Source organism: Pithys albifrons, chromosome 20 (assembly GCF_047495875.1).
Source record: "Pithys albifrons albifrons isolate INPA30051 chromosome 20, PitAlb_v1, whole genome shotgun sequence".
In the NCBI taxonomy this organism is placed as follows: Eukaryota; Metazoa; Chordata; class Aves; order Passeriformes; family Thamnophilidae; genus Pithys; species Pithys albifrons.
In genome coordinates, this window is record NC_092477.1 from 6469186 (window position 1) to 6613364 (window position 144179).

Sequence of the window (144179 nt, forward strand, 5' to 3'; positions counted from 1 at the left end):
AGCTGCAGCCTGGCTCAGCCCCACCTGCCCTTGCTTCTTTCAAGTGAGTTTGCAGTGTAGTGATTTTTTACTTTTCCTTTTTCTCCCACCTCCTGTCCTTACTGCTCTCACTGGGGGTACCTCAAGGAGCCTGGTGCTCCTATGGACATTTGAGAAGGTTTCCAGTTGTTGCTAAGTGGGTATTTCCCCCCCTATTTGATTTGGTTTTCATAATTTTCCTTTTGACTGTCTCCTCTCTGCTTTGCAGGAAGTAGAAGAGCTGTCCACAAGCAAGCATGTTAGAAAAGAAACCAAAGGGTGTTTTCCTAAAACAGGAGGGTACACCTTTGGCTGACACATGATGGAGGGGATGCCACAAGTGGGGCTGGAACACCCCTTGATCAGAGTCTTGTGCCCCCAGATCTCCCCATTGGAGGCAACAGACTCAGACAAAGCTGCCTGATGGGTCTGGGTATGTTTTTGAGTGGCAGAAAAGAGGGACATCACTGGATTTTTTATTTCATTTTGGGCCCTCTTTGCATATAGCTTCATCAATTATCCATGTCACACCTTGCCAGCAAGAAGACAGGATCAACACCTTCATATTTCATAGTCTGGACAAGAGTCCAGGCAAATTTAGGTGAAGGAAAACACCTCTGGCTCAGGATAAACTTAGAACAGGCCTCCTACAGATATTCCCCTCTAATGCTGCAGACAAAAGCACAGGATGCAGTGACCATACTGTGTAAAAACCACTTTTTGGATCTCTACTCTTCTAGGAAAGGGACGGATCTTCAAGATGATTCAGCAGAAATCAGACTGTGCCATGGTGTGAATTTAATACAGATGTTTTCAAAGATAAGAGAAAATGCTCCCATATCGTCCTCAGCCTGAACTGGTATTTTTCCTGCCTGGATGCCAAGTTTTGAATGGGTCAGTATGTTGACATGTTGCCACAGTTTGAGGAACACAATTGTTTTTGGAGCCATCTTCCAATGTGCTGTCTGAGGTTCATCATGTGACTGCACCCTCCTGGCCACTTCACTGAAAGCCATGAAACCTCTTCCTTCATGGTTTTCCAGAGCGAGAGCAATGAAAAGGGATTTTTCTTCCTTTCAAGGATCAAAGCAAACCATAGAAGATGCCGAAAGATAAATATTTGACTTTGAAACGTGGAAAAGAAGAGGAAGAGCAGCATCAAGGGAATAAATCTCTTGGGGTGTCCTGCAGTGTGGATGCACATTTGTATTGCAAAGATAGGAGCTGTGGATGTGGAGTGTAAAGATGAGGGTTTTACAAGAAAACTGAATCAGTCAGGAGACCTCTGGGAAATCACAGAAAGTGTGTAATCTTTATGGCTTGTATAAAACCAAATGATTTTTTTTCTTATCCATATTGATCCTTGTTCTTTTATTATTATTTATTATTATTATTTCTTTTTGCCACTCTCATTTGATTGTCCACATCCCGCTCTTTCAGGTCCCTGTTCGAATTGGTCCCATTTATGTGAAACAGGCTGATAACTCATCTCTTCTCTCTTATGCTCTCAATAATTATAGGTCTCCCAGGAAATCTGGCCTTGAGGAGAAATTTTGTGAAGGTTTTGGAAGATTTTATTAGAAAACACTTGGATCCTGCACAATTATCAGTGCTGAAAGGTGCTGTGCCCCCCTCCTCCAGGGGAAGGGCTATTGATCATCTCACAAAGGGAAGGCAGGTACTTACAGAGAGAAGAGTTGAGGTCTGGTTGCCTTTTCAACATCAATGATAAAATTGCATCTAATGTTCACCTCATTCACCTTAACTCCACTGGTCTGCACTAATTAAGGTGGAGCAAGCCGTGCTGGTTAATAAAGAACACTGTAATTCAGCTTGTGCTGGCCAGAGATTGCAACAAGAGGAAAAAACTGAATAAGTGATTGAAAAGAGGGGCTTTGATTACCAGAAATATCTGGGGCTTTTGTTCCCTGATTGTAGAGCACACACTGTAAAACCCTGCTACTATCAATGGCTTAGGTACAGGACTCAAAATACCTTCTCTACCTTTTAAGTTGGGCTCGAACTTGTCGAGTTGTGCTTTAAAATATTGCAGATGATCAACACAATTCTGCCTTCTATTTTGCAAAAACACTGTTCTACTTGGCCATATGTGACACCATCTTGCTCCAAGGTCCTATATCCAGAGCAATCACATCCCACATGGTAGCTGACTCCTTTTGGAGCAACCACCTTGTTCCCTCCAAGTTACATACTGGTGGAGTTTACAGGATATTTTGCTCCTAGGTCTATTTTAGATATCCATATGTCTACCAAGTTTGCTTCCCTCTATCCAGGACAATTCTTCACCACTATCAGAACAGACTCTGCTCCTTCACACCACAAGACGTGTCCTCTGTGCCATGTTAGCAGGGCTGCAACACAACTCCTTTGCTACTTCCACTACTTTGAGGTGAAAAAATATACACACAAACCAAGTTTACGGAGCAATTTGCTTGTGGTGTGATGTGTTGCCCTCATGGCTGATTCCCTCTAAGGAGCTTTATCCATGGAAAGTGTGATGGAAACCATCTTTTGCGGAATGACCTGAATATCAGGATGGGAGTTGGAAACATATGGAGACAATTCCTGGGTTTTTCACCCCCAGCCCTTCTTGGAGCAGCACGTTACAGTGTGCAGACAGGAAACAGAGTAATCAGGGATCACTCCTTCCTCCAATGCCTCTCAGGAGCAGTCAGAAGGTTCTACTCTAGTCAGCGAGGCCAACTTTTCACACTCCATTAGCCCAGATGTGATGAACTTCACTTCTCATAACCAGCTCTGCTGATAGAGCTGACCAATTTATTTTCCCCCAGCTGAACGGTTTTATCTTACAGAAATGCAAATTCAGCAAAATATAATTTTTGTTGACATTTGTAATGGGAAATTATTGAAACACTTCATTTCCAGTTTAGCATTTGGCCGGTTCTGTCTCATCTGGCATGAAGTAATCAAAACCCAGCAGAGAAGCCCTGGCCTCTTAAATCATTCACCAAAGTTTCCCTGTCCTGAGGTTCCTGAGCTGAAATGTGATGGGATGTTGCCTTTCCCCCTGAATTTTGAGAATAGTGCTTTCCACTTAACTTGAGAACTTTCCTCCTTGGAATGAAAATATTGTTCCAGAAAGCTGCATTTCCAGGGAGAGGAGGTGTCTTTCAGCAGTTGAATGACAGAAATGATAGTTTGACTCAAGGCTTTTAAAGAATTAACAGTTGCCACAACAGGACTCCCTCTTACACAGCCCAGGCAGTGCAGAGAGGAGTTGGTACAGGGAGTCCTGCGTGGTTTAAGCTTTTTATAGTGACAGATTCCTTTGCATAATATATTTTAGGTAAAGCTTCAGGTTTATTTTGTACTTATCTGATGTCAGAAAAGTATATATTAAGTCTTTAAAAAAATAAAAAGGAGGGTTTTTTAATCAGCTTATTGCAGCCTCCCATGTATAATAAAGCAGTTATATGGCAGTAAACCTGGAATCCTACAGGAGTTTGTTGTGAAGTGACAGATTCAGGTCAGAGCTGTTCATGAGCAGCCAGATTGATGTGTGATGCATAATGATGGGAGAAATGGCATTATTGTTTTACAGGAGAACACAGAAAGGTAGGATATGCCAGGGCTGTTAGAACAGCTGGGTACCATGGTCTAAAATACCTTGCCTCTGGCCAAAGCCTGATATTTCAAATAAATTAGAGCTATTCCACAACTGGTGAATAAAGTAGTCACACAGTAGATGTGGTTTTGGCTCTTTAGCATCCTTCACCCTGGAAACAAACTCTAAATTTCCCAGTTAACTCTTGTTTCTGTAAGTACAGACTTTGAAAAACACTGACATGTTCTGGGTACAGCCAGAAAGTACTGGAAGAGACTTTTTCTATTTTCCTTCCTTTCCTTCTGGCACTGACTAACTATGTGACCATGGGCAACTCTTTCAGCATTTACTTCTGCCCTCTTTCCTGTTTAAAACAAATCCTTAGAGTATGAGTTTGTCATGTCCATGTAATTTAGTTGGCTTTTGTGCTATTTCTTGTTCTAAATTTGTTGGCCTTTATTTTTATTAACTGGATCCTATAATAAATGTATGAGTAATGCTGACCTGAAGGAAATGCTGCTCACCCCATAAGGAATATCAGAGAGGTATAAAAACACTTTGTGAATGGGAATACATGCAGATGGCAAAAACAATGGCTCCTGTTCAACATTTCCTGAGAAGTGAGGGCAGAAAAAACCACCATCAAAACCAGATGAAGGACTGGTCCACCTTTACAAGGCTGACCCTTGAAAACCCACTGGGAACTTCAGCTGGTGCCACATGTATCTTCTTCTTAATTAGTGCTCTTCTGAGCTGCTTTGTGACACCAGATTTCCTTTTTCTTACATCTCAGTAAAATGCCAGCTACTCTGGGGTCTTGGTGCACGACTGAGGTCCCTCAGTGCTACATCAGAGATATTAATTCTCATTAAGGAATGATGCAATTGATGTTCACTTGGACTCATGCTGGCTGTGGGGTGCACTGAGTGCTCATCTCAGCCTAAAAGGCTCTGGGTACTCTCCATCACAGCTCACTGCACCACACCCAGCAGCTGAGATTAAAAAAGTAATTCAGACTGGCAAGTTGAGTTTTGATCTTGGGGCTCCTGGACTTTTACAGTCCTGAGATCTGGGATTCTCCCTGTTACCAGGTATTGAGAACTCTGCTTTTGAGCCAAAAAACATGTGGGTATTATCTTAACTCTGAGGGGCTTGACCAGTCCCTTTGGCTTTGATGCATCTGCCACACACATTCAGACACTCAGGATCTCAATCCACTGTGCTCAGCACCCGGCAGGACTGAGCCCTTCACTAATCCTTCTAAACCCAAGTCTATTGACTTTCAAAGCAACCCATGAGGGTTTCTTATCTATGTTTTCCAAACAAGCTGCTTGCTTAAGCTGAGCCTTTTCGCATTAGCCTTCAACCAGAGTTGATTTTGAGCAATGAACATGATTAGATTTTCATACCAAGAGAGAATGAAAGTATGGAGATAGTTCACGAGCATCCTGGAGTAAGACAGGAGAAATCTACCTTAATTGAGCAGCTTGCAAAAGCACAAAAAGATCAGAATTAATGTCTAAATCCAACTCAGCCAATATCCAGGTTTCGCTTTCTTGTCCTGGAATGAATCTTAACAGAACCCCGAGTCTAAATGTCTTAGAGAAGCCAGATCTCAGTCTTTAGATGCATGACATTTGTATAATATGATCCTGTCATCACATTGCAGAATAAGATTGAGTCCCAAACTACACTCCAGCCCCACAAAGGAGGAGATGCTGCATGTTGTCAAGGAGCCTGGCCCAAAAAACAGGCTGAAGAAAGGATTGCTTCATCTCTAGAAAAATTCTATTAAGGCAAAGACAGTCCTTTCAGGCTTGACCTAAGCACTGGGGTGTCACAAGTCTGAAACAAAACCCACATTGTGGCAGCACATCATTATACATCTTTCTCAAGGTCACTCTCAGTGCCTGTGAGAGTGGGGCAGTCACACACCAGAACTGTCACTGGAAATTCAGCATACCTGGAATAACCATCCCTGCCCTGACATTTCTCCTTGTCTTCATGCAAAGGCCAGTGTTAAAGCTTAGATTCCAGATAGACTCTGGTCACAGTTCTGTGCAGGTTTTGCCATAGCAAGTCAGTCTCTGTCCATCCTAAGCTTCCCTTTCCCACCTATAAAAATCAGGGGAGCCCTAAACTGACTGTGTCTATTTAAGTGGCAAGTTTGTATTAATTCTGTGTATTCCAGGAACAAGCACAATGACACTTGGATTGTAAGAAAGACCTCAAAATATAGACTAATAAATAAATTGATACCTAAGTTAAAAAAATAATATACACATATCAAAACTTAACAAAATATATACCTGCATATAGAAATAAAAAGGTGTAACTTGTGTTTCTCTCTTCATGATTCAGTCTCTTGGCTTCCTCACCTGAATTTATCAGCACCACAATCCAGGTGCTCTTTCCTCTGTTCCTGGCAGCATCTTCCAGAGCTCTTGACCTTCAGCTCCCCTTGGTACACTCTGTTTAGGGAGATCTGTGAGCACCTTGGAAAACCATCCTAGTTGAACTTCTTTTTCCTACTTAGGCAAATCTCTGTTCTAGACAACATGACTGACAGTATTAAAACAGAGGGGTAATTCAGATTCTCAAAAAGTAATATCCTTCCCACGTGTTTCAATCAAGAAATCTTGACTTAAAATTGGGTTTTTTTAGACCTCATTTAAAATTTCAGCCAAAATAATTCAGTTGGGCATTTTCTACTGGAAGCTGTTGTGTGTTAAAAATTAAGGTATCTCACAGCAATTTATCACTGGCAAAAACACCCCTAATAAACAGAATGAGTTGGTGTGCTTTTCCCATTTCACTTTGCTTTTTTTGCTGAATTTGATTTAGTTGACTTTTTTGGTGGCATTAAAATATTATGTCAAGCTGCACTTGCATGATGTGTGTTATATATAATATCTGATGGGCTGGCTTTGTTCATTACGGAGCCAAAACTGAGCTTTGAGGAGGTGATGAGAGACAGGATGGGGCTGGGGAGTGACAGGAGTCCTTCCTGAGCAGTGAGGTCAGTAATCCAATTTCTTTTGTGCCTGCCTGTATCTGTTCAGGGTCACCTCACCAGATCTCTCTCATCCACAGATTCTACTGCCATGATTATTTTTTCCAGCAATACCTTTTGTAGTTCTCCTGGGGAGGAAACCATGGCCTGTTTTTTCTAGGTCTCTACACGAGGTCAAATTTCCTTCTTGTTTGAAAAGCAAGTGCTGGAGGCCAAGGGGAACCACCTGACATTGCACTGCTGTACAGATAAATACTAAGGATAAGGACAGAAAATGGACTAACAGTACCTGGGGCTGTTCCTGTAGGTGTCTTAATATCCAAGGGGCATTAAATGCTATAATTTGGGTTTTTTTCTTATTACACAAAGGGAAGGTTGGTTTTGGTTGAATGTTGTATTTGTACAAAGCCCCCATCTTGCATCACTTCAGAAGCCAGGAGTAAGAACTGAAATTTCCAACAAAGCTTTTCTATGGCTTTTTAGTCCTCACTGTTTTCTATATTTATTTAATTTACAGAAGAATAAGATAAAGTTTTAGAATATGGGGGGGGGGGAAAGGTTAGTTCTGGGGGATTGTTAGTTGATCTGTAGATGAGAAAAAGTGTCTTGGACAAGAAGGTCTAAAATCTGACTGGGTCCAGCAGGACCAATCTATGATTTCAACCTTTCCAAGGTAGAAAGCATATGGAAGTGTTTCCCTCCTGACCTCCTTCTGCCTCGTCTCACGTGTCTCCCTTCAGCCTCTCCCCCAACACACACAGCACAGACCACTCAACTCTGTCTCTGCTCTCAGACAAGGACCTGCAGCACCCAGCTCTTGTTGGGCTCCAGGATAAATTCCTTCAGGAAAGTGCTGGAGGCAGGAGGACACAGTTGGATTGCCACTTAGCATGTCTCCTGCAACACTGGGAGCTGAGCAGCCAGGCTGGGATCCTTCTACACCCTGGCACAGGAGGCACCATCTGCCAAATGTCCTCCTGAGTGGCACTTTACTGAGTGGGCTAAAAAGCTAAAAAGAACATCCCATCCATGGCAGCTGAAGTCCATCACAGCTTGCTTACAAGATTCTGGCTCTGGAGGGAGGCTGGGCAAGTGGCCAAGAAGCCTTTCTCACTCGCCCATGTTTCTCTTCGGGGAAAGGGATTCCTAGTTTAGCATGGCCAGAGATGGCTCTGGGGAGCAGGGTGGCACCAGGGAGCATTGGAATTCCCTCAGCCAAGGTGCAGCCCACCCAAGGAGATGCAAACTCCACTAACTGGATTCACCAGGGCATGGTGGCTGGTCTTGATTTGTTGGAGGTCACTGGCATAAGTCTCATCAATTCAAAAAGCAGCAGATATCTTGTGTTCTTTTCTACAAGAGCAAGAAGGCATCCTGAGAAGGGAAGGAAGGAAGAGGGGAAATTGTCTCCAGCCTTTTTTAATTTTGCAGGCTTAACTCTCTCTCCTTTTCTTGTCCATCCAGTCCTAATGCCTCCAAGAGGACATTTCTGCTCCAGAATGTGGTTGTTCTGGGAGCTGTGGAGGGATCACTGGGCCTGACTGGAGGTCACTGGGGCTGTGCCCTTTGGCTCTGAGAAGGGCAAAGCTGCTGAGGTCCAGCTTCTTCCTGATGATTCCATGCAATAGCTAATTAATGGCCTCCCCATGTTTCCATGGCAACTCCATGCTGTGCTCTTAGTCCTGATCCAAGTGGACATTCTGTGCACTTCTGAAGCCATAGCATCAGCATGTTAATAAGACTTGCTGACGTCTTTTGCTTTCTGCCACACCGGCTGGTAAGTCTAAATTTGAATAATTTAAAAAGAACACATTTCTTAGTAAGCTCCCAGTGCATTCTCTCATGTGACTCAAAGCAATTGATCCCAGAAGTCTTCTGCATTTGAAGGGGAGAAGCAGGTAGATGCTGCCCTTCCTGCTCCTTTTTGCCATGCCTTGGCTTTGGGACACTCTACAACACCTACTGGTCCTGCAGGATTGTGAATTTAGCTTTAGGGTGAAAGGGTTCTTCGGGTCCCACCTAACTGAGCTCTATTAATTACCCTCATTTTAATAACTGTCTTGAAAACCACATTTTTCTGACCAACTAGAACGGGCTCAGCCCATTTGTTAAGAAGCCCATTAACACCCCTCGTGTGGCCTCTCCAGGAGGACCTGAACTGCTTTCTCTTGTTGACACAAGCATGCCAGATGCCTCCATGTCTTCCATATCCTGCAGAATAAATTTCCTAAAACAAACCTGTGGGATGTGGTTCTGGATCTGTCACAGCCTGTCCCTTTACCTAGTGAAGGGCTTATGGGACTGAGCAGGAGAAGCAGAACCTGTGCCCTGTTTAATATATTTCCTTGCAACCAAAAGCATCTTCCAGGCCACATTTGATTGAGTTGTTTTGTTTTTTCCATTCTCTCACTGACATAAACTTTGAGCTCGAAATGGTGGTTGAGCTGCCAAATAGAATTTGCATTTTCCCCTTCCCTGAAGGACACGGGGATTTATTCTTGACATTTTGGCTTCATTCCTTCCCAAAATTTCATCTAGCCTTGTTGGGACATGGCTTCAGATTGATGTGTTGATGTGCCATCGTGTCCTGGTGCCACGTTGCCCCACCAGATACTCCCAAGGTAAGTCCCACACAGTGGCAGCATTTCTATGCCAAGCTCCTCCCGTCTCCCTGCTCTGTTTTCTACACTCCAGCTTCCTCACTCCCAGCCAGGATGGGAATGTTAGCTCATGTTAGTGCCTCTCTAACTCCATGCTGTCCACCATGGCTTGGTTCTGACTGGGACAGCCAGGATTTAATGTTGTGTTGGCACCCAGTATCTTAGCTGAAGGTTTATGGAGTTGCCCCTCTTGTTGAAGGCCATTAATACTGAGGGCTGCTCATCCCAAGGCGTCATTAAAGATACATGAGGGCAATTGATTTGCTCCCTAACAGTCCCACAAATACCAGGCAAGATTTAGGTAATGTGTTCCTAGTTACCCACGAGATCTGAGATTTAATTGCAACTTCTTTGGCTTTGAGTCACTGGAGCTGGATTCTTATCTCAAAGGAAAGAAATTTATCGAATTAATTTCACTTTGTGTTGGCACAGCCACTATTCCCAGCCAGGAGCAAATCCCATCCTTGCATGCAGGCTGCAGCTCAGGCTGGAGGTTGCTCATAAGCAGCATTCAGTATTTTTAGAGCAATAACTATAGTTCTTTTCAGCGTCAGCTCTTTGGGTCATACATGTAATTTAAACAGTACATTTCTATTCCCTGCTTAGATGGATGTAACTGTCAGGAACATTATTTCTACTCATAATTACAAATTTGACATTCATTTCCCATGAATACTCTCTACTATTTGCTTAAAACTACCCTCCATGCATATTACTGCTGGTGAATTTTCTCTTATCAGAAAGCTGAGGCAGAAATGTCACATCTATAAAGAACCCTCTTTGAATGGTGAGGTCCATAATATGAACCTCTTCCACACAAAGCAAAGACCAACCAAATGAAAAGCAAGCACTGGGAAAAGTAGGAAACCTTGTGAACTCTTGTGTGCACTGACCAGGAGAGAGAGGAAGAGATCTTGATGCAAGTTAGGGAAAACAAAGTTACTACTAAAGGAAATCAATGGATGTTCCTAGAATTTTTTGTTTAATTCACTCAGCTCTTCTTCTGATCCATGAACTCCCCCACCTTTGGGCAGGCAGACAGGGACTGTTGTGTGATTTTGTGACTAGGACTCCTTTTTGGGTTTTTCCCTTCCAAACATCTTCTCTTATGCCCTCAATCGTAGCTCTGCAGGAGACTTCAGTGTATGTCTATTTTCCTTAAGGTGTCCAATTCCTTCTCAGGAAATTTGGATGAGCATCAACCAAAATCACACAAATTAAACTAAACCTGAAACCAAACTTAATTGGCCAAGCCCCTGGTGTCACATGAATAAGACCACAATGCATTTAGGTCTTCCCAGAAGAACTGATGTTATTCTCAGAATCTGAGCCAAAGTCTCCAAATAAGGTCAAAATTTCTACAAGACTATTTTGAGCTCCATTGTGTCAACATGTTAAATTTTGAGCCAAATCTGAATTTTGTACTTTGGATCAGGACTGTCCCTTCTGCTCAGGCCTGTTTCTCCTTGAGATAGACCTCCAGCTCTGGAAGAGTGAGGACTGGAGATTTATTTCTCCCTTCCAGGAGGGCAGAAATTCCAGTCTTTCACTAACACTTCTCACAATCAACTTAAACTAAAGAAACACAGTGAAATTAGGAGAAACACCTCACTACTCACCTCCCACAGTGTTCAGGCTTCATCACCCAGCTCAGCTGGTCCTACATTCATATGCTCCATTCAACATATTGTATTTTTAAAAACCAAACACAAGTGAACACATATCCAAAAAAAATTTTACCCACCTTTTAGTTATTTTAGTTATTTTTTTGATAATTCAGTCCTTTTTAATTTGGCTTTATCCTTGCAAACTCAGGGTAGATTTGATTGTTGTGCTCTTCCCTCCCACCCCTCCCTTTTACTACTTTTGCATATATTTTATTAAATTTTTCTCATATATTTTCTATATTTTTTGTTGTTGTTGTGGACAGAGAAAGTGTAAGTGAAACAAGGATATTATTCACAGCCACAGAGACATAAGAAAGTAAAAGAGATTTTTCCTTTCCCAAAGAGCAAAAATGACCTAGGTACCCTTCAGTGTCTCCAGTGTTCCTTGGAAATGTATTCTCTTGCATTGTGCTTTGGTTTCTGTGGTGATGGGTGTTTCTCAGTGTTAGTGGAGAACCCAGAACCTGAGGCAGAAAGCCAAACTCAGGTTTGCCTTTAAGTCCAGGTTTATCAAACTGGCATATGTTTTTGGCTTTCTGTGCTTTAGGAACTCTGTTGAAGTACCTGAAAGATGAGTGACTGAAGATTTACAGGTGCTGCTCTTGGCACCACTGAAGGCACCAGCAGCCTCATGCAGGGCAAGAATTCCAGGTCAGCAAAACAGCCAAAGGGATCCAACACGTCCCATTTTCAGTGTTGAGACTCAACCTCTGGTGAAAAGTCTTCCAAGATGGAAATCTCAAAGTGAAAACACCTGAGACCTGCACCCACCCTCCACCTCTTATGTGTCTTCTCATCAAGGAGGCACCAGTTTTACCCCTCAAAAAACTGCCATCCCCTCCTGTTCTCCAGCAAAGCTCAGCTGCGAGAATAACTCAAGGTAAAGCTGGCGTAAATCTCAACAGAAGAAATATCTTTTATCTTTAACCATTTACTCCCACTATAGGAATAATGGCAGCTCTTTTACATTTACATATAACTCTTGTTTGTTTGCTTTGATTTTTTTGTATGTCTCTTTGTCTTGGCACCTGCATAGCAGAAAACTTTACAGTTCGTTACAGAAATTGGCCCCTCTCTCTGCTCCTCCCTTTATTTACCCTGCTGCCCCTGAGGACTAGCAAGCAACACCTCCAAGGTCAAGAGAGAGTAAGGTGTTACCCTTTTATGACGGATTATAGAAATAACAAACATGCCTGACAGTTTTATACAGCTGCTAGAACGGGTTTAGTTTTCAACAAATGAAGAATTTCCTCTTTTTTTTTCCTCTTTCGTATATTAATTACATTTTACAAATCTTGTTTTTCCCCACTTTCTTTTACTTCCCCCCCACTTCTTGTTCTTTCCTTTTAGCTTTTCTCCTCTCCTTTTTTTTTCTCTTTTATTTTTTTTTATACAGCAAAAGGATCGATTCACCAACATGTCCATTGATAAGTTCGGGTTAGCAGAGTTTGGCTGTCATCTGGTCCGACTGTTTGAGGATCTCGGTGTTGTACAGGTCCAGGGCGTGGTTCACACGGATGATCTCGCTGTTGGTGAGCTTCAGGCGGTGCTTGAGCATACAAGAGAACAGATCCAGCTGGGGCTTCCCTGGGGCTACGGGAGGCGCCAGTCTATTGATTCGGTCCCGAATATCCAGCAGCAAGAGCATGACAGAGGAGGAGGAGTAGAACTGCCCGCCTTGTGTGTATGACTGGTTGACCTGCTGCACCGCACTGCGCAGCAGGTCGGCATTGAAGCGCAGGCTGTAGCCATACACCTGCACATCCGAGATCTTGATGTAGAACTGGCGCTTGGTGGGGTCAGAAAGGTCCACAGGCCCTTGGCCAGTCTCATTCCGCAGCAGGGAGGGCAGCCGAGTCCGGCTGCGCAGGTAGATGTGGACAGTCTCAAAAAAGGTTTTCCACCGGTTGCCCAGTAGCAGGGTCCAGTTGTAGCACTGGCTGTTTTGGAGGCGCATTTTCTCCCAGCGGGGGTAGCCGTACTCCCCAAAGGGCATATTCCAGCCCTCCGAGTGGCTCCCGCTGAACGGGTTGACGTAGACAAAGAACATGGGGTCCAGGCTGCTGTTGCGCATCTGGCAGATGCGCATGGAGATCCCAATCACCATGTGGATGAAGTCCATCCGGTTCTTGTTGCTCTTCAGGGTGAGGGACATGCGCTTGCGCCACCTCGGATCGAAGAAGGTGTCCAGGCGGATCTCGTTGCTGATGAAAGTGGTGTGCACGTACAGGCGAGAGTCCATCTTCTGCAGCAGGTACTTCAGCTCCAGGTCCTGGAAGTCCAAGTCTGTCTCAAAGCTGATAAACTGCTCACTGCGCTCCGAGTCTACATTCTGAGGCTCGCAGCGACCCCGGTAAAGCTTATAGCCCTTGTTGCACGAGCCGCAGAGAGAGATGTTGGCAAGGCTGCACATGGCACAGCTGTTGTTGCCCCCGATGATGCAGGGGATGGGGCGCTGGCACAGGCTGGTGCCGCCATGGCAAACGCAGCTCCGCTGGCTTTCCAGAAAGGTCCCCCAGAACCCGTTCTCATTGCAGTAGAGCAGAGACTGGACCCGGGTAAGCCATTCCTGTATCGTCCTGCAGGTGGGGAGAAGAAATCATTAGCATTGTAGGGCTTCATGGAGTCCTTGGTGTTGGCATCTTACCAGAGATACAGTGTTTTCAGGGATATATCTGACGCAGAGCTCTCAGAACATCGATGCCCTGCTGTGGCATCTGGGAGCTATTCCAGTCTATTTCTAGACTGAATCTTTCATCTGCTGTTTACTCCTTTGGTGAAGAGCAAAAGCCTTCTAAGAAATAGCTAAGCAGTTAGAACTGATCATCTGATTTCTCTCTCCTCACACTGCTCTAGGAGCTGAGACTGTCACAGTCTCCTGCCAAGGATCCCAACCACAGTGACAAAGTTCAGCCATGGGAATGGAGCTGATAAAGCTATGCCAGAGGCTGAGGTGCTATCAGACATCACAGGTCAGCAGAACTTCCAGGATAGCAGGAGAAAACTCCTCTCCATGTCATTAGCAATTAGCCCCACTCTCCAAAACAGACATGTAACGGGATAAGGCAAAGCCAAGAGTAACCTCTGCTTATGGTGCAGAGGTTGTAACAGCAGAAAAGAGGGTGGAAGTCAGGATTCATCGAGACAAAGATGCTAAAATAGTTTCTGCTTAAAAAACCCAACCACGATGATAATTAAGCCTCTTCCCTTAAAAGCAGCCCCACTTGCCAATCCCTGAGCCCCACCATTCCTACAACTGCTGTATCAGCACCATCACCTCCACATCCTGCAGTCCTGGAATGACTCCTAATTAATGACACTGCAACCCACGGTCTCTTTTTGTGTAACCCACTTGCCACGTTGCTTTATTGCCTCCCTGTTCCCCCTTCCCAGCACCCTAGAATAGCTCAGCACAGCGACTCCTTTCTCAGCAGCCTCAGCAGAGCGGTCTGTGCAGCCGCTGCTCCCTCCCTCCGCCTTCCCCCGGGCTAATGAATACTTCATTGTCTCCTCTGGGCAGAAAGTTCTTGGGAGTGCTGCAGTGAGAGGACTGGCTAATGACAAATTAGGATTCAGCCTCTGTAGAACGGGAGGAGTGATTATGGACAGAGGCTCTCAGAGCTGGATTAGTGAAATTCATGGCACCTGCATCGCCTGACCTCCGAATAATCATTAAGCTGTGGGCTGTATCAAAGAAGGCATTAAACGATACAGCAGCAAAGAACAGCAAGATGATTAGGGGGAGGGAGCCAGTGGAGGGATGAGAGTGTAAAACAGGAAAGCACTGGAAGGAAAGAAATAATCAAGGAGCAGAAATGGAAAGAGTAGGGGAAGAAAGGGGGGGGAAATGTGCAGGTAGAGGGGAAAACGACAGAAACACAGTGGACAGAAGGAATAGGATGGAGAAGGGAAAACTGAAACAACAACTGAAAGAGAACAGGCAGGAATGAAAAGAAGCAGGAAGAAAAGGGGTGAAAGGGGAAAAAAAGAGACAGGGTGAGGAAAAAGGAAGGGCTTTAGCAGAAAAATTGTGAAGCCTTGGATGTGGGAACAGACAATTTTCACATTCCTCCTGTGGTACAGGGCTGCCAGGATCTCCTTCCCAGGTTCACAGCCAACATGATTAACAGGTGTGGGGAAGGGAGGAGGTGGATGGGTGTCCCTTGAGACAAGAAGGCAACTTTGTTGTAGATGGTGGCAAAGCTGATTAGAAAAGCAAACCGTACCAAAACAAACCAAAAAACAAAATAACCCAAACCAACCAACAAAAAAAAAAATTAGTAAACCCCCCAAAATGTGATCCAGCAGTTTTTTTAATTATTAGTTATTTATTTGCAAGAATAAAAGGTAGGGTTTAAATAAGTTTTCCTTTGCAAACTCACCTTTCACTTTCCAACCACCATTAGCTGCTCTGAGGGTACTTTTGGGTTTTCTGTACAGAATAGTGAAGTAAAAATGCTATTTTTATTCTCAGCAGCTGTGAGATGTGTTCTTAACTAATGACAATTTGGCTGGAGCCCAGAATATGTATAACCCCTTCTCTCTTTGGATGTTAGTTCTATTTTACATCCAGTGCTTTAAAATGCTACTACAGGTACTCAATCAGCATCAAAGCTCTAACAACTGGGAAGTGTTTCTTTTTTAAACCAACAAACCTGTCTGCTTTTTAAACCTGTAAACTTGTCTGGTTTTTAACAAAAGTGCAGACCAAATATACCAGTGTCTATATAATCTATATTATGTCTTCATCTATATGACTATATCTATCTGTACTTAGCTATTGCAAAAGATTATGGAGAATCAGCCTAATTGCCAGAATCCCTATTCTTCTTTTCTTGTCTTTCATTTAGAATCACCACCTCTCCCTTTCCCTGAGGACAATCTACAGCAATCCCATTTTTTCCTTTTACATTGCCTTGAATGTATTCAGGCTTATTATTATGTGTATTAAAGAGAGAGAAACTTACTCTTAGCAGAACCTTTCCTTCCTTTCAAAGCCACTCACATGCTTGATAAGCATCTGTCGCCTTGCACAGCAACAATTAGAAAATTAGAGTATTTCCCAGCTCTGTGAGCAGAAAGATGGGATGCAAACCTCTTCCACGACAGAGCTGTCTCCTGAGCTGCTCCCCTGCCTAGCTACAGATGCACAATGACAAATAAGAAAAGAGATGATAATATGCCTGCTGATGTTGACTTAAACAAATCAAGCACATCAGTCAGTTAAAAACCCAGCTGCCATCATCCATTTCATCCTCCTTCCCCCAGATTTCATAGTAGTAGTTGGAGGCTCCCTTTCTGCTTGGCTGATTTTTTAAAATAGATGAGAAATGCTGAAGACATATTTATCTGAATGTTTTGAAGCAACGTGGTTGGCTGGATATTTGCTCCCTGCTGCTTCCCTTTGTTGTTGTTGTGGCACAACTGAAAATACCTCCTGGACATGGCTGTGACTCTCCAGCACTCGGCAGGGTCAGAGCAGCTCAGCCAGTTGGCAGGAATGGGCAGCTTTAGGAAGCTCTCCAAGGACTTTTTTCATAATCTCCTCAACTTAATAGATATTTCTCCTCATCCCTAGTAAGTCCATCAAATCTTTGTCCAGAAACATGAGATTTCTTGGTAATTAAAGAGATGTTAAGCTCTGGAAGAGTTTTCCAAGCTGCACAGTGATGAAATTAAAAGTCAATGTGTTCTGCAGCCAGGGAGCTGGGTGAGAACAGGTGACAGTAGTCAATCAGGCAACTTTCTCTTGAAACTGAATATTTAGGTAATGAAGAAAGTGAGAAAACAGTTTCTACAAATATTAACTTCTCCTGACCCTTCCAAGAGAAACATGGAATAAAAGGTACTTGGACTAATTTTTTTTCCACAGGATTTTTACTATTGCTTCACTCCAGACAACGTAGAAAGACACAGCAAGAGATGTTTATTAAAATCCACAGATGCAAGTCCCCAGAAATTACTTTACGCAAACAGTCTCAGCTATAGGTCAGGTCTGAAAGGAGCCAGCAGTAGGGGACTATTCAATATCAATAACTGTTTTAGCTATAATGGAAAATCTGCTCTCTACATCTTTAATAACATTGCAAAGCCTGTGGTCAGTGGGTTTTCAGGTTCACTCTGCATTTCATAGAAGGAATGTGACATGTTCCAAGTAAAATTAAAGCTTCTCTTTCTCTCTGGCTCTACTCGTTGAAGAGCACAACTCAAAACTGGGCTGAAGCTTCGTGTGCTCTATGTGTTCACTTTAACAGCAAGTGAAGGCTTAAAGCTTGGCTGTGGTTTATGAGGTAAAACTACTAAAAAGCAGCTTTGTCTGCTTGATGTCAGCCCTGGAATATTCAAAGAATCACAGAATATTCTGAGTTGGGAGGGACCCACAAGGATCATCAAGTCCAACACTTAGCCCTGCACAGGCCCGTCCCCAAGAGTCACACCCTGTGCCCAAGAGCATCATCCAAACCCTCCTGGAACTCTGGCAGCCTTGGGGCTGTGGCCACTGCCCTGGGGAGCCTGGTCAGTGCCCACCACCCTCTGGGGGAAGAACCTTTTCCTGAGATCCAACCTGACCCTGCCCTGACACAACTCCAGGCCATTCCCAGGGTCCTGTCCCTGGTCCCCACAGGGCAGAGATCAGTGCCTGCCCCTCCTCTGCCCCTGCCGAGGAAGTTGGACCTGCAATGAGGTCTCCCCTCAGTGTTCTTGCAGAAAGCTACAGAATAAGGGGTAGATCACACAGAGTATACTCAGGGGTGTGATAAAGGCTGCAAACACCTCCAGACATTCCAACTCACTCCCAGATTTTACCACTTCCCCCCAGACCTCTACGTTTACACACCCTATATCCAAACACAGGCTGTCAGGATTGTGTCCAAGCACAAGCTGGGCTCCACCAGCCACCCCTCCAGAGCACTCCCAACCCCAGAGAAGGATGGAGGTACCTTTCCCTAGGCAGCTGGTGGTTTGGATTGTGCCGACACCGGACACTGAGGCCAAAGAGTTTGCGGGCAGTGCGCTGGATCTTCTGGCGTTGGGCTTCCAGGGAGCTCTGCAGCAGCTTGTAGCGGTTCTGCAGGTCCCAGTCGTTCCCCCAGTGCTGGTGGATGCTCCCAATGGTCAGGAAGTGGTTGCTAGGTAGCCTTTTCATGAAGGATTTAAACTCATCTGGAAGAAGGCACAAAACGGGGAGAAATAAAGAGGTCTTTGAGCTGTAACAAAGTTACAAAGATTTTCATTAGTGGGGTGGAGGAACAGCAGGGATGGAGGAGGCCATGGGAAGGTGACAGCCATGAACTCCCTGCTCTGTCAGCCTGCCCTGGGAAACTCACTAATTCCACAGCTGTTGCTACTCCCATATAGGAAAAAACCCACAGTGAACATCAAGGTGAAAAAACCCAGTTAAAGTGTACAGGGTGGAAAAAAAAAAAAAGAGAGAAACTCCCTGGAGCATGAGATTATAGTGTAGGGGTTATAAACAAAAGGCTGGGAGCTGTAATCATTGTCAGTTAAAGAATTCTCATTTACATTGTTTTTCAGCTGTTGTTGAAGGCAAAGCACTTTGGCTGTGTCATTAAAAAAAGGAAATAAAAAAGCTTTAAATTCCCCAGAGGACGGGTTGTGATCATTTAAAATGTCCTGCTTTCTCATTTTTTAAAAAGGGCATTCAGATTCTTTTTACTTATTTAACTTTATTTGAAGTTAAATGAGTTGCATTACGTAACAATGAAAATGAAATAAAACCGTTTCCAGGGCTCAGGTGTGAACAACATGTATAAATTTTAGCCAAAGGGAAAAAATCTAATCGATAAAAAAATATATTGTTAAATGTTAGGGGTTTGTTGCTGTTTTGTTTGTTGTGTTTGTGGGTTTTTGGATCACTTTGTTTCCATTTTACTTTGTTTGATAATGAAAAAAACCTACCACAGTGCAGAGTTTGAGGGTTTTTTTTTTTAATCACAAATCAGAAATTCTGATACTGATTCTGTTTCTGAGCATCCCTTCCTTCCTAACTGAGACACATGGTTTGCTCAGGCTAGTCTGGGACGTCTTCAAATGGAAAAAAAACCCAGATGGTTCCAACCTTCTGAGTAGAAAACAACCCAATTTTTGATACTAGAAAACTTTGTCTGACTCACTGAGACCTTGAGAAGTGCAAGGAGTGGGACAACAAAAATTCTATCGAGTGGAATACAGAAAAGAACAAGGCCAAGGGATCATCTAATTACGGCCTACGCTGCTCAAAAGAGGCTTAAAAATACAAAGGAGAGAGACTCCTCTTATGACAGACAGATGATATAACAAGGAGGAACAAACAGTTTGCAACAAGAGAATTTAAAATGATTCGCTGAAAAATTTCATCACTTGGAGGTAATGCAGCACTGGAACATGATGATCAGAGGTGTGTAAAAATCTCTCATTTTAGTCTCTGCTAGACAAAACCATGACTGACCTGACCTAGTACTGGTTGTAATCCTGCTTCTAGAAGTAGGTTGGACTAGAAACCTGCCATAAACATCACAAAGTAGCCAACAAGATGTGCAGCCACCTCTTCCTGTATGTTATCTATATTATTTCTCATCTTTCTCTAATCCTTTTTTTTTAAATTAAATTCCTTCACCCTTTTTTTATAAGGAAGAGAGGACGATAGCATAAAAAATAAAAAAGGAGTTCGTAAATCTAGTATCTTTTTAATTAAAAGAAATAATCCACAGAATTATTGGAGAAACTCGGAGCAGATAATTTACATCCTATAGTACAAAGTTTAAAATATTTGAATAACAGATTTCCTATTATTCATCAACTTGCAGTTCATGCTTAACTGCCTAACAAAGAGTATCTGTGCATTAGTCAGTACCATCATTACAGAGATGGTAAATGGATGTTCACATCCTACTCATCACATGGTGTAACTGAACACCTAATAAAAATAATCATCACTGCACTACCAAGATCCATGGGACATCTGCTTGTCTCCTTTCTTTCCCAAAGCTAACTAAGAGATTTGGTTTTTTAATCATCCCTCAGGTTTTCACTCTCTTTTTAATGGTGCTTTCAGTGCCCTTCTCCTCCTCAAAAATGCTTTTCTCCTGCTCCGAGACCATCATCACGTGTAATTGCTCCTGTTGACCACACTGATTACTCGGGGTACCTTTCAGCAGTAAAAGCCTTGCATTTGCTTCCCGCCCCTTATAAATCAATTCCCTCAAAAGCCTGTTTGTGCAGAAGCCTGAGCTCTTTTCCCTCCGATGATGAATGTGCTACATTTTTCATCGAGACGGGGAAGGCAGAAATTTCGGTGCAGTGTGCACATTTTGTTACTGCAGTGCAACGTTGGGGGAAAAACAAATGAGCAGGAAATCTGGCCAAAAAAAAAAAAAAAAAGCTGGATGGGGTTTTTTGAAACAAGGGGGAGGAAAGAAAAAAGTACTTTCAAAGCAGGATAGTTTTTTTCATTATTGATGTGTATTTCGCCATAACTGTGCCTGGAAACCAGGAGCATGGATGGGGATATTCCCTATATCTAAGAATAGTTAATTCTTCATCCTGAGAATTTTCAATTAACTAACAAGTTTGTTTGCATTTGTTGCAGTTTTATTTCTCTGCACAGAAAATGTTGATGATGCTTGAGACTACATCTCCCATGATGCAGCTTTTAGCTGAGTCAGTCCCTGCAGGGAATCCCATGGCAATGACTCAGCATCACATGTGGAATGGGACAGTGTCCAGCCTCTGCAGAAGGGTGGTGGCACTCCAGTGAATTTACATGTCAGACAGCCCTTTGAAAAATGAAACTTTAATTTTTCCAGTGTTAAAAAGGAAAAAAAAAATCCCATTTGCATCAGAGAGCAATATTCTTGAAAAGCTCAAAACAAACAAACACACAAACAAATCCACTGCCCATGACTTAAAAGTTGGTTGGGTTTTTTTAAATCCAGAATCAGAGAATTTTTTGGCCAGCCCCACTAAAATGCCAAGAAGAAGGCAGTGTTATTTTTTCTCAGTTTGCACATGAGCAATGAAGCACAGGGCTAAAAGCTTCTGAGCTGATTCACTGCAGCCTCCTTGACTTTGAAGACTCTTTCCCAAATCACACAAACTCTTGATTTGCCCTGCATGATTTTTTTTTCAAATTAACAGAGGATCCAACACACACCAGAAGCAGAATACAAATGTTTTAGCCTATCAGCAGCTTCCTGTGCAAATGGTATTTGCTTTCAGAGCACTCATGTGCCTTTCAGTCCACTTTACTGGAAAAGCCTTCAGATGTCATCAGAGATTTCTCCTCTGCTGTTCATAAGGAAGAAAATCCTCTGGTTATTGGGAATATTTATTAAAACAAAGAAGCAAAACACTAATACTACAGTCTTTTGTGATAGTGACTTTCATCTCAGAGGATAAGTTCACGCATGATGCAACAAGGTGATGAATGAGATGCAGCATCTTTAGACATAAAGATAATCACTCCATCTAGCCTTGCAAAGCCTCCAGCCCTGGGTGGAATATGGCTACAGCAGAAATTGCACTGCAATGTGTCACTTTAACATGGCAAATGAAAAACACCTTCCCTCGTTGAAATCTCAGGAGGAGGGAGGCTGAATATAATTATCTACCCCAGCCTTTGCTCGGATCAGGTGCAGCAAGGACAGAATGTTAACAGTGAAGGAGTCACTGTGGGGCTGTAACTCCTCTCTCCATAGGGCTCTCACCTTCTTGGTGCCTGGGTTACATCCCCTGGGAAAGTCAAAGGGTTGATGAGTGGTGGCCAACCTGTGGCTCTTGAGCATCTTGTGTGAAGAACCTGTGCCAGAACTAACAACTGGCACCACGTAACCAGTGGCAGAGCTATGCTGGCAGCCACTGCCAGTAGTTTTGATTTCTGTAGTATGAGCTGGCAGAAGCTTCTGAAATCCACACTTCTGGTTTGTCCTGGTGTACCCCATCCATGAACCCATAGAAGCTCACAGAAAACACCTGACCTCTTCAGCTAGTAACCTGGGACTGCTCCAGCCCTATGGCTCCCCAAAGTATATGGGGGGATCCTGTCAAGATGGTAACTACCCTCAGACCATGAACTACTACTCTGACTCAGCCCAGCTGGACACGAACTGACGAGTGGGACACAGGAATCTGTGCAGCAGCAAGGTAACATCATAGGCTGCTCCATTCCAACCATTAAAGGGATTAAAGTGACCTTCAACATGAAGAAAGGAATTGCTGCTATGAAAAGTTGTGAAGAAGAATTCTTCAGTGCCTTGAATTGAGCTAGGTGGTCCTTTATTCACAGTTTTCTTTCCTAACATGGAGACCTGGACAGTTATGACAATAATCATTAAAGAAAAAGTGTTGGAAAAGAACTGGTTAATACTTAGAGATGAGAGTCAGCACAGGGACAAGTTCTTCATGAAGTTCTACTTAGTCCTCTGTAGCTTCAGGGTAGGCCTGTTGCTTCATAAAGGAAAGGACAGAACTCACTTAATGTTGCTCTTTCCTATCTCAAGCCCTTGAGAGTGTGTATCTCACAAGTAACCCAGCACACCTACTATGGACCAACTACTACCCCACTAGCAACATCAACATGAAACAATCTCTGCTGACAACCCTCACCCTGAGAGAAAGTGGAGGAAGAAAAGTGTTCACACCAGCAGACATCAGACTGTAGGAGAGAGAAGTCATTTTCCCCTCTCTTCTCTGTCTCAAATGAGGTGTCATCTGGCCGGTACCTTCTCCTTCTGAATTGCCTCTCACCAAAGCAGAATAAATCATTCATGCAAATCTGAAAAGCAATTTCTGCATCATTTATATTGTGGAAGTTTCTCTGTAGAACTATTAAAAGTGAGATTTAGAGCTGGTTTGGTATGAAAAAAATCAGATTTTTAATCAAACAAATACTTGCATGGAAAATACCCCTGTACACATAGAATGACGTGTGGTGTGTGTTCTTGTCTGTATATTTAAAAAGGGAAAAAAAAGGGTACTCCCTTAAGACTAAGATCATGGGTTTGGGCTCAATATCATCTATTTTTTCATCTAAAATGGGGCATTATACTGAGACAATATAATATATATGTGTATATATAGAGACAGAGAGAGAGAGAGGGAGGGAGGGAGAGAGAATCTTCCCTCATATAATGTGACACGTTTTGTTTGCAATAAATTAAATGGACAATGACCTTTACTCAGTTACCTGAATTCTCCAGATCTTTATAGGCTTCTGTCCAGGTCTTGCCCATGTTTGCCAGGGTGTACTCCATGATCTGGATGTCGGTGATGGGGCAGTTGCACTGCGGGAACTCCTCGGCGCACTGGCAGCCGCACTGGCTGTCCCGGCAGATGTACTCGCCCTCCCCGTTGCACATGATGTAACTCAAGGCAGACTGGACAAACTTCTCTTGTAAATATTGAGGGAAGATGATCTGGAGACCTGGCAAGGAAACAAGAGAGATGTGTGGGGGGGGGGGGAAATATTAAGAAGTCGTTTCAGTTGTTTATTCTTCATTTTAAAACCTGCTTCATTAACAGCTTGGGAAAGTGATGCTGAGGAATTAGAAGCTGCTGGGGAATTTTTCTTGGAGCTGTCATGAGTAAGGAAGGTGGGGTACAAATTGTGTCCCTTCAGTGCAAGTAGCAAGTTAGCTGAGAGCAGAACCCATGTGCTCTGGGATAGAAGGGAGATAAGTAACTTCCCCCTTCCCAGCACCCAGTGTAGTCCCTTCATCCCAGTCCCGGATCCCATCATGGTACAAAGCACCTTAAAGCAAAGCCTCCCTTATTTTCAGGTGTGTGGGGTTTTATACCCTGCAACCAAGTGCTGGTTCAGAAATGATGATCATTATGCTGTTCTGGCCTGTCTCGAGTAAGACTAACTGGGTTTGGCACCACAGAAACTGCACACTGAAAAAGAAAATAAGAAAGAATGGAAAACAGAAGAAAGGAAATAACAGGGAGGGATTTATAAAAGACTCTTGCAGAGTTAAGTGCCCAGTTCCCACAGCATAAATACAGGAGTTTGGTACCTGAGCCTTTGCAGCTTGCCCCCTGCTAGGAAGGCTACTTGCCAAATCCTATAAAAGTGCAAATGGATTTAGTGCCAATGATTTCAGTGGTTCTCTGAAGATTTACAGTAGCAGGGACATCTATCCCCACGTCCCTTTCTCCACAGTGAGTGTTTGTGTATCCACCCATCTGTGCAGGCATTAGTGTAAGTGTACCCTTGCTCACGTACCAGAGGACCTAATAACAGTTTAAGTGTTCACCCTGTGTGCATTGTACATGTTTTTCCATCCTGTCCCTCCTCCAGGCTCCCTGCAGACCTCCCTCAGGACTCACAGCTGTTTTCTTCTACCTGGCAAGTCCTGCTTGTCAGACTCTGTCAGCATCTGTGGTGCACGAGGCAGATGACAATAACTCCAAACCTGGCCCTCTTCTTCCTTGTAAAAGGCCCAGGGATTTTGGAGTGGCAGCTAAAGGAGTTTATGGCCTGAACAGCAGCACTGAACTCCAGTGCAATGAAGGCACGTGGGTCAATTACCCATCTGGTTGTGTTTCTGCTGCGCTGAATTACCGTATCCGTGGCTGACAGCTCATTGGAGTGGAATGAAAATCACACAATAATTCGGAGGATGAGAGTGTGCAGGAAGGGCAAAAAGGGCTGTGACCCCTTTCAGGAGTTCAGGCCCATCTCTGATGGGTCATGTTCACCTCAGACAAGAGAAAAACAGCAGACAGGGACAATGGGACCCCCATTACCCTTTTGCTTTTGGATCCAGAGAGACATCTCAGCCTTGATGAGGTCCCTGTGGAAATTTTGGGAGGATCAGAAGGCCGTGGAAGGCGCAGGGACCTCTGTTTCCTCTCCTCCTGGGCTCTCTGAGCACCATGCCTGGTGGCATTGAGCTATCCCTCTCTCCCCACTGACAGCCAAGTGTGTAGCAGTGGCATCAGGCAGCCAGAATGATCTCAGAGCTCCCTTCAGCTGGGGAAGATGTTTGTGACACTGGCACAGGGCAGGATTTCAAGCCTGACATTTGGAGGCACAGATCCTGCTGCCTTTTCTATAGTGCTATTTGGGACATGAAGGAACAGAGAGATTACCAGTCTACAGCATCCCTGCAAACACCTCAAAACTGGCCTAAGAAGGACCGGCATTTTGAGGTCCCCTTGGTCTTTTCTGAGATGTTTCTCAGAAAGAAGCTCAGTTTTCTCCTTGCTGTCTTCAGCAAGTCCTGAATATCAGCCTCTTGTAGGGGTTTTAGTGATAAGACAAGATGGAGTGGCTTTAAACTGAGAGTAGTTTTACATTAGATATCAGGAAGAAATTCTTCCCTGTGAGGGTGGTGAGACCCTGGCACAGGTTGCCCAAAGAAGCTGTGGATGGTTCATCCCTGGAAGTCTCCCAGGCCAGTTTGGACAGGGCTTGGAGAAACCTGGTCTAAGGGAAGGTGTCCCTGCTCATGGTAGGGGATTGTAATGAGATGATCTTTGAGGTCTCTTCCAACCCAGGCCATTCTATGATTCTATAATTTATCTGAAGCAAACACCACAGAGGGATAACCCCTTGTCAAACTTTCATACTGACATTAGAGATGGTGCCACCTGCCATGATCCAAGACTTTCCTTCAGGATGGAATTAAAGCACAGTGCTTTTGGAGAACTGATCCCCAAAAGGGATTTGGAGAGCCTGAAGGCTGCTCTACTCACTGAGCTTTCAAGCTCACAGGAGAGGGGGCCTGGACTTCTTGATGTGCACTAGCCCTTTATTCATGGTCCAGGTCCCATGAATACATTTTTCCACTCTGCTTCCTGAAGGAGCAACCTGCTCTGGCCTCAACATTTCAATATAAACAAATGACCTCAGGCTCTTCAGTTCTCCGTATTTTCTCTGAATTTTAACTTGGATTACAACATGACAAGCTGTTTGGTCCCAACTAGAAATGGTCCTGGCTTTAGAGATTTTTTTTTCTAGAGGGAAATAAGTGTGAAAAAAGCAACTAGAATTTCAGGGAAAGAACTCCCCATTGCAAAGGGGAATGTCAGCACATGCAGAAACATGAATACTCTGTAATCTCCAAACCATAACATGGTCCCATCCTGCACTGCAGTGCCTCGCATGGATGCTTGGGTTTTGTCCATAAGACTCATGGTTTCTAAAACAAAACCCAAAAACATTTTCAGAATAACCTCCCCTTTTAAGAAGTAATGTCCAGTTTAAGAGGTAATCAGACCCCTGTACACATCACAAATTCAACAAAGTGCTTATATAAAACCTTAATCAGGGAAGCAGTTCTGCTGGAATCTGTAGTTACCTGTAGCATTAACACACAGCACATACTCAGACGTGCTTACACCAGTGACACCCAATCCAGCTACTCACTGGAACATGAGTGTTCATACTCCAAACACAAACCCCTGACCTTAAAACTACAAACATGCTATAGGGATTATGTGCAACTCAGATCTTCCAGCCAGGAATTTCCCTGTGGAAGAAATCAGTGTCAGGAAATACAGCCATGCCTGTGTTCACATACATACTTTTATATATATACATAAATATTCACACATTTCTCATCACATCCAGACAAGGGCAGATTCATATCAGTATTTTTGGTTTAGTGTAGAGCATCCTAGTGACTAGATCTTAGGAAGATATTTTACAAGTACTGTGCCAGCAGCATCTCCCTCAGTCCTGCACTCTCCTCATTTGTATGTATTTCCACACCATGCCCAGAGACTAAACATTGCTGAAATTGAGTGGATTATGGTTGTCAGTGAAGCAAAGGTAGGATTAATCTTTTCAGACCACTGCTCTGGGTGCTTCAGTTGCCCCTTGCAAAGCAGGAAGGCTGCAGTCCCAGGGACTATGACAACACAGCAGCCCCACAGAGCAGCTGGCCATGGTAGCTGGGAAAGCCCTGCTGCCAGCCATGACCTTAATAAAACACCCCACAATGCTGTTTTGTTCTCCAAGAAATTTCTTTGAATATTGCAAACACTAAAATAATTCTATTTAATCTTTCAGCGCTTTCTACTGATGAAGAAACCTCATGTCAGCAGCCAAGCAGTGGGTCAGCCTGGTCTTAAAGACTGAGCTACTGGATAATTTCCATGGGGAGAATCCCTCAGTTCAAGCCAGGGGACACAAGGGATGGGATCTTCCCCAACAGAGTCTCATCAGCTGATAATACGTGCAGAAGGGAAATATGCTGGTGATCAGCATTAGGAAGAATACCTTAGTTTTTAAGATATTGGTCAGGAGAAATTCTGCCATCCTATAAAGCAAAAAGTTCCTCTTTTAAAATTAAGACCAGCACAGATTTGGTACAGTTTTATCTTAGATAACTACAGGCAGAATATGAAGTGTCTGACAAGGGAACATGTCCTTAATTCACCTAGAAAAAACTATTAGAGATGTTTGCCTTTAGACTGTATATAAAAGGCTTCCTGCATTAAAAGAGGTAAATTTCCCCAGCTCTAAATTAGAGCTATTTGAAACATTTTCCACAGAAGAGTTCTCTGTTGAAAATGCAGTTTCATTGAAGCATTTTGTGAGAGCATGTTGACTTCAAAAGCACTTTTGACTTTCTAAATGTATTTTTTCATACTTCCTCATTCTGCTTCTCTCAAAAGCTGAAATGTTTGGTGTTGTCATTACTGTTCTGCCCATCTTGGCAAGGGCTTTAATGTGAATTGTAATGAAACTTCTAATATTATGCAACCATGTATATTACAAAGCTATATATTATGTATCTATTTTATATATGTATAATATATGTGAGTATTTATGCATATATAGTAATATAATATTAAATAAGGTAGTATATTTAACATTGCAAGATTGTAGTACAAACATTATATATTATATATGGGATTGTAATGTATTAGCATCTTTGATGTAAAAAACTATCTAAAATGCAACATTTCCTGCTTAATGTTGCAATGCTTAGAATAGCACAGAAGGATTTTACCTCACTGAAACAGTGCTATGCTACAATATTGACATATACTGTCAATAATGGTATTGATGTGCCAGGGTATGTCTCTGGAATATTAATTTCCTGGAACTTTTCAAAATGTTGCGCTTTTTTCACTCAAATTTTCCAGTTTCAGCCTAGGACACTTGGCCTGGGATCACAAATTGCCATTTCCCACCAGACAGCTCTAGAGCTCTTGGCATCCTCCCCTCCCATGCTCTGGTGGTCTCCTTTTCCAGGCAGCTCATGCCTCATCCAGGCTGGAGATGGACACATGTGGGTTCCAGCTGGTGGCAGGGAGAAGAGGATACAAAATGCAAACAAGTGGAGTCACCTGTGAGATCCTGGCCCAAACCAGGATTTCTCAGTCCCGTGATGGGAGGCTTCATCAGCACACAGCCCTCCTCACACACAGGACAGGGATCCTGCTCCAGGGAGGGACAGGAAAAAGGGAAACACACTGTGCTCTGTGACAAATATTGTGTGTATATATATATATATATATATATATATATATATCCCAGTGCATGTACAGACATGCTGAGTCCACATGGATATGGGTTTATAAATCAGTGATGCTCTTCTGTCCCAGTAACCACAGATGCAGAACCAAACACCCTGCACTGTCTTCCCCTGACATCTCCAGGCTGGCTCACCTTCCCAAACCCTGTGTGCAGTCATGAAGGTAACTTTGCTTTGGTATATAGGATCATAGAGTCATTTAGGTTGGAAAAGACCTCCAAGATCATCAAGTCCGAACTTTGACGCATCACCACCTCCTCAATCAGACCAGAGCACTGAGAGCCACGTTCCAGCCATTGCATGGTACAGCTCTGAAATCACAACTCTCAGGGCTGGGCAGCAGCAATTTCAGAAAGAGAAATTCTCCCTGTCATGAAGAAGCTGCTCTTTTATTGAGCCAGGCTCAGAGCTGAGTGACACGAAGGCAGTAACATGGATTTCTGTCAGCAGCTCATGCTTGGCTGCTAATCAGATCAGAGGAGACTCAGTCACGATCCATTACTTGCTGCAGCCCTGTCACTAATTCCTAATGAGGCTTCTCAGAGCAGAGGAAGGATCCTGGGTAATTATCCCAAGAACCACACTCCAGATTAGGCGGAAAGCTCAGGTGTAGCTCTAAAGGTCACTTTGTTCTGTTAGGAAGAGCTCCTACCTTCCCTCGCTCTCTCCCTTGGCTCAGCTTGGCTCTGGGTTAGTCCATGGAGCTCCACGAAACCCATGTGTGCTTGACCCCCAAGGTCCTCTGTCTGCTCCCACCGGAAATTACAGCCTCATCCACCTTATATCCTGCCTCTCTCTCCTAATTTCCCCCTCTTCCTCCACCTCCTTCCCCCTCCCTTGGTTTATGTCTTCTCTTGTAGGATCAGATAGCCAATAGAGGTTCTATTGATTTACCTGCCTCTCTGCCTATAACCCGAGCTGCCTGCTGATTTAGCTGTTTACCCTGTTATCTGATGTGTCATCCCTGGGTTTTCATTACCAGCAGCCACCATCAGAGTATACAAAACCTCTCAAATTGCTTACTGTTAATTAGATAAGAACTGGAACTCAGTGGTTTGGATAATCACTGGAATAGTGAAAACAACCTGCCTATTATTTTTAAAGGCAAATAATAAAAACAATAATAATATATCCACAACATTACTCGGTAAATGCGACCCAGTTCATGTGAAACCAAAGATTAAAACAGCACTTGCCAAATTATACTCAAAGCGGAAGATGTAATGTAGCCCATTCATCTGAAAAATTAAAATTTGTGCAAGTACAAGGATTCCAGAAATAAAACCATCTGGGCAAGTGAGCAATTAAATCCCACATTTCCTTATTTTGTCAAAAATTTGGGAATAACCTTCACAAATTACATGCACAGTGAATTTCCTCCTTCTCCTAAAGCTGACTTCTTGCTAACCAGCATGTATTTATTTATTAATTCAGTCATGACCTCTATCTGTTGATTTCTGGACTAGCTCCCCAGCTGGGACTGAAGCCATGGCTTCGAGCATCCAAATAAAACCTCTGTGACTTTTCCCAAAGATTACGGTCATTGGAAAGTCCCGAAGGCTGATGTGCAAACCTCTTACACAAATCAGCAGTTTGGGAGGGACAAAGAGACATGGACAGAATGCTCCTTCAATATTGATAGAAGAGGTCACATTTTTTTTATATTGCTGTGTGTATAATACACAGAATTCCATCAAAATAAAGTGGCAGGGGACACCCAGACACTTCACTGGGGTCCCTTTAGCTCAGTTCCTGTCAAGTTCTGTCTCTGCTCTGCTAAGCATCACGTGAAGCCTCCAGAAGCCACCAGTCCTGCTTCAGGGAACTCAAAGCCAAGGCAGAATCACAGCAAACAGAAGAGCATCTCTCTCATTTCAGCCCCCCACTCCATGCCCTGTGTTGCCATGTCCCTCATTCCTGTGCCCTACCTTGCAGGTGGAGTTTGCTCTCAGTGCTTTGCAGAAGGACAGAACTCACAGAGTCCAGATTGTCGTAGCTGTTACAGCCCAGGGGGCCGGTCCGAGTTTCTGTTACCTACGGAGGATGTAGAAAAGAGAGAGTGTTCCCTTTGCAGCATCACACCTTCCCTAGGCCTTTTCAGACCTTGTAAGACAATGACTCCTTGTCACCAGCTGATACAGCCCAAAACACATCTTCCCAAATTTGGAAAAAATGCCCCACCCTGGACAGACGTGGCTAATGTTTAGTGCAGCACCAGCTGAAAAAGCAGAATGACTTGTGCCTGCTTTGTTTATGGTACTGCATGTTACTCTGGGCTTGGCATAGAGATCCTGCAGATTGATGTTTCTCATAGAGGATCTCCACTGGAGAACATCAGAAGCCAGTAGAGGAATTATTCCCTGGCTTCTCTTATTGGAAAGCAAGAAACAGAGATGGATTGCCAGCCCTCTGTGGTGCCTAGCGCTCCCAAATGTGAACACCATCCTTGTGCTGAGGGTAGATGGAGGCACAGATGACCTGCAGTGCTGTTGCTGTTGGTTTCCAGCCATGGAGGAGAGCTGCCCTTCCGGAATTCACCACGGGTGATTATCTACTGTCACTGTTTCAATATCTCAATACAATTTCCCATCCAGAAGGGAACAGACTCAGCCATGAGACACTACAGAACAATAACGAGTGCTGAAACCTTTCAGAAATGGCTAACAATGACGACTCCATCCACATCACCTTCCCTGGAGTGAACTCTGCAACAATAAAATCCCTGCCCAGTGTAGGATGATTGCTTTCAGAGAAGGCAGCCTTTGTCTGCAGAGCCATTTTCCTTATTTTGTATTCTCTGAGCAGCTTCCCTTCCTTCCTGCTGCAACCCCCAAGCTGTCTCTCAGTCCATTTCATTCCAGATGCCTCAGTAATGCCACACTGAGTTTTTCACCTTTTCTTGTAGTAAATTCAGCTGAGACATGTTTAGCAGTCTTACACCCACAAGAGAAAAGTACTTCTGGGTTGCACAGCGTTCTTCATTTCACAGACCTGCCTTTCCTTTCCAACCTCCATCACTGATCTGGATTCTCTGCTCCCTCTTTCCCCTCCAGAAGCCACTGTCACATTTAGTGGAATTATCCTATATAACATGACCATCACACTGAATGCCCACCTCTTTCTGGATATTACTGGCCCTGGGAAAATTAATTCTTCAATAAGATTGATAAAAGAAAAATTTACCCTGGGAACTAAACTTTTGATCAAAGAAGACATCACACTGGACTGGCAAAGCCCTGCTCCAAATCCCTGCAGTGCCAATGTGGGCACACACAATCTTCTTTCTCTTCCTAAGGCAAGATATAGTACCTTGATTGCTCCGGTAGAGATCTGGATCTCATGGAGTCTCCTCATGGTGCCATCACGGTCCACAAAGTAGGAGGAGGCGAGCTGGTGCAAGGCTTCAACGCTCTGCGTGGCGTTTCCTGACTTTCTGTCGAGGCGGCTTTTGTCCATGTACATGGTCAAGGCCTCCTCCCCTGCAGCAGAAACAGAAGGAGATTTCAGGCTGCCAGGTAGAGTCACCTTAACAGGAAAGAAGTGGTGTCATCTCTTGTGCCTAAAGAAAGAAAAGTCAGGCACCAAAAGCACTCCTTTCAGCTTCCAGTGACCATGCAAAGGGGGAAGAGGGATGAGTGAAGGGGAACAATTGGAAGAAAGAGAAAACGAGAAAGTTAATTTTGACTAAAAACCCTTTCTGTCTTCTTTCCTATCCCAGCATCTCATTCAGAGAATCTAAGTGGAGAGTGAAAAATATTGTACAAGATAAGGGACAACAGATGATTTTGAATCAGTAACCACAGAGAATCTGGGAGTGAAGCAGTTAAGAGCTGATAAACATCAGCAGAAACCTGAATGTAACAACATATATCTGAAAAGTAACTGAAGCTGAGAAGTAAGATTTACCTGAAAGTTCAATTTGTGCTGGACGAGCCAGATTAAAAGCCAGTTCATTCTTAACGTAAGGCTGGCACTAAAAGAGGGCTAAAAAGGTGAAATGCCTTCCTGCACCCTCAACACATGAAGCTCTGATTTTAATAAATGCAGAGACAACTATGGTAGGAATGTGCCATTTCTACATAACTCTCTTAATGAGAAGAATGGTACTTGTTCTGATTTGATAGATGAACCACTGATGAATGCACTGCCCCTGGCAATGATAGCATGGTCAAAACAAAAATGTGACACCATTTCTAAGGCCAATAAATATTTTGCTTTTCATCATCCTTGCATCTTTTTAAGAGAACAAGGACTTACTTGTCTTTAAAATTCCTATTAGCTGAAATTGTTTGATTTGTCCAAATTATTTCTTTTATTGCATACATGAAAAAAAGCCCCAGCAACCACCCCAGTAAGCCCTCCCCCTCCCTTCCCCTGGAATTTGTCCAGCTTTTATCTGGAAGCCAAATGCTTGAAAACAAACCAAAAATATTCTGGCTGAAAATCAAAATATTTTTATTAGATTTCAGTTTTTTCAAGCCACAGTTACGTTCAGGATTCAGCCTTTGGCTTTGAGATGAAAAATGGACATTTTTTGGTGGAAAGAAGATACTTTTCACTGAAAGAATTGATCAGTCAATCTTTTCATTGGTTTCACAGTACCTCAGTAGAGAAGTTTACCATGGAAAACTTTAATACTTTTTTTAAGAATAACAGACTATCCTTTGACACTATCAAAGTTGTGGTAGTAACAGTATCACTGTTACTGTAACAAAATCACTTTCCCTGGAAAATGATCAGCTTTGATTTCCTTTATCACCATTAATATTATTTTGTGTTGAGCCTGTGAGGAGACCTTGGCAGGGATTCAAGGCTCTTCCACATCAGGCTCCATCCAAATAAATTTCATCTTTTGGGTGAGTTTCTCAGGGGGATTTGAAGTTTTTGTTTGGTCAGTTTTCAGGAGTCAACCCCTTTGCCACCAAAAGAAAACCTACAGGAGAGTTAGTCAAGAGGCCAAATCAGTGTGAAAGTGTATTTTGAGCTAAAGGTGGTGTATCTCTCATGTGCCAGAAGCATTTCACTGCATGGACATGCAGCAGACATAAATGATGCTTTGCCACGATTTTGTGAGGCTGTGACAGGAGAAGGAGGGCCTGGGGTAGTTCTCCTCTTAGATATGATTCTTGGAGGAACCTGTTGGATGCAGCCACTAACTCTTTATTGATTCCACCAGTCCGGGTTCCTGGACAACACGAAGTAGGCACTAAGAAACTCAACAGAGAAGAGAAGACTGTGTTCTAGAGCAGTGAGGATCAGCAATTTCCCCACAAGAACTGTCATTTGTTCCTCCCTGAGGAAGAAAGCAGAAAAGTATAGCCCATGAGCCATGATGCTTTTCCTGGGGGATGAATACTGTCCCTAGGAGTGGAGGGTGCTGAGCAGAAACACTGAAGCAGGAAACCAACCCTGTGTGGCTGTGTGCAGACCTGGAAAAGCACAGCAGCCCCATGGAGGGGGCACATGGGAAAGCAACTCTTCGACCAAGAGAGGTTAACAGACTTTTGCTGCATTATTAGGTCTTAATTTCTCTTTCATTAAGCTGGTGCTACGTTCAAAGCTGGTTTTCCTTTAGGGCTTTTCCTACAAATTGGCTCTCAGCTGTGTGTGCTCCACCCCAGAGCATGGATGTCCTCAAAATGACCCTCCACCAATCCTTTTGTCAGAACTAAACCGGAGCAGAGCTGGGTTTTTATTGGGCTCTGGGGGGACCTGACTGCTCTGTAGGTTGAAAAGCATCAGAGCTGTTCCTCAGGTGGCCAGGTGTGAAAATAGCTGCTGTGTTCAGGTGGGCCCAGCTGATCCATCACCCACCTCCTGGGGGCCCTGAAACAGCTGGCGCTTAAAAGGCAAACAATTTCCCGTGTGTTTGTCACTCGTTTGCAACATAATAAGACATCAGGCTGAGGTACAAACAAGTGCAAGACAGGGCAGAATGCCTGTGTCTTTGCTGAGGAGACACGAGGTCTTGGGAGAGCAAGTGTGGCAGGACATGCCTGGTTTTATATCCCAGTGGTCTTGTTTAGCCCACGGACTGTGATTAGACTGTGTCCTCTGTGCATAATGCATGCCCAGCTTCATCTACATTTACCCTGGGACTGCCATTGCCAAGATAAATCTTTCTCTTCTCCCCTACCATTGCTTACCATCCTCGGGGCTGGTGGAACATTTAGCTCTCCTCTCCAACACCAGTTCTCCCTACACGTCTCTGCATATTTAAAATTGTTGTGTTGTAAAATCAGGAGAAGAAACAAGCCCCTGTGAATAATTTACAACCTCACCAGGCAAAATTAAAAATATATTTTACCATCAAAGGTCTTTCTTATTTCGAATTTCCACGGATGTGAGTGGCAAGAAGAAAGAGGCATGTCAATGGAAAGAACAGTAAAGCCACAAAAAAAATCTCTCACTTTGCTTGGCTGTCTTGGGCTCTGTAAAACATAGTCCTGTGAAGCAAATTCCTCAATAAAAAGCAGTTTATCTTTACATAGACTTCATTAAGACCTGATGCAGGCAGTCACTTGTACTCTCCAATGCTTAGAAACCTCCCTCTCACATTTCTTGCTGATGGAATGGACTGTTTGAGTGCCTGGACTGGAAGAGCAGCCCGAGGATCTTTGAAGGACGTTGTCACACCAGAGGCCATTTGACTTCAGTGGAACTGTGCCAATTTACCTACCACCTAATTTGTGCATGAATCATATGCACACATCTAATCTCATCTCTGTCTCATCCCAGTGTCTGCTGAGTGCTTTGGGAACAGACAGATGGCCAGAAATTCCTCAAAGTTCACTACAAACTCTGCAATGTGACAAGGCTGGAGGTGAGGTACGTTACAACAAACTCCCTACTAAAATTAAGAGCCTTTGCCACTGCAGAATCCTTCTCACAGACAGTAGTTCTCAGAAGAAAGGCATTTAAATGAAAGAAAGGCACACCCCAAAGGGGTAAGAGAATAGTGAAATAATACAGGAGAGGAAAAAAAAATTGGCAGCAAATATCAATAGGAGCTGCTGATTTTCACCCCTACCCTGTTCAATACTCATCAGTCAAAATGTTTATGCAGCAGCACCAGCAGTGCATGCTCAGGAGTTCATGGTCCTACAGTGCCCTCTCTGATGTCATCACTGACATATTCTGTGTGCACACGCAGACCCCTCTGCAGCTCCTCCATATATATTTTGAATTTTACTTAACTGCTGTTTTTCCAAAAGCCTACTCCATGTTACTAACTGCTGGTTTTCCAAAAGCCTACTCCATGTTACTTTGCACATTCACCACAGGCCTTCTGGCCATGTCTTCCCTTCACACGCTCCCTGCCCAACTCCTTGACCTTCTTTTTCCTGGAGCTCTTTAATATTCCTCCAGTTCCAGCAAGAAAGGATGTTTTTCCTCTTGCACTTGCTTTCATTCTGTGAGCAAGAGGGAACAACACATTCTATTGTGCAGCTCAGGGCAGGGGCACAGGGCTGGCAGCCAGGCTCCCTGGCTGAATGACACGTCTTTCTCCTGACACACATGGGCACACAGGTACACACACGGCACAGGTGCTGAACTCACAGCTCATAGTGTGAATTCATTTCCAAAGGCTCTTTATACTCTGAGGACTTTCATAGTGTCTGACAATTTGGTTGGAGAGCTGCCTGGCCTGGCCCTGTGCCCCCAGCCAGCTCCTACACGGCATGGCCATAGTTTGGAAATCACAGAGTGGGTGAGGTCGGAAGGAACCACACTGGGGTCATCTGGCCCAACCTCTCCCAAGCAGGGTCATTCCAGAACACAAGGCACGGGATTGTGTTCAGATGGGTCTGGAATACCCCCAGTAAGGGAGACTCTACACCTTCTTTGGGCAGTGTGTTCAGTGTTCAGTCACTGCACAGCAAAGAAGTTCTTCCTCAAGTTCAGGTGGAAGTTCCTGGGCATCAGTTTCTTCCCATTCCTCTTGTCCCATTGCTGGGCAACCCTGAGCAGAGCCTGGTCCATCCTCTGCCCCTTCCTTGCAGACACTGACAGACATGGATGGGGTCCCTTCTCAGTTGTCTCTTCTCAAGGCAGAAGAGCCCCAGCTCCCTCAGCCTTTCCTTGTAAGAGAGATGCTCCAGACCCTTCATCATCTTCGCAGTCTCCACTGGACTCACTCCAGGAGCATCATGTCTCTTTTACCAGGGAGCCCAAAACTGGACATATTTTCAGTGCTGCCCAGTGCCCTCTCTATCCCCCCACCCCTGCCATCAGAAAACAGCCCAGGATGCCACCTACCTCCCAGGGTGGCAGAGATGAGGATGTGGGTGCCGTACTTTTTGATGATGGTATCAATGAACTGCTGCGTGGTGGGTCTCCTGCCCAGGAGGCGGATGCTCCTCTGAAACTCAGGCATGAGGGGCAGTGGGTTATGGAGCAGGTCCCTCCTCTCGATGGCTGTGTTCCTCACCTTCCAACGGGCAAACTCCCTGGGTGACAACATAGGAACACAACATGGGTGAGGCTTCCAGTCTGGAGGGGCAGGAAGAGTCACCCCAGGCAGGAAAGGAGGATGGAGAAGGGGAAAATCCTGTTGGAAATCCTTCCACATGAAACACACATGAGGCAACAAGGCTAGACAAGGTGAAAGGGGGAGAAGAGCAAAACCAAGACATTACTGCACAATAACAACACACTTTGAGTATCAGATGAAGAGGTGGCCTTGGAGTCTCCAGACATGCCTGGAAGAAAGCTGGATTTTCCTACAACAAAAGCATGTTGATTCTTTCACCCTCACACTCTTTGAGGTCTTACACGTCTCCATAAAGCAGCAAATTCTGGTCTCTGTCAGCAAAAGAGCTGGTCAGTTAGACCACAGATCTACCCCAATCTGATCATTGTTATATCCCTGTTACCCACAAGCCTTCCTAGCATGCTTTTGCAAAGCAAAGCTGAAGGAAACACACTTTCTCCAGACATCTTAATCTTTTAGCACCAGGAGTGCAGTCAAAGATCATTTTGAAAACCAATTTTTGAAATAAAACCACGTAAAAGGATCGATTCAGATATAAGCAGAGGCCAGAATGAAAGTGGAGGTTTTGTTTGTTTGGCTTTAAAAAACCCCAACCAAATAAAGTGATTCTCAAATCCATGCTTTTAAAGTGAGAGCAACTGGGGGAAAAAAATAAAGTTAATGTTTGCAAAAGCAGCTCTTTATTGCAGGTATCCATTTTGAAATGACACAGAGGGAAATGCCTGGAGAAAAGCTTGCACACCTGCAATCTAAAAATCAGGCCTCTGAAACACATCACCAGCTGAGCACCTGAAAAATGTGAAACCTATTAATGTCCTTTGAAAAATATTGAGCAAGGCTTTCTTAAAAGCAGAGGATATTATTTATACCTACTCTCCTACAATGCACCTGCTCTATCTTAAGCTATCTCCCAGATCATCAACTCACAAGTTTCTCTGTCACTTTTCATTCACTTATTCCTGTAACTCGGTTTTAAGACAAAAATCTTATTTAGATTATAATGGTGTTGTGGTCTAACCCTAACTGGCAACTCAGCCCTACACAGCTGCTCATTCACTGCCCCGTGCTGGGATGGGGGAGAGGGTTGGGAGGGTAAAAGTGAGAGAACTTGTGGCTTGAGATAAAAGTAGGTTAACAGGTAAAGCAAAAGGTGCACAGACAAGCAAAGTAAAACAAGGAATTCATTCCCTAATTCCCATCACAGGCAGGTGTTCAGCCATCCTCAGGACATTGGGGCTCCATCACAGTGACTGGATAAGACAAACACCATCACTCTGAACATCCCTCCTTCTTCCCCAGCTCTATGCTGAGCACGAGCCCCCTGATCTGCGATATCCCTGGGGTCAGCTGTCTCATTTGTGACCCCCCTGCAGCTCCTTGTGCGTCCCAGTCTGTTCACTGGTGGGCGGGATGAGAGGCAGAAAATCCATGCACTGCTCAGTCGTTGCTAAAACATGCCTGTGTGATCAACACTGTTTCCAACACAAATCCAAAACACAGCCCCATACCAGCTACTATGGAGAAAAAATAGCTTTATTCCAGTGCTATAGAAGAAATTTGATCAACTGTGTTCTCTGTGAATAGTCTTGTTTAGCATTAGTGGCTCAGCATTAACTGCTAAAACAGCTGAAGGCTTTGCCTGCAAGAGCTGACCAAGAGTAAACTTTGAGAAAATGAATGCTGCTAACAAGGAACTAGCTGAATTTAGCAGGTATGATTGGAATGAAGACCAAGGACATGATTCCAAGAGAATCAACTAACTTCAGAAGAAGGCCAGCCCAGTCACAGTGGAAAACAATAAGAAATCAAGAGACCACAGACCAGAATTAAGTTGCTGGACTTGGGGTCAAATTTATGGATTTGGTGATGGGTGACACAGGTAAAATTGCAAGGCATGAATTGGGGTAAGGGTCACTCTCTGGAGGGACTCACCTCCAGCTGTAACCTAAGAACTAGAAAAAGACTGACTGGAAACCTTCAGTCACGCTTGGCATTCCCAGCAGGAGCCTGGAGTCGAAATATTCCATTATTATGCAATTATCCATAACACCCAGTCAAAACCAGCACAACAGGAGTGACAACACCTGGCACTGACTCAGCACTATCAGTGTGTGTCAACCAGCAAGAGAATCCCACTTGGCTGGCAGAGGACCCCACATTCAGGCAGATTTAGGAGGGTTAAGCCAGGATCACAAAGCAGATCTTTTTTCCCCCAGCCAGTCCACTCTATGTGTGTTACATTACTTGACTTAATGCAATTATACATGTATTTATTTTGATTGTGCCCCATCACAACACCCCATGCTGCCTAACAGCAGTTGTATCCATTAAAATAGCAAAGTGGCAGCTATTTACTTCAAAATATCTCCTTACACCTGAGCTAATGCCCCCTCTGTAGCTCCCAGGCTTTCACAAGCCAAATCAAAGTGCCAAAACAAAACACACCTCTTACTACATTGTGAGTTATTAGTGTCAAACCTTGAAATCCACAGAAACATCCATCTTTCCTGGAAAAACCTCTGTCAAAAGGCCAAAAAAACCCCAAACTCAACCCAAAATAAACCCCAGACACCACAATATTAATACCAGGAGTGACAAAACCAGACTATTATCTTCAAAGTTGTCAGCAGATAACAAGTACACTACCAATGTCCATATATTCCCTTTATGGAGAAGAGTGTTTTCCTTCCTGTGCCAGAATTGTGTAAAAGCCCAGTACTTGTAGGTCTCACAGTTGATTTTAATAACAGATAAAACCTTATATGTAAAGACAAATAGTTTTTCTCTGTCACTGCAGAGAGGTTGCTCTAATCATTCCAGAATAGAGTTGCAATCCCAGCACTCTCTACACAAGGAAACCCTCTTGGAAGAAGGAATGATCCCCTTGAGCAGTTGCACTGCATGGGAAAAGGCAGAGCTGGATGCTAAAAGACAGTCAAAGTTTTACAATAAATAGAGATGCCCATGTTCCCATCAAAAAGATCATAACCAGTGAGCAGAGGAAAAATGCCATCTGTGCTTTCTCTCCAAAGAAATGGTTATTGCTTCCTGTAAAACTCAAGAACATGTTTGCTCTCAGATTACTGTTTCCTGCAGTACCAATAAAGTCAGGAGGGACCAGAGTGCTCCAGAGCCAGAAGGGGTTGGGTAAATGTTTTCAGAAAAGGCTGGACAGATACTTCATGCTCCTCAATAAAGAGCATGTTTCTGTTGCTTTGGAATAGATAATTTAACAACAAAGACCATAGAAGTTGAAATGTGCCACTGATCATGTTCTCCTTCAATGTAGCTGTGGCTGCTCCACCTCTTGAAGTGTTCAAGGGCAGGTTGGATGGGGCTTGGAGCAACCTGGGCTAAAGGAAGTTGTCCCTCTCAATGGCAGGGGTTGGAACAAGGTGGTCTCTAAGGTCCCTTGCAAGCCAAACCACTCTAGGATTCTATGGTGTATCGACACCCAAACCCCAGGAGTGGCTCCATTCAGTGTGCAGAGATAGACTATGCAAAGTGGGACCATGGATTGGAAAGCAATGGGCAATGGAGGTGGGAGAAGGTAGGAAAGAAGAATGAAAATCCGGTAGGCAACATGTTCAAAGGGAAAGTGGGTTCGTTTCTACAGGTCCAACATCATCTCCTGACACCACAGAAAGGAGGCAAAAGCAGGAGTCTGAAAGAAACCACTGTCATATCTTCAACCTCTCCTGCTGCCAAGGTGTAATTCCAGTTCCCATTCACGAAGCTGATGAGCCCTGAGCAGAATCCACACCTAAAGCAGGATAGTGAAGGAGACTTTTCCCACTCAGTTCTAACTCCTGCCATCCCTCCCCTGGGCTTTCTGCTCCCAGGGCATGTGAGTGAGGTGAAAGCCCAGTTCTATTATACTCTGCTTATGCCTGGATGTGTGGCTTTCCCAACTGATGAGAAAAGCTGAGCAAATATGTTATGATGAATAATTTATGCAACTAACTTAGATGTTTATCTTCTGCTCATAGAATATCCATGAACCAGTTGCAATTCTCTCTAATTTATGCATTATTTGAAATTACTTAGTGAGATTTTTTAAGCTTTTTTATAGGTTTTGCAAAGTATTTGGCTGTTTTCTTTCTTTGTGTGCAGTTGATTTGTTGCAATTAGAGCCACAGAAGGGTGAAATTTGGAAGGTACGACCAGTGGGGTCATCTGGTCCAGCCTCAATGGTCAAGCAAATGATATGGTCTTGTTAAGGTCCCTGTTTAATGTCCAGAAATGTATTTTCAACTTGGCTCCCTCAGTTCCAATATTTTACATGGAAAGCAACCCTCTAATTCCAGCAATCTTCCAAACAACCTATAGAACTCTGCTGCAAGATGCACCTGAGGCCAAGGTTATGGTACAGCTCTGGAAAATAGACTTAACATTAATGGATATGGTGAGTGAAATCATTTAGAATTATTGAGGTCATAAAAAAAAAGTTATATTTGAAGGGAACAGTATAGATCTGGCCTTAGGGAATGTTCCAACCTGAAACTCCTGAAGTCTGTGAAGAAACACCTTCAAGACCAGTTTTTTTTATTAGCTTTCAACATTAGATTTAATTGCATTTTCTGCAGAAGCAGCTGCTGTTGGACAAAACTGAATTCAGGCACTGGGTTAGGTTTGTCACCATGAATCCTTCAATCTAAGTTCCACCAAGGCCTTGGAATCATGACTGATGTGTGCAAAAGGGCACTGAAACCTTTCCTCACAGAAACCATTCTGGACTGCCAGTTCACTTCTCATTGGTTCTCAGACCCAGCAGTGCCACCACCTGGGACACAGGAGTGAGGTCTCTACAGCTGCCAGGGCACTTTACAAAAGAGAAATGTTGTCCTGTTCCTCGCTCAGTTTCCAGGCAAAGAAGACACCAAGACTTGTCCAGGATTATGGTGGCACCCCATGGTACAGTTGGGATTAGTAAAGAGTCTTCTGACCCTCAGGGGAATCCCAAGCAAGGACCTGAACTTGTGCCAGCAGGGAAGTTTTTAATGGCTCTGGAAAAATGATAAACCTCTTAGTAAGGAGGAAGAAGAGTCTGTAGTTCTGATGCAGAGATAGGAACAGGAAAAACTATAACTTCATGTCTGAGTTGCGAGGGAGAGGCACTTGGGTTTGCTCTAATGTCTCACCAGCACAGACAACACAAGATAACATGAGAGGTACCCAGGAAATCCAGCAAAGGGCAGCCTGGTCTCTAATCCCTGGAGAAAGCACTGAGAAACTTCTCTTCTAATGGCTGGAAGGGATAGGAGGTGCTCAAGCCTAGAGGGGGAAGGGAGATGAGAGGGAAGAGGGATGAAGTACTGCATGTTTCAGGCTTTCCTTGCTGTAACAGGAAAGGGGACATGCTTTATTTGAATAAAGCTGTGTCTGAGATAATGCTTGTCTTTCCAGAGCTTGCATTAATGAGCTTGCCATCAAGGCCAGCATGTCAGAGGCAGAAAGAGCCACTAAGAATGTCTCAGTGCTCATTAGCACTATGACCCCTTCAGGGAAACACAAAAACAGGGACAAAATTACTGATGAGAGAGAAAAAGTCAAAAGCCTGGAATGGGTACATCACCCAGACCCCACACTGCACCAGCAGGAAGGGCAGGAGAATCCAAGAGCGTGAACATCTCTGCTCAGGGAGAGAAGTCTGAGAGAGAGAGAGAGAGAGAGAGGGGCCATCAGGGCAAATCAAATTCCCCATCTTCAAATGGCCAAGGCAACCAAAGCATTTAAGTGAAGAAAGAGGTTCAGTACAGACCTCAGGGGCTGGTGCTTGGAACGAAAAAGAAATTAAATGCATTAAACAATGATGGAGACACTGTCAGTTTGAAAAAAAAGAAAAGAAAAAAAAAGCAGAGGAGGACGACACTGAACAAAGCCTATATCATGCTGACTAGAACACCCCAGCTCTGCTCTGGATGGATGGATTGCCTGCAGGGCAGTCAGTGCCTCCCACACAGTGCACACTCAGCACACAGGACCAGCCCCTCTGCTCCCTGGGAACTGGGCAAGGAGAAGGCACCAACTTCTTTCTGCTCAGTGGTTCTTTATCCTTTTTGAATAAATCTTACCTCCAAAGTCATCAGCTGCTCCCAAAGGTGATGAGGCAACACCCTCTCCAGTAACAGCAAGTCACAAAAACTGCTTCATGTCCTCTCCTTGGCACATCACACAAATAGTTGACTGATGGCATCAGGATTCCCTGATGCCAGAAACAGAGGACCCCTGGAGCCCTCACTCTCTGGGATTTTGGTGTCTATGCAGCAGCACCTCCTCAGACATGTCTCTGCCCTCTGTTTTCCTCCAAGCACCTCTCAGTCATTAAGACAGACATTTTAGGACCCCTCTATGTACATTCCAGACAAGTGTTGTCAGCCCTCAGAATGAGTGTGAACCAAAACAGAACATTTTAAGCCTTATCTGGCTAAAAAACAAATTTTGTGATAGCATCAAGAACTTAGGCCTAAGTCCTCCAGAATCCTCCCAGACCGTCCTACAACAGAGCTGCTGATTTAGGGCTTTGGCTTTGTTCTGACTTGCCTTTTATCAGCACAATTGTCCCAGCCACGGGGCTGCACAAAATACTGGTTATCTCCAGTCCTCAGGGCAAGGGCTCTTCCAGGTTTCTGTGAGCCCTGGACTGTGCAAACAATGCCATAGGATATGGTATGAAGGTGACAACAGCACTATAATGCTTATCTTGTACTGCCAGATCAGGCTTAATAGGAGTCCTTACAGGGTATCTGTGATTATGGAGGGGTCAGTGATGTTTTATTTCTAGTCTGTGCCCTCAAAATGCCAGACAGCCCCAGGCTGAGCAGTGCAATATCCCTTCAGCTCTTTCCTCTGCAGCTTGGCCTCTTCCCTATCTAGGCCAGCATGAAGAAGTCAATCTTCAAAGCTGAGCTTTTCAAAGGACCTACAAAAATTAGTTTCCTGTGAGGGTTTGGCACTCATCCCCCCTAATTTATTTAAGAAAACTCCAATCTGTAGATTCATACTAGTTCCAAATTAGACAGAGGCTGAAACTCTGCCATAAAAGAGAGGAAAAAAAAATCTAGAAATCTAATTCCAGAAAAGTATGAAAAAGAAATCACTTAAGCTGAAAGTCTGACAGCATTTTGCATAACAACCAGGCAAGCAGACAGGCTCACTTATGACAGCTGGCAGGTGAATGAAATAAATAAATTGACTATTGATCTATTGATAAATGCTGTGCTGTCTGCAGCAGGTTTATCCCCAAAAGGGCATTTGCCTGGATAGGGCCAAACAAAGGAGAGGACAATCAGTGTTGGGTCGTTCAGCAGAATTACATGGCAGAAGTTAAATAATGCTTTTGGACTCCCTAGTCCTCCACCTGTCTCCAAAGGACAATGAAGAATCTTCTGGTGCTTTTCGCCTTGGTATTGGCTGAGGAGTTTGAAACCTCAATGACTCTCCCTTTTCTGGGCAATCAGATCAGCCCGTAGAATTTTCCTGTTATAGAGTTTTGTTTTCATCTTTTGAATATTTTTCTTAAAAATATTAAGCTGTTCTGGGGTGGAAAATTCTGATTTTTTTTTTCTTTATCAAGAGTGGGAGGTAAACAATAAGTCCAGAATGACAGACTTGCAAGGATCAAAAATAAAGAAAATTACTTCAAAGTTAGATGGATTTCCTGTGACCTTAAAAGTCCCTTGGTAAACAGGTTGTTCCAGAACTGAATTAAAATCCAATCAGACAAACATGAATCTGAGTCTTGTGTTCTCTCTTAGGACAGGACTACATTTGGGTCTCTTAGAAAGCAACATGTAATTGTGGAGTGCCAAAAAGGTTGATTTGTTTAAAAAAAAAAAAAGGCTGGAATAAATTTATTACTGGAGACTGAAAGCAGAGTGATTCAGCATAGGTAAGAACAAGATAAAAAGATAGGTCATTCAATTTGATCATTATTAATTTTGCTGATTATTTAATTTGATCAAGGCCAGGATGTGGTTATTGTTCCCACCTCTGACTTCACATTAAGCAGAGCTACCATAGCAATCAATCACAAGAAAACAGGACAGAGAAGGTTACCACCCTTTCACCTGATTGGGGTCACCTCCAAGTTATGTGTTTGTGCAGCCTCAGATAACACACAAACTTCTGAACTTCAACATAAACTCGCCAACTCCTTCATTGCTCCTCTGTGGATCTCTTCCAATATTCCACATGAGTCTGCTGCTACAATTTCCTCCCAGCACACCCATCAGAGATCAGTGGGACGTTTTTTCCTCTCAACTCTGCCTCTAATGCTCTTAGTGAAGATTTTTGTGCAAAAAGCCCAGATCTCAGGCTCTGGAGAGACCCTTCTCAACCTCGGGCTCCTTCAGCCTTGGAGACCTGCTAGGAAGTAGCTCCCATTACCATTTCACACCATTTTTCAGCTGTTTGGGCTGACGGCACTTCCAAGCCACTCCAGTTTACACCAGGGTTGACAGGAGCTGCTGGAAGCTGGAGTGACATCTCCACCAGAGCTCCCAGCGTTGTTCGCACTGCCGCCACTTACCAAACATTAGCAACAATAGGAAATGTTCTGTTCCATTGCTGCTTTCTCCCTAAAAGCCTACCCAGACTAGACATGGTTTATTAACCTACTGAGGAAGCTGTTCTAACAGGCTGCAGGGCCCTGTGCTCCAAACACAGGGATGGACAACACAGAGACACCCTTCCCTTCACTGTGAATTATGATAAAACATCAGGAGAGATGCAGCCAGAACAGTTCTCCCACTAAAACACCTGAGATAGCCTAGAGAAACTCATCTATGAATCGGGCATTTGGAGTTCTACTGTTGAGAATAAACCAACACAGATGTTATTTTTCATAGCATGGTCTCCTGGATTTCTATTTTTATGAGTTTGACAGAGAATTCATGATCAATCTGATCCTGGAAGGTCAAGGAGCTGTTGAGAAGATGCTTTCAAAGAACAGCACTTTTGAAGTAACAGATAGAAACAGCTGAGTCATTCAAGGAATTTTAGGTATTCTCGAGGAAAACTGGGATAATCAGTATGATTTTAGGTTTTCTTCTCCACATTTCTTTGAATTCCCTCCTTGTACACCCCTTTCTTCAGAATACAATCCCTGTCCAGAGAGCTGTTGGCAAACAGCAGCCAATTAGACTTAACCAACAACAGGCTGAAAGAGGAGCCAAGACAGAATGGAGAGACAAATAACTAAGAGTGTAAAGGAGCACTGGGCATAGATAGAAAAAGGTCCTACATCATTCTATAGCAACTGGTATGAGAGAAAAAAAAACAACAAGAAAAAACCCCCAACCAATAAAGAGAAAACAACAAAAAAACCCCAACAAAACAAACAAGGAAGCCAAACAAAACAAACAAATTAACAAACACAACACCACCACCCCAAACAACCCAACAATAAAACAAAACCAAACAGAAAAAAAACAACCCCCCAAAAAAACCACAAACCCAGACGTTTTCAGGTTGATATGTGTGGACTCCAGTAGGTTGGAAGGAGTACAAAGAAGTACATGAGAATATTGAAATCTGCTGCTTTTGTTAGCAAGTTTGACGTGGAAGACAGGCAGAGATAGTCTAATTTCTAGAGCTGATAACAGATCACCCGGGGAGGACTGGGTCGTGCTAAGTCATGGTGAGCCCTTCTCACCCCATGGAAAACCCTCCAGCAAACCATGCCTTCCCTGCCCCAAAATTCACCATCTGGATTCACAGCCTCCCAAGCGTTCCCACGAGCACACCAGCACAAATCAAAGGCTGTAACAAGAACAGAGTTTGGAACAAGTAATTTCATTAAATTGCACTTCCCTCATTTCCTGAAGATGTAGGTGTGTGTGGACTACAAGCTTTTCTTCCTAGTTTTAGCTGTAGCAAGCTGATAACCTCAGCCTGTGACACCACAGCCCCAAACTTTGCTCTTTACTTATCATGATTCACAGTTTGCTCAGATGAAAAAAAAACCCTGAGAAGTGTGGCCTTGAACCTTATTTCCCCCCGTGGCAGGCGAGGGTACCTGGTTGCTGCACCGCCGGCGGCTTAAGCACAGCGTTTGTCAATACTGCAAAGTAATATCGGAAATTTAGCCTTGATTGCCCCTTTTCCTCTCAAAACAGCACAAAATTTCCTCCAACGCAGCATGCAACCATGTTTCAAAACTCCAACTGTTGTTAGAAAATGGAGCCATCATCCCCCCTCTGGTCAGTTGTGCCACTCACTTGGCAAAGGCTCAAAATCACCGATTTAGGAGGAAAAAAAAAAAAGTGATGTTTAAATACAAAGCCTCTCCTGTTTCCTATACCCAGCTGAACCCTCCAGGCAGTTCTGGCAGGGCCACCTGGGCACAGCTGCCACGTTTGTGGGCTCAGCAAGTGATGGGAAAGCTGTCCCCTCTCGCCCACCCCCTCAGCCCTGAGTCATCCTCAGCTGATGGAGACACCAGTGAACATGCAAGGCAGGAGCTGGTGGGTGGCTTGGATGCCAAAAGGCAGCCAGTTGGCAAAGCCACCTCTTTCCACCAGGGATCTTTTGCTGTGGGGCAGCTGAGGGGTTTTGTCCAGGTTAAGTGAAGTGAAGGGGGTGCATCTCCTTCCCTGCCATCTGTGAGGTGGAAGGGTGTGCTCCAGTCTGTGCTCTGGGCTGCACGTGCACAATATGCAGGAAAACAACTGGCAGAGATTCAGGACAGACAAACCACTGCCTGCTCCCAAAGGCACACCTAGACCCAACACATGGCCACCAACATCAGAATGACACAGGAGATGAGACAAGGACTGACATCCTTCATCACCCATGCCATTCCAAGGGGTCTTGCAGGAAGCCACATGGTAGAGGTATGAGAGAGCAAGTGAACAAAAACTGTTTTGACACAGCAAATTAAAGCCACACTTCCCTCCCACACTGATCCTTGCTACTCTATTCCTACAGTGTTTTGGCATTATTTCCTCCAAGTAGGTTTGGGAGAAAACAGTGATTCCTTCTCCTCCTCCTGGTTCCTCAGGACACTCAGTTCTGTGCCTTCACCCTGAGAGCTGGGGCTCAGCATCCCTTTGATTTCCAAGCTGTGCTGTCACATTCAGGCCCCTGGCCAAGGGTTGCTTTTCAGACAGTGGCATCAGCAAGCAGGGATAAACACAGTGGCTGTATGCAGAGGATGTCCCCTCTCAGAATAGGATTCCAGATGGTGGCTGGGCCTGAAATTACTAGCAAATAGCATAAGATAAGAGGTTAAGGGCTAAAAAAATTAGGCTGCAGAGCATGGCTGCAGCAAAATTTGAGTCATCCATAATCAGAGACATTTGTGCTTTGTTCAAGATTAAAAAAGAGGGGAAAAATCTGTCCCCAAAAGCCTATGACATTTCAGAATTACAGTAAAACTGAGGAAATTTTCTCTAGGAAAAAGGTGACCCATTTCCTCAGACTACATCTCTCTTTAGCAAAAAAACTGAACACAAGCTGTGAGGAAGCCTTGAACATTCCCTGGTTGCTCCAAAATCTCATTTCTACAAAAATCAGTTTTGATGTATTTAATTTTCATTCCTAGTCATGCCATTTCAAACTCAGGCATGTTTTGATGGAGGAAATAAAAAGACTGCAATAAAATAAAAATTCACAAACTCATGAAGAAAGGCAATCTCTGTGCAGGCTGCAAAGTGGCCTGCAATGAAAAGATAACCATGCTTTTTATGCAACATTTCATAAAGAAAAAGCTTTATTTTTGTCCTATCCTATCCAGGGAACAGGGACTAGTGAATGCAAATGCTTTTGTTTCCTGGGATCTGTTTGTAAAAGCTTTGAGGCCCTTGGTTTTTCAGGCACATTCTTGGCAATTTCCCCATCATGAGTCATGTTTTCTTTAGCTGCTGTTTGTGACTTTGATATGTGGATCTCAAAGCACCTTTAAACAAATGTGTCACTGTAGATGGAGAAGCTGAAACAGCAGGAGATGAATAACTTTTCCAAGAAAGAGATCCAGGACACAGCACAGCCATGAAGGATATTCACCCAGTTCTAGAGGCTGGCCAAAGTGTCTCACCAGCGAGGACTGAAGGAGATGGTGGGGTTGGGGCTGAGCTTTCTGCCCTATTTTACCTGTGCCAAAAAATGCCCACGGTCTTTGCTGCCTGCCCAGGGCTCAGCTCAGCAGGATGTTCTGCTTCCAATACCCCACTCAGGGTGTGATGTGAAAACACAGCCCCACCTGAGCCACAGAGAACAGAAGCAGGGACAGAATCACAGAATTTTTAAGGTTGGTAAAGACCTCCAAGACCATCAAGTCCAATTATCAAACACCTCCATGTGCACCACCTTGTGTGCCATATCCACACAGTATTTGAACACTTCCAGGGATGGTGACTCTACCAATTCCCTGGGCAGTGTGCTCCAATGCTGGACAACCTGTTCCACAAAGAAATTTTTCCTAACATTTAATCTTAATTAAACCTCCCCAGTGCAACTTGAAGCCATTTCCTCTTGATCTCTTGGAAGTATGTCCATTAAAAATCACCACTACACTGATTCCTAAATCCCAGCCCTTTATGGAAGACACAAAAGCCAGGTACAAGCAGTGGAAAATCATGAAGTAGAGTGAGCTGGAGTCATGTCACAGGGAGGGTGTTGGACCTGATCGATACCAAAAGTAAGAGGGATCAAATCCACACCCCCAGCATTTATCATCTATCAGGTAACAGGAGCTCCAAGGCTGTGAAATCAATCTGATGAAATCCAAACCACTTCCCTCAGAAAGGTCATACTGACTGTGACTGTTGTGTTCAAATCAGCAAAGAACACGCTGAATGGTCTGGAGGAGAAGGGGGATGCTGGTCTGTACCACTTCAGGCTGTGCCTACCTGAAATTCTGCAATTTTATAAATATACCACAGCCAGGAGACTCTTGTAGTATAAAAAGGACCACTGGAGTGCTTCCTTAGCTGACTGAGCCTCAAACACACCTGAAAGACCTGCATGCTGTGGGGCCTAAATTTACAAAAGGATTGAGGAAACTCAGTGAAAGGGCAACAGATGCAACCTGCCCCACAATGTGCACGGAGCCACACGAGCACCTGCTTCACAAAGTGCTTAGTTCAGCCACAAAAAAACATAATCCACTCACATGCTGATGTCCAGATGGGAAATTCAAGTCTGGGAGAAGTTAAGAGCAAAAACTCCTCCATTTCAGTGCAGTCAGCTCCCAGACTCACATGCACAGGTAGCCTCAAAGCCCAGCAGGTCTCTGGTCTGTGAGCAGAGATATTCCCCTGCACCAAAAATTAGGGTATGGGACAGAGGGCTGGAGCTGAGCTCTTCCCTAAACACAGGGCTCTTTCCTGGGAGAGAGAAGAGGACCAGCTGCAAAGATTTATAGCCTCACCATTCAAGGGCTGTTTAGGGGAAAGAGAAGTCAGCTGTGTGAGGAAGGTTGGGACTCTGGGCATTTTTAAATTTAATTTAATTTAATTTTTTTTAATTTAATTTTATTTTTATATTCTTTTATTTCAATTTAATTTCATTTATTTTTATCATTTTTGATTGTTGGGTGCCTTTTTGCAGGGGAAAGGTATTTGGGTTTTTTTGTTGTTTTTTAAGGGCAGGTTGGTTTTTTTTTTAAGTTTAGTAGGCAGTGAAATAAAGGGTAAAGGGGGTTATACTTTAGTAACTGGCCTTATGTCTCAGATTTTCCTTTTGGCTTGGCAGTGTTTGCTTTGTGCTTTTATCATGGCATGGAAATCCTTTGCTGAGTCTGGGTGGGAACTTCTGTGGGGTTGGTTTTTCTCTTGCCTGTGCTCTCATGGTTGACTTTTTGGTTTGTGTTAAGTTCAAAGTCAGGATTCTCTAAGGCTGAAAATTTAGTCTGAGGTGGATTAAATGCTGCAGAAAATCTAAGAAGACCCTTAGGTGTCCCTTCCCATGGCAGGGGCTTGGAACTGAAGGATCTTTAAGGTCCCTTCCAAGCCAAACAAGTACTGTAGTTCAAGTTTCATGTGGCTGAGTAAGGGATTATGTGCTATTGCACATCTGAGCCTCTGCTCTGAAAGAATGAGCTGGACCCTGATATTCTGAAGCACATGCATATGTATATATTTATCTACTGAGCAAAACAACAGTATCTGCAATGCTTTTTATTTGCCTTCTGGGTTCTGAGATTTAAAGACTTGTATTTTCTGGCTTTTCTTCGCAATCCTAAAAGGCAGCCTAGTCTTATTTTTTAAATGGAAGTTGTGAGTTATACAATTATATGAGTCAAGCCTGGAGTACTTAAAGAAGACAGGAAAAGAGCTAATGTGAATCCCCCAACTCTTACAGAAACTGGAAGAACAAAAAATGGAAAACAACTGTGCAGTCTGGTAGAGAGCTTTCCTTCTGCTGACTAGAAAACTCACAATTCCCAGTGCCCAAGAAGTGCCAGGAGGAAAGGGAACAGGAGAAGGGGTGTCTCCCTGCCCTGGTCACATCATTATCCCTGAGGTACAGCCCTGCCCTCTCTAAACTAGGGTGAAACCCCAGAGTACTGAGCTGTTGCTCCAGCCATTGGGTTGTGTTTCAGCTCTTCCCTTCACTCCAAGGTACCCGGTTTTCTCCTTCCTCCTGTTCTTTGCTGGAGTTGATTCCCCTCTTCATGTTTCCCCAGCCTTCCTTTCTGTTTTTTTCTCCCCCAGCTGTTGCAGTGTGTGGAGCAGCACAGATTTAGGGTTCTACAGACCACATTCTGTGGCAGGACATGGAACCTGGTGTAAACTTGCCCAGGGCAGGGACTGTCGCAAACTTGATGGAGGGGAGACAGGTTCCTAAAACTGCCTACCGTGGGAGGGATGAATTATCTGACTCTGTGCAAGAGCAGCACCCAGAGGCTTCCACAACAAGTGCATGTTTATCTAGCTCAGATCTGTCCCTGCAGCAGCACTGCATGTCCCTGTTCCTTCCACTGCCACTTCCAAAGCCCAGGTGATGGAGAGTTTGCTGATCTCTTGAGAAGCAGAGCTGTACTGAGGTGTCTTTGTGCAGCTCTAATATTCCTCCTGGTTTAACTTATTCCCAGCAGGACATCTACAAGGTATTCCCAATTTCCTGAGTCGCATGCTCCCACCTGCCAGTCTCTCCTTGCCCCACTCACTCTCTGGAAGGGCAAGGTGGTGGCTGTATTTAAAGCCTCAATCTTCCTGGGCACTGGAGCATTACCAGCAGCGCACTCATCACTGGGGCCCAGTTTCACTGACTGATTGTTTTCTGATTCTGTTTGGCATTTTATCCTGCCTGCATAGAAAACTTATTATAAAATCATGTTTGCGTTCCATAGATTATATCTGTGGCTCGCTGCAGCAGGACGACGGAGCACAACACCAGAGGTGGAGGAGCCTGGCTGGCAAAAGCCCCTGCCAAGGTGACAGGGACCAAGCTGCAGTGCAGTTGTGGGGGTTGCAGAGGACAAAATAAGAGCTTTTTGGTCAGCCATAGTCTATCCAGGGGGCAGGAAAACTGTTAATAATTAGCTCTTGCAATTCTGACCCGATCATGCCACAAATGTTCTGAACACAGAATAGCTTCAGATTAAATGACTGCAACAGTCCCTGCTGCTCTTAAAAATCTGTTAGCCTTTCCCCTGAGAGTCCCAGGCTAAAGGTGCCACCCATTAGAACCTGTATCAAATTCAACAGCCTGTGGTAGAACTAAGTTATTATTTAGGATTTTGATTGTCACTTGGGTTCTGGGAGCAGTCAAGACCTGCAGTCTGAAAAGACAGTGCCAGTAGTGTTCCAGAGGTTTAGGACTAGAGTACTTCAAATAGCAAATTGTTGTGCCTGGCAGAGTGGGTGGTGGGGAGGTGTGACCCTGGCGAGTCCTTTTAGTTCCTTGGGTTTTGATACTCAGTGCTAAAGCCACTCTGTCCTTCCACCATCTCTCATATAAGCCAAAAAAATGGTGTTCTGCAAGTCCAGCTGATTGTGGCAGCAGAAGAGACACTCTGAGATGCATATGACAAAAAAATACGGGCAACCATCCCTCATAACCATGGTTTTCCCATGTTTTCAATCCCCTCCCAGCACTGCACAGAGCAGTGTGACTGGGATATGACCAGTGGCACTCAACCTTTCTCCCCTCAATCTCTCTCCCTGGGAGAGCTAAACAGGCAAACAAGTGTTTTGTTGATTACTTGATACAAACATTCCCAAAACAGGAAAGGTGTCCACAGGAAAAGGCCAAGCAAAAGAAGAAAGTATCACCTCTGGAGAAACAGCTAGATATGGCCTCTTGGAGAGGTGGAAAAAAGGCCTCCCTCTCTCCAGAGCTGTTTCCTGTCTCTAAACCATGCATTTCAGGAGGGGGCTCCTCTATTTCCTCCATCCCTGAGCACTGACAGATCTGCCAGATTCTTCTGCCCACTTCATCCAAAAGCAAGTGCTGCCCCTTTTTTCACAAGTTCATCACAAGATGCTGGTGGTGCAAGAGGCTCCACATGAATGGAGTTGGCCATCTGGAACAACCCTCATGTATCTCTCCATCTCACTGACTCTTTGTTCCATTTCAGTCTCAGCTGAAATTGGATCTTTTATCTCTCCTCCCTTGCCTGTGACTCTTATTTTCTCCCTCACACTGTCTCTGCTGCTATTTATGATTTATTCTCTGTAGCTGTCCTATTTAATGCTGTAAAATGCTTGGGAAGGTGGTTTTCATGGACAATGTTGTAGAAAGTGAAGGGATTCTGTCATTTACCCCTGGCAATGGAGCTGACTGAACACATCCCACCATCGAGGGAGGTGGAAATCTCACACTGGCACACCGGATCCTTCACTGCCCAATACAACCAGAAGCACAGTGTGAAATGGTGACAGTGCCTTGGAGATCTCAGGCAGATGGTTATGGGAAGTTCTGGCTAAAGCAAGAAGTCTCAAGGATTTGGGGCTCTTCTCCATGCAGTGACCTTGGGCCATCACCTTACTCCCAAAGAACTGAACGCCCTTTCCTGGAGGAGCACCTGGGATGTTACACATACCATCATAACACCTTTATCCAGGTTCTTGAGAGCCCACAGATCTTACAGTCTCACCATTTCTGGAATCCCTGGGATCTGCAGGAGTCAGGGCAACAAGACACAATGACTACATGAGGCTTCTTTCTACACTGGGATTTTTTATCACGCGAATGCCACGTTGCAGCTGGTTCTGGGAAGTCTCCTGCCCACACACTAAATAAATTCTGGTGTGGTGCACTGCTTCTCTATGGAAACAGTACCCTGCTTTTCTCTCCATAGGATTTTTCTCATTTCAGGCTCCATAATAAATTAACGAGAAGATGTTTTCTTTACACCAGCCATAGGAGAGACACTTTTCTGTACTCGATTAATCTTTAGTGATCTATATTAAATATTTATCTGAAGAAACGAGGCCTGTATTGCAGCAACATTTTCTATTATGAGAGTTTATCATATCAAAAGATATTTTTCCTGGCGCTGACTCTTTCGTCTGTACCCAGCCAGAATTTTGGATGGAAGGGCACCTTTTTCCCCCCCCTTTCTCTCCCAGTGACCTTTTCCCTCCATAACAAGCTGCTGATAGGTTAAAATTTACTGGGTTATAAACATTTTTTATCGAGTAGGAGGAAGCTGGGTGATTTGGCATCAGCTTCCCTAATAAAACCCAAGGGAGAGGCTGCACTGACACCAATAAAGGCCTGGAAGAAGCTGCAGCCTTCTGGGATGCTGGTCACGAACGACAAGGGCAGTTGGTGAGTGTCAGTCACGGAGCTTCGCTCTGCTGAGGCACTTCTGGAAGGAGGCCAGGGCACTGGCACGGGAGAAGGAGCTGGGAGGGACCTGGGAAAGGATCCTCTGTTCTCTGCCAGCATTTCTGAAATGGTGTGGTCTCTCACACAGAGTGGTGAACTGGGATTCCTAAGCCCTCTTTTGTGGAAGTTGGGAGGTGGAGAGATACTTTAAGCTGAAATAGCTAAGAAGGGATGAGGGTCTTGGTGTTGGGGTCAGACACTGGTCCTACAAGTACAGGAAGGACTCAGGCCATAATTTGCTCTTGAATAAGTAGTTGAATTTTCCTACCTGAGACAAACCTGGCATTGGCTGTAGATAATCAGGATTATGACTGTTTTTATTGAGGTAGTGCCAAGAGGAAACCTATACCCAGGATTCTGCTTGTGGCATCAGGTTCAGAACAGCACCACAGCAAACACATGGTCCAAATTCACAAGAGCTCACATTCTAACGTAGCTCTGCCTCCCAAGGGAACGGTACTTTAGCTGGTCAATAACTAACTCATTCCCCAAAAGTCTGAATAAATCATCTGATGACTAGATATACCCACATTATAAATGTTTAGTTCTGATAATACATGACTGAGCTGTTATTTTGACAAATAGCTAGTGAATAATATATCTGATGAACTGCATAATATTTTACTAATGATTAATTTATTCATTCGAAACAAACAAACAAAACTCAGCCTTTTCCTCCACTATCCTGAGGAACTGTAAAGAGCTCTGAGATCCCTGGATGAGCTGTGTCTGTTATTCCTCCTTTTATCATTGCATTTTTCTAGTGATTTATAATCAGGGATAATAACTTCATGGCTTATGCTATGGACAACCTCACTTAAAATTGTAGCAGATCCTATTCAAAAGGTCCTGATTTTGTCATGCCCACTAAAAACTACAGGAATTTGGCACTTAGGCAGTTAAGTACCCACAAAAAATGCTTTAAATCTATTTTTTTAATTCTGGGCCAAGCTTATGTGAAAAGTCATCTGCTGCTTCTGGAGACAAAGTAGTGTGTTTGGGGACAGTTTCTGTAGGGACAGTTGCTGCAGGATAGTTGCTACAGGACAGAGGTCTAGAAGATTGAGTTGAGGACTGCTGTGGCTGTAGTTTTCCCTCTCCCTCACTCTCAATCCCATTCAGAAATACAATTTCTGTGAGTTCTCAGAGAAGATAAAGCACTAAAGAGCAAGAGCCCTTCCTCTGAGCTTTCCTGCAAAGGTTGATTGATTACGGTTCGGATGCTGCTCCAGCTTCCCTTCTTAAATGAAAAATTGAGAGCTCTTAAAAATTGAATAAAATATGCCATTCTAAGAAGGATTTCCACTGGCATGAGCACAATAGGAGGTAGTAGTGAGTTGCTCAATATTTCTGTGTGCACTGGCTAATCCTTTACTCCTCAGTCCCTGTGCAGTGTCCCTGTGGCACCTAAGGATAACTCATCTGTAATTGGTAAGGGCTCCAGTTCTGTGTCTCCAGACAAAGCTTAAATCGTCCCCGTTTGGGAGAGCTCCAGCTTCAGCTGTGGCTGGAGCTGCCCAGGAGAGAATTCCTTTTAGTAGCTACTTTCAGGGCTGCAGAATCTGGCTTTGTTCCATGTTGGAAGAATCTGGAACAGCTTGTAATGTTTTCACTAGACATAATTTTGTCAAAATAGCTCATTTCTTAGATCTCTCTCTTTCAGCATAGTCACTAGTGACCAGAGGGGCTGGGACTTCAAAAATATATTGGATCCAATTCATCAGGTGGAAACACTACACTACTAACAAAATAAAGAATTTGGACAAGACCTTACTTTGGAGAAAATATTTTTCTGTCTCACAGAGACAATTTAACTGCACCTAAAATGCAGATATTTTGCCAGCCTATCGTTTATTTTCCTCCATCCTGGTAGAACTTCACTAGTTCAGCTTCCCTTTCAGTTCACGATCCCCATTACTGAGTGAAAATCCTACTCCAGTGTTAGAGACACTTGCAGAGCCCTGACAAAGAGCTGTGATCCTCCTATAGCAGCTCCCAGAGAAAATCCTTTCCTTTGGATGCTCACCCGCAATCATGCAGGAGATGGTCACCAATGGAGCTGATTTGTGCAAGGGGGAGATAAAGCACTGTCTCTTTTAGAGACCTGATGCAAATATCTCAGTTCCCTCTGAGTGAAAACAATAAATTTATTTTTATGACTCTTCTGCAGAAGAAAATTAAACCCCAAGTACAGTTGATAATTATCCTGTAAGCTTATTATATAGTAGCATTCAGCCTCATGCACAGTCTTGGTGTCTCTTTTGTTACGTGCTGGAAGAGCTGGTAATTTCTGTCCCTTATTACAGAGTCATTTCACAGGGAAGCTTTCTCAGATTTCCTTTAATCTACTCGGGGCCATACAAGATGCTTCAGACACATCCATATCTGCATGCACCTCACACATCAATGCTCCTGGGGGCACAGAGGTATTTATGGAGCCCTGTGACCAGCTACAAGCATGGTTTGATCTGCCACCTCCTCTCCTCTCCTCTCCAGTGTGCATGGCTCTCAAATGGAATGAGACAGCTTGAGGAAACATGCATGTGGAAGGCAAGCCCACCACCTGGGGGTAACAGTGCTGATCCTCATCCATCTTACCACACCAGCATCCTTGGGTTTGTGTGTGTGTAAATACTCCAGGAATGTTGCTGTGGCTGCCACATCCCTGCAAGTGTTCAAGGCCAGGTTGGATGAGGCTTAGAGCAACCTGGTCTAGTGGAAAGTGTCCCTGACCATGGCAGGGGGCTGGAACTAGATGTTCTTAAAAATCCCTTACACCCTAAATCATTCTGTGATTCTATGATTAAAAAAAGGCCCCGGGTGGTGCATATACCCACGGGAACATTGGAACTAGTTGTTTCAGCTTTCAAAGGCCTTTCTCTCCTTTCAGAACAGTTAAGTCAATCTGAGATTACCAAACAATTAGAAAACCTTCAGTTCTGGCATTGCTAGTTTAGCCACAAGTCTCTTTGATGTGTAATCTTGTGGTAGGATGGAAGAGTCTAGAATACATTTCTCCCTGGGATGGCAGTGCTATTGCTCTGTGGCCTGCTTTCCCTGCTTATGCATGCTGACAAGATTTCCTATTATGAATTGCACCACAAAACTACCTTTAAACTCAAATTTAATAACCTAGGTATTATGAAGATCAATACTATGGCTCTTTTCATTCATATGATTAACACTAATATAATTTTGGGAAATATTTATGCTGCAGTAGTGACTAGAGACCTGGATTAAGAAGAGATCTTCAGCATCTACATAGAATAAAAGACCCTGTTCTCTCCAGATGGGCACTGAAGTGCAATACTCAGTCTCTGAGTCTCCCTAGGTTTGGATATTTTACGTAAGTTAACTAATAAAAAAACAAACCAGCCTTACAATCCCTACAGCCACATTGGTAACTGTTTGAAAATCATGAGTTAGGCTCAAAAAAATTATTAAGAGATTGGTTTTAAAATTCATGAGACACTTAAAATCTGATAAACTTCAGGGTTGTGGGTTTTTTCCTTCTTCTATTTTTTTTTTTGCCTTCTGCTTTCTGAGTATGTAGGAGTAGTATTATCAAGTTTTCCTCTGCAATTATGAGGGCCGTAAACTCACTTTAAAAATTGAGTTGAGACACTTACATAATCACAGGCCTCTGAAAGTGTGGGCTTTGAAGAGACATTAAATAGTCTTGAGATACAGTTCATCATGTGACTTGGCAACACTCACCTGCTGAACAGTACGGCACAGATCCCAAATATCAAATACTCCCAAGAAACAGTCGGGAGTCTGTTACGGGTGGGGGGGGTGGGAATCTGAGACTCTCACAATCTGTGCATGAATGAGGGGTAAGGGGAAGAAAACAGGGGAGGGAAGACAAAATGCAAGGAGAACATATTAGTCTGGTGAGAATGATTCATTTAGCTTTAACCAGAGATGAAGATGAAAACCTTCTTGTCTAATTCCCGTCTCTCCTCCTTGCTCTTAACCATGCAACACACAGTCCTCTCTGTGTCCCAAGATCTCTGATTAGCCTCACCCCTGGCTGTGAGACTGCACTCCCCAGGGACAGCCTGAGACATCTGGAGGGGAGTTGAAAGTAATGCTCTTGCTGGGGTTTTGCTCAAGAGCTGGAAGCTAACACTGAAATATTTAATGCTGAATACTCAATGGGCAGGTTTGTCTTTGCTGAGAGGGAATGAACCAGTATGGGAGAAAGGAGATGGAAAGCAAAATGAGGCTGGGCAGGAATGCATGGACAATGGAAATACCTTTCAGGGATGCATGGACAATGAAAACACATTTGCAGGGACACACAGACAATAAAACACCTTTGTATTCCTGACACAGCACTGCTCCTTCCAGCTCCCACGCTCTAGGGAGGCAGTGTCCCTCACTGCTGAGTGAATCCTCACCCAAACTGAATGTTCTGAGTGCTCTGTGGTGGTCAGATGCTCAAATCAGTGCTGAAAACCAAGTCCATGCTCCTGCAAACCTGCCAGTCACTACCAGTCCATGAAATCCCTGTGGCACCAGCAAAGAGGCACTTCTGTTACAGAAACTACAAGCTCACAGTGTCAGGATGCTTCACTAACACAGAGTCCAGAGACAAGCCCCAGCTATAAGTTACAGGGGAACAACTCTTCCACTGACTTTGTCATGATACTCACTCTTGGGAATGAGGTGTTGCAATACCAGGTATATTTGAACCTTCAGACCCTGGTGTGCCAGCTGATGGCCATCAAATATGATTCTTCTTCAATGAGCCTTGCCAAAGGTGTGTCCCTGGGATATATGCACAGGCAGAGATTGTGATAATGTGAAACCTGGCCCTGCAAGACTGTGTGAGAGCCCTGAGCGCCCTGATTTAGTGCAGAGAGTTTGGACTAGATGATTTTTAAGGTCCCTTCCAACTCAAGCCTTTCCAGGATTCTAAGTTTCTTTGTAACTCTGCCACAGCACGGCTTTTCTGGAACCTCTCCTTTCTCCAAGTAAGCTCTTTCATTGCAAGCAGAAGCACAAGCAAGCCTGACGTGATTGGGAACTCGATGGAATGCCTTCCTCTCCCAGCTGCTCACCTCTCTGCTGGGAGCTGTCTGCACATTAAAGCAGATGTTGGCTGCACTCAGGTCATGTTTCCCAGCTTTCCTTTGCAGCCATAAGGGCCAGAGACTCTTCCCTGCCTCCCCGCACTCATCTCTTAATTAAAGCTTAAATTCTGATGTCGTCACATGACTGTGGGAGCAGGGCCCCAGGCAGGCATTTAGTGTTCTGTGTTGTCAGCAGGACTTTGATTTAAAAGCATCACATACCCTTTGGAGGATCCCCTCCCTCTGTGATGGTCCAGCCTGGTCCCACTCGCAGCTGCTGCCAGACCTTGAGGATTCCTCTCAGGGCAGGTGCTGGAGCAGGTCAGAGGCTTTCCCACAGCACAGAGAGTAGGGATGGGGAGGATCTCTGTCCTGTTGGAACAGTGGTTCCAGAGCAAGGCAGCTGTGAGGAGTCTGGCAGGGAGGGATGAGAAAGAGGAGAAAGAGAAGGAGGAGGAGGCAGCAGCTGCCTGCAGCCTGGACTGCAGTGCCATAGCCCAGACAGCTGGGTGGGTGTAAATACCACCCCTACCCCTCTCCTCTCTTCCCTCTCAGTGTTTCTGATCTGATGGGATGTATTTAACCAGGAAAAATGACTCCCTAGTGAAGGAAAACTCATGTCAACTTCCTATAAATACTTCATGGTCACTGTGTCAACGGTGGAGACTGAAGAGTTGCGGGTGTGAAATGGGTCTGACCACCCCAGACACGGAGCTTCCATCAAACAGCATCCCTGGTGCACACACCTGGCAGCCCAAAGCTGCCTACATCTTCCCCATGTCCAGGAACAGAGCAGGCATCACCTGCCCAGGGGTCTCCAAAGGGAGGCTGGGGATGTTCCAGGACACCTGGGTGCTGTGTCAGCTCCTTTCCCAGCCCAGGGGAACCGCTGGCTTTGCACAGGAATATTTGATTTCACCCTGCCTAGAGAGGACACCCTGACACAGAGGGCTGCCCCAAACCCAGCTTCCTCCCTGTTGCAGGCAAAGCTGCTCCCTGGCTTTCTGTGCAGATGTGTCCTTGGGTTCTGTACCTGCTCTTAGCAGCTCCACACAGGAATCCAGCCTGGATGGCTCCGGCTGCCCCGGTGGGACGCATCTTGTTCCATTTACAGAGGCTGGTGGGTGGCAATCAGCAAAAAAAAGAGAGGGAAAAAAACTACTTTCTGGAACCCAAGGGAAACATTAGAGGGATTCAGAAATAGAAAAATCCCCATAATAAGGGAGGGGGTCATGCCATCTCCCAGTGTTACTGGTGCCAGAACAAAATTATTCTGTGCATCTAACAGGATGACTTTCTCTTTTTTTTAGTGTAACAGCTTCTCTGCTGAAATAAGCATCAGCCTGATTTGAAAGCAGAATTAATAATCTGCTCACAAAAAAAAACAAATAAAATAAAATATTTTTTAAAAAAGAGAGTGAAAGTTTCTCTTTGCCTTGTTAGCCTTTAAAATATGTTCCCAAGCCACTGGACCATAGTCTGCTGCTCTGAAGAAATGTGAGATGAATGTGCAGAGTCATTGCTGTCACAGCATGCTGGGAGCAGCCCTGCTGGGCACAGCCTTGGCTTGGCATGTGGAGGGGAAAAGATTCCTCCCCATGCAGGATCTCACAGGGGACAGGATGTGGACATCCTTGTCCAAGCCCAGCAGGATGCACATCTCTTTGGAAAGGTTCAGTGATTAAAATATTTCTGTGCTGCTTCTGGAATTCATTGGGAGGATGGTCAAAATATTTCACTCTGGGTTGAGAAAGGGGACTTTTGTGCTGGAGCAGCCCTGCAGAACTGTGCTAGTGCTCAGCCCATCCAGTCAGAGCTCAGCTGAGCCAGCAGACAGGACAGCCAGGCAGAGATCTACACACAGCTCACAGGAGAGCTTTTCTCCAGAGGATTTGGCATGTCCTAACCACAGGAGCCCTACCAGAATGTGAACTTATCACTGCATTACTTCTGGGCTGCTTCCCACAGGCTGGGCTGTGCTGAGATGTGGGGCTGCCCTTCCCCAGAGCTTGGCCAGATGTTCTGTTCCCACTTCTTAGCAGCTCCAAGGATATCAAAGGCTGGTGCCATTTATCCTTCTTCTTTCCCTCTCTTCTCAAGAATATCAAAGAGAAGGAGAGGTGTGTCCTTCTGTCAAATGCTGCAGCTGCCAGGGATGTTCCCAAGCTCTTGCCATCTGAATCCAAACACAGCCAGAGCAGCTGCTCCTCCAGCCCCAGCCAGGGCCAAGCTCTGTGTCTGCACAGACACCCCAGGACTGAGCTCTGTACAGCTCAGCCCCAGCAATTCCCTGCCATCCCCTACTTCTGTCTTTATTCTGCTTATGCAAATATATGAAAATCTTCCCATATGCAGGGAGATGCATTATGCAGGGAATGTAACACCAGTCCCTGAACTGCATGAAGAATGAAGGTTGTGGCTGAAGGAGATGCTTCCTGATGGAATTGTCTGGTTTATGCCCATCACTGAATGGCTCCTGTTTGCCAAAATGCTGTTAGAGCTGGTGAGACAGGAATGCAAATTGTGCCTCTCTTGTAAAGTTGCATAAACTTGTAGTAATGTCATTTTTAGATTAACATTTACATTGACGAGAACACTAGAAGGCTTCATTGTTTACATGCACTATGGAAATAGATTTCAATTTTTGGTTTACACACATTTATTTGCACAGCATTTACTGATTACAAACCAATGTACATCACTCCTTTACATGCATAATGTAAACTATGGAGATCCTGCATTTTTTGCCCTGCAATGCTGTATGGATTTCCATTGCTCATTCCACACAGAGGCAAGAGCCTCCTTTCATCTCAGCTCCCTCTGTCCTTCAGTTGCTGTGTTGTCTCTCCTGAAACAGCCTTGCCTCTGACTGGGAAACATAAAAGTTGATGTCCCCTTTAAACAGATAGCATAAAACCCTAATAGGAAAACCTTGTCAGCAGAACTTCAGCATGACTAAAAAAGCCCAGGCAAAGATTAAAAAGCCTAACAGTGCCTATCAATTCATACCAGAGCTAAGCAGCACCTTAATGCTGTTTGAGAAGAACGTCCACGGTGCTTTTTTGGATGCTTCAGGCATCCAAACAACTGGAACAGGACTGAAAACGAGCCAGGATATGTGTGTGAGAGGATATGTCTCTGACTGCAGCCGTGTTCCAGAGTTTGCCACAGTCACAGCACCCGGGTCTCAGCATCCAGCTGGGTTTTGAGCATGCACAAGCCTTCCCACAGCAGAGCTGCTGCTCCTTTTGGCTCTGACTCCCTTGCCCAGCAGTGCTGGGGAAATTATTGGAGGTTTTTTTTTCTTTTTTCTAGGATGCTAAAATCTGAACCCAAGGGAAATCAAAGCTGAACCCTGGGGATTTCAAAGGCACAGAACCAACAAGGACAGTCAGTCTTTTTTTTTAAGTCCTTCCCTGTCTCAAGGACATAAAAACTCCTTGCAAATTCAAGCTGAAAAGCAAATAGCTAAACACAATACACTCAAAATCAAAATGTTTCTCTTTTGACATTTTTTAAGTGGCACTACTTGACTTTGTGTTTTGAAAAGTACTTTTATACCTTAAAAATTGCTACAAAAAAAAGTTTTTCACTGGATTAATAAAACGAAAACAAACAGCAAAGCTTAAACCTTTCATTGAGCCTGAAATGAAATGTTTACATTTTTTCATTTTACTGAAAAGTTGAACAAACATCCTTTTCAGATCAACCCATTTTTAATGTTATTTTTGATCCATACAACCAGTGAACCACAAAATCAATTATTTGTACAGCTCTAGTGACCAGTAGATTAAATTCAATGCAATAGAGAGATGGCAAACAGAGTCAATGAGGAGTGGAGAGATGGGAGAAGAAGGATGGACTGAAAAGGTGATGGAAGAGGCTCTTATAGATCTTGTCTCTGCCAGAACACCTTCACAACCACTTTAAAACTTTAATCCACATTGCTGCTGGAAACAGCAGCCTCACCAGAACTCCTTAGACCCCTTCCTGCCTCCATCCCCACAGTCCTGTCCCTTTGCTATCACCTGATCACAGAATGAACAGGACTAGAAAAGTGATCTGGTCAAAAAATATTTTTTTTCTTTTTCTTTCTTTTCTTTTCATCTTGTCAGATTACTTTTCTGCCAGAGCAGTTTTTCAGTTGTGGAAATCACAGGTTTGCATGAAGCCTACCTGAGAGGTCTGGTCAGAAAAGGCAAAATTTCTGTAGCTTGGAGGAAATTTTAGCTGCAGAAAGAAGGCTCAGGAGAGAACTCTTCCCTCTTCTCCTGAGCAACAAGCGACAGGACAAGAAGAAACAGCCTCAAGCTGTGCCAGAGGAGGTTCAGGTTGGACATCAGGAAGAGTTTCTTCATGGTAAGGGTCGTCACACATTGGAAGGGGCTGCCCAGGGAGGTGGTGGAGTCCCCATCCCTGGAGGTGTTCAAGGAACAACTGGACATGGCACTCAGTGCTCTGGGCTGGGGAACAAGGTGGGGATTGATCACAGGTTGGACTGGATGAACCTGGAGGTCTCTTCCAACTGAAATGATTCTGTGATCTGTGATTCTGTTATAAAACCAGTCATAAACTCCCTCACATTCACTAACCAGGTTGGCCAAGCCCGGTGCCTGATGTAGGAGTTGCATCCTGCTTTTCCTTAGAAATAATAAAAGCTTGTTATCCTCCCAGGCAGGGCAAGCAGCCCTATAAACCCTGGTGCTGTGTGAGCAGGCCTGGGCAGTGGGCAATGCTGGAAGTGCTGCAACACATTCTCCAGCCAATAAATTGGTGAATTTTCCTTGAAGTCAACAGTTTCACATATTTATGTCACAGAGAATCTGGCTCATTGTTTTTAATTTGTGGCTTCATAAAACTTTGAAAGTTTTGCGAGACAGCTTTGCGAGCCCAATTTTTTTTCCTCTTTTTATTTTTTTTTCCCTCTAAGGAAAAATTTAAACAGCAGAACAGCATATGCATTTCTAAGTCTATTGTAACCTGTGCTATGTGAACAGCAAAGATCCTGGCTCCATGATCCTTCTCTTCCTCTCTGCCAAGGGAGTGACATGTTTAGAGAGCACGTAGCCCAGATTTGTGGGTTTTCTAGGACTAAATAAAAATCTCTAGTGTGGCTGAATGTATTCAGCAGCACAAATCCCTTTATGAGCACGCAGTGTGGTGTCCACTCTGAACTGGAGAAACAGGGAAATCACAGAAATGTTGCTTAGATGGGACTCTGGGGGTCTTTAATCCAACCTCCCACTTGAAGCAGGGCGATCACCAGCTCTTGAGCATATCAGCTCAGGCTTTGTCCAGCCAAGCCTTGAAAACAACCCAGGATGCAGATACCTCTCACCTCTCCATGGACCTGTCCCAGACCTCTTCAAGAAACAGTGTTTTGAGGGGAGGAAGAGTTTTTTTCCCCCCAGGTAGCATCCTAATGAATTTCTAGCCAGCTTGTGCAGCCAGTTAGACCCAGCCTTTCCTGTCTCAGGAGCTCCATTTCCACTTTATGTATCCAGGGACCTCGTTGTAAGCAGTCAGTTTTGTCCTGTCACTCTGCAGGTGAAGGGCTGGGGCAGGACTGGCTGGTTTGGTGTCACATCCCCCACTAAGTTTTGAATCTGCTGCTGCATTTTAACCAGATCTGACAGAAGTCCCAGAAGGATTGTGTATTTGCAAGTTTTATGAAATTAGGCAGCCTCTAAATGTTCCTGCTGCAGGAGGAGTTGCAAGGTGAGCAGATCTCCTTTTTATACTCCAGGGTTTCCCTGCTCTCTTACACAGAGAGCCGGATTTCCCCGTCCCTACTGTCATTTCAGAGAATGGAATTAAACTCCCACACATGGAAAATCTGAATTTCTTCCTGCACATGCACATTCCCCTTCCAGCCCCGTGTGATCATCCATTTTATATTGCTCTTGTCCCTTATGTCCAAACGTCTTGCAGCATTTAATTAAGTCTGCCCAGCAAGGCAGAGAAGGCAATTGCTGTCATCTCCCATTCTCAGGGGGTGAGGGGGAATCCAGGCAAGGAGAAGTGAGCTTATCCACAGCCTCACCATGAGCCTGGGGCAAAAATCTGCATCCTGCCTGTTTTACCTCTCTGCCAGTCTACCCTTGGGTCCCTCTTTCCAAGGTGCTGTGCCCAGTCCATGGTTTTTGTTGGTTTTTTTTTTGTTTTTTTGTGTTTGTTTTCCTAGAGAAGATTAGTTTTTCTAGAACTGGCCTCAACTGAGCAGCATCATTAGTGAATTGCCTGTGTCAGTGCCTCTGCCTGGCTATTTGTATCAGGTATTCAAGTCCTCAGCCCACTGTTTTCTTTGCTTTGCCTTGTAGCTAAATAATCACTTTCTGAGAGAAGGGAAACAGGACAACACTACAACATACTTCAAAGCAGTGGGTTGAAGCTGTTAAGAGTTCTGTGGCAACAGGAATGTTTTCTGGTCTGAGCAGGACCTAGTCCCAGAGACCAGCTGAGCTTCATCTGTTTTCCAGCTTTCCTGCAGTACCTCGTACCCAAGGCTCTCATGACTAGGAACAACAACAAGGATAGTGATAATGAATATTCAGACATCCCACAAACCAGTCTCAGCATCTGCCATCCTATCTGCATTAGCATCAGTGTGCACAGATAATGATCAAAGCAGCATTTTCCTGCCAGGGGCCCCCCTAAGCCACCCTTATTAGTATGAATCGATGCTGATTAATGTGCTTCCTTAATGCAATTGTATCTACTCCTACTGATCATGATTTAATATAAAACATCTCCCCCTTTACTTGCTTTCCTCCTAATACCACATGCAAGGTGCAAACATTGACTGTGGGTACCAGGAAAATCAGTGGTCCAAGTTTTGCAAGAAAAGGACCTAAAGTCTACTGAAATTAAATACATAGAGGAAGAGAACAAACCTTTGGAGACTGCAGAAGTGAACTATTTTCCATGCTGGGATGGTAGATCTGGTCAAACCTCACTCAACAAAACCACAAGTGCCCCAAGGAACTGTCTGACCAAGGGACAAAGAACAAACGAGGTCATCAAAAAACATATGGGAGAAAAGAAACACTGAAAGAGAAGATTGCACAGAAAATTCCCATGCTCCCTATCGGCTGCTTTTCTAAGGAGTGATATCCTTAATGTAGAATATGTGCCTCCCTTGGGCTAGTCTAGTGCAAAGAGCAATTGAGAGACATCATTTGGTAGGAAAGAGGCTTCTATGTTGGAATTAAACAGTTGACAAAATCCCAGCAGCTTTACAGAGTCTTGAAGTCAATTTAAGGAGCCCACAAAATGAGATTTTTACCCCTGTGGGTTTCAGTAAAATGATATGTTCTGGGGGGCAGTGCACAGTCCATCTCTAAGCTGCTAGAATTTACTGTGGCTCCACTAACTCTCCATAGCAAGAATGATTTTGATACTCCTTCAAAAATGCATGGGCTCAGTTTTTAAGTGACCAGTTCTGCCAACAGGGCCAGATATTAAAATCAACCAGCCCTCCAACATCCAGCCAGCCTCCTACCTCATGGCTCCATATGCTCTGCTAAAGCCCATAAGGCTTTTCCCTGCTCCTCAGGTGGCCATAGTTGGGTCAAATTAGTCCCAAAGTGTGTTTTTCCAAAGTGTTCCACTCCCAGCAGCTCTAACCATGACACACATGGTTGGAGTTCCCCATTCCTTCAGCTCAATGCATGGTATTTGGCCATGAGATGTTTGAGGTGCCCTTACAGTCTTATTGTCTCTCTAAACCCTTTCCCTAATGGTTTCCACTGGATTTTGTCTCATCTCCAGGTTTTTTTATGAGTAATGAGTTCTTCAACATTGTAACCATCTGCAAGACTCTTCTCAGACACCTCCCATGCACACAGAATGCTGCTGCTTGTTTTCTCCCATGGTGGAAGGAGGATGCTGTGTCCTCCCCATGCTGCAAGTCTTTCATAAGTACTTCAGCAATAACCAGCAGAAATAGAGAAAAACAGATCCCTTTCCCGTATATAAAGTCCATCCTGAACTAAGACTTCAAATTCTTAGCAGTGTGCTACAAGTCAAAAGGGAATTTGTTCCTCACCTCATAACAGATAAAACTGGAAATCACAGGCTTCACATGCAAACAATTCTTAGCTCCTTTATAAAATTGGAGACAGCAAGGCCATGGCACAGACTGCCTGCTCTGGGTGTGAATTCCCCATCACAGAAAACCTTTCAGGTTACACACAAACCTCTGTCAGACATGACACAGGTACATCTGAGTCTGCCTTGGGGAAGAGGCACGGAGTAAATGACCTCTCAAGGTCCTCCCAGACCCGTTTCTTCATGATTCTTAGAGACAGGATCCCAGGCTTGATGGCTCTCTGGCCTGACCTGCAGTGACAGTCCGTGGATGTGTCTGAACACATCCATCGCTCGGGTTTCCCTCCCACCCCATCCCTGCAGGACGCTGTGCTGGCAGCCCGGGCTGCACAGCTCTTTAGCAAAGGGCAGAGCTGCTGCCGAGGGCATTGAGAGGGGCAGGGATCTGTGGGCTTGGTCAGAGTGTCTGTTGTCAGGCAGGGCAGGGGGTGAGCTGGGGAGAGCCACAGCCAGGCAGAAAGGCTTTTTGAAAAGGCGTGTTTCTCTGCTGCTCTGTGCGAGCAAAGGCACAGAAACCTCACTAGTGGAAGCATGGCAGCATAATTTCTAGTTTTTGGAGTTGTCTGCCCCCTAAGCTGTTTTGAATGAGGACAAGCCAGGACATTATTTTCATCCCATGCTAACCTGCCTTTGCTCTGTGGGCTGGTATGAGGGGAGGGGATGCTGCACTCCCTGGAGGTCACGGGGCAGAAGCAACTCATTTTTCTTCCCCACAAATAGACGATGCCTTCCATGCCTCTATTACTCTGCAAGTGCTTTTGGCTCCCTGCCCATGGGAGGACACTGCCTGCACACATGTGGTTCCCTGCTCCCCCATCCCCAGCCATCCTCTGTCCCCATGTGCATGGTGCCAATGGGCTATTCAGTACTTCCCTGCCTACTGGTTTGCATGGTTGTGTTTCCAAGTGTCTCTCTGAAGCACAACAGGACTATATAATTATGTAAATGCACACATGTCTCTGAGAGTTTTGCAGTCTCTTTGGGTTTTAGCACAGATCTCCTGACACTTGCTGGCTTATTCCCCTTCACTCCAATGCACTTGCTGCTTTAATGGGAGGTTCATGTGAGCACCCCAGCTTTTCATGTTAAAATGAAGAGGAAAAAAAACCCCTATGTTTCTGGATAGCACAGCTGGCAAGGAAAGCTTGAAAAAAGCAACAACAAAGGCTTCAAACCCTAGAAGGCAAAGGAAAAACCAAATTCTGCCTGTTCTCTTTGATTTTTTAATTCTCTGTAGTTTTCTAAACCAAGATCACAGTTCTGTGGGCAAGTCCAACTCATACCTGGAGCTAATCTGCACAGGTCTTTGGTGGGCAGCAAACAGATAAGGCTCATGCACAGCAGTGTGAGAGCTGTCACACTGAAGTGTGTTGTGACATCTTTATGCCCATGTGAACCTGAAGCTATTGGCAGTTCACATGTATGAGTTTGGGCTGTCCAGAGCTTCACTGATTTGAAAAACCTGCTTGTGAACCTGCCTCTGAACTGTCTGTCACCACAAATGAAGAACACCCACACCCTTAGTCTCCTTTTATCTCCATCTATGCTGTGCACATTGCCATGACACTGCAGTGCTTTCATCTCACTATCAGAGCACTACATCCCAGTCTTTGAAGCAATTTGCATTGCCAGCTGAGGACCATGGAGAACCAAGGGAGTGTTTCCAGGTGGAACGGGGACAATGATGCGTCTCCCATTGCCTATGAGCCTGGAGCCCACAGGGAACTGGCTGAGTTCCCACCACCAAACAACTTCTCCAAGCTACAGGTGGGGTAGGAAACCAACATACCTGTATATTTTATATCTGGTTGTAAATCCTTGACGATGTCTTTCCACAAAGGATAAGTAGCTCCGTGAGTGGTGGAAAGGCCCCCTGTCTGAAATAAGCCAATCAAACTCCTTGGAGACATGTTGGTTGGTAGCAGCTGGGTCCTGGTGGGAGGGCTGTACGAGTATATGGTCCCATATAAACAGGAGGTAGAGGAACTCAACAAGCCTCCAGTTCATGCTTTTCTGTCTGCCTTTTTCCTCTCATTCTTGCTCCATTCTGTGGAGTCCTGTTGAAATAGAGAGGGAATAGGAGGAAGAGGAGAGAGAGAAATGGGGGGGGGAAGGAGAGGGAGGAGGGAGAAAAAGAGAGAGTTTTAAAATGGAAATTGTTTTGATCCTTTGACAACCATGTCTCAGGGTGAAAATAGACAGGAAAAAATGTAGTTTTAAAATACTTCAGTTTGCCTGTGTTACAGCTTAGAGTATTTGGCAGTGTTTTATTCATGTGCCTAAGTGGTGCCTTTAACCTCCTGAGCATTTATCACCTTTGAAATAACCAGGTCCCGACCTGAGACATCATCACCCCAGCTTTCCATCATTCCCCTCGTGAAGTTCTCTGCAGTGCTGCAAAGGCGAGTGAAGGCCAGGCACAGGAGGTGGCTGCACCCCAGGCTACAATTACCCCTTTATTGTCCCTTTAATGTTGTGCCAGAGAAACGTGTCTTCTGCTTTCATGTCTCTCTGATGATCTGTAATCCATACTCTGTGCAACCTGAGCAATCTATAAAGACCCAGCTCTTACTTTCAAGTGTTGCCAAAGAAAGAAATAAAACAAAATAATTACCCAGGCTCCAGCGACGAGTGTATGTGGACACACAGACACACACACACACAGACAGACACACACAACCATGAAATCTTGCCAAACTTTGACGGATAAAAATGTCCTCAACGTGCTTTCCTGCCTGTGTGTTGGAGAGGTGTGTATCTGCTGGAGGGGGACAGGATCTGTTGCTATTTCAGTGTGATGGCAGAACCTTGAGGCTCTTCCCAAGATCAAGGCTCTGTGGGGAAACACACTGAACGTGCATATTCAGTGTAGGAGCTTTACTGGGGAGCTCTAGGGAATGCTGCGCAGCACCTGGTCCAGGGTACACTGTTGCTCCCATGGTGGGAGAGTGGCTGTCCTGGTGTACCCTCCAGCACAGCGTGGCTGAGGACAGCCCTGCCACGAGCCAGCTCCTCTCCCTGACGAGTGACAAGACATATGATGAGTAGGAAGGAAATCAGAGGGGTGGGGTGCCTTGCCAAAGGTTACACAGCATGCCACGGGTACATCTGGAAGAGAGCCCTCATCTCCTGACTCCCATTTCCAGCATTTCAGCCGTTAGATCATCCACCTCCGCAGTCAAGCTGCTGGCACAATGCCCTTCTCTGAACAAAGCCATGAGCTCCCTTAGGGGCAGATGAGGGGCTTGTTTAGCAACCAGCGTGGACCCCCCATCTCCTTCTGAACCACAATGTGGCTGCAGCATCAGCCCAGCCTGTTGAGTTGTGCTCCTTGTCACTGGGTGCTGCTGATGCTGCTCATAAAAAGCCTTCTCTGCACCCTCAGGATGATTTCTTCCTCCTGCCCCTCCCTCTCCTGTCCATTTGCCTGCCTTTGGGTATTTGTGGAGCATGTGCCAATGGTGTGTACACCTGGGCTGGCAGAGAGATCTTAAAGCTGCATCCCCCAATCTAGAAGCTCAAATCTGGCCAAAAGTTACCCTTCAGGACAGCTGATACCCACCTATTTCTGTAAAATACAGTGTAGAGAGAGTGTAGTTACTTTTTAAAGCACAAGAAAGGTTATGCAGAGCTCTGCCAGTGTCAGGCTTATTTATACATCTCTAGAAACCCTTCTGGTTTCCAGCCTGAGGCCACTATAAGCACTCTAAAAGTTTGCAATTCCCAGAGAGAAAAGGTTTTGCTAAGAGTGTAGGAGAGGCCAAACTGAGGTGTGCTAGAGGTGCCACACACATTCACACCTTGGCTGGTGTGAGCAGCAGAGCACAGACCAAAGGCCACCAGCATTTCTGGTCAGTATGACCATATCCTCCCCTGCAGGAATTTCCACCAGGAGCACAGCAAAGCCTCAGCCCATGGCAGTGTCTCTGCAAGTCTGCTGTGCAGGTGGATTGACCCTGAGTGTGACAGGGAGCACAACAGCCAAGTATGTGCCAGGGCGTGTGGGAGCCTGCACGTGTGCACAGCATGTGGTGGTGGAGCTGCAGTGAGCTCAGCAGCACTTGACAAGACTGAGTTGTGTAAGTCTGGTTAAAAATGACACTCAGCTGTTGCATTACAGCAAGAAATGAGAAAAAATTAAGTATGGGAGACTCAATGAATGTTTGCTCTTTGTGTTGGCCATGTATAAACTTCTTTCTAATTGCAGAGGGACATTACTGTTACTAAACCTGAGGTACCTGCAGCTCCTGACTGAGGAGTTTGTTCCTCTTCTGGAGACATGTATTTAACATCAGCCTTCACCACTGACTCCTGCTTCACCCATAAACAGGGCAGCTCTTGGTGCTTTAGTCCCTCACCTCTCACGAAGGACTGGTTCTAGTTTGCCTCACAGAGCAGGGATTTGGGAAATTTTCAGCCCCACACTGAAGGGAACAACATATTCCAAGTGGGCTACAGTACACCTCTGCTTCCACTCACAGCAGTCATGAGCCCAAGGTGATTACTGGGAAACGCTCCCAGCTGCATCCCACCCTCAGGATCTCTAAATTCCAGTTCAGCAGTTTCTACTGCTTCTCCACCCAGGCTGTATCTCTGCCTTGCTGCTGTTGTCCCATCGCAGTGGGATGCAGCTGCAAGCTCAGCAGCTTTTCCCTTAGCCGGGTGTGCCAGTCACTGCTGATAACGATCAGGTGTTCTGCACATGTTGTCCAAGCTTGCTTGGTTGTCTGTTCATTAAATTCATCCATAGCTACTCCTCTCATCAGCCAGCCTGGATCAGTTTTCCTTTAAATATTTCACTTTCTATTGAATTTCTATTGCAGAGAGAGGCAGGGAGCTCTTACATACCAAGGCAGAGTGACAGCCCCCTCCAGTTACCAGCATAGCACAAGTGAGGATTGAAACATGAGAAGAACCAAACAAAATGGGATTCAGAGAAATCCCAGTGTGTCCTCCCACATGTGAACATCATACATTGGGGAAATCTCAGCTTGTGAAAGAGAGAAGATATTCCCTAATTCCCCCTACGCACTTCTTCATCCTCCCTTCCCTTCCTTCAGGTCACAGTTAGAGTGCAGGATGATTGGGTTTGTGATGGCTCTTGTACAAGAAGTAAGACATAGGGAGAACATGCCTTGAGACCACTGGAAGAAAAGGCCACATCTCCAGTCTGGAAACTGGCTAGATCAGTACTGAGAGCAGGGAATGGTGCCTGAGGCAATGGAGGATGGAAGAGCACAACTGGGTCTAGATTACTATCACACCATCAACTTTAATTTTTTAGTAGTATCTTTTCCCCCCCTGTAGCTGCTGTAGAGATGTTGTTTCACATTAAAGATTAATACACTCCACAGGGCTAGTCCCCATGGAAGCTATAAAGCTTACTAAAGTGGGATTATTTTGTGTCTAAGGCAATATTGTGAGGTGCATTCAATCTAACTCTTAACAAGTTTGAATCTGAAATTAATTTGTTAGGTGTCTTTATGGGGCTTCACTGATGTGAAATATGTTCGGGGGATTTGGCACAAGAGATGAAGAAAGAAGAAGGAAGGTGATGCCTCCAAGTGTATAATGCTTGGGTAGGAGACCTAAGGCAATCCAAAAGCTAAATCTGGCACAGAAGGAACCTCAGCACTAAAGGGGAGGATTGGGAGAGTCACACACTGAGTTTTGACCCAGGAATCCAGTGTTCTGCTCAGTTCTGCTCCAACACCCTCTAGGACCTTGGGCAGTGCCCTTACATGCTTTTTTGACCTTACTTTCCAATTACCAGAATAGAGTCACAATTATATATGTGTAACTACTTGGACCATGAACTTGGAGAGGCCAGAATCTGACTGCAGCACTTACCAAAATGGCAATCTGCTGCCCACAGGACTCAACTTACATTGTTCCTGTCCTACAAGCAATGAACAACCATCTCAGCAGCAGCAGTTGAAAAAACCCAAACCACAAAAGCCATTTCCACTCAGGAGCACTGTAGAGCAATGCAGGGAGCTGGATCTTGGTTCATGCCAACAAACATGATCATGCAAATGTCACATCTGTTAATAAACATGATCAGTGGGTGAGCCAGAACACAGGCTACAGTTCAATACATAAGTAGTGGGAGAAGAAAATGTTTGATGTGGTGATTCTGAGTCATGTTCCAGTGATTTTCCAGCATCATCCATCCCTCAGTGCAGATGGAGATTCCCATTAAAACCACTTGTAGTTTGTTAGATGGTTTAAGGTGGCTTTTTTCTAATACAAATTCAGCCTTGAACATTAAATGTTCCTTATCTTATGAGTCTTCAGGATTCTTGCAGGAAAAATAGGCAAGTACTTTCTGTAAAGTGCAAGTTGTATTTGAATGTACACTTAATTTCATCGTGATTGATATCTGTGTGTTAATTATATTTTATTTTCAGCAATACCTTTGCTGTCACAAGGCAGTGCCTTTTATCCAAGGAGTTCAAATTGAATTAGAGACATTAATTAAAGCTCTCAGCACTCTAGTAAGGCAGGCAAGTGCTGTTACTCCCATTGTTTCTTGAAATAAGAAGAAAAGAATAGAGCTGGGTGTCTACTTAGCCACTTAAAAGGTAATTTTTATACAGTGGAATAGCTCAGAATGATAGATTTTTGCATAAAATGATATTGCAAGGTCTGTTTCAAATGAGGGAGGCTGTGTAGCCCCAGATCCCTGCTATGAATGGGCAGACAGGATGTAAGTGCTCTGACTCTCCATTGCTTGCTGTGAGCATTCCACTACTCCTCTGCCTCCTGGGATTTTCTACCTTTCTCCCAAACCCTGGACCTTTCATTTATCCCTTCTCTTAGACTCAAGTTGGTCTTGCACACATCCCTTCTGTTTCCTCATGCTCGTTGTTGTGAAGTGTTTCCATCAGAAATGCAGACTCAGGAAAGGGAAATTACAGAACACATTATTTACAATAAAGAAATAAGTCCACTATCTCTTTAAGCTTCATGCACCAATAATTCTTTCTTGTGTCCCACATTTGGTTCTTGGCAGGTTCAGAGAGGTTTCTGCCTGCTGCCATTTACCAGAGGGAAGAGGCTAACAATTGCTATTTGTGTCTGAAACATTTCTGTTCTGCAGCAACTTCACACACTGCTTTAGGATGCTGATAAATTAGTAAGAGACTGAAGTGTCAAGGGAGAGATGAAACAGCTTATGTTAGTTTAGACTCGACCCTGTAAAGTGACGAATGTCTGACCTTATTTCAGCAAACAGCTTAAGTGTACCCTTAATTTTAAGTAGGGATAAGCTCCTCTAGATTTCATTCAGCCATCCTTGCTTTGAGTGAACCGTGCACTCACATTCCTGCTGGACAGGTAACTGCTGCCCTACACATTTAGGATTTAACTTGTGCAATTGGAGCAATAACATTTATGTCTTGCCCCTAATTCAGAGGTGGCCCATGAAAGTGCTGTAAAGGCAGCACCCACGAAGCAGCTCTGCTTGTCCTTTGGAAACCCTGTCCAGCAATCTAACCAAGCTGAGGACACCTTTTCTGTCAGAGCCAGAGGAAAACAGAGAACATGGATGGAAAGGGATGGCAAAGCCAATCTGTCGGGGTTTGTTAAGTCATGTGAACTGCTGTGGATAAACCTGAGCTCTGGGAAAACAGAATTTGGGCACTTCTGACCTAGATGTCTTTATAGCTCAAACTGCAGACACTGATATCTGACTGGAGTCAGGGATGGGGCTGCAATTCAGCAGTAGCTCTTAGTCCCTGGATGATTGTGGCATGCAACATTGTAAAATTCCAAATGGTTGTGGAGCTATTTCCTTGTGGAAGTGGGATTTCAGCATTTCAGGCAGCAATGAGTGAGTCCCTCTCCAAACCTCAGTAACTCTGCACTGATTGGTGTCTAAATTTGTATTATTCTTTAACCATTTCAGTTTTAAATATGCATGAGTGGTTAAACCTGTGGGATATTCATTAGCTGAAACATTTTTGAGTGAGAAAAGGCAAGGAGAGGGGAGGAGAAATGCCTTTCCAAAAATACCAACACAGTCCACAAATTCACTTCACTTTTGCCAAATTTCTCATGCTGAAAAAATAATGATTGGGAGATGTCAGTGTTTGGGTTGTGAGAGTTCCAAGGGGAAACATTTCCAAATCTCTATTTGAAACTACTTGAGCTGCTTCTTTTTCACCTTTTGATTTGTCTCTCTATCCTCTCAAAGGGAACAGTGATAAAAATACCACTTTTGACCCCAAATGACTTCGAGGAGAAAAGATTTTCTTCCTTTTCAGTTTGTCAACACTTTGCTTACAACTTGTCAGAATATTCAGTGAACCAAAACCACCCTACAAATCCTCCTTTATTAATGCAGTTCAACCAGCAGCCTAAAGGGAGCAGGTTTTGTGCAGAAACTCTAATTACTCCCTGCCTGTAACAAGGTGAGAATCACACTGGTAACAGCTCCATACCTGCTTTCAGCTCGTTTGTCCCCACACTTCAGCTAATTATAAACCACTAGTGTGATGAGGAGGAGGATGAGAGGTGGTTTAAAACCAAGACAGGGTGGAGCCTCCACCAAGTCACAAAAGCAGGTGGTGCTGGACAGAGGGAGTTAAACCTCAATAATCTTCATCATAAATCTACTGGCCAAGGTGCTATGAATTCCAGGATCCACAGGCACTTTGTTTGGGGCTTTGCTTGAAAAGGAGATCCTTCTCAGAGTCCTCAGTAGGCTGGGAAAGAATTAAAAGGAACTTCTGCTTGTGCAGATATGTGGTGAAGAGTCACAGGGCTACAGAGATGGTGAAGGGTCTGGCAGGGAAGCCACGAGAGGAGACAATGAGGTTTGTTCAGCCTGGAGAGGAGGAGTCTTAGGAGAGACCTCGTCATGGTATTCATGCTCCTCATAAGTGGAGGTGGAGAGCCATGCACTGATCTCCTCTGTCTGGTGACTGAGGAGGGTTAGGATGGATCTCAGGAAAAGTTCCTCCCCCAAGGGTGGTGGGCACTGAACAGGCTCCCCAGGGCAGTGGGCACAGCCCCCAGGTTGCCAGAGCTCCAGGAATACTTGGACAACACTGTGAGGTACAGGGTGGGATTGTTGTGGTGTCTGTGCAGGGCTGGGAGTTGGATTTGATGATCCCTGTGGCTCCCTTCCAGCTCAGGACATTGTGTGATTCTGTGATTTGGAAGGCAGTCCTGCTGCCCCCAAGCTGGAGCAGTACCGTGGTAGGTGCTGCACAACCAGAAAGCAGCAAGGCGGTCCATGCCCCAAAAAGCTCCCAATCTAATTAGGAGACCAAGGACAGCAGATGGCCAGGGACAGATGGGGGAGCACGAGGGAACAGTGAGATAATGCCGCTCAGCGGGCTGTGGAGCAGTGGTGTCAGCACACCAGCAGCCCGACTGTTGGCAAGAGTTTGATAGCTATTGTCACAAATGAGAGTTAAAAATAGGGAGGCTGGATAATGAGCTAGCTTTGTAGATGTTTGTGAGGAACTCCTCTCATTTGTGAAGTGGCAGAGATAGAATGAATATAGACGATAATAATAATGATAAATTGCACTTTTCTGAGCTGCTTATTAAAAAAAAATACGGGGGGTGGTGAGCAGTGATTTCATTAAACACTGCCCTGAACTTGAAATTATTCCTACTATTATTAAATTATTGTCCTAGCTAGTCCACTTCCCCATAATTTCATTCTAAGTTTCACAAAAATGCAGCTCTTTCTTCTGTCTTCCTCTGTATTTATACACCTCATATCAAAGTCCAGCAATCTCATAAGCGTTAATAGATTTTTATCCTTGCAGTAGCTTTAGAAGATCGGGAGGTGCTGCTTTTCCATTCTACAGAATGGGAATTGAGACATGGGGGAGATTAATGACTTGTCCCAGATCATTTTATAACTGCTTCAGGAATTCAACCCAAATCTCTTAAGTCTCAGCTCAATGCTATGTCTCCTTGCAGTACCCTTCCTACGCACCTTCATGCTACTATTCCTGAATTAGCTGGGACTTGCCACAGAGCTGCTTAGAATTTTTTTGGATTGCTCATTTTATGTAAGGAAAATGCCAATTCATCAGAGGCAAAACACTTTGTAGAAATTTGTTGATTTAAGGGGAAAAAAAGGCATTTTGATAAAGTCAGCTTTTCTTTGGAACAGAATGTGTCGAGTGTTCAGTTTGGAAAGGATCAGTTCAAGATTGTGTTTTGTTTTTCATTACATGTTGAGTAATATACATTCAAAATCAAAATGAAGTGTTTTCTTAAACAGTGTGTTTTGACTGAGCCAAAATAGATTTTGTAATTTATGCATAAGCAGAAATATCCAAATTCATTTAATACTGTGCTTGCATTTTGGAATAAGAAACACCTGCAAACCAGACACAATAAACTGAACAAAATTCATACCATTCCCTACAGTTTTTACTGGAAATTCAGAAAGGAGAGTAATCTGAATCTCAGTTCAACAAGGCCTGTGTCAGAGTCCAGAGATCCTGGGATTGGTTTTCTGCCTGTTCCATCCTGTGTGCCAGTCCTGCCTTTCTAAGATATTCCATTGCAACAACTGGGACCTGTAAGCAGAGAGGCTGCAGGAAAACAAAACTGATGGCCAAACTGCCCTAAAGAGAAATAGCATAACATTCAATCCAAGAAACCCCAGGGTGAGGATAACAGCTCCTTGACATGGGCTTCATGTCCCTGCAGCTACCTGAGGGATGCTGAGCAGGGACTTGGAGGTGTGTTATGCAAATCACTAATTTAAGTGTTTAGGATGGACTCTTTTAGCTCACAGGACACTGGTTTGAGGCTGAAAACATCCAGGTTCAGCTCCTTCTACAGCCCTACTACCGTTATAGGGGGAGTTATATGACCATTGAGGCACAGGTGCTTAAATTCAGGCCAGAGATGTAAGCTAGAATGTGTATTAGCCCCAAGTAGCACCATTTTATGGGCAGCTTCTGAAAGAGAAGCCAGAAATCCTGAGTGCAGGTCTCCTGCTCTCAGCATGCACCAGCCCAGGCTCTGCCACTGCAGGTTCTCCTGTACATTCTATTGAAGTCAATGAGCCTTGGGTTGGATCTCATTGCAAAAAGATAATCAAATACCATATTAACTCCTAATTTGGAACAGCATATTAAATTAGAAGCTCAAATTAACCTGGAACTGCATTTATATAATGAGAAGATTTAAAATCTGTGTATCATGAAGGTGGGAGAACTCCTACCCAAAGCTGTTCTCACCAACCCTACACCCTGGAGCCAAACTACCCACAGCACTGCATTCCCACCTATTCCCTAAGCCTGGAATTCTCACTGAGAAAGAAGGGTGTGTGGAAAATGAAGCCATCTCAGTCTTACCAGTCAAGCCCAGAGGGCTGGTGTTAGTTAAACTCCAACCATAGCCAAGAACTGAAAAATCCCAGCGGATATTGAGTATCTGCACTGGAATCTCACCATCACAAACACCCTCTCCCATCAGTGCACCAGTTCTGCAACACAGATCTGCTAAAAACCAAAGGAATTCAGTCGTTGCCAGGACCAAAGACCAAAACCACTCAAGCCTGAGCATCTCAAACATTAAAGCAGTTTGGTAGCCAAGTTTAAGGCCACCTCTAGCTGCGAGGTTTATTTATTTCCTTCTTTGAGACTGTTCTGCTCTGTGCTAAATCCATCTCCTGGCCACCTGGAGCGTTTGAGAGTCTTGGCTGTGATGCTTGTCTGTTTAGATAGACTGTAAGTAGAGCTGGTCAAAAAATTTTGACAGAACAGTTTTTCACAGGAAAACGCAGTTCTCTCGAAATTGAAACATTGCACAGGAACATGTCAATTCTGAGAAACTTTTTTACGTTTAAAGTGTCAAAACAAATCAGTTTGATCTTCTCTCTTCATCACAGTCATATTGAAATGTTTAATTTTGAGGAAATAAACACATTATTTTAATGTTGTTTCAATTAATTTGTTTTGACATTTTTACACATTCGGCATTGTATTGATAGAAGTTTAAAATGTACTGTATGTTGAATGAAATATTTGATTTATTATAGGTGTTATCATTATACAGAGATAAGTATTTCTCATGGCATTTTAGTGCTTCAGCACCAGAGGAACAGAAAATATTGATGATGTAAAATTATTACTTCTGAATTTTTAGTTCATAATAGCCTTCTGGGATCATGGTTCTCCTTCACAGTGAAGCTTCAAAAAGACCCAAACACTTATCAAAAGGCAAGAATTTCCCAAGGAAATAGCATGTCCATTTTCCAAGCAGGTCTGTCAGCTCAATGACAGCATAGCACAGCTCCACTCCCCTCTGCACAACAGAAAACCAACTTCCCTACTTGCTAAAAAAAAAAACAAAAAAAAAAAAAGAGAGAGAGAGAAGAAAATGGAAGAAAATGCAGATTTTCCTAGAGTGGAATTCATGTGTAATGTTTTCATGAGCATCAGGGATTTAAAAGTCTGAATACCATTGACCTCCTGGGGCCTTTGGCTTCCAAACCACTTATGTACTTTTAAAAGATATATTCCACCTCCTTCTTGGAAGTCGACCTGCTTTTTTTAATCTTGTCTTAAGCCACATTTTTGCTCCTCTGTGAGTAACAGAGGGGAATTGCCACCTGTGAACTTCGGCCATCACATCTGTGCTGGTGGTGGTGAAAGTGGGTTGAAAATAAGGACAAAGCAAGTGGCAAAAGGAAGGGTGAGAACAGCAGCACAGAGTGAGCCTGTAACGAGGCAACTCTATTGATTCTTCATTTCATGGATGGAAATGTCCCCAACGGCTCCTGTGCAGTTCAATAAGAGATGGAGGCAGGGCTGGATGGCCAGAGGACACAGAGTCCATTTTAAATGTGGAGAGAGGCAGGACCTCAACATGAGGCTGTGCCTGATGGTGGATGGGACAAGAGGCAGAGCATGACCAGTCTCTTTCCCTTCTCCTCCCTTTCATCAGGGCAAAAGAATATTTCTGTAGGTACTCAGGGCTGCTCCTTCCCACTGAAGCCATACCTGACCATTCTCTTTTCCTTTTCTTCCCTTTCAACAGGGCAAAAGAAAGTTCCAAAAGTACCAAGGGCAGCTCCTTCCCATTGAATTCTCCTCGGAGAGAGGGGTCAGTCCTCACCACCACTACCGGGGCAAGCATGATGTTTGTGCAGTGGGAATAAAAGGAGAACCATCCCCAGCCCTTGGAAGTTTATTTACAGGGACAGAGGGGCTTTTCTGTCTGCTTTTCCTCTTAAGAAGCCACACCTTGACCGCCAGGCACTGCAGTTGGAAATCTGAATTCCCCCACGCAGCTACTGGGAGGACACCTCTACATGCAGATTTGCCTGGATGTCTCCTCGTGCTCCAGCTGGCCTGTCACTATGGATTACAGTTTTAGCTAATAGTGAGCACTGCTGTATTCTGAGACTTCCATTAAGAGCAGAGGTTTCCACCTCCCTGCCCCATAAATGGCTTCATTCCAGACGTGGCCTCATCTCTGGGGTGGGGACGGAGCAAAGTGCCTCAATTTGTTTCTGTGTTAGGCAACAATGGAACAAGTTGAAGGCAAAAAAAGAGGTTTGAGCATGATAAATTTTGAAAACTGTGGATAATTTACTTGAAAGTTGATCTTGCCCCTTGTCATCAGCACATCTGTAGTGCTGGAGCCCGATCCCTCTGACAGCAAGAGTACAATGGAGCACTGAATTACCCCCTGGAAGAGTCCTTGAGGGAAATGCTTCATTACCCAAGCCATATTGTGGAGTCTCTTTGGAAAGGAGGAATACTCCTGCAGGGAGAGATTGCCCATCCATGCCAGACTCTGCAAATCATTAGCCCTTCACTGCCAGAGGGATGGAAGGGTGCTGACAGATCTAAAAGAACTGGCCTGGACACTTGACCTTTCCCCATTGCCAGGAGGAAATCACTGACCAGGAAGAATAGCACATGCTCCACCAGGCTCTACAGAGGGAGGGAAGATGGTCTGGATGAATTCAGAGCTATTTGTAAAGCAAACACTGCTGCTTCAGCACAGCCTGTGCAGTTGGCCAGCACTGCCATCACTCGTGGCCATGCTGAAGGGGGGACTTCCAGTTTGGCAAGTGCCAGGTGCCATCACAACTCCTCCTGCTCCAATGGAGACATTCAGAAAAGACATCCATGTGAATGCTGAGAGGTTCACACCTTTGTGGGCTGGGGGAAGGACAGGACATGCTGAGTGGTAGTTTACAGTTCCACTGGCATGGTGTCCTGACACAGGGAGTGAGCAGTCCCCTCCACCAGCACACTGCTGACTTCTGCTGCATCTCCCCCACACTGGAGAGCTCAGACATGCCTCTGCAGCTTCCCAAAGTGACTTTGTCTGTAAGCAATCCAGAGCAGGCATCACATTTGTGTCTTCAACAGCCTGACTCCCAGGAAGATCCTGTGCAATCAGCTGGCCAAATCCAAATCTGAAAAACACCTCCATTGCTGGTCATGATTAATTAATTCTGCTTCGACATTCCCCAGGGCACCTAGCAGCTAGTCAGAGCTGCCAGAGAAAGAGACACTGCTGTGGAACAGGAATAAACAGACTTTCCTCAACTGCAGACATGGAATTAGATAATAAATAGCTGGCTAGATAAATAATTTTCTGCAAGTGTTAAATTAAATGCAGAACAGGAACACAGCTGGGTTAATCCTGTGAAATCAAAGGTGTTTGGAAGGAGTTTTCGAAGAATGAGTAATATTTAGTGTCTACTGTGCTCATGAAGATATAGCCTGAAGTTATCTCTCATGGCTAATGTGACTGTTCACAATGACAGACATTCCTGGACATTTTAGTCTTAGTATAATATTCTCAGACCAGAGCAGCTCAAGAAAAATTCCTTCTATTTTACATATCGGCTTTCTTGCTCCTCCTGCCTGCATTTCAGACTAAACATCTTTGTTCCCACATCACCAATATGGTTTCTCCAACCAGCTCTTGTGTGCTTAGCCTGCGTTCCTCAGGGAGCTACCGCTGTCAGTCCAAAGAACAGGCTCTTCAGCCTCTTCTCCCGAGTGCCCCTTAAACACCTCTGCCCCCTAAACCCACAGGCTCTGCCCAGATTTGTCCATTAACCACAGAACAGAGGCTTCAGTGACAAACCTGGGATGCTGCAGGACTGGAGGAAGTCAGCAGGAGCTCCAGTGTCATTCCAGATTCAAGTACAGACCTGTGAGTGTGTTGTGGTGAGCAGATGGCTGTCTAACCCCTGCCAGTATGGCAGCCCCAGTGTGCAGGGAGCACCCCTAACCCCTGTCTCATTGAATATGCATATTCACAGCTGATTTTACTTGAGCACTGGAAGTCCCTGTGCACAAAGCCATCCAGATAAATCCAGCGCGAGACGCCCGCGCTTGAGGTCCTGTCATGGCAAAGCAGAGGGATCTGCTGATTCCTCTCTGCCCACACATCTCTCTGTCCTTTCTTTGCTCCCTCTTTGGCTTCCCTGAGGATACAAGTCCCACCTTGCAGATATGTTGATGTTCTCCTCCCAAGACATTCAATTCAGACTCTCTGCTCACATTTGAGTGAGGATTTCCAAGTGTGCAGTGGGTTCCTCTGCCTTCCTGCACACCTTTGTCCAGAGTCTGAAATCAGTTCAGACCATCCCTTCCCTCCCTCTTTACTGTCCTCCTTCACCCACCTTACTGCTTCTTTATCCATCACAGCAGGCACAGCCAAGACATGTTATTAACACTTGCCACTTCGTTAGCAATCTTCTCCAGGAGCAGCAGAGGAAGAAAGAGGAAAGTGTGTAAAAAGTGAAGAGTCAGGAAACTTGGATTAAAGGAAGAGTAGCAAAGACTTGAAGGTGTGAATGAGAAAGTACAAGAGTAGAAGAAGTACGAGAAAAATCTAATGGGTGAGAAAGAGATTTATAATTAACCCAGAGGCTAGTGAGAAACCAGGGAATGGAAGTCAAGACAGTAGGATTCTCTGTGTGTTTCCACTCCTGATTTGCTCTGACTTCAGACAAATCACTTTTACTTTTCCTTTTATCTCTCATTGCTCTGGACCCTTTGAGTCCATGTTGTTTGAGGTATGAATTGTCTTTAACTGCCTGTAGCATAAAGGAAACTGCAATCACAGGCAGTAAGGATGTGAGACATTGTTTTTAACACATCCTAAAATTAGGCTCAGAAAAGTGCTTGGGGATTGTCTACCAATGTTTATTAATTCAAATTGAATTCATTAGATAGTTACTGTTGAAAACTGGGATGGGAAAAAAATTAAAAGAATCAAAGCACGCGACTGAATTATTTCTTAGCTTAAATGCTTCATGATGAGCTGTTTATAAAGTGGATCTAGAAAGAAATGAAAAAACCCAAAGCCAAGCAAAAGTGAAATGATTTGGTTATGGGGGAAAAAAAAGGTTATGATTCTCTGCAAAATGTAAAGTTTTGAAGTGATTTTTTACTCTCCTTTTCTTCTACTCTCAAATATAAAATGTTTTCATTCTTCCCCTGCCACGTTAATTATATTCAAATACCTAAAAGTCTTTTTTCCCTTCATTTTTTGTTCCACAACCAAACTGATGAAGAAAAAAAAAAAAAGAAGAGAGAAGTCATTATTCACCTATTCCTACAAGGAATTCCAATAACTGTCTGTCAGATCTTCGTAACAACATGAGGGATCTCAGAAAGGCTGAGTTTCTGTGAATTTCTTAAGCTGACGACTTTCAGAATCCTTTGCTCTCTTCTAGTCTAAACCTGCATTCAACAGAGAACTTAAGTGAAATAATTAGATTTACAGAAAAATAAATGAGCAAATCCTTGTATCAAAAAGGAGAGAAAAGTTCCCAGGAAATAATCTCAGAGTGGATTTACTTTCTCCATTAGAAATTGCCATATATTGCTGGTTTATTTTAAGACAGTGACACAATCCTTTTTTACCCTTTATTTCTCTGAATCCTTTCTTTTCACTTCTCTTGGCTCTCTTTTTTTTTTCTTTTTTAAGCACCACTATTTCTAACACAGAACCAAATAGGCACAAGGTCCCTACAGAAAATTGGAACATGTGATGTCCAAATGCATGTGACATTAAGCAAGTAAAAAATCACAGTTCCCTCAATCAACCATCCCTGACTCAAACCCTTGAAGAGCTCTCAGAATGAGACACAGACACACAGGGATGGGAACAGCATGTTCCAGGGATCCTGTTCCTCAGGCATCATTTGAATCTGTTTTCATGTCTGGTCTCCCAAGCACAGGACTCTGCTCACAGCCACTCACCAGCAGCCTTTATCCCAGAGGTATTGAGGAAAGCATCACCTGCTTAACTCTCTGCATCAAGTGGATTTATAGAAAATTAGACACATACATAGGAATTGGGCATCTAAATATCTCCAGGTGTTTCTACACTGCCAGAGATCTTGGCTCCTGTGTTCCTCAGCCATAGACACTGCACTTGTATTAGTTTGCACTTCAGGTTTCTTCAGGAGGAAAGAAGCTTCCACTAAGAAATAACCCAGTTCTGGGTATATTTTGCTTTATTAACATCAGTTGTGGGGAACATGAGCAAGCACAAACCCTCCAATGGCTTGTTGTCATCTGCCACAGTGCTCCAGCAGACACTGCACACTTGAACATTCTGCATGTAAGGCATGGAAAATGCATCCTTGAGCTTCCTACTACAAAAATGCTGCATTATTGAGCTGGAAATCAGTCCTCATATCCTTTCAAGTGCTTGGAACTTTAAAATTGCGCCTAAAAATAAAATCCAGAATGTATTTCAGCTCTCCTGTTGATTTCCTTTTCCCAGCTTTGAAACTTATAGCTGGAGGTCTGCAGACAAACAGGAATGCTGTGCAAGGGCAGCAGAGTGTGTGTTTGTCCCCAGCACCTCTGTCCACCACTATTATGGCACCTGAGGGAGGGTCATGCCCCAGCATCAAAGTTATCTCTGACACGAAGGGTTTGGGGTCTGCACTTCACTGGCCTCAAGGCTCCATAGAAAAGCTGCTTTGGAGGAGCAGCAGGGAGGAAAAAAAGTGCAGCCACGGACAATATTTCTGCCTTCAAAACTGAAAACAAAGTAATGCAAAGCACTGCAGGAGAATCCACTGGAAGGAAGGACTTTTCAGCCTCTTTTGCTCTTCTTTTTAATGTAAGCAGCTTTATCTTTAATTGCTATTTACTGCAAATGCTGAAATTGGTAATGAGATTAATATGGTGGACTGAAACAGCAGCCTTGATTCAGGCTTCTTAAAGCACAATGGACGTGTGTGTGTGTGGGTGTGTGTGTGTGTTTGATTGTTTGTTTGTCTCTGTGTGTTGCATATTCCAGTAAAAGGCCAGCTTTGCCAGTGGCCTTAGGCAAAGAGGAGAGAAATTAATTCAGGCCAGATTTCTGAAGATCAAGCCATTTTGCTGGGGTGAAGTAGAGACAGATGCAAACCAGTGCTGCCTTTGCCCAGCACTGGAAATGTAAAACTCAACACTGCTGACTACCAGTCTTTGGGGGGTAATATTTCCTGAGAACAGGAGATGCTGAATTTTTAAAAATAATCCAGATTTTGCCTCGTGCCAAACTTGGATCTGAGTTCCCTGGGTAGTTCACAACCACTGTGTGAGCTGGAGGGCTCAGAGCCACAGCACTGACTGAGAGATTCAGCTCCTGTGCATGGAAACACATGCATTTAAAAAGCTCTTCTGGAAGCTATCAGCCTAAGTGACCTGCCCAAGGTCATATATAACATGTCAGTGACAGCACCATGATTGAACTATCTTGCTACTGTGCTGCTTTATTCACACAGTGCTCTTGCATCCCAAAACAGCCTCTGCTCCCAATCTGCTGCTCCCTTCGCCTCCTTATCACAGTCTCCTTAGAGACACATCTGTCCTGTGCTCCATAAACCATAATATACCTGTAGTCTTTTATTCACTATCTGTCACCATGCAGTTTTATTACAGATCCCTGAATTATCCAGCCTAGGCTACAATCTACTTATTCCTGCAAGCCATTCTCCCTTTCGACCCTCACCTCACCTTTCAGTCTTGTCAGTGTTTTAAGTCTTTCAGGTATTTGAAATGCAGGGACAATTCTGATTCTCTGGGGCAAATCCAGCAGAATTTCACTGAGGCCAGTCTGCTGGTCTTCCTCTCTTTTCAAATGCAGATGGCTGGAAATCAGAAACTAGCACTGGTCTCTGCAGTACCATTGGAACCAATCCTTCAAGAATACTAACTCACAGGTGCCATTTTAAGGCACCAATTCCCATTCTTGCCATCTATAAAATTTTATTCCCCTTCTTTCTCTGCTCCTTTCATCAGAAATCAATCTTCCAATAATGCAGGTAAATTGCAGTCCTACCTCTTATAGCTATTTCTTTTGCATGCATCTTTCTCATGAATTTTGCAGAACCAAAGCTCCCTTGTCCATCCTTCCACTTTCCAGCCAAGCCCATAAGCACAGTAATCATCAGACCTACACAACACCTCACCAGCAGGTTTGCACCTGGTCACATCTCTCTCTTGTTTGCAATCCAGGAGGCAGAGAAATCATTTGTCCTGATGTGGCAATTTGTCTCAGCATTTGCACTTCCCTTGCCAGTGAACTTTGTGTTCTTACTGGCCACTTCTCCCCTCCCTTCTTCCAGCCCCAGACACACACCTCTCAGAACTTAATTCCATCTATTGGTATGCCTTCCTCACAGCCATCAGCTGTCCATCTTTCCCACCTTTTGAAGGAAATGCTACTTTATTACCTTTCTCAGCCCCAGAGCAGATGACTGTGGAAGAGTAGACTCAGCTCTGCTCACCTAGAGATGCTCATGGCCACTGGAATAGCCCTCTGGAAGTGTCACCTGTTGAAGCTGAACATCCCTGTCTGCATACAACAGCCTCTTCTCTGTGCACCCAAATGTACTTCTTCAGGAACAGGAAAAAATGGCTGATGTGAGATGAAAGGAATGGAGAAAGGCACGTCACTCCTCCCTGTCACCAGCATGGCCTCTGTGATAGTGGGTGGCCATGGGCAGGATGCAGGGCTCTGCCCAACACAAGGCAGACAAGGTGGACCTCTATCTGCAGGAGGCACCTTGAGATCCTCAGGTGCATGGGGATGAAAATGTGAGGAGAGGACACAGCTGCACAGCTGATCTCTCTCCACTCTGTCACTCCTACCAGGGTGGTTTGGTTAAATCTCAAGGTTTCATGCACCCAAACACTTATCTGTGCCGCAGTCCTCCTGCGTCAGCTTGGGCAAATTCTTTAAGGTGACATTTTACAAACACCTTGGAGGCTGATTTTCCAAATGTTCCCCATATCCCACTGTGATATTTAAGGTTCTGTTTTCTAAAATGTTCCACTACCTTGCCACTGACTAGTTTCAAAATCTGTCAAGGCAAAACCGCAAACTGAAATGCTTCCAGTGGCTCTAACAGGATTTGAATCGATCGCTGAGCCTTGTGCTGCACTTCCTCCCATTCTGAGCAGAGGCGACGGCATTCCTGTTTCTTTTCCTCCTTCTCTGTCCAGACAGCAGGTCCTTGAGGGTGGGGAGATTATATCCATACAGTTCCTAGTGCTGGGAGACTCCAGGCTCATCCTAGCTCTGCACCATCTTGCAGATAACGGTGGTGATGGAGGAAACTGAGCCGTGCAGCTCAGGGTCTCTGCAGCTGCTTATAACCACCTCTTTTATGTCCTACTTCAATATCTACTGTAATCACTGAAATTACTTTTGTGGGAGTTGACACAGAAGAAGAGATTGCTAGATTGATATTCTGTCTGACATTGATGAAAACCTTTTTATAATACCTTAATCCAGCACCCACAGAAGCAATTTGCTAATCTCTTGCTGACTTAGCTTCTAGCAGGATCGACCATAGCCAGTCATATTACCTGGCCAACCATATTATCTTCTTTTTATGCAGAGAGAAAATGTCCTTCCTGACCCCAGAAGATGGTCAGCCTTTGCTTTGAAGCATGAGATCTGATTACCATTGTCCCAGATTGCAGGGCTGCAAATGCTATTAATTGCTACAAAGTTACGTAGCCTTTTCCACTTCAAATCCATCTGGACTTTCATCTCAGCGACATCCTGCAGCAGGGAATTGTGTGGCTTCACTATACACTGAAGAAAGGACTATTTCCTTTTAATTTGCTTTAAAAGTTCTGCCCTTTAATTTTGATGTGTTCCCTTGTTCTTATATCATCAAAGTGTTAAAATGCTTCTGATCACTTTTCATTTTAACCTTGATATACCTTTGTACTGGAACCTGAATGTCCCTTCTCTCTCCTCACTTTCCCAGACTAGATAAACTATTATTTCCAGGCTTTCCTTATTTAACTTGTTAATATTTGTAAAGCAATTTAAAATGTATTAATATGGTTCAATTATACTATCACTCCTATTTTCCATCCTTCCTTTTAATGTCTCAAGTGTCCATCTAATTTGCCATCAATCTCCATTGATTCTCCCTCTGATGATATGTTAGTCTTTATGATATCCCAGGGAATATTTCTTCTGCCTTCCTGACCAGCATTTTGGAACAAAGAAGCTGAATGCTGATGGATCATAAACATGATTCACTCTGCACTCAGCATGTGTATGGATTTGCTGTTGCTCAGGCTTTGATTGTGGAAATAGGTTTCATTATGTCCATGGGGCCGTAATTAACAGTTTGTCTGTGTGATTCCAACTGCAGGATCAGGCTCTTTGCAGTCAGGATTGCACTGGGTCAGTGACACTTGAGCCCAGGGATGGAACCAAGTCTGTATCTGTTCCTTTTCTGAGCAATATCTGAGCACTCAGTGACATATCCTGCAGCAGTGGGGCCCTTGAGACAAGGAAGGTGATTTGATATCTGTCCAGTCACAAATATGGGAGAGAAATGAGACATAGTTATTCACTCCTTCTCTTTCCCATAGAAAGCTGGAGACAGAAGGAAATCATGTAGTATCAGATCTAAAAAATTGTAAACAAAATACTTCTGCGCACAACTCATAACTTACTCCATTACTGCAGAATGTTATGAAAACCAAAAGCATAAATGGAGACTATAAAGAAAAAGTCACACACAGACCTTGCTGGGGACAGTACAAATGATAGTCCTCAGATAGCTACTGACTTTGCATGACCCCACACAGCTGAAAGGTCATCCCGGGAGTACAAACCTATCCATGCTTTTCTGATTCCTTCAGTGTTCTTCTGGCTTGGTTAGACCACTTCTCAGTTTTTCCCAGTCTTAACAAGGCCTGATCCATCTCCATCACCAAAATATAATAATTCCTTCCTCCATGTCAGCAATTCCCAGGCAACACTTCCAGTTCCAATCAGTCTTTTAACCTTAATTCTTCTCCACACAGAAGGAAATAAAAAGATCAAGACAGATGTATCTCTAACTGCACAAAAAGGATTTTACAAAAATATTTCTGAGAACTCAAATTACCACTCTTAGGTTACTTTCAGCCAGGATCATATAAATATTGTGGGAAAATCCTAACAGGTCTCTTTTCCCTGGTTGACTAGATTTATCTGTTCACTGGCCAAAAATATGGTACAGAAACCCTCCATCATTTTCAAATACTTTATAGTTCTCTTTTACAGGAGTGGAAATGGCAGATAAACACATTATCAGTATTCTAAGGCATAAAACAGCAAAGCCTGGAGTTGTTTTGCAGAAGCAACTCTGTATTTGGACAACATGACAATAAGCAATTCTAGAAATAGCTGCTGGTCTTAGGGCTACATTACATAGATCCTTGTTGCTGCTTTTTTCTCTCTGTTCATAGTTTTAGCACAAACACTGTGCTGTCTTTGTTAGCTCTTCCCTTTGACTTTCTCAGTATTTCTCAAGCATCTTTCTGTCTCAGCCTAAGCTCTCCCTGCTCCCTCAAAAACACCTTTGATTTTGACTGCAAATCTCCCCCAGCACAGAGCAGAGTGGGAAATGGCTGAAATACTTGTAACACCCTCCTGTTCTGGGCAAGGAGGTGGTCTGAGCCAGGAGGGACTCAGAGCCTCATATGTACCCCAGCATATGTCTGAGGGTTCGCTTACCCGCTCACCATCTGCACCTGCTGGAAGAGCAGCCACATGCCCAGAGCTGCCAGGCTGTTCCAGCACCCGTGTCCTGCCTCACTGCTGTCTGTTCCACTGAGACCAGAAGTCCAGTTAAAGACTCACACCTGCTTGCCCTGGTCTTCCTTCCTGCCCCAAATCTCCAGCCCCAGGGTCACAGTTCATTTCCACCCATTCTTCCTAGGTTAGTTTTAGGTTTCTTGTAATTTTCTACTTCTGAACTACTAAACAAGATTATTTATTTTTCTTCTCCTGCAGCCTCACCTGGAATGTGCTGCCCACAGGAGGCAATGCTTTTAAAGCTCATCCTATCTTCCACCCTTCTTAGCAAGTCATCATCCACAACTGCAAGGATAAATCACCACAGAGGTCTCCAGTGTTAGCAATGTATCTGACAACCTCATGCACAGCTCCAGCAGGGTAAAGAGATGGCTAAATGGGATCAGTTGTGCCGACTCAGGACTTCTGGCCAAAGCTGCATCCAAAATCATGATGGACACAGCAGAGTCTAGAGCACAGGCCAGGTTCTAAATCACACTCTAAATCAAACCCTAAGAAAGAGATCCTCACTCACCATGGAGCCAGTTAACGGGCCTGGCTCTGACAGGCTGGGATGATTTACAGCAAGTGCCTGCGAGCCTTTCACAGGTACTGCTGTACAACATATTCTGGCTGTAATATGCATAGATATAAAAGTCCAAGTTGTAAGAAGATCTGTTATAAGACTCCAGGCTGTATCTTCTATAAACACCAGGTGAAAGAATGTGCTTCCTATCAGGATAGCCATGAGACAGGTGCCAGGCATGATGAGACTGCAAGATCCAGAGGTACTCTACTGGAAATCAGGAGTATGGGGAATGGATGGGAGTGTGAGAGCTCCCTCTGCTCCTACATTCTGTTTTGATTTCCAGCAAAAGGCCCTGCAGCAAATTGTTTTTTTCTGGAGCCTCTCTTACGTGGGAGAACCTCTCATAGCTTGGTTTGCAAGCTTTTGTGTCATCGCTTGGTATGTGTCAGCCCAGAGCTGACTTTGCTGTAATTCATGACCCTCTGGGAGGGAAGATGTCACTGTTATGGCAACACTCCATCGAATGGTGCCCACTGGTAACACACACAGAGAATTGTTCTAGGGCTTGAAAGCCATACTGGTGCTCCTGGCACTCAGCTTTTACCTCTGCCCAGCATTTCCATCACCAGTACAAACAGTGAACAACAGCAGTGTGTGTCTGGCAAGGGCTATTCACTCCCTCCTCCTTTATAAGCCACCATCTGAACTGGTTTAGATTATTCACTCTGATCAGTTCCTGCCTCTCTGACTTACTATTATTCCTCTTGCCAGTGGAAGAGGTGATCCATCAGCAGTGCAACTAGTTGTTTTTCTGAAATAGGAGCCAGGAATCATATGTATGAGAGTTGAAGCAGTGGGGAACGCTATATCAATGCCTAGAGACATGCCCAGAGCCACAAGGGTATTGGTGCCACCCTGCATCCCGTTCTCACCCAGGGCTGATCTCCAAAGGGGCCTGTCAGCGGACACAGCAGCAGCTCTGTGCAGATCTGAGCTTTGCCAGCTGCACTGTGCAGGCAACAATAAAATGGATGTAAAGCACATGACTTCAGAAGAACAAACAGCAAAAATAAATAAGCCTCTTTTGCTCTCTCCTGTGATGCTCCTTGCAGGTTCTGCCTCAAAGCTGCAAGAAAACAGCTCCTCGAGCAGGGGGCTGCAGAGGTTGAGATGTGTTGTGTTAAACTCCCCAGCCCAAGTGCAGAGGGAATCCCAGGCCTGATTCTTAGCTCCTTTTCAAAATGACATGTTTATACCAAGTTTATGCCACCTTCACTCAGGATCTGATCCAGCACTCCTGAAATAAACTGGAGTCTTTTAATAGCCTTCATCTCAGCCTAAATCAGATGCTCCTCTGATTTTTGCTCTTCCTTCTGTTCCTTCCTCCCACTAGTCCCAGCACCTTTCCTTCTCTGGCATCGTACAGTTTAGCCCATCAATCCAGCAACAGCCACCCTATGCCTACCCTCAAACCCTGGGGAATGTCATCTCGTCTGTCTAGCCCAGCTCTGGACATGCTTGTCTCTCTCCAGACAGAAGAACCCAGTAGATATATCCAGTTTCCTCTTCCATGCCTCTCTGCTTGATAATATTTCCCTTTTCCACACTGATTGCAGGAACAAGCCTGCAAAAGCCATCTCCACTCAAGCTCCAGACCCAGCAAGTCAGCTGGATGGGGCCATCCAGAGGCACAGTCAGCAAGGAAAAACTTCCCTTGGAATCTGGGAACAGTCTGGGGTACCACACATCACTGGGAGATGTTTTGCCCTGCCTCAGCTCAGCACCATTCAGTAACTCGGCATCCTGCTCCGGCAGCCATTTCCAGGGAAGAGGGAGAACGACAGGACCACACCATGGTCCGTGGCTCTTCTAGAAGGCAGATCTCTGTGTGTGTGAATATTCTCCCTTTCTGGGAAGCTGCTCTGTGTGGCCTGGAAGGAAATGGGCCAAGGTCCTTACGGTTGTTAAAAATTTCGTGATACTTTTGCAGGGGGAATGGTGTAAATCAAACCACCGGGCACAAGCTCCCTGGCTCCGGGTAATTTATATTCTGCCTCACTAAGTTCATCTCTGCACTTCCAATGCATGAAGTGATTTTTCACTTCCCCTGTAGTATTTGCTGGCACGGAAAAGCTGCTGGGCTCTGTCCCAGAAGTAGCTGCATTTCATCACCGGGTGAACGATCCCTGCGCGCACCGGGCCGGGTCCCCGCGGGCTCTGCTCGCCCCGCGGCTCCGCAGAGGGGGAATATGACCCACACCCCACAAGCCGCACCGGGGCTCCCTCAGTGGAGCCCCGCCGGCACCGAACCCCCATCCCCGGCCGCCCCTCGTTTTGGGGGGCGCTCGGCGCCCGCTCCCCGAGGATGTGGGCAAGGGATGCGGGCAGGGGATGAGGGCAGGGGATGGAACCGGGGGATATGGGCAAGGAGTGCGGGCAGGTGATCCGGGCAGGGGTGCAAGCAGGGGATGCGGACAGAGGATGCTGGCAGGGGATAAAGGCGGGGTGTGTGGGCAAGGAGGTGCGGGAGGGGTGTGCGGGCGGGGGATGAGAGCAGAGGGTATGGGCAGAAGGTGCAGACAGTGTCTGCGGGCAGGGAGATGCAGGAAGGGGTTGCGGGCACGGGGATACAAGAAGAGGATGTGGGCAGGGGGATGCAAGAAGGGGATGAGGGCAGAGGCTGTGGTCAGGGGGATGCAGGAATGAGGTGCGGGCAGGAGCTGAGGACAGGGTGTGCTGGCAGGGGGTGCGGACAGGAGCTGTGGGCAGGAGGTGCGGGCAAGGCGATGCAGGAAGGGGGTGCGGGCAGGGGGGTACGGGCAGGGTGTGTGGGCAGGGGATGCGGGCGGGGGGATGCAGGAAAGGAATGCAGGAAAGGGGTGAGGGCAGAGAGTGCGAGCAGGGTGTGCGGTTGCTCCGCTCCGCGCCGCTCCGCGCCCTGCGCTCCGTGGAGCCACAGCGCCCCCTCCTGGGGCCCGGTGGCAGCGCCCTCGGCCGCGCTGGTGCAGCGGGGCGCGGGGCTGCACGGGGCGCGGAGCACGGGATGCGTTCTCTTCCCGGGAGGGGAGTCCCTCCCTGGTTTCCCACCTCCGAACGCCGTGTCTCGGCCTGCTCTAGGGGCTCTTCACCCTCATTTCTGTTCTTCAGCGGCTTATTGGGTTTTTTTTTCCCGATTATTTTTTTCCCTACCTTCTTAATGCCCCTGCATCAGCTGTAAACACCGAGCCCTGGGTAAAGTCTAAAAACCCACATCCATTTTGGGAGGTGGACAGGGAACCAGACATGGATGCGCCGGTTCTGGAGTCAGTTCCTATGGTGCTCTCCACACCAATAAGCCCAGAGCAGGCAGTGGGGATCCTGCTTGAGCAAAATGGGAGGATTTGGCTTTGAACTATTTCTGTCACACAAGACAACAACGATTATTGCCTGCTGGCAGACCCATTCCCACGTAGTGTTCAGCATCAGCCTTACTCGCACTTCCAGTGTAGTAAACAGTGGAGGTGAGGAGGGAACATGGATACATTCCCCATCATCTCTTCTGGGACATCTTTTACCTATAGCAAGCCAATTCACCATATGTTCCTCCTCTCCAAAGTTTAAATACATGCTTTAGTTAGCCTCATTATATTCCTGCTCTTGGAGGATTGCACAGTATCCTGACTAGGCCTTACGGAAAGAGGGGAAGGGGAAGAAGGTCAGAGTGGGATGTTAAATATCTCTAACACCAGTGACATCATCTCCCCCACAGGTACTAAGTCATTTCTGATCAAACGGGCTTGCAAAGGGAGTAGTTGTACTCCAAGGCTGGGAGGGTTTCACTCTGAACCAGGGTAAGACTGAAGTGGAGCTTTGCAGTGTGTTTTAGTTATAGATGTGTGTGAGGTTTTGCTCACATACACACTCACACATGTTAAAAATGCTCATAACTCCAGCAGACCTCTTCCCATACTCCCATACTCCAGCTCTGATCAGAGAAGGCATGATGGGTATGGAATTGCCACTGCTCCCCCAGCCATTTCCCTGCTCCCCTGTCAGCTGCTCATCTGCCTTTTCAGGAGTGAAATCATTCCTGAGTCCTGGGAACATGCAAAGAGCAGTAAAACAAACATAGATACACAAAATGTAGCAGGTTTTCTGCTGAGTTGCAAAGGGCTTTGGAGTCAGACAAACCCCAAATCAATGCCTGAAGCAAACTACAAGGGAGAAGACTACGCTGGAGGAACAAATCGCCTATTGCAAGACCTGCAAAGAAGACAAGCATGTGTGTGCTCATGTGAATATCTGAAGGTTTGATTCACATAATCAGAATATCAATGCAGCTATTTCTGTGTTCATCTGTGGATCGAGTCTGTGTGTCTGAGCGTGGGGGAACTGCGGGGCTGCAGAGCTTGAAGAGGTGTTTGCATCCATGGGAGAGCGAGACTGAGATGCTGTGTTTGAGCACAGGGTGGGCTGTGCGAGTTCAGTGTGTGTTTGGTGTGCTTGGCGTGTACATGCATGAGAAAGAGATCACGACGGCTTGTCTATGTGGTGTGTGGGAGGGAGAGAGCCCAGGTCTGTCTGTCTGTCTGTCACTCTCAAGCAGAGCTGATCAATATTTTTCCTTTATAAGGAATTTTTTTAAAAACCTTTCATCTTTCTTACACCAAAGCCACATCTCTTTACTTACTCCCTCCTCCTCTCACTATACCCCAAATACTTCTCCACAACTCCTGGGAAAGCAGCTTTAGTGACATTAACAAATTATTATTATGCATCCAGATGAGCAGTCGGAGTAAAGCATGAAGAACCCTTCTCTTCTGCCTAGTGCAGATGTCAATCACATGGCTAAATTCAGACACCGATTCTGCCAGCGTTTCATCTGCTACTGGGTTCCCTCCGGGAAGAGGAGACTGCATCCAAGAAGCAACACCCCCTCCCCTTCCCCACTCCCAGGTACCAGCAGGGGGGAATCTCCGAAACCAAAACACACACACACACATCTACAACCCTCTTCTCCTCGGATGGTCTCTGGGGTTTTAGTCCCTGACTGTGGTGGACCTTGGGGATGATGCAATGGCGTGGAGATGCCTCCCGACCCCCATTCCCAGAGGACTGGAAAAAGGCAAAGTTATGCTCCACGGCAGCCTCGCAAGCAGCACTTAGAGCTGAGCGGGGGAAACCCATCTCCTGCGCCGTGGGGTACAGCCTTTCGCCATCGCTGTCTCCCATCCCCACTGGAAGTAGAGGCAATCAGCCCAGTGTGGGATTTGAGGCGACAGACTTTCCTTTTCCTCCGCGATTTGCTTGTCACTTGCGAAAGCGGAGCAGTGGATTAAGTGGAGATGACACCATCTCCTTGGGGACGGTCCCCCCCCTCCCTCCCCGGCTCCAGGATGTATCGATACTCCGGAATACAGATGGATCCTGGCTGCCTCCCACCCCCACCGCCAACCCCGTCTCTCCACCAGCCCAGCCGAGCCGGGGGCTGAGCCCCTCTCGCCGTGCATCCTCCTCGAGCTGCGCCTTGCCCCAGTAGGAACCAGTGCTCCCAGTCTCCCCAGTGCCGGCGGATCTCAGCCCCTCGCTCACTGTCACGCATGCAGAATCGCTAACGGGGCTGCGGGACTTTGCCATCCAGCCTCCCGCGGTCACCCCGCGCCGCCCAGGGCGGAGGTGCGGGCGGTGCTGGCGGAGGGGCCGCGGGCGCGTTACACAACGCGGGCAGGACGGGGGAGCCCGGCCCCGGGCACGGGCAGCGCCGCAGCCGCAGCGCAGCGCTCGCCTTTACCTGATGCTAATGTCCCTCTCTGGCGGAGATCGGGTCGCCCGTGGGTTTTATTCGGCTCGGTAGGAACTTGTGGGAGAGCTTCTCTGTCCAGCTCGCATACTGGGTGCGGGGCTGATACTGCAGGCGTGAAAATCCTGGGGCTCTAGCAGTCCTTTTCATGCTCAGACAGAAAATCCCCTTCCTTGATCCAGATCGCGGGCATTAAGGGCAGAGGCAAAAAAAATAGAAAATAAAATTCCTTTTCTCCCCTTCTTCCTTTTCCTTTTTCTTGCTTTATTTTCCCCCCTTCCTGTGCCCCCCCTCTCTTTTGCTGCTCAGTTCGTAGCCATCGGGGGAAGGAGCAGAGGCAGCAGGGAGAATGGAGAGGGGTTAGAAATAAAAATGAAAAGGGCTCCAGGAGGGAAGCGAGAGGCTGGGCTTGCCACCGGGGGAGGGGCTTGGAGCGAGCTGGAGAGGATGAATGGGGAAGAGGAAAGCAGGGAGGAGCCCCAGCCTGGCCATTTTATTCTAAGAAGTGTTTTGTACATAATTAGAGAAGGGGAGGGGCCGGGGACAAAAAGGAGGGACTTAAGCTCCGGGTAGACAGAGCCTGGGCCGTGGGAAGGGAGGATGAGGCCGGGAAGGGCCGCCGGACGCGGCTGTGGGGGGATCTAAACTTATCTGCAGAGGGGAGATGCGAGGGGACTTGGGCAGGAGGCTGCAGCGGGACTGGTTGCTATTCCAGGCAGCCCTCAGCGATTTAATTTTTTTTTTTATTTCCCCCACACGCCTTCGATTTTCACCTTCCCGGAGCCAGACAGCGCGGGGCTCCATCGGCCGAGCCGGGAGCTGCTGGGGCCGGGGGTAGCAGGATGGTCCTCAGCCTGACTCCACGCTGGGGGTGTCCCACCTTTCCTTGGGGAGCTGCAGAGGAGCCGCTCCCGCATCCACGCGACGCGGGTGCGGTTCAGCACCGCGGACAGCTCCGGCCCGGCGGAGCGGGGATGGGGCTCGAGGGGCTCGTACGGCTCGGGGGGCTCCTCTCTGCGGCCCCACAACCCCAGCTCGGTCTCCGTGGGCAGCGCTAAGCAGCGGCTGGGAGCGGACGAGTCGAGCGGAGCCGTCCCGGGAGGCAGCGGGCAGAGCTCCCGGTGCCTCCCGGCCCCCGCTGGACCCGCCGGGAAAAGTCGCAGCGCTGGGCTGCGGGAAGGTTTGGAATGGGGAATGGAGATGGGGATGCCTCAATGGCGTGACTCGCCCAGACAAATCTCAGCAGCTCAGCAAAGGCAATCCAGTGCAGGGAGAGCGTTTAACAGCGCCGTGATGCGAGGATTCCAGGCAGAGACCTCTAAGAAAAGTCAGTCACTGCTGAGTTGGGCTGGGCTGGACTTGGCTGTGCTGACAGAGGGAAAAAAAAAAATCAGTCCCCTCTTGCAGGGTATGCGGGGCAAGGAGGGCACTGGGAAACACCCTACCTCCATCCCCCTCCCTTGGCCTACAAGGACACTGTGTCCTTTTTCACCCATCCCCTGTGGCTGCAGAACATTGTCTTAAGCTAAATCTTCAGCAAATCTTTCCTAAGCAGAATTAGAAGATGTTCCTTAAACTCCAAGCTGCTCCGATAGGGCTGAAGCTTAGCTTATCTCAGTTACAGAGTACCCAAAGCTCCTGGGTTGTTCTTTTTTTCCAAGTGACTGTTCAGCCACAAAGCACACTTCCTGGTAAGCCACCCCAGATTCTGTCACACTGGCTCAAATAAAAGGCTGAAGTGATTCTCACAGATTCCCCTGCTGCAAGGCTGCAGAGGAAGGACTAACACCACAGCAGGGAAGACTGAGGGATCAGGCCTTATGTAGAACAGATAAACAAGGGCAAAGTACACATTTAAGCAAATAAATGGTGTTTGGAGTTATCAGTAGTGTATTCTTTCATTGATGCTCTTGGTATTTACCAGAAAAGGAAGAGGAATCCTCCTGTTCTACATAAGGTTGTTTGAAGTTAAAGCAAAGGTTCCATGAGCACTTTCTGCAGTCAATGGGATTTGCCAGTTCAACTAATGCAACAATACTGGGTGTCTTTCCTCACTACATCCAGAAAGGCTTGTGTGATTTGGTCTAGCAGGATCTGGCACCACCCAACATGACATTTCATGTTCCTGTGAAGAGGGAGAGAGAGAAAACAGGTGAGATGATACTCTTCAGGCACCCAAGAGTCTCACAGACCTAGAGAACAACTCAATGTCTAAAGAACAACTCTTATCAGAGAAAATGGCATGAAGTAGGGTCAAGGAAGATTTATACTGGATATTAGAAAAAGGTTCTTCCCCCAAAGGGTGGCTGGGCACTAAATAGCCTCCCCAGGGCAGTGGTCAGAGGCCCAAGGCTGCCAGAGCTCAAGGAGGTTTGAACAACACTCTGAGGGACAGGGTGGAATTGTTGGGTGTCCTGGGCAGGGCCAGGAGTTGCAATTGATTATCTTTGTGGGTCCCTTTCAGCTCAGGATACTCTGTGATTCTATAACTCTATGATAAACACTCTCTACAAAGTAACACCCTCTTCCAGAAAGTCAAAGGCAATAAACTCCTGGGACAGGTGTCCTGCCTGGAAATAACAATTGCAATCAATATAATGAAAATATAATTAGAGAAAAAGAAAGCAAAGACAGTAGTTTTGTTTACCATTTTACTGTCTCAGAATGGTTTCCCAGCCTCACCCCCAGCAATTCACACATACAGTGTTTCTGCTTCTTTCCCAAAACCTTTTACTGTGTCTGTATCAAAAGTGGATTATTTGGTGCATTGAGTATTCAACATGTTCTCTTACAGTATTGTTGTGTTCAATGAGCTTTGCTCATCTGAATGGACACTCACTGCATAGTCCACTGGTTTAATTTGCTGCTTTGGAAACCTAAGCAGGTTACAGCATATTTAGCTGTGTGTCTGTTCTTATGTGTCAAAGATAAGGTTTCTGGATGCCATTTGTAAAAACAAAATTATTTCACTTCAGTAGCTTTTTCTTCTCAGTGGTCTCTTCTTTTTAGTCTTGGATATTTCAACTCACCTTCTCCCTACAATGAACAAAGCCTGGATCTTCACCCCAAATCAGCAAAGCTCCATTGAACAAGAATTTCTATTTCTTCTTCCAGAAAGGAGGTGGGTTTTTGAGCTGTTAACAATCTTAGCATGTTCAATCCTCACTTTTTTCTCCTCTCTTTTCACAGATGTCTTGAAAGCAATGTTCAGATGTTTTAAAACCATAATATTCTTCCCATGAAGAAAATATAAACTAGTCTATCAGGGGAGGATATGAAGGAGAACAGAAATTCACAACACACATGATGAAAAGAGAGTCTCCTATTTGCAAGCACTAAGCAAATAAAAAAATTATGGTGGGGTGAGGATTGGAAATTGTAATTTGGACTGTCTTTTAGAAGTTTAGGAAGATATCACACGAAACTGAGAGACCCAGAAAGCAGAGAAATGTCAATGTTTTTCACATAACAGCTGGCACAAAGATGGGCAGAAAGGTTTCCACTGTGCTGTGGGTGTGGATTAACTCCAGCATTCAACTCAGCACTGGACCGTGCCCCCTCAAACTCCTCCTGCCCTCACTCCAGAGGGATGGGGAGAGATGAAAGGACAAATAAAAGCAAGAAAAACTTGGTAGCCAACAGAAAGATTGTTAAGAATTTATGAAGTAGAAGATGAAAAAAATAAACAAAAAAAAAAAAGTGAGATGAAGGCATCACCACATCCCATGGACAGACCAACACTCAGCTGATTCTCCAACAAAAGATGGCTCACCCAACTCAAATCCCCTATTTTTTTCCTTTTTTTTTTTTAATTTATTGCTGGGCATGATGTTTCATGGTATAGAATATCTCTTTGGCTAGTTCAGATCACCCATCTGGTTTTGTCCCCTCCTTGCCACCCCTCAGTCAATCTGTTGGGGAGCAGAGTGAGAAACAGAGAAGGTTTTGCTGCTGTGCAAACACTGCCCAGCACTAACTAAGTCATCCATGTATTAACAGGAGTGCTTTGGCCACAGACCTGAAACACAGGATCATATGAGCTGCTATAAAGGAAATTAACTCCATCCCAGGAAGACCAACACAAAGTGCCATTATCTCATGCTAAAGGAGCTGTATGTGCCAGCTGCACACAGTGAATACCTCATATCTACTTGTGATTCTACAGCAAACTTCACTTCAGAGTCCCATGAGCTGGTGAAGATATTCAGTCTTCACTCTGAGCTCCTCTCATGCTACTGGCAAACTTTTGTTTTCCACACATCCTGTTGTGTTGTCCTCCTTGAGGATGCACAATGTATTCTTGTCAAGGTTTTGCAGACTTCATTGTTTATTACAGGCTAAAAATGGATTAAACTTGCTTTGTGAGCATTGTATTGATATTCTGGTCCTCTCACAGTCTCTTGTGAAATATATTTCCTCTTTCTCCTCTGCAAACAATATCAGTGCAAGCAGTGATCTTATTCAGACTGTAGTTTGTGTTGGCTACACAGATATCTGGCTCCTAAGAACCAACCATATTCATCTGCTGTTGCTATCCCTTCACACATGGGTGGGTGTCTCAGAGTTCTCCAAGCAGAATGGGTGATATGAAGGGCTCTGTGGCCAGATGAGTACCAGGCAGCTTTGATGGAAGGTGGGAAGAAGACTGGGAGTGGGCTCAAGAGGCAAGGAACAAGCAGAGACTGTTGCCATCACCCCCAAACAGAGAATCAGGGATTGGAGGAAGACTAAGCTAAGAAAAAAGTGTTGGCAGGTCCCAGTAGAGTGGGAAGAAGCAGTTGGGAATTGTTTGGGTGTTTTTCTGAAAGAAATTTCTGATATCTTGTTCCTCTGCATTAAACTGAATCATCCTCAGTACACTCTAGAAGCCTTAAAGACCCTGAACTCACTAATCTTTCCAAATAGGTGCTTCCCCATCTTTGCACTGTTACTAAATTAACATATCCCAACTTTATCTTTCGAGAGAAATCCTTTCCAGCCTCAAATTAACAATGGAAGACATGGCATAGCTTCAAAATTGAACTTTTGGGCACTCACCCTTCAGGACATTTGTTCTGAGCACCATGAGCTACTGGGGTTCCACAATGAGATTTTCAGTCTTGTGAGATCCAACCTTCTGATTATCTTTCTAAGTATTTTTTCTGCTGCTCTGCTTCTTAGCAGATGTCTTGTGAAAAAGAAATAATAATGTTTTGCCTTTCATTGAAGTTTAAAATAAGGCAGCAACCACTCTAAGGTCAAATCTAGGAAAATGTAGTGGGCAGAAAGGACTGCAGGAAATTGTTTCCCAGCTCAGATTGTTTCCCAAATGTCATTGATATGACAGTTCCTGGCCAAGACTGACTGATGTAAATTAATGATTTGATCTATTGAATTCATGGGGAATTAGAACAGGCCAGATATTTAGCTTCATGTATTCATCTAAACATTCTCTCCAGTTAACAGAAAGGGTAATTTTAACTCTACAGGTGTAATCTTCCTGTTATCTTAGACACTATCTTTGACATGGGAGGAATTTCCTTCTGAAATTGCCTCTCTGTTGACTCTAAAGGGAACCAAATCTGAATTCCTAATTTTCAGAAGGATGAAGCTAGAGGATTTGAATACTTTCTTTTAGAGCTCGCTGAGATGCATGGAAGAGCAAGCAAATGAATCCATATCTGCTGATTTTCCCATTTAGTCACAAATCCATCCTCTTTATTAACAGTCTTTCATATTCACTATTCTTACTATTGTCTGGGACCAAGCAGAAGTCATCAGTATTCATCACCTGCAGTTTAGCTTCCTTCTGAACTTGGACTAAGGCTTTCAAAGGGGAACTACTTGTAACTCCCAGCCCATCATGAGCTGTGTGCTGCACAGAAGGCTTCAAGCCTCACTCTGCCTCTATCTGCAATCACTCAGCACTTCAGACCACTCAAAAAAAAATGTTGGCAGATGAAACCCACATGCAGTCAAATGCAGGGACTAGAATGTTCAATGGGCCTTTTTTTTTCCTTATTCCTCACTCCAACATATCTGTGTTCTTGCAACTGTTTCATATCTCACAGAGCCCCAAAAGCATTCATTGTAAAGGAGCTGGCAAAGCAAGATATATCCTGATATTTATGAAAAAAAAAGAGCTGTTAGCTTGATTAACAGGAGTTGCTGGAGGGAGTGGAGAGCACTGTCATCCCCAGTCTGAGCTAATTCTGAAGCATGTCAATGAGAGTTAGAGGGTCAGTGCTTCTTTTCTGATTTACCCAACAGAAGCCAAAGCACACCCAGCAGGGCTGTGCCAAGGTCTACGGTCAGATGTTACACAGAATAATGGTACCACCCACAGCACAAACCCCAGTCATAACATGCACACACATCCCACTGCGTGACTCTTAATTTGATGCTGATCTATTGTAAAGGTCTGGGCAACTGTTTTCAGCTTTTTGGAAGGGATGGCTTTGTCTTTTTCTCCCCAGATTATAAATAATGACCAAGCCACCTGGCTACCTGCCACAAAATAGAGGGGGTAGATTCTCTTTTTCTGGAGCCTGAGGGTCCAAATCTCCGGGTAGGGAGTCCAGCATGTTAGGACAGATTCATGCAACCAAAAATGCACTTCTTCATCGACAGAAGTCTAGGTCAGAATGGACTATCACCATTATCTTTGGTTAAATCAATATACCTGGCAAGTATTGAAAATAGGAATATAAAGCAATTTTTATTTTTTCAACCCCAGAGTATCATTTATTATTTATTTGGGAGGAATTTGAATCACTGAGGAATGACATGTTTTGGAGTGTGCTGTTACTCTGAGATAACTGCACTTTGCCTCAGGTATGCAGTGAGTCACCAGGTTGATAACTGGTGCATTCCAGCACCCTGAGAAGTGGAGCTGTTGTTACCTTACAGTAACCACATGCCTTGAGCAATGTTATTTCTCACCTACAATAGTGACTTTTTATCTTGTTAAGAAAAATTTGATGCCATTGATTTTCAGGAACTATGTTGAAAGGCATATGACTAAGTGCTTTACAAAAACTCCCTGAATAAACACAGCCTCTCAGGCTATTCTGGTTAGTGGTCAGGGCAGGAAAGGACAAATCAAAATGTTCAGGAATCTATTTACAGAAATATGGTCAAGTAAACCAAGAAGGAGCCATCATATGTGTACCCTATCCAAGTGTCTAGGACCAAGATTTAGTGTGTAGTGTGAAACACAGCTGTTTAGATGAGGGGTTTTTGCCACTATTTCCCAAGCAGCATGTTAAAGAGTGAGTATAAAAGCTCCAGTTTGCTTATTTTATTTGGATACTTCCCAAAGCAAAGACTGCTACTTACTCTGTGTGTGCACATCCCTTCCTGAGCAGTCCTGAACTCAGCTCCCACCTTTCTGTGGGATTGGTGATATTACTAACAAGGAGCATTGCCTACACATTTCTTCACCTCCTGCTGTCCAGACATGCCCTGATACCAGCAGGTTCCAGCTTTCCATCCCAATCACTTCATTCACCACAGGTTAAAATTCAGGCAGAAATTCAGTCTAGGGGATCCTGCATGTTCTTATTTCCTATATTTTCCCCTCTGGTCTTCCATTTGCCCACAGTAGCTCTGAACCAGCCCAAATGTTCCCCCTAGAGCACTGTCAGCCCCAGTGTCCCAGTGCTGTTACAGTAGATTCATACCCTGAGTTCAATCTTCAGAGCTGACACTACTTTTTGAATGCCAGCAATGAATTTTGCACACAGACATTCAAGGCAACTGAAAGGGCTGTGGCTGTCAAGTGTTTCTTATGTCGTGTTCAATTCTTGTTTTCAAGCTTTTCTTTTGCTTGTGACACCTTCTCCAGAAATAAACATTTCTTTCCCTGCTAGTTATAGATCAGTTCCCTCCAAGCCAGTCAGCACTTAACTCTTCGCATGTTTCTTGAGGAAAATCACCCAGTTCACCTCTGGAGGGAGTGATCTATTGAATAAAACGTGCAGGACCAACCCGGACACCTGGGAACTATTTTTATCTCTGCTGCTGGATGTGGCCATCTCTGCTGCTGGATGGCCACATAGTCTCAAGGGGATCACTTTACTCTTCTTCACTTCTCCTTGCACCTGTGTAATGCAAGTGATATTACACAGATATAATCCTCTCATAAGAATTATGATTGTTTGTACAACTTCCTCTTGGAAGCCACAACTGAACTAACTGCAGGTTTTGTCTATACAGCAACATAAAGGCACAGTGGTAGCAACATGTTGAAGTGTTCATGAGTAATATTCCTACTGAAAGCATCCTGATTTGTACCTACATCTCCACTGCTGCAGTTACTACACTGGCAGCAAAGTTTAGCCATCAAGGGAATACCAACAGGCTCTACCAAAGCCTCATTTGGTTTTGTAGATGACTCTGAAGGAAGTTCTAAGAATTGCCTCACAGACCTCATTATGGCAGTAGCTGAGATGAAAAGGAAGCAGAAGACACTCTGTTGTTCATGAGAGGGATGTAACAAGGATGTGTTTTACACAAAACCAGAGGCAGAACTTGGGCTAATGCAGTGCCAAGACTCAGTTAAATGTCTTTAATCTCCAAATCATCCATCCCTACAAATGTGTTGACAAAAACCACTCTATAGGGACAAAGTAATTATTTTTATTCTCTTTCTTTCCTTGCTGCTTCACCAATAGTCAATCAATATTGTCATTAAAGCTCTGAGAATAGGCTCAGTTGGTTAATCTGTGCCTTGAGTGCAACACAGAGAGAAAGGAAAACAAAAAGCCCTCAATCGTGCAGCTCTTCCACAGCCATCACTAGTCCCTTTGTTTGGGAAAAGGGGCACATCTATGGATGTCTCTCTCTCAGACAAGGCACATGGTCCTGGGTTTTCAATAGGCATTTGGAGCCCAGGAAACATCTCTCCCCAGTGTCAGTTTGTAGGTAGGTCATGCTTAGAGGATGAACTGACTGAGGGATCATTTAAAAGGTGGCTTATTGTGTACCTGGTGCATTCCTTTAACAGGCTCATGCTATCATTAAGTCTTCGTTGGGAGAAGGGATCCATTGTGCCCATGTAACACCAGGCTAATTAGCTTTGCTGAGGATTTATTTAACAGGTTTATTCTAACAAGTTTATTCTTTAAATGTCTGATAACCGATTTGTTATAACTCTTTAATGAGCCTCTGTCTTCCTCTGTTGGGTTTAATTCCTTATGCTGATGCTCAGTAAGGTTTTGCATCTACAGAGAAGGCTGATTGTGCCGTGTTTAGGCTCTGATAAGCTTTATTCTTGAAGCAGATATTCATTTCAGTGTGCTGAAGTGGGTGGATGCACCTATAGTCATGTGAATAGGAATGTGTGGAAGAGGGAAGGTTTTTTGTGCTACATTTCAGTGCAGTGCCTTTCATCCAGCGAGGCCCAAGGAGTCTTACAAACTCTCACATTCAAATCCTGCTTGTTGAAAGGAAAGGCTCCTCGAGATTGCAAGTGGATTTCTAATCAGTCTCATGGACAGAATTTCTAATTGGTGCATTTACCAATGAAATGGTAAGGGATTAATTGTGTACAAGACAACCCCAAATATGGTTTGATACTGCTCATATATCCACAGCCCCCTGAGGGCCCCTTGGGTGACAGGGTGAGATGTTCCTAGACTTCTACATGAGGAATATGTAGGACATTGGGGTTTTCTGACCCTGATACTGAAGATTATATACAGTGAAACCCTCTGACTGTGCTAAATATGTTATTACAACTTCGTTTCCTGAGGAAGAGTGGGATGTGTCAAATTGTGCAATAGAGTCACTCTTTGCTTTGTTTAGCTCCAAACACCACTGAAGGGAATTAAACATAAGTTTAACTTCACTCTAATGAGACATGGTGTCTATATTACTTCAGTAGGTATGGAAACTCAAACAAGAGCTGTCAGTGCATTGATCAGAATTGCCCCACAGATCATTGGAACAGATTTTAATTCTCCCAGCCCAGTTCTGTAATATCAGGCTTTGTGTTCTCCACGCAGAAAGAAACATCGGTCTGATACAGAATAAAAGAAGAGATCTTGGTGATCTTTTTCTCAGTCACATTCGACAAGGATGTGCCTCAGCTACAGAGAGCACCATGAACTTGATGTCTGGTGGCAGAATTTTTTGTCATCTTTAGAATGTTATTTTGCACAGCAAAGAGAAAAGGAAGTTAAGGGAAAAGCCAACACTTTGGCCTCTTACAAGTTGTGAATGTGCTGGAAGAATGAAGTAATGACTCTGTGGAAAGGGAGGAGGGAGTGTAGGTATGTGTCTGTGTGCACACAGGGAGACAGAAAGCCTCAATCTTCTAGATTTATTTCATAACACATTTGGATAAGGTAAAAATATTCTTATCAATTTTATAGATGAGAGCCTGACATACTGAGGGGACTTATCTGTAAAGTAACATAGAAAAGATTTGTCCAGACATCAAATTTAACTTTTGCTTCCAAAATATCAACTCTGTTTCCTAACCCCTGGATCAACTTTCTTCTAATGGAAGCTTTCAGTCCATAGTGCCTCAAATCTTTTGTCTTCATATCATCAGAAATAAATAAAGAATTAACTAATGTGGTTTTGTGGAAATGTGAAGGAGGCCCTGGAGATGACTGGTTGTTCAATTTTTTCACCTCAGCTCTGCCAGTGTTTCCTTTGAGGGTCTGCTAGCAAAGGTTCTCCAATTTAAAGCAAAAGGAAGAATTGAAAAAATATTTTCCACTAAAATTTTACTAAAGAGCTCTTAAGATGGAGAGAAATATTTCACCACATGATGTTCCTTCTCAGCACTACTTAGAAACATACAGACTGACCAACATCTGCAGGACAGAGATGGATGTACATTCCCTGATTGAACAGGCTTTCATTCAAAAATATTGATCTCTTCACACCAAATTTGCAGGGAAAGGTTTTGTTTCAACACAATATCTCAGTCACAAGATTCTACTCACATTACAGACAAAGGCAGAATAACTTTCAACCTGGCCCCACATGATGTGCAGGAGGTCAGAGGTTGGCACTCTGACCTGGGTCTTCGTCTTTGCATGGTCCCCCTGGGCTCTTTGACACAGACAGTGGGACTGCAGTGTGATTTCTGTCCCAGCCCTCTCCACAAAAAAAAAACCCAGGCAGGGAATGACAGTGAGGAAGGGCCATATTTTACTTCTGGAGCACATCCATATCTACAGCCACAGCCTCTTCCCTTGCAGACAGTTTATTACAGTAGTAACTTGAGCCAGGACAAGGACCCCCTCTGCACCAGCTCACACACTGCTCTCCAGTTCTGTGACCCAGCTGTGATGATAAAAAGTCATTTCAGTTTTAGCCAAAGCCTGACCTTAGTTATTACCAGTATAGGTTGTGCAGAGATTGTTGATGGGGGATTTTTTCAACCTTTCTGATTAAGAGGGAAGCCTCATGCCCATGGCTCTCCAGTTTGACTCTCAATCCATAAATATAAATTTCTACCATCTAAAAAAAGTCCCTTGCCCCACTATGGCTCCGCCAATGTCCCCATTTATTTCCATCCCTCCAGCTGCAGTTTTCTGTGACCACAGGACAGCGCCTTTGAGTGGTAAATGATGAGTGTCCGAGCTGACCTCCATAGGTTTAGATCTCATCTATCCATGGCAGCAAGGCCAGCTCCTACCAATCAGCCTCTCTGTGCAGGGATAATAAAAAAAGATATACCTTCCCTCCCCACCTGTTTAACACAGTTGTTTAATACAGTAATTCCATGAGAATGTGCATGTTGTCAATGACTTACTGTTATTGCATTCATTTAGGGCAGCCTGAAGATTCAAAAACAGAGATAAAAGTTCTATTATCCAAAGGGCCCCTTTGCCCACAGCAGTGTTCATGAAAATCTTTTTCTTCTCTTGCAATTTGATTTTTCTGTTTTATTAAACTGTAAAGCATTTTAAAAGGAGAGTGGAAAAACATCTATTTGCTGGAGCCACCTCCATCAGATCAGAAGAGGGCATGGGGTAACATCTCCCATTTCTCTGCTGCCTTCTGAGAAGAACCATGGTCTTGGCATTAAAGTGGTGGGGTGCCAATGATACAGCTGTTTGCTGCCAGCTGGAGGAGGGTACCAGAGAGGCACAGAAACCAGGCTGGGAAGGTGGAGAACTACTCTGGCAGGTGTTTGAACACAGGCACCAATTTCAATTATCACAACTCCACTGCTTGAGCCACCCACAGTGTGACTCTGAACAGTTACTTGCACTTCTGCAAAGCAGGGGACTGGAAAAAACTCCTTTCTCCCTTCCCCCCTCACCCCCATCACAGAGAAGGGCTTTTATTGTGCTTCAAGTTGTCATTATAACCTCCATATATACAGAGAGAGAGCTCCAACTCACTGAGACTCCATAAAGTCAAGGTTTTGCCTGTTTGCTTCACTTTGATTACATGAGAATTGCTTCCTTCATTCGAAAAAATAAAAATAGTCCATTCATAGCTGTTTGCACCAGGAGAAAAATATGTCTTATTTAGGAAAAGAGAGAGCACCCTCCACTGCTGCAAATTCCTTTGTTGTTGACTTTAAAAGCCTTGTACTCTGAAGTTATTATTGTTACTTTTAAGAACAGACTCTTTATTTAAAATGTTCTGGATTCAGAAAAGCTCTTTTTGCCTTTCAGACATGAAGCTCCTCAGACCAGATATGTCTCTACTTATGTGTCTGAACATCCTCTGGTACAGCAGAGCCCTGATCTTTGCAACAATTCTGAATTCCTCCTATGCTGCAGTTAATGGTAATATTTCCCTGATTTTTACACTGGAGTAATTTTGTCAATTGCTACATGAAACAAGGAGAATGTTCCTTAGGCTTTAATAGGTGTTCTTTCTGCCTTTTCAAGGTTACTCAGAGCAGGAAAAAAAATATCAATATCAGCCCACCTGGTGTACTGGATCCTGTCAAACCTACCAGCTTTGGAAGGCTGAGGCAGGCAGGAATGCTTACAAAAGTGCAGGAACAACATTCTTGCCATTATTCTTTTAATTAATAGTTCGTTAGTGCTGGATCTCAACTTCGGCATAATTTCTCTGACCACTGCACTCTCAGTGATAGAGCAAAGGAGTTGAAAGGGAAATGCTGTGTATTTAGATTAGAAAATAGTACAGATGGCTAGAAAATACTGAGTCCTGCTAAGAATAGGTTGGTGGTATAGCAGGTCTGCTCAGCCTCTGGAAGGGAAAGCTTCAGGAGAAAATCCATGAATTGACACCAGTTCCAGGTTGCTCAGTTCAAGCATTAAAAAATACAGCATTTTCCTCTACAATCTTTAAGGTACTCTGTGTAAAACACAAAATTAACTTCATGTGAAAAGGATATTTTGACTTCTGTTTTCTGATCCTTCCAAATGGTCACAAAAGATATTTCATAATTTTTTTCCTGCTGTGAAAGCTGAAAACTTGATTCTTAAAGTTAGTATCTAGAAGATGAACTACCCGAATTATAATATGGCACCTGGATCTGGGTCTTTTTCTGAAAGCAATTGATATTATCAGATTTAGAACAACTCACTTAAAATTATATCAGTGCACATTAGTGATAAAGTCCTTTTTTCCATATTTCGTCAGGATGACTTGTGATAGGCCTTGCACTTCTCATTATTTTTCAAATATTACAAATCCTCAGATTTTCCCTTGGAGATGTTCCATCTTCCTCTCTGACTCCCTCATCAGGCTCAAGCAAACACTGCTTTCTTGGGGATAGGAATTACCAATATCCAGTGATCTTTAATTACTTTAAAATGTTGCCAGAGACTCCTTCTGTGATCTGCAAACCTTTCACCCAGAGCCAAATCCCAGGGAGTATCTTAATAACATGAATATGTTCACAAACCTGTGCCATTCCAGCAGTGAGTGAGGAAATTTGTGCTGAGTTAAAACACCACAGAAGGCCAGGATGACCCGTCAGCCTAGAAACAAGGCATTGATAGCAAAGGTTGTCCATTAACCCCTATCCCAGGAAGGTGCAGGGTTCCTGGAGAGCCCCCTCCCACCTTTCCCACATCTCCCCAGCTGGAGGAGAACAATCCAGCCCAACTGGCTTTTCCACCCACTGTATTTTGTGAGCGTTGATTAGATTCTGCAATCACAGATCAATTGATAATTTCATAAACCCCAGTGAGTGGCTGTCAGCACTGCAATCAGCCCAGTCTGATGTGTATGCATTGACCTTCAATCCCCTGCCCAGGAGTGTGTGTCAGAGATAAAATGCCTGTTTGTAATGCCTCTCCCTCCCACTCTCCCCAGGCTATTGCTCTTTATGGACTGAGTAAGCTTTTGTTTACTCGGTTAGAGTAACTGGAGAAATAAATAATATCAATACTCAGCCTGCCCCCAGTGACTGCCAGATGGCTGCAGGGAGGAGGTTTTGCTCTACAGGTGGCCCTCAGGTAAAGTTTATAAGTCTGCTCCAGGGAAAAACACACAGAGACTTTTAGCTCCTCAACAGAGGGTTGCATTTTATCCTGTGCCTTCTGAGACTGGAATCATGAGAAATATTTTCTCCATACCTTTTCCACCCATACTCTGGAGCTGGCTGTCCTCCCCTCTCAGTGCCTCAGTGTGAACTATAATGACATTGGCTGCTTCCCTTTTCTGTCTCTCTTCTTTTCCCATCCCATGCCCCATGACCCACATCCACCCTTAAACTAAACATCAATATTAGCCAAGACATGGGAAGTGAGGCAGAGAAATAAACTACTGACAGCCACTTGGAAAAACTAACCTGAAGTCTTTTGAAAGCATCAGAGTACTTCTTACCTCTTCTTACATTCACCATTTCATCCCAAATAAATGCAGTGATTCCCATTTACTGGTGTCTCCATGTGTGCACCCCCAATCTTTTTTCCTGCAAGCAGCTTGTTATTCTCAGAGCTTGCTGAAGAATTTACAAGCCATATATAAACTCTTTTGCTGCTGCCAGAGTATCCCTTGAATAGATTTTAATTTTCTGAAGCATCTTTGCTGTGCAAAGCCATCAGTATCACATCCCAGACTCTCTTTCTAACAAATGCTCAGGAATGTTCACAAGCTCATCACCACTGTGTTGTCACTTAAATCCAAAGGTCCTGTTGAATCTATTTCCATATTAGTTGGTGGCTCCCAAGCACTTGTAACTAAGGGCTCATAGAAAGTTTATGCAAGTCTTCATGCAACATTATATTCAGAAAACATGACCATTCAGCTTCACAGAGACTGGAAGTGAATGCAAAGAGACCTGGCTACTTACAAATTCTAGCTGAGGTTCCCAGGAACCTCGTGTTGAACAACTGTTCCACTATTGCCTCTTTAATCATGGAAAAAATACAAACCTTTTTGACTTTGGCATAAACACAACGTGAAGTGTGAAATCAGCCCATGTTGTACATCATTTGGAATGACCAGTCACACGCAGAATCTAAATAATTAGCAAAATAATTAATAACCCGCCAAATAATTAGCACACATAATTAGGTATGAACAAAAATGAGAGCCTAAGTACGTGTGCTCCTTGAGTTTGGGTCACAATGAGCAAGATCAGCATGTCAACTAAGCTTTCAAAACATCATTACATAACCCAACTGCTGTGACTTTGGGAAAACTGCTGGAATGCTGTAATGTGGGTCTTTATATTATTCACATAAAATTACCTTTCTCTCTCTTCTACCAACTCTGTTGATTAATACTGGCAGTGATCTGCTGTAATTTCTTTTTAGGCCATCTCTGCCCCCAATAACTTCAGCAGAGGGAGGTTTTAGTTTTTGAAAACCACTCCAGAAACCAACAGTGGGCAACGAGGACCATGCAGACAGAGACATGCTTTCATCATAATATTCCTCCTCACACCCCTAGAACCACATCTCAAGCCTAGATTTTCCCAAATTGTGTTTCTCTGGATGCCTTGTCATTCAAACTGTATCAAGTGACACTTTACACCTTAGAACTCCTGTGGGACAGGACAGAAGGAATTCTGCAGCAGGAAAGAATATACTTGCTGAAGAAAATTTTTCAAACATAGAATCACAGAATGGTTTGGGTTGGAAGGGATACAGGACATCTTCCACTAGACCAGGTTGCTCCAAGCCCTGTCCAACCTTAAACATTTCCAGGGATAAAAGTGTTCAGCTTTTGACTTCATTCCACTTTTGAGAGAGCTGCACAAGAAACCACTCAATCACTGAAACCAGAGGAAGCTGCTCACCTCCATGGCCAAAACCAGCAGCACTAGTTATGCATTATAATGTCACAGAAACCCAGAGGCCTTCAAAAGTCAGTGAGTGCCCAGCTGGCAGAAGGACATTTGGCACAGATGCCTCACCCCACAAATTACACTGGACAAACAGGAGCCTCGCACCATCCCTTGGAGCCTCCCAGTGCTCCATCCATCACTGGGGGCACAGCAGCACACGAGCAGGCTGAGGGGCACGATAAGCAAATCCCACATCTCTGGAGAGGAGCGTTCCCTGCAGTTCCAGCACACATGCAGGTCTCCATCTGTGGTTGTGCTGAGCCAGGCCTGCCCTGGGCAGGAGCAGGGAGGGAGCTTTGGCTGCATTTTCCCCCCCTGGGGCTGCTGTGATATATTAGGTGCAGGTGACACTCAGGTCAAGTGAGCACCTGTTCTCCTGAGGCCTCGGGGGAGTCTTACTAACATGGGAAGAATTTATTTTAACAGCTAGAAACTGGAAGGAGATTATCACAGAGCATTCTCTCTCTGGGAGTTGTAAATTGCTGGAATTTGCTTCTCCCCTTTGGGATGCTGCAAAGAAATGAGGAAGGGTCTCTCTGCAAGGGCAGAGTGTTAGTTTTAAACCTGGTTTGCAATAGTCAAGAGATATCTTTGGGCTGCAAACAATAACCCCATCTCCTCACCACAGAAACTGGAGTATAACAGAGTCCATGTTATTTTGCCCAGAAGGTTTGAAATTTCTGTTAAGTCAAGGGATGGTTTCCTTACAAAGACTTTTTGGAAAGCAGGGGCTAAAACCATGGTCTTACATTCACACATTGAATGTCTCATCTCAGTACACTTGGCTGCTGCAAGGTCAAAATAAAGGATTATTATCCTTGGCAGGGAAGTGAAGAGGTGAAACCTCTTTGCCTGTCTTACTGAGCCTACAAAGTCAGGATCCCTACAGCACTGCCTACCCAGTCATTCAGGAAATATACCCCATGTTACATGGAGAGATGTAGGAAAGGGTCCTACAGGTCATCAGTCTGGATTCTAAGGGAAGCTGATGGTATTTTCATAGTTTGTGTAAAAATTAATTGCTTGTCTTAGCTCAGCTCCCAGTGACTGGGTAAGTATGGCACAAACCCAGCCCGGGGTCAGCAGTCTCACAAAAAGTGTCATGTCTAGGCTAAAATAGTCCTGGAGATGGGAGCAGTGTGTTGGCCATCAGTAGTCCCAGGGAAGAGGCTGAAATAGTCCATATGGTCACATCAGAATGCTGCAAAGTTTTTCTGATCTCTTTTTAGGAACAGCAGGAAAGGGAAGCAAGGAGGCAAAAAAAAAATTAACTTTTTTCCCTATTTGTCTTTAAAATGTTGATTTTAGCTTTTGTTTGAAAATTACTTTCTTTTGACATTGCCTTTATTGTTGTTTTCTTATTCAAAAGAGTTTTAATGGTAAAAAAAAATCAAAATGCAATACTTTGCATGACCCTAAATGTGAGTCATTTTGTTGTTCTAGTTTGATTTTTTTTCCTTTTCAATTTGCTAAGAAAGCTGTTATTCACCAGCCCTGCTGGAATCATTTCTCTTCTCTCCTAGTGCTGGTGCTACTGGCATCAGTTCAGTAGATGAACAGAGGATTTCAGTCTCCTAAAGCTGCCAGTCCTGCACCTTTCAAAAACAACAAATGAACTCTCTGTGATAGCCCAGAATTACTGTGCCACTGCCGGAGGAGACTGGAACCCACAGACAGAGCCAGCAGCACAATCCAGGCTGGAAAGGCTGAGCAGCTCCATGGGTATCAATCATGGCCATCTTGTTTTCCACAAGGGTCAGCTGAACACATCCCAGCCCATCCTGATCCTCAGATGTAAGCAAGGATGACAAAAGCTCTTCCTCTTCAACAAAAGAACTCAGGAATAGGGCAAAGGACTTTGCTAAACAGCAGAGTGGCTTATCCAGCAATTGAGGGGAGCTTGGAGCAGCACAGCCTCCTCTGTGTGCTCAGAGGCAGTGAGAGGGAAGGTGAAATGTTTCCTCACAGCGTGACTTCTGCCAGATGAGCCTCTGCCTTCCTTGCCAGGTATGTCTGGTTCAAAGGAGCAGCACCTGTGGCTGCTGTTCCTTCCACAGTGCCACTCACTTGAAAATGGTTAGTTTCCACTGTGGAAAACAATTCCAGTGACAGAATCCTCTGGAAGAGTCACTACACAGAGGAAAGATGACTTTCTGTCCCTGTGATTCCTTCATTGGTCAGCCAGCACCGGTCCCCTGTGGTCCTGACTGGTCAGAATAAATTCCCCACACCCCAAAAGACTTCCCTCAAGGCCATATGATCTCCCCATGCTACATCCCCAACACCCAACCATCCCACTGATGCTGAGAAGGGGTGGGTGTGGTAATTAAAAGGTAGCAAAGCTCCTCGTCTGCGTGAATAGGGGATGAGTCAATACGGTTCAATCTGCTGCTGAATTGACTGCAATCAATTCCTCCTTCTGCCCATCCAAGGCTGCAGCTGTAAAATACTCACAATCTGATCAATGGTGACCTTGAGAGCAATGAAGAGACAAAGCCATGCTGAAAACAGGGAGGGGGGAGAGATGGAGGAGCCTTTGGAGAAGGCAGAAATGAGAGGGAAAGCTGAGCTTAACCTTCTTCTAGAGCAAGGCAGAGGTGCAGTCTGGGCAGCTTGTGTGAGCCATCAGCCCTCCAGAAGGAGCAGAAATTATTCATCCTGCTGATCAGCTGCATCATGAGGAGGAGGGGGACTAACCAAGGAGTAGGATAGTTCTTGTCCAAAAGATTTTAGAAGTGATACTAATGAGGTATCATGAGGTATCACTACTCCCTATCATTCATCTCCATCCTGAAGGGAGGTCAGACTGATGAAATTAGAGAACCATAGAATGGTTTGGGGTGGAAGGGACCCTAAAGGCCATCTAATTCAACCCCCCTTCCATGGGCACAGACACCTTGCACTAGATCAGGCTGCAAGTGAAAAGTTTCATTTTCTATGGTGGGAGGGTTGAGATAAATCTTTAAGCTCCTCAGAAACAGGTGGTGCCCGAAATCCAAAGCATCCCAGCATCTCTGTTTGGCCATAGGATGAGTCTGTCCACTTTGGGTAGCCCTGCAAAGTTGTCAGAAGACATAAATGAAGATTGTGTCTTAGCACTTTCCCCTTCTGACCAGCTCCAACCCAATCACTAACAATGAATTAATAATTAATCAATCACTCCCTGATTTAATTTTCAGCTTACAAGATGGAAAAAAAAAAAGAAATGGGATCTTAAAATAATGCTCTGCAATGGGTTGTGTCTGTCTCTGGCAAATGCAATTTAACTGCCTTAATGAAATGCTAATTGGTAGAAAATATATATAAAAACCATCCTGAATACTACTCTAATTGAATTTCCTTTTTCCAGGTCTACAAAGCAAAATGCTCAGTGCAGAAAGAACAGTAAACAGACTCAAAAACTGTCCTTTTCAAGAAGGAGAAAAATCACAAAGAACTGCACAAGGGTTCATTGGGAATAACACCATTGTTGTTTCTAATGGGGGGTGTGTGTGTGTGGTGTGTGCATGTGGCAGAGCTAAATAAAAAATGATGTTTATAAAGAGCTGCCTGCTCCTTTGCTGATGGACTGGAGGCGCTGATCCAACAATTAAAGCATCATCTCAGTAATAGCCATAAATAAACAGGCAGCATTAGAGCAGACTCGCAATAAAGATGATATTAAAAGTAGAACAAAATGAGAGGCAGCACTGAATGGGAAAGGGTGAAGTGTAAGTCACATTGATCTGCTCTGTGTTTCTGGCTGAAGATGAGGAAACAATGAGCTGTCCTTATTGTGGCCCTCCAACACTCACCAAAGCTGCTATAAAAGAGGGCCAGGACAGATCTCTAACAAGGGGTGACAGGTGTAAAGGGCTTTTAGTCAGAAAAAGTGAAAAAGAGAGTAAAGTGGACACAATCACAGGTGATTAGAAAAAGTCTACAGAAGCTTGTTCAGGGAAGCATTGATTTGTCAAAATCCCAGCCTCTTTCAGGCCAGGGTCAGTTCTGACCCATCTTCTACAATTCACAACAGTTTAGAATTGCCAAAAGTGTGACACTGTCCAAGTGCCAAATTCCCAATTTCAAGTTGCAATGACTTTTCATATAGAAATTGTAAATCACTGCACTAGAATAGTTCAAGAAAAAAAAATCAAACAAAACCCCAAACCACTCAATTTCAAACACAAAACACCAACTGACCTGACACAGATACCAGCCAATCCCCACAAATTACTGACCTGAGAGCATTTCTGAAGTTAAAAGTTCTTATCCTCTTTTGAGAGGAAAAAGGTGCTGACACTCTGAAAACTCCCTCTCCTGACCTCAGAGAGCAGCGTCCTCTCTGTAATGGACATCCATGACATTGCCAATGGCAAAGCATCTCCTGACTCTTTAATGTGACATCAGGTTTCTCAAGCAAGACACCGCAAGGTTGGGAGTCTGAGTCCAGTGGTCCACACAGGCAGCAGGTTTCACAGGCACTATTACTATCTCTAAAGCCAGCTTGTCAACACAGCACCTTCCTAGAGACTCTAAATGCCTTTGCAAATAGCCTTTCCAGCTGAGTATAATTACCTTAATTAAAACCCCACCTCATCCTTCTGACTGGAAAGGTTCATGTGTTTCTCTTAATGATCTCGTTAGCAGCAGGTCAGAAAGCCCTTCAGCTCCTCTGCCAGTGGGCTGAGACCTGAATACTTACAGTGGGGGGAGTCACACAGCTGCTTCTGCTCCTCTGGGAGATGAGGTTTTGGGCTGAGGGATCACTTGGGTGACAGAGGTCTCTGTTCTCTTTAAGCACCAATAGTTTCTGCTGTTTCTTTTCTAGATGAAACAGGAACCTTCCAAGCCTCTGAAGGCTGGACTTGGCTCCATCCTGATGCCAGGTCAGAGCAAGGGGATGTCTTGGTTGTTGTCTATACCCAGCTGAAGAGAGAGAACAAGGTAACAGTGGCCATAAGGTAGCAGAAAATATATTTGCTATGTGGTCTGGAGCAACCACAGATGTTTCTTCACCTCTGGTCTATACACAGCAATTCAGCTTTGTCTCTGATTCCCAATAGAAGCCTTTAAGTTTCACAGAAAGCAGAGAACAACCATTTTTGACTTATTTTCTCTCCTCTTCCCATGGCTATATCTATGCAAACTTAACCACTCTCTTCCCCTAAGTCTTGTCTCCAGCCTCATGAAGTCCAGAAATGGGCCTGATCATATTTGCTCTGTGTTACCTAATATGGCTCCTGGGCAGTAGGTTTTTCTGGAAAGGCTCTTTTTGCTTCCCACTCCTTAATCCTTGTTCTACTGTTGGTGAAAACTTAACTATCAAGCAGGAAGGGTGCCTCAGTTTTTGGGCTGTAGGCTGTTAGAGTGAGGTAACAGCACAGTCTGGCTTGAGTGGATGTGGGAGATGAGATCCTGGCTGCTTCTTCCTCCTCACTGGGTGTGCAGACACCAGCACTGCTTCTATTTCCTTGCTGCCATGAAAATTGCCTTATTGAATTTTTAAATAAACTGTGCAGGTTGGAATGTCTAAAGAGCCTTTGCACAGACCCTGATGGGACTTTTTTTTTAAATTAAAAATCTTGGCCTCAGGCAAAATGGAAATGTCTTCAGATTTGCAATCACTGCTCATGTAACATATCTGAAATGCAGTTTATAAGCTCGTGATTTGATGGGATTTGCTCCTGGGGGCCGTAATGAATGGATTTGTGGAATCTCGGAGCCCAGGATGGCATGACACAAATTGCTACCAATGACCATTACAAGGCACCAGGGGAGAATGGAGAAGAACAAGAAAAGAACAATCCAGTTATAACCACTGAATTGCACATGGGAGTCACATTGTCCTCTCTTGCCAATCTCTTCCTCACCTTTGTGTTTAACCCACCAAGCTGTTCAGTTTGTTCCCAAGAGGAAAACATCTATGAGCCCCAAGAACATCCATCCCTGTGCACCATCTACCTGATAGAGATGAGAAATTAATAACTAAATACCTGCTGGTAAGTGCTGAATAGAAACTGTCACAGAGAACCTGCTGAGGAGAAAAAGGCTTGAACTTTGTCCTGAGGCTGCTCTTCCCAGTCACTGAGCTGGATCATCTCATTAGCTGAGGTCAGAGGGAAATCCTCCCGGAGGAAGGTCTGGGGATTGGGGGAAAGTAGTGAGCAAAATACCTGGCATGCTCCTTCCTCTCTCAAGGATACAGCTCCAGTGGCTAAAGGTTAAAGAGATGACCAAGTCATTAGCTATGTTTGGGTTAAATAGATAAAGAACACTAGAGGAAGGAGTCACTAAATGAAGACAGGACTGTGTGTGGAACAGACAAGGGGAGGAGGTGACCAGAGAGATGCAGGGAGGCCAGAGCTGTGTAGAACTGGAAGATTGTGGTAATTTGCTGAGGCCTCATCCAGAGGCTTCAAAGATGAGTGGTGCAGAGATTCCTCAGTCAGTGCTAATGCAAGGCTAGTGCAAGCTGGGACAGCCCTACACCGTTGGGCAGGGGTGGGTGGGAATCAGCCAGTTCTGGGGTATCAGCTCTGGGCTGGAGCCCCCTGACTGCAGTTCCTCCTCTGCACCTCCACACCAGGCTCAGTCATCTCCTTATCCTAGTGGGATTATCTCACCTGGAATAAGCAAGGAGGGAACATTGACCATCACCTTGGGGCACAGAGGTCCCAAGTCCTGAAGCACTTGGAAATTACTCCAGGTTGCAAATCATGTGTTGCCCTCACAGCCTGTAATTCACACACAGAGATGTCCAATAGACAATTACCTTTATATTTTCTGAATGTGGCTAATCCAGAGGTATCACTGATCTCTGCCAGTCCACACTAGTTCAGTGCCAAACCTCTTTCTTCATCCCCACCATGTTGATGTACTGAGCCCCTACTTCCCAGGAAGTCATCTGCTGGACAGTGGAGAATAAGTCTTTTATTGTCCTTTGCTTCTGCATGTGGCCTTTACTTCTACTTTATTAAACTGCCTTTACCTTAACCCATGAGTTTTTTCTATCTTATTTTCCCCCTTTCTCCACCCTAATGAGTAAGGGAGTGATAAAGTGGACTGATGGGTGCTTATTGTCCAGCCAAGGTCAGCTCACAAGAAAGAGCAGAAGCAAACCAAGCAGGTTAATGTGTCTGTTGGAGGTGGTAGAGTCTCCATGTCTATCTCAAAAGGTTTGCAGCCTCAAGACAAAGTCATTTCTTCACAGCTGAGTTTTGCCTCAGGCTGATGCTGCATCGCTGAGATGAAGCAGAAGGAGGAACAGGCTCATGGGCAGATTGTGCAATGCTGGGGAGGTCAAAAGTATAGGACTGTTAGGGTATCAGAGCTGAGCTGTAGGGCAGGGAGAGGAATGTGCTGGAGGGCTGAGAAGTTGCACACTGTTCTGGGAAAAGGGCCAGGCTGGTGCAGAGCCAGGCTCCACAGTATGGGACAGGCCTGGGAAACACTGGTTGTTTGCTCTGCCTCTCCCCAAAAATGGTAAATGATGCTTATCCATCATTATTATGTCACTGTGTGTGGAAATGGCCTAAGGGCTCTGCTGAGGTCAGCAGGCTGATCCATAAAAAACACCCAAAATGAGCTGACTCACACGGAAAAGGAGTGGGTGAGATCTCTGAATCTCTGGAGTCAGAAACAGTTCGGAGTCTTGGTAGCTTGAAACTCCAGTTTTCAGTATCCATCATTCTTGTAAACACAACTGACTTCATCTCACACTGCCAAGAGCTATTTCAGGGCAGTTAATGCCTCCCTCTGACATGTCCTTAGGAAATATTTTGTTTCTTGGTTGAATCCAGAAACAGGTTGTGTCTGATTGGCAACTCAGCAAAAAAATCCCTTGTGACTCATTTAAAGATACCATAAACTCATTAATCACTTTACCTCATTCTAAAATTACCGTAAACCATCAACATCACTCACAAATGCACAACATCCCCTGCCCCTGTGGCTGTAGGACCATCCTGAAGTTCAACCCCATGAGACGCTGAAGAACAGTCACCTCTCTGATGTCCGTGAGAAGTGAGGATACCCAACACCAACCTGGATAGGATTTTTTCTGGAGGGAGGAAGAGAGCAAAGGTAAATATGTGTGAGAAAGAGAAGGACAAAGGGAATGAAAGGGAGGCTATTGGAGGGCTTCATCATTCTCCTGTCTAGAAGATATTTTTCCATTGACTCTATTTAAAGTCAGCCTCAGGCTTGTGGGCTTGGAGAGCTTTTAGCAGATGAAAGAACTCACTCATCAGGCAAAGGGTTTTTTGGTTGTTTTTTTGCTCTCCCCAGCTCTCACAGGTCTGTTTTAAAGCCATTTCAGCAATAGTTGAAAACTGTCAGATGCCTTTGACAGATCAGTCCTTTGCCGTGGAATTTGCATGGCCTGGTAGCCAATCAAAATGTAAATTGGGGCTACATTTCAAACACAAACCCCCAATTTGTCTTCGAAAGGCTGCTGGAAAGTCATGAAAGCAATGTTGCTGTTCCTGGGACCACACCTTCTGTGCAGCCCCAGTTCTGGCAGCGCTGCCGGATTGTGCCGGGCGGGAATGCGAGTGCATGTCAGGGTGTGTGTCTGTGCCACAGGCGCTGCTTCCAAGCTGGGAGTGTAAATCTTCCCCTCTGACTGAGTGAGATTTATGGCTCAGCCACGGCGCTCCCGGCACCTCCCAGCACAGCATTGCTCCTTCACACTGGGACAAGCTCAGGGATGGGGTTTGGGAAGAGGGAGGGACACTCAGGCTCTCCTGCCCTGCTTCCCTTCTCTTCTTTCTCCGGATGGCATTGAGGTTTGGTGGCAGAGCACAGGCCTGTGCCAGCAGCTCACACTGTGGCAATAATAAGAGCCATTTAAGGAAGGCTGAGTCAACAAGAATGTGCTTCCCTTTCAACAAATAAACACTGTTACTCCCTCTCCTTGTTTTTCCCACTAGGAGGTTTTTTCTAGGGGAAATGGCCAAACCAACATCACAACAGATGAGCATCTCTGATCTAGCTCTGGATTAGGTATAATTGTTATCATGGTGACACTGGCTTTTCCTGTCCCTCAGCCTGAGAACCCAGTCTAAGCCTGTTTCACTGGTTTTCTTTATTTTTCTCGTAGAAAACTAATTTTTCCCCCACTCCTTTTTCTTTCTGAAAGAAAAGTTTCACTTTGTCTGAAGATAATTCATTTCCCCAGAAAATACCCCTTCCTCCCCTCCTCCTTCAACTCTAATTTAAAGCCACCTTGAGAAGGTGGTTGAGAGGGTTTGTTTTTAATGAGAACTAGATATGATGCAGACAAGACAAAAAGCCTGACCAGCCCATTCTGTAGTAGGAAATATCAGTTTCATTCAGACTCATGCATAAAAATTTACCTATATTCTTCTTAAAAAGGTCTGGGAGAAAAAGGCCCAGTCACTTGTTATCTGTCCATGGAGTTATCTATTTATATCAATTGTACTGAACTCACTGTCCAGCCATTATGAACCATTTCTTCCCCCCAGAGGCCCAGACCTGAGAATCTGCAGATTCTGCCACACAGGACATTTCCTGGCATTACTCAATGCTGGGAAAAATCTTCCAGTGAACTGAGTTCACTCCAAAGAAAATACTTTCACACTTATCGGATTTGGTTAATAAAATGACATGGAAAAACTCTTACTGCAAGATTATTTGGAATAATTTTTAAGTGTTCCTCCTCTGCAAATGATTAGTTTTATGTCCCACTCCTTCCTTTAAGGTCTGGACTCTCCCTTTCCCTGCAGTCTGCCTCTTGTCTGGCTCACTAAGGCTGCCAGATGGTGTAATTTGCAGGTACCTCCACAGCACTTACTTGTCTGACATGCCTGAACTGATTGAAACATGCACAGAAACATTTGAAACCTCACTGAAGTGGTCTGGATAAAGCCCTGGAATGTGATGGATCTGAGAGACAGACCAGGTACATTCACTGTTGAGGACTGCACACCACAAGAGGTCAGGGCAAGGAGTTTGTGCCTGCACATGTGGGCATGGGGATGAGACTGTGTGTATGTTGTTGCTGTGGATCTTTACAGGTCTACTTGGCAGTAAAAACAATACAGTTTGGTTGCTCATGCAGTGTCTCTTCCTGCAGTTGTGTATGTACTAGTAAGTAGATTCTGTGAATCTATACATGACTCCCTCCTTTCTTCTGTGTCTCATGCTGTGTATGTGATTGGTGTACACGTATTTTATCAAATCATTCAATGGTTTGGGTTGGAAGGGACCTTGAAGATCATCTCATTAAATCCCCCTGCCATGGGCAGGGACATGTTCCACCAGCCCAGGCTGCTCCAAGCCCCGTCCAACCTGGCCTTGGACACTTCCAGGGATGGGGCAGCCACAGCTTCTCTGGGCAACCTGTGCCAGAGCCTGCCCGCCCTCAGAGGGAAGATTTTTTTTGAAAATATTTTCTCTCTCCTTGGCCTTCTCTTGCTTCTTTCTTTGGGAGTGTGTTATCAGATGTCACACAGTTCTAAAGGTAAAGGGGTCAATGTGCTGGGTCAGCACTGGGGAGACTGGGACCAATGGGTGATGAGGTTCCTGGGCAGACCTGCAGCAGAATCTGGGAGTAGAGCTTAGTGGAGACACTTATAAAGAGCAGGTTGAAGACAACTGGTCTAAAATGCCTCTTAAACTGTGGACTTCACTATCTGCATCAGTACTTTCCAGGAGAAGATATCTCCTGCCACTGAATAAAACCTTCCCTGGAAGTACATCTATGAACAACAATATCTTTGCAGTCAGGGATTTGAGAAAAAAACCAAACACCTGCCAGGAAGAGAACTGACTGAAACACCAATTTAAATATGATAAGAAGAAAAGATGCATTTTATTGCTGGACTGGAAAAAAAAGATTTAGACATGAAGCCTTCTTGTCCTTCAGCTGGGACAGGAGGAGCTGAGGAAGGGGACAAGAGGTGGGGAAAGAGAAGTGGCCGTCTCTACACAGTGCACTGTTGTGCTGGTACGAGGCGACACCCTGTCAGCACTTTGCAAGAAGGAGCTCCATCTTTCTTTCTTACGTGGCCTGACAGCTTTTCAGAAGAGATTTATACAGGGACAGATCAGAATATCTGTCATAGCAAACCACCATGATCAAGAGAAATGAGGCACTGGGAGCCTCTGAGCCGGGACCTCACACTGCTTGGGGCAGAGGAGATGCTGTTCAGGAGAGGGCATGAACGTGGGTGCTGCTCAGCACCCCAGAGTGGAGGGTCCCTGGGCTTCATCAGTGCAGGGATTTCTCTGGCTGTGCACAGGTATGTGGAGCTCACAGGTCTGTGTCCCTGCAGGCTGGAGAGCCTCCCTTTATGATCAAAGTAAAGAAACTGTCACTTCTAGGGCCCAATTCATCTCTTTCTAAGGCAGACGTCTGAAACAAGTCAGATGAATTGTGCTGTGGAATTGCTTGTTTCTCTTTCCCAGCTCCAAGGGGAGTCTAGACAGCTAGCTGGGCTGGAGAGAGCTGTGCTGGAGCTGCTGAAAGTACAAAGAGACAAATCATACCATCACAGAATGGTTTGGGTTGGAGGGGACCAGTTCCAAACACCTGCCATGGGCAGGGACACCTCCCACTAAATCAGGTTCTCAAATCCCAGCCTAGTGTGCAGATGGGATATCCCACAGTGCCTGCCCTCATCCCCATGAGCCCACTCCTGGTTGCATCCCCACAGAACCCCCCAGCTGCTGTGCTGCAGGAGCAGCAGTTGCCCCCATCTCATGAGAACCAGGTGGAGGAAATGTCTGCAAAGGGCTGGGATAAAGCCGTGATGAAGAGTTCTAGACAAGCTCAGAGCAGCCACACTTGGAATGCTTTGCCAAAAAGTTCAAAAGGAAGGGCCAGGGAACACATGACCATTTGCAGCAGGCAGCAAGCCTGCTTGGCTGGGCCCTGAGCCACTGTGCTGTGACAAAGCCACGGGAGCATTTCACAAGGACAAAGGTTGCTGGCTGGCCAACAGCAGTGTATTAACATGGAAATGACAGCAATCCATGTCAGAGCACGGTGCCCATGCAAATCTTTCCTAGGCTATTAGCAGCACGTGGGACTGCTCCTCAGATGTGGGACACTTATTTGCAGGCATTGGGTGATTGGTTTGCAGCCTCACAGTGTTCCCAGTCTCACTGGAGCAGATCTACTGCACTGAATAACTGGGAGAAAACAGAGGGTAAAAAAAGGAGATTGCAGTTCAGACCCCTGCTCTCTCAGTGAAGCTCCTCTGGACCCCAGCTGTGGTGTAAATTGAGATTCCACATGAATGCTGCTCCCTGCTTTCACTGCTCGTTGGGTGCAATTTACTTGTCTCATCCGATTTACGCCATGCACTCAGGTTTGGAGCATAAATATCCAAGCTCATATAACTATGAGAGCATCTTCTGTCTCCCGTCTCTCACACTGGCTCAGATTCATCTCATTGAGAGGAAGTGATTTTAATTTCAGTGATTTTCATTTTCTCACCCAAAGCCCCACTGATTTCTGTGCTGAGGTCTCCAAACCACACCAGTCGAGTTTTCCACTGGATTTCACTTTATCCTTTGATTTGAAGGGTTTAAGTGTGAATTAAGTGATACTTTGGCTTTGAGCACAGCCCCCTTTCCTTGGGGTGAATTCAGTCTAAATGAACAGTCTGTGTGTGCTTTAGGAATGCACTCCCCAAGCATGAATAAATGTTCTCAAGGAGATCCTTAACAACATACAACCTTCTAAGCAACAGGTTGCTTTAGTAGGACTAACAACCTGGAGAAGGATTAATAAAGTTGCTACTGCTAATTGGAGCCATGGAAAATAATCACAATGAAATTAAATAAATAATTTGAAAACTGTTATGGATTTGGGGTGTCATATCATAAGAATAAAAGAAGTTTTGTCAGATGAAAGGGCAAGCCCACCTAACCCAGAATTGTAATTTCAATAGTCGCCAAAAATTGCCACCAGGGAAGGTTGCACAAACAGGCCAAGCACGTGGCACTATTTCTCTTCTGCCTTTCTCAGCCTCCAGTGATCAGCAGCTCAGGGACTGCCAGAGGCAGAGGTGTTATCTTCCAGTTTAATGCCCTTGACGGATTTTTTTCCTCCATGAAGTATGTAACAGCTTCACAAAATGCATAGTTACGCTGTAAAACTCTGCTGGTTTTGTGAATGCCAGAAGTTTACATGGGTTCAAAAAGTAAAGTGTGAAACCACATTACGTTTCCACCTTCTGGATGTGCTATCAAGCAAACACACCTTGACAGGGAAATCTCTTCCCAAGAGACATCGTGACTTTGATATGTTCGTCTTCTTTTTATTTTTTATTTTTTTTTATTTTTTTTTTAATCCATCCCTGGAATAAACATGTTCCACCGCAAATCCTGCAAGTATTTTCCTGCAATCAGCAGCCCTGCTTGCAGCACTTTTCCAACTCATCTGTGAGAGGACTGTACCTGATCAGATCAGATGTACTCCAAGGTGTTTGTTCTGCTGTCAAGAAGTGGAACATCAGAAGCCACCCGACTCTGACCAATTGAATAATTTTGAACAAATGCATAGAAATAAACATAATTGTCCTTATCACATTAATCATAGTCTCACAGGAAACCCTTCACCTGGATTTTAGTGAATTCAGAGCTAGTTTGTTCATTATCCCTGATTCCCTGGTGGTTCTGGGCAGCAGCAGCAGAATTCACCCTCTCCTAAGAGCCAGTGCAAAGCCAGAGCATCCCCTGAATGTCACTGGCTTGGATCTGCAGCCTGTGATCTTTGCATTTTCCCCTCTGCAAGGTGATGTGGTGTCAAAGTCTTGTAGGATCTCAGCAGTCAGACACCTCTCAGGACAACCAAAACCACCAAATCCCTGGGGTTTTAAGCCTTTTTTACCCTACAGGTATTTTATTTCCCTGTCAGGCTGCTGTTGCATAAGTGCTAAGGAATAACCCCTTCACTTACATAGGGGTTTTTAACTCCCTCCAAATCTTCCCACTCCAGGGATCTTGTTTTAACACCTGCTTTTACCAGTGCAGGAACAGCACTGGGAAGTCAAGCCTGCTGGCTTTGAGAGTGAGCCCCCATTTATGCAGAGAGCACCATGGGCTCTTTAAAGCCTTCCCAGTGCCAAGCTTAGTCTCTCTCTTTCCTTTCTCACTTTTCTGCATGTTTTCCAAGAGTCTGAGCTGCTTTTGAAGCTGAACCTCTTACAAGTCTCTCCAGGTTGGACCCTTGTCCAACTCCATCACTGTTTGGAGTGACAGTGGGCACTCTCCCCCTGCTGCAATCTGTCCTTCCCTTTCCTTCCAGCCCCCCCACATATCTCAGATATCTTCAGATCCCCATAAAAAGCCCTTCTGCAGAAGGAGCTGGAACCTTTTCAGCCTTGGCTGTGCTGGGAAGAGACAGAGATGCCCCCTCAGGCAGAGTGAAAAGGGCCCAACTAACACTGTGATGACAGCAAAGTAAAATTCCCTGGGCTCTAAATATTTTATCATCATAAAATAAACATAGATCTTCTCATCATGAAATATACATTAAAAAATGTTTAAACATGTTAATTATTAAACCAATATTGATTCATATTGGATGAAGCATTAACGGGTGGAGTTTGGAGGAGGAAAATTGGCAAATGTATTTAAAGTCGAAAGAGCACTTGCCACGTATCAATATTCATCAGGTCTAACCACTAATAATCATAAAAGTGACAGGCCAGATTTATGGCTCCCCTGCATGAAGGCAAGTCTGTGCAAAGGGACAAACTGAAATATTAAGGTGGGAGGCACAAAAACTCTCTTTTTTTTTTTTTTCCCAGCTCATCATTGTTATTTCATGGATAAACTCGGGATTTGTGTATAAGAGTCTGAGCAAACAGTGGGAAGACTGTTGTGAGTTTATTTCAGACCAGGTTGTCAGAGGGATATAATCCCCTGCTCGTGATGAGGGCTGGAGCAAGGCTGCCTCCTGACACAGGTGCCATCACAGTGCACAAGGAGTTAACTCTTGCTCCTGTGCCCTCTCTTTGGACATTTATTCAAAGAATCTTAAATGGATTTTCTGAAAGTGGGAGAGTGGGAAATGCATCATGTGCCACCTTTAGCATTTATAGGGTTGAAGGTGAAGCTTGAGTTGGAGAGTTTTATGGTGCAAGTCAGTTATTGTGATTTGGGGTTGTAAATATTCTCCCCAGAGGAGAATGCCTTGCTCACTGTGTCTGCAGGAATTCTTTTGCAGCATTTTTTTCCTACTGGAAGCTCTATAATGCATTGGCATCACAGAGCAGATAGAAAAGAAAGCTACTGGGGACTGAAATCTCCATTATTATGGACACCTGCCAAAGGTCCTTAATTTGGTTTACTTTTAAATGTCCATCCAAACCACTCAAGGAGAAGGAATCCTGATGTAAATACAGTCTGTCTCAGCATATTTCTGGCACTGTTGACTGGGTCTGGTTTTCCTTTCCTGCCCCACATGGAATTTTCCCCCCTTATTTAATTCCATGTGAACAGGTATACCAAGACCTGGTTCATGAATCTACAATGCTGTGGAACTATGTGAATTTAACAGCATTTTTGCTATACATGGAGCCAGAAAGAACTGCAGAATTGCAGAGAGTTCATTATATTTAAAACATTTTCTTGGGAAGAGTATCTCCTTTCTTGGTCTTTAAACAAAAAAGCACAGTGAGGTTCAGTGACTCTGTTCAAGGACTCCAGTTTAAATTTGTTCAGTCTACAAATCAAAAAAGAAATTTGTTTTCTTAACAGCCTCCTCTGTAAACGCAGTGTGGTACCAGAGAGTTAACAGGTGCTCTCTGTCTTGCATGCCAAATTAATTTAATACTTTTTATTGCCGTGTCGCTTTGCAGGACTAATACAAGTTACAAGCAGAAAATGCATAGAAACCTTTTCTTCTGAGGTGAGGGGAAGTCACACGACAACTAATGGACAGAGTCATGCCAAGAAAAGTTAAATTAATTGCTTTTCCCCTTGCTGGAACTTGGTCTCAATGTCAGAGCTGGTACCTGCTGAGCTGCTGATGTAATTTACTGCAGACACAGAAGTGTGTAAGGTGGTGCACAGAAAACAAGAGTGGGGGCAAAAAATCATATTAGCAACTCCATTGACTAAAACCAGGCCTGCAAAGAGGGAACTTCAGCTCTTTTAGTCCTTTTCTTTATCCACCAGCTCTTCTTGCCTTCAGAATAGATTTGGAATTCTTTTTTTTTTTCTCACTGCAGAATATATGCCAGCACAACAGCAAATGTCAAGCTTTTTGCTTGGGACAACACATTCAAAGGCCAAAACCTTTAACATCTGGCAGCTGTAGTTTTCTGTTGAACAACAGCTTTCCTGTCAGTGCTTATCCACTGGAGAAATGCTTCTGAGCCTATGCATGGAGATGATACACTAAATTGTCCATTTAATTTCCACTTACTGTGAGCTTTGGCATACATTAAATAATACTTGACCATTAAAAGCATGTTTATGGACTCTAATATTGCTATCAGTGATATGTGACTAATACATAGCAAAGTGCATTTTGTCATGATCAGTTGATTTCTGAGTCATTTGTCATTGGCAATTGTTAATCTGGGGGTTCTCTTCCACTCTCTCCTAATGCAGCTCCAGAAGTTGTGTCTGGAGGGATTCCTGCCCTGGTTGTGTCTTACACAGCATCTTGCATAAAAGTCCTTGCATAAAAGTCATCCTGAGTGGAGTGATCCATTCATGGGATGTTCTATTGCACGAGTTGCCTGAGTGTCACTGGGGTCAGTGGAAGTGTCTGGAGAGCAAGGGAAATTCAGAGTGTGAAAGTCATTTATGTCTGTAGTGTCCAGCTGGAAAACGTGGCAGACCTGTCATAGCAAAGCCAAAATTAACCTTTAAAAGGTGCACTGTTGGCCTGATTTCCTAACAAAATCATGCTCTGTATTTCAATGTGTGAGAACATCTTTATCCATCTGCTCCACTACACAATCCTATCCAAAAACTTTTGTGCTGGTGGACTATCATTAATCAAATGTGATAAAGAGATTAACAGCCAAAAAAACCCCTAAGTTTACACAAGTTTCATGAACAAGATGATTCTGTTGGAGTTCCTAATTAAATGCACACTCAGGAATTCAAACACAGGATACATATCCATGGAAAGCAAGCTTCATATCTGTGGAGCACAGAGGTAGCTGGCATCTTGATAGGATGTTCTCCCACTGGAAAACATCCATTTGTCCAAATCAAAATGTGCTACAGGAACAAACTGGGATTCCAGTAAAACTTCAGTCGAAGACAGCTGTTTTCAGTCTTAAAGAGTATTATTGGCCTTAATTTATGTTATACTTCTCAAAACCCAAAGAATAAAAACAAGCATGTGTGTGCTGGGGGAAGAACTGTTAGAGATTCCTAACACCTTATTTTTTGCAGAATTTTCTCATCATAAGTCATGGGAAAATGTTGTATTTTTAGGGGAAAGAAGTTCAAAAACCAGTATAGGTACTGAGAAAGAACTTCCAGAGCGTTAAGAATTCCTTTGAGTGAAAGGCCCAGCTAATTTGTAGGTACATCCAGAAAAACCTCCTGTCAGAAAAGCTCTCCTGCACCCAACTTTACTGACCAGAACAACAAATACCTAAATCTTCATCAATTGGTGACCTACATGAGATGACCAGAGATGCTCATCTGCCAGTAGAAGTCAGAACACCTGGCCCTGAGGCAGAAAGCAGAGCCTGGGGCTGCTGCTCTCCTTGCCTTTGTTTTTGGCTACCTAATACTCCCATCCTACTGCCAAGCTGTTTGTGCCTTGGTTACCAGCAGCAGCAATGTCCCTCTGACTGCCAGGGTAAAAGCCCTCTTGCTTTCCAGTGCTCCTCCTCAAACCCCTCCTGGATATCATTGCAATTACTTGGGAATTTCCTCTCTCTTAGATCAGGACTTTGTCTCATCCAGGAAAACCAAACTGGGAGTTTTGTGACCTGCACATCAGCAAAGATTATCTGGGGTCATGGGAAACGTTCAGAGAGAGTGTTTGATGCTGAGGAAGCCTAAGCCAACCACCTTCGACTGTTGTTGTGATGAAACCAGATGATGGTGTATGACAAATTAAGGGTTAGGCTTGCTCAGAAGGGGTTTAGCCAGAGGATTTGGATCCCTATGATTCAGGCTGTCCAGCTTGGTAGTGATGACTCCTTTTGTGTGGTTTCCCTGCTGAGACTCTGTATGGCTAAAAGGCACAGCACAGGCTGTGCCAGAGCCTGGACAGCAGTGAGCCTGGACTGGACTCACCAGACACTGCAAAAACGAGCCATAACAGGCACCATTCAGCGTGGGATCCTGGCTCATGAGCTGGGATATAATGGCATGGGATACACTTTGCAAATGCATCTGCCTCCTGGGCCTAACAGCAGCCACATTTAGGAGGTCACAGAAGTGCTGTCACTGATGGCTTTCTGGCTGCCTTTGGAAAATGTTCTCAACACAGAGCTATTAACTAGGTTTCTTTGTTACCACTTTGATATTTAGGGACAGCAGGAGGAAAACAAGCAGAAGACCCAGCTCGGTGCTATTATTCCTTTTAACTTTGCTTAGCAAATGATTCTGAAGTGCTCAACACAATAACTCCCCCTTTTAAGCATAGGTTTTACCACTCCTCTTCCTTTTCTAGGGTCTAATTTTAAGGGAGCACTTTGGGATTTTAATAACAGAATTATACAGTTTGCCCACAGGTCTTTAATCTCTCGATGTTTATCCCATCAGTTGTGTCTCTGGCGAGCCTTTATCCTCGAATGTTTGTCTATTAAATTAACAGTATTTCAGAAGAAGAGAAGCCATTTGCAAGCAGTAAATCACAAGGCAGTAGCATCCACTTAGTTCTCTTGCTGTTACATCACTCAGTATATTATACTCTGTTCTATATACTCAGTATATCACTGAGTTCTTCATCTTCCCTGCCACCCCCGCCCTCCGCCTCCACGCTGTCTGCAAAATGCACAACCCTCTCCAAGGCAGGAAAATCAAAAGAGAAGGAGACAGATGAGATTCGTGCAGGCAGAGAACTGGGAAGGTTTGGAGGGTTTGGATGGCACTGCTGGATTTTGGCTGCGTTGCCTAGAGAGGAGAGGGTAGAGCAGAGCCCTACACATCTGAGCGTTTCAAAGTGTGCCAAGAGCAGTGACTAACAGTGCCCAGCAAAGAGCAGAGGGAAGGCAGCAAACATGGGGCCTCCCACCCACTGCTGAGGTGAAACCAGTCTGGGGTGGAGGCAGCCCATGCTGAACCACGTGTGGTGAAATACCACAGTGCTGCATGACCAGAAGGATATGGATAAATGATATGGTGAAGGAAAAGAATTAGTTAGAAGGAGGAAAAAAAAAAGAAATAATAATAATAATAATAATTCTGTTTATGCAGAAAGCAGAAATGACTCAGTGTGTCTTGAATAGCTTTGGCTGCCTTCATTCTTGGGCTTAATTAAAGAGGTCCTTCCTTACAAAAGCAACCTGCAGTGGATGTTTGGAAATATTTTCAGAGCTCAATGCACTGTAACAGAATCATTAGCACTGAGAAATGTTCATTTTTGCTCCTTGGATTCTTCCCATCCAGCAAATGGAGTGGGTTCAGTTTCATTTAAACATTGAGAACTGCCAGGTCCCTTGCAGAAAGCAGGCATGGTGCATCTGCAGACAGATGGGAAACATCTCCATGTAAGCATTTATGAGATGCCTGACATAGTTTTCCTCTCACAAAAAGAAGCAAACAGATGAAAATCTAAATGTTAAGGGCAGTGTGAACCAATAATTTGGAGGAAAAAAATCAGAACAAGTTGTACAAAGCAATCTGTTGCAATGATTTCTGTTTTATTGCCCTGTAGACTTCTTGCTTCCATCCCTTCTTGCTATCACCTTTTGCAATATATCCATGCAGACATCCCATTTTCTAAATTAAAACTCTCTTTGAACCAAACCAGATTAGAAATGGCAAATGCCACTCGCACTCCCCAGCATAACACTCTGGGAATTTTGTCTTCCTCCCCTTCATGGATCATATTCCAAAAAAAAAGAAAAAAAATCTGAATGAAAAATTCCCGGTTTCTTACTGGATCATCCTTTTCTCTGGATCCAGGGTCCATACCCTGCCAAGCCACTCACCTGATTGCACAGATTTTAGAGCCCAAAGGCCTCAGCAAGGTCCACCTCTTCCTCTGGAGGGGATATTTGGGTTCCTCAGTTATGTACATGTTAAGGAAGGTGACTGAGGTCATACCCACCCCTTCCAGCTCCCTGAAGACTGGGCTGTGTCCCATAACACACAGTGGAGAACACACACTGAGGTGCTGCCCTACCTGGAGTTGAAAATGGCTTATGAGAAGGGCTGAGTGGAATCACAGAATTATTTCGGTTGGAAAAGACCTCTGAGATCATCAAGTCCAAGCAGCAGACAGAAAAGACACATTATTTATCCTGACTGAACAGGAAATATGAAATGCAGAGTATATTTATATTTTGCTCCAATCTGGAGCAAAACTGACACCTTTCAGCATTGCCCAGAGCTACTTCTGGTGACAGATCCCCAGTTTTGGGCTCCTTCTCTGGGCTCTGGAGATTCAACCTTATTCTCCACACCCCAGGCCTATTCCCTAACCAGGCCCTTTTCCTGTTTGTTTGTTTGTTTGTCTCTCTTCCTCTCCTACATTTTGAAATTTCTCTTTGGATCTCATAAATCTTCCTTATGGAAATATTTGTGCACTTGGCACATTTTCAAGAAATGTTTAGACTTTAATAAAGCAGCGCTTTTTTTCCTATTTTTCTTTCCATGGGGAGAAGTTTGTCACAATTTTTCTGAATGGCTTTTCTCCATAAATCTTGGCAGCTGAGGAGTCCCCTCCAGTAGGATATAATTGGAAGTAGCTGCTCCATCTGATAGCCTGGCTTTCAGAGAGTGTCCTCCAGTTTTGTAGCTGCAAATACCCGTGGGCAATTCTGCCTTTGCTTAATTGCAACATGGTTGTTTCCTCCAAATTTTAAGTCTTTCATTTTCAGGCAAAACCAGAGCTGAGTGATTGTGTGTCCTTCACTAAAACCTCTTTATAATGAGAGTTAAGAAATATTCTCTGCCACTGAGAACAATTTTTTGCTCACAGATTGGAGATCCAGATGCTAATGGAAAGATTGGGTGATATGGACAGCAGAAGAAAGACTATATCTTGGTTTGGCTGATGGATAAAGCTTTGGCTCTGCCCAGGAGTAAACTCATTCTCTCTTCCTCTTCACTAATTTAGCAATCTTTCAACCTGGGTTAATTTCAGTTTTAGGAATTTTGATACTACAGAGGAACACCACCAGTATTTCAAGTCAATCCCACTTGTCCAAGGGAGGCTTGACCCTGATAGGGCTGTACCCAAAGAGTCTTCCCCTTTCTGGCCTTCAAACTCTCCAAATCTCATGATTCCACCATATTCCTGGGCTATTTTTTCCAGCACTTCACTCTCAACAGTGTCAGAAGGGTAATCTAAAAATCCTCTATAACGTAGCACTATCTTTGAGCCTCTCCAAAATTAAACTGCCTCATGTTTAGAAGAGCACAGACGAACCTCAGATCCTAAATCTTATGGCAGTACCAGCTGTCAGCCCACAGAAACCTTTGCAGGAATAGGAATAGACCTCAGAGCTATTCCAAAATTCTTAGAAAAAGCTTTTCCCAGGAAAGTGAGCGAGAGCTTTTCCATGCTCTGCCATCTGCGCTTGCTGGAGACCCGCTTGGCTCCTGGCATCCCACAAACACATCAATTGGAGGCAAAACCATCAAGAAACCAGCAGAGATCACTTTAAAATGCAAACAAAGCAGAATAGTGAGACACTTCAGGCCACATTCACCACTGCTGTAAATCAGTGGAGCTCACGTATTTCAGGCAAACTCTGCCAGTTTGCCCCAGCTGAGGTTTCGGTTCTTCATCATTAACTCCTCCAATGTGACACAGCCAGGTTTTGAAGGCTTTGAATGACTTCCTGCTTGGAGTTTACAGCTGTTCCAGCAAGGCCTTTGGTTTATCCCTTTAATTTGTCATTAGCCTGTGTAAACAAAAAGAACAAACTGAAAGTGATGGGGAAACAAAAAACCAAACAGATGCACTCATTTTTCCTCCTCTTCAGGTAGACTTTAGGCAAGAAGCATTGCTGAAGTGGGGACCTATTGGGATATGTTTCCTGGTTAGGATAAAGATGTTGGTTGAGACCTAAGGTTTGGAAGAATCTTAGTTCAGATTAATTAAAAAAATAATAAATAAAAAAGCCTCCAACTCCTACCCAAGAGTCTCCTTTTTCATTAAAGTAATATTTCATTCTTCATTTCAGTGTTTTCCAATCATTCTGATTCCCCCTGGAATCAGATGCAGATGTCCTGAAATACCAGCAATGAAGATAATGCTGATGGTAATTCTGAAAAATAAGGAAAATAAAAAATGACAAAAATGAGGAAGAAAACCTACTCTCCTGATATTGTCCATCCATTTAGGCAAATTATTAGGGTTTAGAATTTTGAAAAACCTTCAAGTACCCCACAGGAGGGGCTGAGTTCCCACCTGACCACAGCCTTTGTGCCAGTTTGATCCCATCTGGCACAATCTTTATGTTGTAGTTGAGCCTGGACTGCATTTTAACTTCACTCCTGGGAGTATCTGAGCATCCCAAATAACATCCACATGGGCAGAGAGGTGTTTTCCCAAGTGCAGTGTCAGGGAATGTGTCCTGTCACAGTCCCCCCTGATGGATGCTCTGTGTGCTGCTGCAGCCCTGGTCACCCTGACAAGGCAATGTGGACACAGCAGCAGTCCTGGCCATGGTGCTCACCAGAACAGGGAGAGCAGCTGGGCTGGGCTTACAACACCAGTAAATTAAATAAACTGGCTCTTTTTCAGGCTGCTCCTGCTCAGGGGTTCCAGTTACAGAATGGCAACAGCTCCCACAACCAGGCAAAAAGAAAGGAGAAGGAGAGACTTGGGGAGATGAAAATCTCCACCAGGACAAATATAAAATGCTCTGATGATTTGATGGAAGTGATGGGTCATGTTTCAGATGGTCAAGATTGCTGCTGAGTGAGGGCTTGGGCCAAAAAATGGCAGAACACTTGGTGACATCAATAGGGGATCTCTTTTACTCCAGACCTACTGCTCAAGGTGTCCATGACTCATTTCCAAATGCTCCAGAATAAGTTCTTTATTTTACTTTAAATTTTTTAAAACTCATGTTTACTCATGCCTAGGTTTTGTTCCTCATGTGTAGGGTTGAACACTGCCCTTTTATCTTTTAATATGAACCCAAAGAAAACACTCAGTTTCCTACTAGTACCTGTTTCTGACTTGGAAAATCCAAGGCCAGAAAGCAGCACTTCTCATGTCCCATATGGGGTCTGCATCATGATATTATTGCATGGGATTAACCTAATGATAAAACTGCCTTCCAGTTTTGGAGTTTTAGAGTTGTTAACTGATCCTACATCATCAATGCAGCAGATAGAGACAACTTGGGATCTGAGAAAAGAAATGAGACTAAAACTCAGCACATTCATATTGGAGAAACATCCTAAACCTGAGCTGCACTTTCACCAGTGTATCCAGACCAGGACAAAATTATCCTGGAAATTTCACTATATCCAGCTATATCTCTTTATGGCTTTTCCACATTTCTAACTGTCAAATACATTTAAAACATGACATCAGACACTCTCATAATAGTCTGCTTCTTCTTTTTTTCTGTAGCAAAAGAATAAAAGAAATGAGAAACAAGCATGAAACTGTAAATCAAAAATTACTACTTGTAGTAACAATAATCCTGTTAATTATTGTGATGTAACTCCATTTAGGAACCCTGCCAGGGACTTTGTTTTAGGTCCTGCTCAAGGTGAGGAAGCAGGTGGCAAAATCACTTTCCATCTCAACAATTTTCCCCATTCTCCTGTTTGCAGCACAAGTTCAACCTGGCCCTTTGATCTGGTACATGATACTCTGCTTCCCTGGAGAATTTGGGGCCAGATGCTTTAACACAAAGTAGCTCCATTAAATCTCTGTTGGCTTTCACAGGATATCACAAATTTAAATTGGCTGAAGACTGCTCTGGAGGGTTGTTGGAGTGAACCAGGGAAAAATTACACATTTTATCAGGTTTTGCAACAAAATGCCAAAACAGGAGTGGAAATGGCAATGGAGTTTCCCCAGGAATGGTGACAATTCTTCAGGCAACAGAGAAAAAACAGCTGAAATGTTAAAAGCTCACAAAAGTTTAACACTTAGGAAGAGCTGGAGGAAGGAAAAGGTTAATTATGATGTCCACTCTTGCCCAAAAGTGTGTTTTATTCTGAAAGAAGGTGTTCCACCTCATGCTTGAGACTGCTGGAGTCTTTCTCCGTGCAATATGCCATCAGCATTCCTGACTTCCCTGGGAGTTGCAGCCAGGGGAGTCAGAGACTCCAGGAGAGCAAGGATTTCACCTGTCAAGGTGTGAGGGACACACCTCAGCCACATTCCCCAACTCCACAGCCACCAGAAGGTTCAGTTGTGTCCCCTTGCTGTTGAGCATCCTGGGCAGGGACGTGGTTTCTCAGACCACTTGAAGGTTTCTTTACCATGATCACTCATCATCTCCTCTCCAGCTGTATTCTCTCTCTCCTGCTTTTCTCATTGCTTCTTCAGGCCTGAAGTATCAGGCTGGGATTTATAAAGCTCCATTTGCCTGGGTTTGCCTGTAGCCTTTTCTAAGGGTTGTTCCCACCTGGAGCATAGTTGAGTGAGTGGGGCAAGGTTATGCACTCATTCACACAACAGCCTGTGCATCCATACAACACATCCACAAAGGATCAGGGAGTGCTGCCTGGGTTTCTGTGCATATTCACATGTCAGTATTCCCAGTTCCATGTAGGCAATTAGGTAGTTTATATCCATGGGTTTGTGCAGCTCACTTAAATTGAATATCACAGTTGCCTCCACCTCACTTGTACATTCATGGAGATACTTCTCTTCTGACATTTGCATTACCATGTAGAAGCTTTGTCTTAAAAGCCCATTTCCTTAGGAGAAGATCTGTGAGCCTTGCTGGCTGAACAAACAGCCAGCACAGTGTGTATTTGGTCACATATTCATAGTTTCCTGCAGCCTGTGTTTGGTTGCTTACATCTCCACACTGTCACTGCACTGCCTCGGCTGTGCGTGTTCAAACCCATCTGTATGGATCACATCTGTGCATGTAGCACTTTTCCAACTGCAGACAGCACTGAAATGGCTCGGGGCCAGATCTTCAGCTCCACCAACACAAGCACAGCTTTATAGATATTCTTCAAATGAGCAGGTAGCCCAATCCTATCGCTGCAAAGCTCAAGTTTTAACCCTTTTTTTTATTCACTAAAGGGACAGGGAATCATCAAATCATTTAGTCTGGAAAAAACCTTTAAAACCTTCAAGTCCAATTGTTAACTCAGCACTGCCAGTCCATGACTAAACCAGAGAATCATAGATTCATTAATGTTGGAAATGACCTCTAAGATCCTAAAATCCAACCTTCAAGTAAATACCACCAAGCCCACTAAACCACATCATGAAGTGCCACATCTACTAAATTTTTTTTCAGCGTTGGTGACTCCATCACTTCCCTGGGCAGCCTGTTTTAATGCTTAACCACTCCTTCAGTGAAGAACATTGTCCTAATATCCAGCGTGAACCTCTCATAGTAAGACTTTAAGCCATTTCCCCTTGTGGTCTCACTAGTTGCTTGGAAGAATCGTGTCTCCAGGTGCCACATCGACATGTCTTTTAAATCCTTCAAGGATGGTGATCCCACACTGCCCTGGGCAGCTGTGCCAGGGCTGGACAAACACCTGCCAACAGTGGGGCTGCTGTGGTGGTTATGGCAAAGGATTAGAGTGTGGATACAAGCACTCAGGGAATTCCTGATGTCCCTTCAGCTGCCATGGCAGTGGGCAGGGATACTGCGATGGGCAGCCGAAGGTTTCAGCAGCATTCCCGCTGGATCCAGCTGGGTGCTGGCGTGGGGAGCGAGCGCACAGAGCCATGGCATGTGCTCTGCCGAACGCTCACCCTTGAGCGTGTGAATGCACTTCCCTCTAGTGGGCAAAAGCTCTGCCGAGCCTGGGATTTTCTCGCAGCTGCAGAATATTTTCTTTAGCTCAGGCAGAGAAGTCTTGAGTTTTTTAGTGCTGCAGGTCACAGGTTAGATCCCAGCTGAGGACATCAGAGCCTCCGTGGGGTACGCACGAGGGCTGACTCAGTTTCGTGGGCATAAAGACATGTGGGAATCCTTGAGGAGTGTCCCCTGCTGTGCCTCTGCGTGCCACCCCGAGGTGCCACATCAGCGCTTGGCAGGGGCCGGTGAGTTGGGCTGTGCCTCCCCATCACTGCTCTGGCACAGCGCTGCCTGCCGGGGCCGTGGCAAAGCAGGGATCTCATTGCCTCAAATCCGCCGGAGAAGTGAATTCTCGAAGCGCTGTTTTGATGGAGAATTCCGGGATATTTTTGATCTGGAAAGATCAAAACAAGCTTATTGAAAAATTCCATTTCATAGTGTCAAAATGTTTCATTTGGAGAATGTCAGAACACTGCAGTCTAAATGTTTAATCAAGTGGCACGCATGTGTGGAATATTGCTATTATTTTCATTCAATTTTAGGGGTTTTTTCCTCTAATATTTTCCTCAAACTGAAATAAAATCAAATAAGAGGGCGAAAATGTCAAATCAGAAGATTTTTTTGATTGCTAATTGTTTTAACATTTTTTTACTGTAAGTGGCTCTACGCTTGAAAATATTTTTAAACACTTTTTAATCAAACTGTCTTTTTAAAAGAAAATTTTAAGCCGTCATAAGCTCAATAGGATTCTGTAGCTCTGTTCTTCTCAGCTGGTTCTATGGGTCGAGCCTTTTTATCTGTGTTGAATTAAAATCTCATGTTTCCTGGCTCACAAATTACTGAGCTTGATAGGCCATCATGTTTGGAAGATTTAATCAGAAGACGAAGAGTCCTCCTTCCCCCAGTTCCTCAGATGGAGGGAGGTGGGAGTAATGAATGCTGATTGAACCTCGGCTGGGAATGAGTCAAGGGAGAAAAAAAAAAAGAAAGCCCCATCACTCTTGTGTGATTCAATTACCTCCGAGAAGTTTTATTCTCTTGGGGATTTATTCATACGGGTCGTGATGAATTCAATTTGTGAGGAAATGTGAGGGACAGCGACGGTACCCCCGAGGACACGGCACCGGGAGGGAGTCAGGAGGATGGAGGGAGTGGGTGAAAGTCCTTCTCCTCAAGGTGACATGAGGGACTCAGGCAGAGGGAAGGGACCAAAGAGGCTCATCGAGCCTGGCCATGAGGAGCAGAAAGCAGAGAGGTGTCTGGGATGCAGGAGACAGAGGGAACAGAGGAGGCCAGGGATGTAACTGCAAGGGATGCTGCCATTTTCAGCTGCTTATTTTAATCTCCTGAATGCAAAGCCTGGTCAAAATATTGTCAGATTTGTGTCAAATTTTATTACAAATCAAAACATAATCCTGGCCTGGAGAAGAAGAGATGAGCAGAGAGACAGGTTCTAATACCTTAATTTAGCAAACAAGACACGGTTGTTTTTTTAAGTTTGTGTTTTTAGGAAAGCCGAGGGATGGATGTGAGGCTTTTATTCAAATTTAAACAGAGAGAAAACTGGTTGAAAAAAAATCTGATTTTTTTTCTTGGCTTAAATACTTGTCTTTTTGCTAAATCAAATTTTATTTGGTTTCTAAAGCATTTTTATTTGTGCTAATCTTTAGTTCTTTATCATCAAAAATTTAATCTGCCAACCCACTTTAATGATAGGAAAAAATTCCACTTTTACTAGATCACTTGCAGAAGGGCTTCTCATCACAACCACTGTCCAAACATCATCACTGGGAAATACTCCATCCCCTGTGATCAGAACAGGCAGAGCTGATTTCTTGAAATTTCCACACTTGTCTCTGTTATACATCAAAATTCAAATGCAAAATTACCCCCAGATCAAAATAGTCATAATATTATCAGGAAGCATCATGATATTTGATTTTTATGAACTTCTCCAACTCCAACAGTGTCAAGTGTTTATAATGAAAAGGGAACATAGCAGAAAACATCAAATTATATTTGTTCATTGTTTCAGCATAAGCCATGTGTTTAAAGAGTGTGACTTCAACAATATTATCAAAATGAACCTTTTTAACCACAGCCAAAGAAAAAAAAAACCACTTCAACAAAATGAAAAGCGAAACTACGTGTTTACATTTCCTTCTGCTGAAAATGTGATGGAAATTGAAGTATTATTGAGACAAGCTTTTGTTTTGATAGAATCATCTCTTTGTTTCAATGGAAAAATTGTGGGAAAAGGTGTTGTTTTTTTTTTTAAATATGTACTAAATTTATTCTCCTAAACCTCCAAAAATCTTGCTGGAGGTAATGCATAGGGAATAGGGGAGATGATGATGGTGGGGATGAAGCAGCAAAGGGCACGATCCTGCAGAGATTGAGTTTGAACTTTGTGCCTGGATTATTATTTCCTGGCAATTTGCATGACACCAATGGATGTTTCAAGGCAGAAATGGTAATATGTTGCCTAAGCAGTTTTTTAGATTCCACCATAATGAGTACTGGGACTCTAAAGGGGTCCAAAAATGGGATGGGGAGATTTTCCTCTGGTTGTCTCTGCTGAGCACTCACTCCAGCAGCTGGAATGGAGCATCCCTCACTGTCTGCTCCAGCCACAGTGTTTGCTGGCTGTTCACTAACTTGCTGGATTCAATCAAAGCAAAGACTGACTCAGAAAGAAGTGCCATAAAATATTTATAAGTTCCTTCCCTGGGAAATGGGTTGGCCCTGGGAAGAGAGACCAAGGTGATGAGCTGAGTAAACCAGGGAGTGAACGGTGTGAGGACCAATGAGTCTGGTTCAATTTACACAGAGGAAATGGAACAGAACAAACTTGACCTTAAAGTGACTCCTTGAAAAACATGATGTTTCTGCAGTGGAAAAGGAAAGCTTTCTGATAGGATCAGGAACATGGAATTGAGTTGAAGAAATGCCATTTGAGGGAACAGAGATTTTGTCCTGTTGTGGTGGCAAGAAAAGGCTTTGGGTCACTGGTGGTGGATTGGGACAACTCGGTTTTGGCAAGATCATCTAAATTTTTGAACTCGACATAGTGTTTGAAAATTCCCAGTGTTAAAAGTGTTTAAAAAAAACTGGAGAAGGAACTCCACACAAGTAAAAACCGTATCTGAAGTTGGATGGATGTATTATTTCCACAAAAAGCTTTGTTTCTATTCTTCAATCAGCAAAAAGTAATAACAGTAACAGTTAAAATAATAATATCATTTATGATAATACTAATAATAATGGTGATAAATGTATACATAATGTATACTAATTATAATATAATAATAGTGCAATTCAAAGTGGAAAGGTTTCAAAATCTCTAACATAAATGTCATACAGTGAAAATATTGCAAGAGCTGGTTTGACATGGTTTAGTTTTCCCCAGTTTTTCCTCCACTGAGTTCTGCTCCCAAATCACCACTTTAGCAAAGGAAAATGACTGTAGAGAAGGTTTCACCTTAATCCCAGATCCAGCAAAGCCTGGACCCCTTGTGTTTGTCCTAATCCACCTGGATGAGCAACATCTGACCAAGTGATGTAGGTCTACCATGGATAAATTTATGGGGACTCCTTTCATATGAGGCAAAATTGTAGCTGTCTCCTTTGTGTGCTCTTCAGCAGAGCATCCCAAGGAGCTCACTGGCATCAGAGGCTGCTTGGGAGGACAAGAACACAGTGGGGAAGCACATTTCCATCACCTGTGATACAAGTGACCAGCTCAAGGCCAGAATCAAAGAGTGTGGATGGAAGGTGGAGGCTGCATGAGATGACAAAAGAACCAGCATGAGAGGCGAGAAGAGAATCTTGAAGAGTGAAAGAGGAAAAATAAAATAAAAATAAAAAAAAAAAAAGAAAGGCAGACTGAAATTAGTGTGAAAGAGGGGAAAAAAGCCCACAGCCTGGCCTGGCTGGCCCAAGGATGCTGCCAGTGCCAGGAGCATCAGCAGACTGATCCTTGCATCCCTCTCCCCAAAAAGGCAAATCCTGCCCCTCATGAAATTCACAAGTGCCAAGAGAGCAGTTGGATGCCAGCATAGTCTTTCCAATTTTTTTTTTAATTTCAAATGAAGGAAACATCTATAAAAGCAAAACTTTATTTTATTACTGCTCCTACTATTATTATCTTTTTTGTTTTGGGTTGGTTGTTTTGCCGAGGTTTTTTATTAGTATTGTTATTATGCACAAACAGAACTGCCAGGGGAGAATCTGAGCAATTCTCTCAGAACTGCAGATGAAAGTAATGGGCTTCTTAAAGACTTTATTTACATTATTGAACACAGGGAGAACAGAGAGCACCAGGCAGACATGCTCACATATTAAAAGGACAGCTTGCCTATCCCTTCAATATTAACCAGTGGACTCTCAGATCACCTATGGATTAGTCTTCCCCTGGCAGCTTTAGGGATGGAGAACAGGTCAGCCCCATCTGGGTCCCCTCTTCATCTCCCTTGCCTGGGCAGACCTTGTCACTGAAATTTTTGGGGTATGAATTTCAAAGTGTCAGCAGCTTTACTGGAGATCACAACAGGACATGACTCACTTCCTTTTTTCTCCTTCTTTCCAGCTCTTCCTCCATCCTTTCCCAGCTCTGCAA

General features: G+C 44.5%; 1 protein-coding gene across 1 annotated transcript; it reads right to left on the bottom strand.

Moving 5' to 3' along the window:
- Positions 1–12080: 12080 nt before the first annotated feature.
- Positions 12081–97658, bottom strand: BRINP1 (BMP/retinoic acid inducible neural specific 1). Its single transcript, XM_071574597.1, has 8 exons — positions 97253–97658; positions 69685–69952; positions 36693–36883; positions 31743–31912; positions 30362–30467; positions 23129–23365; positions 17886–18108; positions 12081–13523 (listed from the first exon to the last, which is right to left on the bottom strand). Exons 2-8 carry the CDS (start codon positions 69900–69902, stop codon positions 12383–12385), a joined length of 2286 nt encoding a protein of 761 aa, XP_071430698.1. The 5' UTR covers positions 69903–69952; positions 97253–97658; the 3' UTR covers positions 12081–12382.
- Between the last annotated feature and the right edge of the window lie 46521 nt (positions 97659–144179).

Coding starts and splice junctions, on each gene's coding strand:
- BRINP1 (XM_071574597.1), bottom strand. CDS start 69,902: ATGAACTGGAGGCTTGTTGAGTTCCTCTACCTCCTGTTTATATGGGAC. Junction 30,468..31,742: donor TCTCTACCGGAGCAATCAAG/GTACTATATCTT, acceptor CATCCTCCGTAG/GTAACAGAAACTCGGACCGG. Junction 13,524..17,885: donor CACCAGCTGCCTAGGGAAAG/GTACCTCCATCC, acceptor CCCCACCTGCAG/GACGATACAGGAATGGCTTA.